Consider the following 144,179-nt stretch of genomic DNA (forward strand, 5'->3'; position numbering starts at 1 on the left):
GACAGGAATTTGATCTATCATAAAGTACTTCAGATCCTCAAGCACATGGCCAGCGTCCCTAAAATGTCTAGGGACAGGCTGGTCTATGTCCTTCCCTCTTAGGATCATGCTGATAGAGGACCTGTGTGCCCCCATCCTTTCTTTAAATTTCCTAATTGTTTGACCCACGTAGTATATGTGGCACGGACATGTGACCACATACACGACATGAGTTGAGTTACAATTAAGGACCTGACGGATATCATACATTTTGTCTAAGTGGGGATGTTTAAATGATCTCCCTGCTACAAGAAATTTGCAGGTAACACAAAGACATTTATAGCAGCCGGGGGGTTTTCTGGTCACATTAGGTAGACACACATTATGGCCCATTGTTGGCATTGATCGGGACTTGCCTTCCCTAACAGGTGTCAGACCTCTACTGGCATACAGGAGGGGAAGGAACCTTAGGGATCGCCTCGTCCATGCAGACGTGACCAATAACAATGTGTGTCTACCTAATGTGACCAGAAAACCCCCCGGCTGCTATAAATGTCTTTGTGTTACCTGCAAATTTCTTGTAGCAGGGAGATCATTTAAACATCCCCACTTAGACAAAATGTATGATATCCGTCAGGTCCTTAATTGTAACTCAACTCATGTCGTGTATGTGGTCACATGTCCGTGCCACATATACTACGTGGGTCAAACAATTAGGAAATTTAAAGAAAGGATGGGGGCACACAGGTCCTCTATCAGCATGATCCTAAGAGGGAAGGACATAGACCAGCCTGTCCCTAGACATTTTAGGGACGCTGGCCATGTGCTTGAGGATCTGAAGTACTTTATGATAGATCAAATTCCTGTCTCGAATCATGGAGGAGACAGAGCGAAGGCTTTACTTATACGAGAGTCCCAATGGATCTTGCGCTTGGGGACCACCAAGCCAGGTGGCCTCAATGACAAGATCAGTTGGAACAGTCTTGTATAAACTTACTTGTATTATTGGCTATTAACCAGTGGCAGTGGTTGATTCTCTGTTATTGTCTAATTTATATGTTTTTTTCACGTTTTTTATGTCTTTTTATTTTTATTTTTCTTTAATTATATCATATGCTGTTTTTTAATGTATTAAACATCATTGTTGTATGTTGTGTTGCACCTTAGATCACCTGTGTGGCATGCTGACCCCCGCAGAGTGCGTGGTTACCAAACCCTGCCCAGCCTGTCTCGGCTGTCTAAGGCGGTGGGACGCACAGTTGGAAGCTGGTGGAAAGCAAGCTTGCTGCCACCATGGCAACGCTGTTGCAGAGACCGGAAGTGCAGCTGAGAAGACTTCCGGGAGACGGTGCACGCGGCGGGAGACGCTGCTGACAGGTAAGGTCTTGGGGGTATATATGTGCAATGTTTGTTCTATGTGATTGCTGTAGGAGGTTCTGAGGAAGGCAGTACGCTGCCGAAAGTACTTAACCACGTAAATACAGTTGTATTGTACTTATACAGTCTCCGAGTGCTTTCTCTATTGGAAGTGTATGGATTGTGTGGACCCAGCACCGGAGCAGTTGTTGAATCAGAGTGCCGGCATAAGGAGATATATGCAAATGGGAGACGCTGCAAGGCGTTACTGAGTTGCATGGCACCTATTTTTGTGTTGCGAAATTGAACTTTGAAAATAGCACAAGCTTTTTTGCACAGCGATTGTACTTCAAGCAACATCCTGTTTTCATTCACTGTGTCAGCAGTCGGCTGCATGGTGTTTGCTGTTTTTAAACCACTATTTTTCTGTGTGCTGTGATACTCCTTGGGAGCTGCTGGTGTACAGCATGGAGCTGGACACTGATTCTACTCCAACCCAGGGCGCAGGCTGCAATTTGGGACCCACACCCACACCGGTTGATGAAACATTTAGCTTTTCTTCTGCTGAGATTGAAAGTATCCTCTCCAAGGAAACGGTGGATCATACAGATCTGGGATATAATGCTGAGGACGCTTATTTCCAACTGCTCAAAGCCAAGAAACGTGAGATAGACTATCAATTGCATAGTATTTCTTTATCAAATTATTATCGCGACCACAAGATCCCCCGTGGCTTTAGGGTTAGAAACATACCGACCATAGGCAGGAGCAATCCTGATTTCACCCGCCGCTGGATCGCGATCCTAAACAAATGTGCCTATGATCTGATGATTCTGGTAGTCCACGAGGCGAATAGAGAGTTGGAGCTTACTCGCATTAAGATCTCTAACCTGGAGAAGGAATGTATCAATATATTGCAAGAAGATAAAGATAGCAATTGGCTGACAAAACTGGAAACTCAATGTAACCAGTATCGCACTGAATTGCTTCGCTTCAAACGTAACAAAAAAATGGCTGTGGACAATGATTATGAGGAGAATAAGGTATATCCATGGCTATATGGAGTGAGCGACTCTTCTGCCCCATTCCAGGGACAAGGAAGGAGGCGCAGGCCTTGGCAGGCCAAACAACGGGCACCGAGAGGTGATCAGAATAAAACCAGTAGTGACAGTGATTTTTTATTTTCGGAGGTGGACGACCCGGGAAAACCCGCTTCAGGCCCTTCGGGTCGGAGGGCTCGGGGGGCTGCAAACAAAAATATGCTCCCACCCGGAGGGGGGGTCAAAACAAGAGGGGCCCTCAAAACCGGAGTGGTGACAAAGACCTGATCTTCAATTTATTGAATAAAATCTTATCAGCCACTGAGATACAAGTATTAAATAAAGGACTCAGTTTCGTCCCCACCAATGGCCATGATGAGTTCAACTGGAAAATGAGCCTACATCAGTTTTCCAGGCGCTTGAGGCTTAAGGAGCATTTTCAAAATAAACCTGACAACCGAACGGTGACTGTTTTTGATGCATTTCTGAATAAAAACAGCAGGTCGTCTTTTGACCCTATATCGAACAATTCATCGATCAAGACGTTCAACAGATTGCTAGATGACTCAGCTCATAGGTATTTGGCGACACCGTACAAACTTCGCCCAAACCATACCAAGCTGGAAGTACAAGCCCTTAAATCCCTCGAGATGGACAAAACTATCTGCATCAGGCCTGCGGATAAGGGGGGCGCAATCGTGGTCCAGAACATTGAGGACTACAAATCTGAAATCCTCTCTCAGCTCAATGATGCTGATGTCTACTGCAAATTGAAGTCAGACCCCACCCCCGTGTATCATAAAGAACTCACTAGCATTTTGCAAAATGCTTTGAATAACAACCTTATTCTATCTAAGGTTCATCAAACACTACAGGTCACCCACCCCATCGTGCCCGTTATATATACGTTGCCAAAACTGCACAAAAACAGCTCCAAGCCCCCTGGTAGGCCAATTATTTCGGCCCGTGGGTCGTTAATGCAGCCTGTATCTAGGTTGTTGGACAGCATTGTCCAGCCACTATTGCTGTCACAGAGCACGTTTCTCAAGGATACCACCACATTCTTACAGAAATTGGACCAACTGCCCGCCATCCCAGAAGGCACGCTGTTATGCTGCCTCGACGTCAACAGCTTATACACCTCCATCCCCCATGAAGGGGGGCTTCGAGCTATGAGGATTTTCCTTGAAGCAAATCTGGATTCCAGAACTTTTGATCATCAATTGTACCTAACTTTGTTGGAACTCACCCTTATCAGAAATTTCTTTCTGTTTGACGGATCCTTCTACCTCCAGCGGCGTGGGTGTGCTATGGGGTCATCCGTAGCACCCACGTACGCGAACGTCTACATGTTCATGGTAGAGCAGGATATGTTCTTCTCTGATCCCGATGTATCTCGTAACATTATTATGTATACGAAATGCATCGATGATATCTTTATGCTATGGTCCGGGGGAGTACAATCATTTACTAAACTGATGGCTGACCTTAATGATAGGGATTTTCCTATTAAGTTCACTTTCACATATGATGTGGCTCGAGCAAATTTCCTCGATGTATCGATTTTGCTGGAGACAGGCAAATTTCAAACGTGTGTGCATAGCAAGGAGACTGACCGAAACACGTTACTTAGGGCCACCAGCCACCATCCTCCAGCCTTAAAACGAGGCCTCCCTCTATCACAGATGATGAGGGTGGCACGTATTACTAACCGTGAGGAACTTATTCCTGAAGAGTTGGATAAGATGGTTGTGAAGTTTGAGGCCCGGGGTTATGACACTGAGCTCCTTCTTAAACAAAAAGCCACCGTTCTTTCTAAAAACAGACAGGAACTTTTTGCCACTAAAATTAAACAACCGAGCAAAACCATTCCTTTTGTGAGTGATTTCACTACGGCTAGCCCTATCTTAGGCCGTGCCATGAAAGCATTATGGCCCATTGTTGGCATTGATCGGGACTTGCCTTCCCTAACAGGTGTCAGACCTCTACTGGCATACAGGAGGGGAAGGAACCTTAGGGTTCGCCTCGTCCATGCAGACGTGACCAATAACAATGTGTGTCTACCTAATGTGACCAGAAAACCCCCCGGCTGCTATAAATGTCTTTGTGTTACCTGCAAATTTCTTGTAGCAGGGAGATCATTTAAACATCCCCACTTAGACAAAATGTATGATATCCGTTAGGTCCTTAATTGTAACTCAACTCATGTCGTGTATGTGGTCACATGTCCGTGCCACATATACTACGTGGGTCAAACAATTAGGAAATTTAAAGAAAGGATGGGGGCACACAGGTCCTCTATCAGCATGATCCTAAGAGGGAAGGACATATACCAGCCTGTCCCTAGACATTTTAGGGACGCTGGCCATGTGCTTGAGGATCTGAAGTACTTTATGATAGATCAAATTCCTGTCTCGAATCATGGAGGAGACAGAGCGAAGGCTTTACTTATACGAGAGTCCCAATGGATCTTGCGCTTGGGGACCACCAAGCCAGGTGGCCTCAATGACAAGATCAGTTGGAACAGTCTTGTATAAACTTACTTGTATTATTGGCTATTAACCAGTGGCAGTGGTTGATTCTCTGTTATTGTCTAATTTATATGTTTTTTTCACGTTTTTTATGTCTTTTTATTTTTATTTTTATTTAATTATATCATATGCTGTTTTTTAATGTATTAAACATCATTGTTGTATGTTGTGTTGCACCTTAGATCACCTGTGTGGCATGCTGACCCCCGCAGAGTGCGTGGTTACCAAACCCTGCCCAGCCTGTCTCGGCTGTCTAAGGCGGTGGGACGCACAGTTGGAAGCTGGTGGAAAGCAAGCTTGCTGCCACCATGGCAACGCTGTTGCGGAGACCGGAAGTGCAGCTGAGAAGACTTCCGGGAGACGGTGCACGCGGCGGGAGACGCTGCTGACAGGTAAGGTCTTGGGCAAAGGCGTAACTACCATAGGTGCAAGGGGTGCAGCTGCAATGGGGCCCAGAGCTGAAGGGGGCCCATCTTTACTGTATAAGTTATATTTTCTATATACATTTATCATCAATATTTGGTATATAGGGGCCCTTACAAACTTTTGCTATGGGGCCTGTGAATATCTAGTTACGCCCCTGGTCTTGGGGGTATATATGTGCAATGTTTGTTCTATGTGATTGCTGTAGGAGGTTCTGAGGAAGGCAGTATGCTGCCGAAAGTACTTAACCATGTAAATACAGTTGTATTGTACTTATACAGTCTCCGAGTGCTTTCTCTATTGGAAGTGTATGGATTGTGTGGACCCAGCACCGGAGCAGTTGTTGAATCAGAGTGCCGGCATAAGGAGATATATGCAAATGGGAGACGCTGCAAGGCGTTACTGAGTTGCATGGCACCTATATTTGTGTTGCGAAATTGAACTTTGAAAATAGCACAAGCTTTTTTGCACAGCGATTGTACTTCAAGCAACATCCTGTTTTCATTCACTGTGTCAGCAGTCGGCTGCATGGTGTTTGCTGTTTTTAAACCACTATTTTTCTGTGTGCTGTGATACTCCTTGGGAGCTGCTGGTGTACAGCATGGAGCTGGACACTGATTCTACTCCAACCCAGGGTGCAGGCTGCAATTTGGGACCCACACCCACACCGGTTGATGAAACATTTAGCTTTTCTTCTGCTGAGATTGAAAGTATCCTCTCCAAGGAAACGGTGGATCATACAGATCTGGGATATAATGCTGAGGACGCTTATTTCCAACTGCTCAAAGCCAAGAAACGTGAGATAGACTATCAATTGCATAGTATTTCTTTAGCAAATTATTATCGCGACCACAAGATCCCCCGTGGCTTTAGGGTTAGAAACATACCGACCATAGGCAGGAGCAATCCTGATTTCACCCGCCGCTGGATCGCGATCCTAAACAAATGTGCCTATGATCTGATGATTCTGGTAGTCCACGAGGCGAATAGAGAGTTGGAGCTTACTCGCATTAAGATCTCTAACCTGGAGAAGGAATGTATCAATATATTGCAAGAAGATAAAGATAGCAATTGGCTGACAAAACTGGAAACTCAATGTAACCAGTATCGCACTGAATTGCTTCGCTTCAAACGTAACAAAAAAATGGCTGTGGACAATGATTATGAGGAGAATAAGGTATATCCATGGCTATATGGAGTGAGCGACTCTTCTGCCCCATTCCAGGGACAAGGAAGGAGGCGCAGGCCTTGGCAGGCCAGACAACGGGCACCGAGAGGTGATCAGAATAAAACCAGTAGTGACAGTGATTTTTTATTTTCGGAGGTGGACGACCCGGGAAAACCCGCTTCAGGCCCTTCGGGTCGGAGGGCTCGGGGGGCTGCAAACAAAAATATGCTCCCACCCGGAGGGGGGGTCAAAACAAGAGGGGCCCTCAAAACCGGAGTGGTGACAAAGACCTGATCTTCAATTTATTGAATAAAATCTTATCAGCCACTGAGATACAAGTATTAAATAAAGGACTCAGTTTCGTCCCCACCAATGGCCATGATGAGTTCAACTGGAAAATGAGCCTACATCAGTTTTCCAGGCGCTTGAGGCTTAAGGAGCATTTTCAAAATAAACCTGACAACCGAACGGTGACTGTTTTTGATGCATTTCTGAATAAAAACAGCAGGTCGTCTTTTGACCCTATATCGAACAATTCATCGATCAAGACGTTCAACAGATTGCTAGATGACTCAGCTCATAGGTATTTGGCGACACCGTACAAACTTCGCCCAAACCTTACCAAGCTGGAAGTACAAGCCCTTAAATCCCTCGAGATGGACAAAACTATCTGCATCAGGCCTGCGGATAAGGGGGGCGCAATCGTGGTCCAGAACATTGAGGACTACAAATCTGAAATCCTCTCTCAGCTCAATGATGCTGATGTCTACTGCAAATTGAAGTCAGACCCCACCCCCGTGTATCATAAAGAACTCACTAGCATTTTGCAAAATGCTTTGAATAACAACCTTATTCCATCTAAGGTTCATCAAACACTACAGGTCACCCACCCCATCGTGCCCGTTATATATACGTTGCCAAAACTGCACGAAAACAGCTCCAAGCCCCCTGGTAGGCCAATTATTTCGGCCCGTGGGTCGTTAATGCAGCCTGTATCTAGGTTGTTGGACAGCATTGTCCAGCCACTATTGCTGTCACAGAGCACGTTTCTCAAGGATACCACCACATTCTTACAGAAATTGGACCAACTGCCCGCCATCCCAGAAGGCACGCTGTTATGCTGCCTCGACGTCAACAGCTTATACACCTCCATCCCCCATGAAGGGGGGCTTCGAGCTATGAGGATTTTCCTTGAAGCAAATCTGGATTCCAGAACTTTTGATCATCAATTGTACCTAACTTTGTTGGAACTCACCCTTATCAGAAATTTCTTTCTGTTTGACGGATCCTTCTACCTCCAGCGGCGTGGGTGTGCTATGGGGTCATCCGTAGCACCCACGTACGCGAACGTCTACATGTTCATGGTAGAGCAGGATATGTTCTTCTCTGATCCCGATGTCTCTCGTAACATTATTATGTATACGAAATGCATCGATGATATCTTTATGCTATGGTCCGGGGGAGTACAATCATTTACTAAACTGATGGCTGACCTTAATGATAGGGATTTTCCTATTAAGTTCACTTTCACATATGATGTGGCTCGAGCAAATTTCCTCGATGTATCGATTTTGCTGGAGACAGGCAAATTTCAAACGTGTGTGCATAGCAAGGAGACTGACCGAAACACGTTACTTAGGGCCACCAGCCACCATCCTCCAGCCTTAAAACGAGGCCTCCCTCTATCACAGATGATGAGGGTGGCACGTATTACTAACCGTGAGGAACTTATTCCTGAAGAGTTGGATAAGATGGTTGTGAAGTTTGAGGCCCGGGGTTATGACACTGAGCTCCTTCTTAAACAAAAAGCCACCGTTCTTTCTAAAAACAGACAGGAACTTTTTGCCACTAAAATTAAACAACCGAGCAAAACCATTCCTTTTGTGAGTGATTTCACTACGGCTAGCCCTATCTTAGGCCGTGCCATGAAAGCATTATGGCCCATTGTTGGCATTGATCGGGACTTGCCTTCCCTAACAGGTGTCAGACCTCTACTGGCATACAGGAGGGGAAGGAACCTTAGGGTTCGCCTCGTCCATGCAGACGTGACCAATAACAATGTGTGTCTACCTAATGTGACCAGAAAACCCCCCGGCTGCTATAAATGTCTTTGTGTTACCTGCAAATTTCTTGTAGCAGGGAGATCATTTAAACATCCCCACTTAGACAAAATGTATGATATCTGTTAGGTCCTTAATTGTAACTCAACTCATGTCGTGTATGTGGTCACATGTCCGTGCCACATATACTACGTGGGTCAAACAATTAGGAAATTTAAAGAAAGGATGGGGGCACACAGGTCCTCTATCAGCATGATCCTAAGAGGGAAGGACATATACCAGCCTGTCCCTAGACATTTTAGGGACGCTGGCCATGTGCTTGAGGATCTGAAGTACTTTATGATAGATCAAATTCCTGTCTCGAATCATGGAGGAGACAGAGCGAAGGCTTTACTTATACGAGAGTCCCAATGGATCTTGCGCTTGGGGACCACCAAGCCAGGTGGCCTCAATGACAAGATCAGTTGGAACAGTCTTGTATAAACTTACTTGTATTATTGGCTATTAACCAGTGGCAGTGGTTGATTCTCTGTTATTGTCTAATTTATATGTTTTTTTCACGTTTTTTATGTCTTTTTATTTTTATTTTTATTTAATTATATCATATGCTGTTTTTTAATGTATTAAACATCATTGTTGTATGTTGTGTTGCACCTTAGATCACCTGTGTGGCATGCTGACCCCCGCAGAGTGCGTGGTTACCAAACCCTGCCCAGCCTGTCTCGGCTGTCTAAGGCGGTGGGACGCACAGTTGGAAGCTGGTGGAAAGCAAGCTTGCTGCCACCATGGCAACGCTGTTGCGGAGACCGGAAGTGCAGCTGAGAAGACTTCCGGGAGACGGTGCACGCGGCGGGAGACGCTGCTGACAGGTAAGGTCTTGGGCAAAGGCGTAACTACCATAGGTGCAAGGGGTGCAGCTGCAATGGGGCCCAGAGCTGAAGGGGGCCCATCTTTACTGTATAAGTTATATTTTCTATATACATTTATCATCAATATTTGGTATATAGGGGCCCTTACAAACTTTTGCTATGGGGCCTGTGAATATCTAGTTACGCCCCTGGTCTTGGGGGTATATATGTGCAATGTTTGTTCTATGTGATTGCTGTAGGAGGTTCTGAGGAAGGCAGTATGCTGCCGAAAGTACTTAACCATGTAAATACAGTTGTATTGTACTTATACAGTCTCCGAGTGCTTTCTCTATTGGAAGTGTATGGATTGTGTGGACCCAGCACCGGAGCAGTTGTTGAATCAGAGTGCCGGCATAAGGAGATATATGCAAATGGGAGACGCTGCAAGGCGTTACTGAGTTGCATGGCACCTATATTTGTGTTGCGAAATTGAACTTTGAAAATAGCACAAGCTTTTTTGCACAGCGATTGTACTTCAAGCAACATCCTGTTTTCATTCACTGTGTCAGCAGTCGGCTGCATGGTGTTTGCTGTTTTTAAACCACTATTTTTCTGTGTGCTGTGATACTCCTTGGGAGCTGCTGGTGTACAGCATGGAGCTGGACACTGATTCTACTCCAACCCAGGGTGCAGGCTGCAATTTGGGACCCACACCCACACCGGTTGATGAAACATTTAGCTTTTCTTCTGCTGAGATTGAAAGTATCCTCTCCAAGGAAACGGTGGATCATACAGATCTGGGATATAATGCTGAGGACGCTTATTTCCAACTGCTCAAAGCCAAGAAACGTGAGATAGGCTATCAATTGCATAGTATTTCTTTAGCAAATTATTATCGCGACCACAAGATCCCCCGTGGCTTTAGGGTTAGAAACATACCGACCATAGGCAGGAGCAATCCTGATTTCACCCGCCGCTGGATCGCGATCCTAAACAAATGTGCCTATGATCTGATGATTCTGGTAGTCCACGAGGCGAATAGAGAGTTGGAGCTTACTCGCATTAAGATCTCTAACCTGGAGAAGGAATGTATCAATATATTGCAAGAAGATAAAGATAGCAATTGGCTGACAAAACTGGAAACTCAATGTAACCAGTATCGCACTGAATTGCTTCGCTTCAAACGTAACAAAAAAATGGCTGTGGACAATGATTATGAGGAGAATAAGGTATATCCATGGCTATATGGAGTGAGCGACTCTTCTGCCCCATTCCAGGGACAAGGAAGGAGGCGCAGGCCTTGGCAGGCCAGACAACGGGCACCGAGAGGTGATCAGAATAAAACCAGTAGTGACAGTGATTTTTTATTTTCGGAGGTGGACGACCCGGGAAAACCCGCTTCAGGCCCTTCGGGTCGGAGGGCTCGGGGGGCTGCAAACAAAAATATGCTCCCACCCGGAGGGGGGGGTCAAAACAAGAGGGGCCCTCAAAACCGGAGTGGTGACAAAGACCTGATCTTCAATTTATTGAATAAAATCTTATCAGCCACTGAGATACAAGTATTAAATAAAGGACTCAGTTTCGTCCCCACCAATGGCCATGATGAGTTCAACTGGAAAATGAGCCTACATCAGTTTTCCAGGCGCTTGAGGCTTAAGGAGCATTTTCAAAATAAACCTGACAACCGAACGGTGACTGTTTTTGATGCATTTCTGAATAAAAACAGCAGGTCGTCTTTTGACCCTATATCGAACAATTCATCGATCAAGACGTTCAACAGATTGCTAGATGACTCAGCTCATAGGTATTTGGCGACACCGTACAAACTTCGCCCAAACCTTACCAAGCTGGAAGTACAAGCCCTTAAATCCCTCGAGATGGACAAAACTATCTGCATCAGGCCTGCGGATAAGGGGGGCGCAATCGTGGTCCAGAACATTGAGGACTACAAATCTGAAATCCTCTCTCAGCTCAATGATGCTGATGTCTACTGCAAATTGAAGTCAGACCCCACCCCCGTGTATCATAAAGAACTCACTAGCATTTTGCAAAATGCTTTGAATAACAACCTTATTCCATCTAAGGTTCATCAAACACTACAGGTCACCCACCCCATCGTGCCCGTTATATATACGTTGCCAAAACTGCACGAAAACAGCTCCAAGCCCCCTGGTAGGCCAATTATTTCGGCCCGTGGGTCGTTAATGCAGCCTGTATCTAGGTTGTTGGACAGCATTGTCCAGCCACTATTGCTGTCACAGAGCACGTTTCTCAAGGATACCACCACATTCTTACAGAAATTGGACCAACTGCCCGCCATCCCAGAAGGCACGCTGTTATGCTGCCTCGACGTCAACAGCTTATACACCTCCATCCCCCATGAAGGGGGGCTTCGAGCTATGAGGATTTTCCTTGAAGCAAATCTGGATTCCAGAACTTTTGATCATCAATTGTACCTAACTTTGTTGGAACTCACCCTTATCAGAAATTTCTTTCTGTTTGACGGATCCTTCTACCTCCAGCGGCGTGGGTGTGCTATGGGGTCATCCGTAGCACCCACGTACGCGAACGTCTACATGTTCATGGTAGAGCAGGATATGTTCTTCTCTGATCCCGATGTATCTCGTAACATTATTATGTATACGAAATGCATCGATGATATCTTTATGCTATGGTCCGGGGGAGTACAATCATTTACTAAACTGATGGCTGACCTTAATGATAGGGATTTTCCTATTAAGTTCACTTTCACATATGATGTGGCTCGAGCAAATTTCCTCGATGTATCGATTTTGCTGGAGACAGGCAAATTTCAAACGTGTGTGCATAGCAAGGAGACTGACCGAAACACGTTACTTAGGGCCACCAGCCACCATCCTCCAGCCTTAAAACGAGGCCTCCCTCTATCACAGATGATGAGGGTGGCACGTATTACTAACCGTGAGGAACTTATTCCTGAAGAGTTGGATAAGATGGTTGTGAAGTTTGAGGCCCGGGGTTATGACACTGAGCTCCTTCTTAAACAAAAAGCCACCGTTCTTTCTAAAAACAGACAGGAACTTTTTGCCACTAAAATTAAACAACCGAGCAAAACCATTCCTTTTGTGAGTGATTTCACTACGGCTAGCCCTATCTTAGGCCGTGCCATGAAAGCATTATGGCCCATTGTTGGCATTGATCGGGACTTGCCTTCCCTAACAGGTGTCAGACCTCTACTGGCATACAGGAGGGGAAGGAACCTTAGGGTTCGCCTCGTCCATGCAGACGTGACCAATAACAATGTGTGTCTACCTAATGTGACCAGAAAACCCCCCGGCTGCTATAAATGTCTTTGTGTTACCTGCAAATTTCTTGTAGCAGGGAGATCATTTAAACATCCCCACTTAGACAAAATGTATGATATCCGTTAGGTCCTTAATTGTAACTCAACTCATGTCGTGTATGTGGTCACATGTCCGTGCCACATATACTACGTGGGTCAAACAATTAGGAAATTTAAAGAAAGGATGGGGGCACACAGGTCCTCTATCAGCATGATCCTAAGAGGGAAGGACATATACCAGCCTGTCCCTAGACATTTTAGGGACGCTGGCCATGTGCTTGAGGATCTGAAGTACTTTATGATAGATCAAATTCCTGTCTCGAATCATGGAGGAGACAGAGCGAAGGCTTTACTTATACGAGAGTCCCAATGGATCTTGCGCTTGGGGACCACCAAGCCAGGTGGCCTCAATGACAAGATCAGTTGGAACAGTCTTGTATAAACTTACTTGTATTATTGGCTATTAACCAGTGGCAGTGGTTGATTCTCTGTTATTGTCTAATTTATATGTTTTTTTCACGTTTTTTATGTCTTTTTATTTTTATTTTTATTTAATTATATCATATGCTGTTTTTTAATGTATTAAACATCATTGTTGTATGTTGTGTTGCACCTTAGATCACCTGTGTGGCATGCTGACCCCCGCAGAGTGCGTGGTTACCAAACCCTGCCCAGCCTGTCTCGGCTGTCTAAGGCGGTGGGACGCACAGTTGGAAGCTGGTGGAAAGCAAGCTTGCTGCCACCATGGCAACGCTGTTGCGGAGACCGGAAGTGCAGCTGAGAAGACTTCCGGGAGACGGTGCACGCGGCGGGAGACGCTGCTGACAGGTAAGGTCTTGGGCAAAGGCGTAACTACCATAGGTGCAAGGGGTGCAGCTGCAATGGGGCCCAGAGCTGAAGGGGGCCCATCTTTACTGTATAAGTTATATTTTCTATATACATTTATCATCAATATTTGGTATATAGGGGCCCTTACAAACTTTTGCTATGGGGCCTGTGAATATCTAGTTACGCCCCTGGTCTTGGGGGTATATATGTGCAATGTTTGTTCTATGTGATTGCTGTAGGAGGTTCTGAGGAAGGCAGTATGCTGCCGAAAGTACTTAACCATGTAAATACAGTTGTATTGTACTTATACAGTCTCCGAGTGCTTTCTCTATTGGAAGTGTATGGATTGTGTGGACCCAGCACCGGAGCAGTTGTTGAATCAGAGTGCCGGCATAAGGAGATATATGCAAATGGGAGACGCTGCAAGGCGTTACTGAGTTGCATGGCACCTATATTTGTGTTGCGAAATTGAACTTTGAAAATAGCACAAGCTTTTTTGCACAGCGATTGTACTTCAAGCAACATCCTGTTTTCATTCACTGTGTCAGCAGTCGGCTGCATGGTGTTTGCTGTTTTTAAACCACTATTTTTCTGTGTGCTGTAATACTCCTTGGGAGCTGCTGGTGTACAGCATGGAGCTGGACACTGATTCTACTCCAACCCAGGGTGCAGGCTGCAATTTGGGACCCACACCCACACCGGTTGATGAAACATTTAGCTTTTCTTCTGCTGAGATTGAAAGTATCCTCTCCAAGGAAACGGTGGATCATACAGATCTGGGATATAATGCTGAGGACGCTTATTTCCAACTGCTCAAAGCCAAGAAACGTGAGATAGACTATCAATTGCATAGTATTTCTTTAGCAAATTATTATCGCGACCACAAGATCCCCCGTGGCTTTAGGGTTAGAAACATACCGACCATAGGCAGGAGCAATCCTGATTTCACCCGCCGCTGGATCGCGATCCTAAACAAATGTGCCTATGATCTGATGATTCTGGTAGTCCACGAGGCGAATAGAGAGTTGGAGCTTACTCGCATTAAGATCTCTAACCTGGAGAAGGAATGTATCAATATATTGCAAGAAGATAAAGATAGCAATTGGCTGACAAAACTGGAAACTCAATGTAACCAGTATCGCACTGAATTGCTTCGCTTCAAACGTAACAAAAAAATGGCTGTGGACAATGATTATGAGGAGAATAAGGTATATCCATGGCTATATGGAGTGAGCGACTCTTCTGCCCCATTCCAGGGACAAGGAAGGAGGCGCAGGCCTTGGCAGGCCAGACAACGGGCACCGAGAGGTGATCAGAATAAAACCAGTAGTGACAGTGATTTTTTATTTTCGGAGGTGGACGACCCGGGAAAACCCGCTTCAGGCCCTTCGGGTCGGAGGGCTCGGGGGGCTGCAAACAAAAATATGCTCCCACCCGGAGGGGGGGTCAAAACAAGAGGGGCCCTCAAAACCGGAGTGGTGACAAAGACCTGATCTTCAATTTATTGAATAAAATCTTATCAGCCACTGAGATACAAGTATTAAATAAAGGACTCAGTTTCGTCCCCACCAATGGCCATGATGAGTTCAACTGGAAAATGAGCCTACATCAGTTTTCCAGGCGCTTGAGGCTTAAGGAGCATTTTCAAAATAAACCTGACAACCGAACGGTGACTGTTTTTGATGCATTTCTGAATAAAAACAGCAGGTCGTCTTTTGACCCTATATCGAACAATTCATCGATCAAGACGTTCAACAGATTGCTAGATGACTCAGCTCATAGGTATTTGGCGACACCGTACAAACTTCGCCCAAACCTTACCAAGCTGGAAGTACAAGCCCTTAAATCCCTCGAGATGGACAAAACTATCTGCATCAGGCCTGCGGATAAGGGGGGCGCAATCGTGGTCCAGAACATTGAGGACTACAAATCTGAAATCCTCTCTCAGCTCAATGATGCTGATGTCTACTGCAAATTGAAGTCAGACCCCACCCCCGTGTATCATAAAGAACTCACTAGCATTTTGCAAAATGCTTTGAATAACAACCTTATTCCATCTAAGGTTCATCAAACACTACAGGTCACCCACCCCATCGTGCCCGTTATATATACGTTGCCAAAACTGCACGAAAACAGCTCCAAGCCCCCTGGTAGGCCAATTATTTCGGCCCGTGGGTCGTTAATGCAGCCTGTATCTAGGTTGTTGGACAGCATTGTCCAGCCACTATTGCTGTCACAGAGCACGTTTCTCAAGGATACCACCACATTCTTACAGAAATTGGACCAACTGCCCGCCATCCCAGAAGGCACGCTGTTATGCTGCCTCGACGTCAACAGCTTATACACCTCCATCCCCCATGAAGGGGGGCTTCGAGCTATGAGGATTTTCCTTGAAGCAAATCTGGATTCCAGAACTTTTGATCATCAATTGTACCTAACTTTGTTGGAACTCACCCTTATCAGAAATTTCTTTCTGTTTGACGGATCCTTCTACCTCCAGCGGCGTGGGTGTGCTATGGGGTCATCCGTAGCACCCACGTACGCGAACGTCTACATGTTCATGGTAGAGCAGGATATGTTCTTCTCTGATCCCGATGTATCTCGTAACATTATTATGTATACGAAATACATCGATGATATCTTTATGCTATGGTCCGGGGGAGTACAATCATTTACTAAACTGATGGCTGACCTTAATGATAGGGATTTTCCTATTAAGTTCACTTTCACATATGATGTGGCTCGAGCAAATTTCCTCGATGTATCGATTTTGCTGGAGACAGGCAAATTTCAAACGTGTGTGCATAGCAAGGAGACTGACCGAAACACGTTACTTAGGGCCACCAGCCACCATCCTCCAGCCTTAAAACGAGGCCTCCCTCTATCACAGATGATGAGGGTGGCAGGTATTACTAACCGTGAGGAACTTATTCCTGAAGAGTTGGATAAGATGGTTGTGAAGTTTGAGGCCCGGGGTTATGACACTGAGCTCCTTCTTAAACAAAAAGCCACCGTTCTTTCTAAAAACAGACAGGAACTTTTTGCCACTAAAATTAAACAACCGAGCAAAACCATTCCTTTTGTGAGTGATTTCACTACGGCTAGCCCTATCTTAGGCCGTGCCATGAAAGCATTATGGCCCATTGTTGGCATTGATCGGGACTTGCCTTCCCTAACAGGTGTCAGACCTCTACTGGCATACAGGAGGGGAAGGAACCTTAGGGATCGCCTCGTCCATGCAGACGTGACCAATAACAATGTGTGTCTACCTAATGTGACCAGAAAACCCCCCGGCTGCTATAAATGTCTTTGTGTTACCTGCAAATTTCTTGTAGCAGGGAGATCATTTAAACATCCCCACTTAGACAAAATGTATGATATCCGTCAGGTCCTTAATTGTAACTCAACTCATGTCGTGTATGTGGTCACATGTCCGTGCCACATATACTACGTGGGTCAAACAATTAGGAAATTTAAAGAAAGGATGGGGGCACACAGGTCCTCTATCAGCATGATCCTAAGAGGGAAGGACATATACCAGCCTGTCCCTAGACATTTTAGGGACGCTGGCCATGTGCTTGAGGATCTGAAGTACTTTATGATAGATCAAATTCCTGTCTCGAATCATGGAGGAGACAGAGCGAAGGCTTTACTTATACGAGAGTCCCAATGGATCTTGCGCTTGGGGACCACCAAGCCAGGTGGCCTCAATGACAAGATCAGTTGGAACAGTCTTGTATAAACTTACTTGTATTATTGGCTATTAACCAGTGGCAGTGGTTGATTCTCTGTTATTGTCTAATTTATATGTTTTTTTCACGTTTTTTATGTCTTTTTATTTTTATTTAATTATATCATATGCTGTTTTTTAATGTATTAAACATCATTGTTGTATGTTGTGTTGCACCTTAGATCACCTGTGTGGCATGCTGACCCCCGCAGAGTGCGTGGTTACCAAACCCTGGCCAGCCTGTCTCGGCTGTCTAAGGCGGTGGGACGCACAGTTGGAAGCTGGTGGAAAGCAAGCTTGCTGCCACCATGGCAACGCTGTTGCGGAGACCGGAAGTGCAGCTGAGAAGACTTCCGGGAGACGGTGCACGCGGCGGGAGACGCTGCTGACAGGTAAGGTCTTGGGGGTATATATGTGCAATGTTTGTTCTATGTGATTGCTGTAGGAGGTTCTGAGGAAGGCAGTATGCTGCCGAAAGTACTTAACCATGTAAATACAGTTGTATTGTACTTATACAGTCTCCGAGTGCTTTCTCTATTGGAAGTGTATGGATTGTGTGGACCCAGCACCGGAGCAGTTGTTGAATCAGAGTGCCGGCATAAGGAGATATATGCAAATGGGAGACGCTGCAAGGCGTTACTGAGTTGCATGGCACCTATATTTGTGTTGCGAAATTGAACTTTGAAAATAGCACAAGCTTTTTTGCACAGCGATTGTACTTCAAGCAACATCCTGTTTTCATTCACTGTGTCAGCAGTCGGCTGCATGGTGTTTGCTGTTTTTAAACCACTATTTTTCTGTGTGCTGTGATACTCCTTGGGAGCTGCTGGTGTACAGCATGGAGCTGGACACTGATTCTACTCCAACCCAGGGCGCAGGCTGCAATTTGGGACCCACACCCACACCGGTTGATGAAACATTTAGCTTTTCTTCTGCTGAGATTGAAAGTATCCTCTCCAAGGAAACGGTGGATCATACAGATCTGGGATATAATGCTGAGGACGCTTATTTCCAACTGCTCAAAGCCAAGAAACGTGAGATAGACTATCAATTGCATAGTATTTCTTTATCAAATTATTATCGCGACCACAAGATCCCCCGTGGCTTTAGGGTTAGAAACATACCGACCATAGGCAGGAGCAATCCTGATTTCACCCGCCGCTGGATCGCGATCCTAAACAAATGTGCCTATGATCTGATGATTCTGGTAGTCCACGAGGCGAATAGAGAGTTGGAGCTTACTCGCATTAAGATCTCTAACCTGGAGAAGGAATGTATCAATATATTGCAAGAAGATAAAGATAGCAATTGGCTGACAAAACTGGAAACTCAATGTAACCAGTATCGCACTGAATTGCTTCGCTTCAAACGTAACAAAAAAATGGCTGTGGACAATGATTATGAGGAGAATAAGGTATATCCATGGCTATATGGAGTGAGCGACTCTTCTGCCCCATTCCAGGGACAAGGAAGGAGGCGCAGGCCTTGGCAGGCCAGACAACGGGCACCGAGAGGTGATCAGAATAAAACCAGTAGTGACAGTGATTTTTTATTTTCGGAGGTGGACGACCCGGGAAAACCCGCTTCAGGCCCTTCGGGTCGGAGGGCTCGGGGGGCTGCAAACAAAAATATGCTCCCACCCGGAGGGGGGGTCAAAACAAGAGGGGCCCTCAAAACCGGAGTGGTGACAAAGACCTGATCTTCAATTTATTGAATAAAATCTTATCAGCCACTGAGATACAAGTATTAAATAAAGGACTCAGTTTCGTCCCCACCAATGGCCATGATGAGTTCAACTGGAAAATGAGCCTACATCAGTTTTCCAGGCGCTTGAGGCTTAAGGAGCATTTTCAAAATAAACCTGACAACCGAACGGTGACTGTTTTTGATGCATTTCTGAATAAAAACAGCAGGTCGTCTTTTGACCCTATATCGAACAATTCATCGATCAAGACGTTCAACAGATTGCTAGATGACTCAGCTCATAGGTATTTGGCGACACCGTACAAACTTCGCCCAAACCTTACCAAGCTGGAAGTACAAGCCCTTAAATCCCTCGAGATGGACAAAACTATCTGCATCAGGCCTGCGGATAAGGGGGGCGCAATCGTGGTCCAGAACATTGAGGACTACAAATCTGAAATCCTCTCTCAGCTCAATGATGCTGATGTCTACTGCAAATTGAAGTCAGACCCCACCCCCGTGTATCATAAAGAACTCACTAGCATTTTGCAAAATGCTTTGAATAACAACCTTATTCCATCTAAGGTTCATCAAACACTACAGGTCACCCACCCCATCGTGCCCGTTATATATACGTTGCCAAAACTGCACAAAAACAGCTCCAAGCCCCCTGGTAGGCCAATTATTTCGGCCCGTGGGTCGTTAATGCAGCCTGTATCTAGGTTGTTGGACAGCATTGTCCAGCCACTATTGCTGTCACAGAGCACGTTTCTCAAGGATACCACCACATTCTTACAGAAATTGGACCAACTGCCCGCCATCCCAGAAGGCACGCTGTTATGCTGCCTCGACGTCAACAGTTTATACACCTCCATCCCCCATGAAGGGGGGCTTCGAGCTATGAGGATTTTCCTTGAAGCAAATCTGGATTCCAGAACTTTTGATCATCAATTGTACCTAACTTTGTTGGAACTCACCCTTATCAGAAATTTCTTTCTGTTTGACGGATCCTTCTACCTCCAGCGGCGTGGGTGTGCTATGGGGTCATCCGTAGCACCCACGTACGCGAACATCTATATGTTCATGGTAGAGCAGGATATGTTCTTCTCTGATCCCGATGTATCTCGTAACATTATTATGTATACGAGATACATCGATGATATCTTTATGCTATGGTCCGGGGGAGTACAATCATTTACTAAACTGATGGCTGACCTTAATGATAGGGATTTTCCTATTAAATTCACTTTCACATATGATGTGGCTCGAGCAAATTTCCTCGATGTATCGATTTTGCTGGAGACAGGCAAATTTCAAACGTGTGTGCATAGCAAGGAGACTGACCGAAACACGTTACTTAGGGCCACCAGCCACCATCCTCCAGCCTTAAAACGAGGCCTCCCTCTATCACAGATGATGAGGGTGGCACGTATTACTAACCGTGAGGAACTTATTCCTGAAGAGTTGGATAAGATGGTTGTGAAGTTTGAGGCCCGGGGTTATGACACTGAGCTCCTTCTTAAACAAAAAGCCACCGTTCTTTCTAAAAACAGACAGGAACTTTTTGCCACTAAAATTAAACAACCGAGCAAAACCATTCCTTTTGTGAGTGATTTCACTACGGCTAGCCCTATCTTAGGCCGTGCCATGAAAGCATTATGGCCCATTGTTGGCATTGATTGGGACTTGCCTTCCCTAACAGGTGTCAGACCTCTACTGGCATACAGGAGGGGAAGGAACCTTAGGGATCGCCTCGTCCATGCAGACGTGACCAATAACAATGTGTGTCTACCTAATGTGACCAGAAAACCCCCCGGCTGCTATAAATGTCTTTGTGTTACCTGCAAATTTCTTGTAGCAGGGAGATCATTTAAACATCCCCACTTAGACAAAATGTATGATATCCGTCAGGTCCTTAATTGTAACTCAACTCATGTCGTGTATGTGGTCACATGTCCGTGCCACATATACTACGTGGGTCAAACAATTAGGAAATTTAAAGAAAGGATGGGGGCACACAGGTCCTCTATCAGCATGATCCTAAGAGGGAAGGACATAGACCAGCCTGTCCCTAGACATTTTAGGGACGCTGGCCATGTGCTTGAGGATCTGAAGTACTTTATGATAGATCAAATTCCTGTCTCGAATCGTGGAGGAGACAGAGCGAAGGCTTTACTTATACGAGAGTCCCAATGGATCTTGCGCTTGGGGACCACCAAGCCAGGTGGCCTCAATGACAAGATCAGTTGGAACAGTCTTGTATAAACTTACTTGTATTATTGGCTATTAACCAGTGGCAGTGGTTGATTCTCTGTTATTGTCTAATTTATATGTTTTTTTCACGTTTTTTATGTCTTTTTATTTTTATTTAACTATATCATATGCTGTTTTTTAATGTATTAAACATCATTGTTGTATGTTGTGTTGCACCTTAGATCACCTGTGTGGCATGCTGACCCCCGCAGAGTGCGCGGTTACCAAACCCTGCCCAGCCTGTCTCGGCTGTCTAAGGCGGTGGGACGCACAGTTGGAAGCTGGTGGAAAGCAAGCTTGCTGCCACCATGGCAACGCTGTTGCGGAGACCGGAAGTGCAGCTGAGAAGACTTCCGGGAGACGGTGCACGCGGCGGGAGACGCTGCTGACAGGTAAGGTCTTGGGGGTATATATGTGCAATGTTTGTTCTATGTGATTGCTGTAGGAGGTTCTGAGGAAGGCAGTGCACTGCCGAAAGTACTTAACCACGTAAATACAGTTGTATTGTACTTATACAGTCTCCGAGTGCTTTCTCTATTGGAAGTGTATGGATTGTGTGGACCCAGCACCGGAGCAGTTGTTGAATCAGAGTGCCGGCATAAGGAGATATGTATATATATATATATATATATATATATATAATTATTTATATACATTTGGTCTATCTATAATACTTTAACTGACCCGGCATATACTGGGTCACCTAAGTGTTCATCTCCGTGCTTTGCTCCGCCCCTCTCTGGAAACCCCCTTCTGCGTTTGCCCCTGCCATCTACCAAAATGCAAATTCAGCATGATGTGTCTATATGAAATGGACACCTTCTGCATTGCATTTGCGTACACATTCTGTAGATGCTGCCCCTGACTATTGTCTTGGTTTGACCAGGTTGAGTAAGCTTAAGGCCTCCTTAGCCTGGTCAGTTCCTGGCAGCTTGCAAGGGTATGGGTCATTAGGTCGACCCAATTTAGGTTGACATGCCTTGGGTCAACCGCTGAAGGTCGACAGGGCTTAACTCAACAACTGAAATTGGTCAACATGGCTACATTCGGTGTCATTGTCCATGTCGACATTCGGGACAAAAAAAGTGAAAACCGCATGTTGACCTTTTGACTGTCAACCTTGCCATTGCTGACCCAATGCTCATGTCGCCCTTCCAACCCTGTCGACCTTAGCCACGTCAACCTATTTCAGGTGTCAACCTAAGCCCTGTAGACCTTCAGTGATCGACCCAATGCATGTCAACCTAGATAGGTAGACCTACTGATCATATCCTGAGGAAATCTGCATGCAACCATGCAGACTCTGGTCTTATCCCTTTGGGAAAATGGTAGCATTACACACACATTTCTGCCCTGACCCACATAGTCCAATGTTACAGCATTTTATTCATGCTGTGGTATGGGGAATCTGTAAGCAGACTTGCAGATGGAGGGTTGCACATGTGCAGTACACATCCTGTGCATGTACAGTCCTCCACCATCAGAGATGTGCACTAACCATTGGGCTAGCGTACATTCTGAATCAGGCCCATGGTTGTATACTGTATTACTGTACTTGTCTTTTCTGGTGTGATCCATGAATGTAAAGTATGGGGTATATAGGTGTGAACCATAGCTCTAGTAACTCATATAATTCATTAAATTGTTATACTCTGCTCAATATTTTGAGCAAATGTTGTTGGACAGATTTGTATACATCCAGCCACAATGCAGATGTCTGGTGTGAGTGAGCCGCCATGTCCAATGCAACTTAAATGTCAGCAGTCTTTTTTTGATGAAATTGTATCTTATTCACAATGTAATACAGCTTTGACGAATGAGCAGAATGTGTTGATTAACTTGGAAAACATAGCAAAAAGAGAAACATTTCAGTGTATTTAAACACTTTTTTATCAGGCTTAATATTTTGTTCATTTTTTCCTCTTTGTTTATTGCAAGAACCACTTACAAATACTTTGTATGCACTGGTAGAAAAGACGGTCCACATGTTTGCATCTGCCCATTAAGCTAAAGTTGCCAAAGATGGCACAGCCATGCCATATTCAGGGAGCTTCACACATTTTCAGAGGGTCGAACAAAATTCACAAAGGGGCCTGGCCACAAGTCAAAAATGTATGTACTTTACATCCTCTAATAATGGGCCATGATGGTTTTCTTGGGGGCCATGTTGTACAGTAACATGGGGCTGCCAAGGGATCCATCAGGCCTGAATGAACTCAGCCTTCAGTAATTTAATACAATATGCATTAGTTATTGGCATAGAAGGAATAGGAGAATTGCATCCTATCTCCCCTATACAATGTCAGCCACCATGATGTTCATCCTACAGTGATTGATCATTGATCTGTTGGTCACTGTATATCTTCTACTGTACTGAATGTATGAAGGGCACAAAATTACAAATACATGAGAACTGGTTGGATACAGTGGTGGGTACTGGCATCTGTGACAACTGGGGCAGACAGAAGCCCCAGTGAGCATGCTAATTAGGTTGTGTGGCTACAAGGGCATCCCCCTAAAGGCTACTGTGTGCACTTCTCAGTGGTAAGAGCCAGGGACTACAGGATAATTTCATAGGGCAATATGTTGGAGCCAGCATTATTGTGTCATCCCCCTCACCATCACCATTGTGGTGCCTCTGGTTGGATGGTATGGCAAGGGACACTTACCCAAAAACCATTCAATTGAAAATGCTGCTCTCATGAACATTAAAGTACAAATTTACATCTAACTTGTTTTTCTCTTAACATTGTGAAATACACTTTTAAATATGTTGGCAAATGTGAAACATTGCAATCTTTATTTATTTGAATGACATCTGGTTCAGTAACTGAAAAGCAAACCAGAAAGTATACAAATTATTGCATGTAATTTAGTTTGAAAAATATTGCATGTAATTTCAATTGTTAAACATAATGGATTAACTGAAATCTTTATTAAACAACTGCACTCATGGGGCCAAATGTAATAGGGTGAGAGTTTCAGAAAGTGAGAGATTTTGGGAGAGTTTCCCCATGTTTTTTTAAAGCAGCAATCAATGACATGGCAAAATCAACCTGGTTTTGCAGTGCAATTGATTGCTGCTTTAAAAAACATGGGAAAACTCTCCCAAAGTCTCTCACTTCCTGAAACTCTCACCCTAAAACATTTGGCCCATGGTATCTTGTAATACTGATAATATTAGATGAAAACGGCAAATGAGGGTGGATGCATTGTATTTAGTAAAACTATCAACAGCATAAAGATTGACAGACTACTTCTTTTTGAGAGGAGGCTACAGAATTACACACTACAAATGTATTTTACTTTCCTCCTATAGTGGTGGAAAAGCAATTAAAAACTTTATTACATTTTGTGGTAAATTATTTAGAAAATTCAGAGGTATAATGATTTCCTCTTCTTCAGCAAAGTTATTTAATATCAAGAATATTTATTATAATGACTGGCTTTAAGAAATCTGTGACACAAACCAATAAATAACTACTATGCTATTAATGTGTACAGTGCAGCTCTAATAAGAAAATTACCATATAACCGCCAACAAAAGGCAATGATACTCAGAGACAGACATACTGTAGTTGTGCTTCAAATGTTGTCCATCAAATATCACTGTAGGGTAGGTTATATTGTAGGAGTAATCCAGACTCAAACAAAAACAATGGCATACTGTATGACATTTTTCTGCTTCAAAATTTAGATTTCTTTAAAGGGGAAAAAATCATAAACCTGTAAGTATGTTGTGCAAATATATTTTACCATTGCAATTAATTTCATTAGAAATATTGCATAGTTTTGACAATTCTCTTATAATGTGTATTATCTTCCACAACTTCAGCAGTCATTCAAGCAGGTACCACTGGTATTATTAATGTACACTAGAACCTAACTGGAAACAACATTTTGCGGCCTTCTGAATACTTTTTGAAATACTGAATCAAAAATCAGTCCAGTTTCACCTGCTGACCCATTCCCATTTCCTGAATACCTGAAGCTGGTAGCAATATTGCTATACTCTGTCCCTATTATGGTAATGGAGAAAACAGATGGCAAGATCACCCTATTCAAGATAGGTTGGGCGAATAAGAATGTTGTTATTCAAATTTTTGTTCTAAAGGACTAGCATCAAGAACCTATAGGGAGACCTCAATTCAGAGTAATGAGTGCAGAGTGCTACCGATAAAGCCAGGTAAAGGAAATCCACAACTAATAACATCACTAATTTTACCTCGCTTATCATAAAGGTATGCAGGGAAATAAGCAGATATTGCCTAGTGCAGGGGTTCCCAATCTTTTTCTAATTATGGCACCCTAGAGTATCAAAATTTTTCCACGGCACCCCTAGGCCCCAAAACATATATATCAAATTAAGTAGATTGTATTTATATGTGCTTCTTAGATTCAGTTATGTGGTAAAGGGCAGGATTTAGTTCTTATTGTACACATTTTATGATTGGCAGCCACCAGTACTAGCTTTGTCAACAAATAATTGATCATAAATAATTTGAATTGGTCCTGGACGACCAACGCGAGGCACCCCTTCAAGTGTCACAAGGAACCTTAGGGAGCCTAGGCGCACAGTTTGGGAACCACTGGTGTATTAGTGTATTAGATGGTAGCACTTGTAGTAATACACCGTGGTGATGTACAGTGCCACATTGCTCTGAACAGAGTTCCCTCCCCAAAGATTTCACCACTAGTTATTAAAAGAACAATAAAAATATCCACAACTTACAGAGTTGTCCTCTGATCCAGTGGTCAGTCAGAAGTTATTGATGTACATGGGATACTTAACACAAATACAATATTAAAATAAACCATAATGGCACACACAAAGAGAAGAAAAAAGAAAACTCACATCCTTCAGAAAGTAATGTAATAAACAACTTTGTTCACTGTGTTGAGAAATCCCTGATACTAGTTACAATACATAACCATAATTACATATGCATGTCACTTGAAGTTATAATTTGAGATAATAACATTGATTATGGAGCATTGTATTTATTTGTAGAGAGAGCACTTGCATTGTATGTTTGTATAAAGGTGATGTCCACCCACACTTTTGAAATGACTATCTAGGAGAAGAGGGTGTAAAAGTATAAGTCTATTGAGAATAAGCATCAGTGTGCCTAGACCTTTTAGAATAAAGTGATCTGCAAAACTTCTTGGTCCTGCCAGAAGAAAATCTAACACCCCCCTGAATAGGCAATATATAGTGACTTCCCCAAAGAATGTGGCTACTCCTATAATTTGGCTGTATGTATTGTAATGTTTCTGAGTTAGTGTGTAAACTATCATTTAGAGTTCTATTATGCTACTGTCATGCATGGGGGATATCCAATCAGCTCTACAAATTTTTGGCCAAAAAAAACAGACTGATTTTTTAAACATGTTCATATTAATAACCTGTTTTTTTCAGCCAAAAAAATGTCCCTTTTTTGGCACAATAAGACATGGGACCTCGGATAAGTATCTGGACCTCTGTGTTATCATGGCTCTGAGGGCTGGTTTTCGGGAAATATGCGTGGTGTGCTTCAGGCACATGAAACATAATTCCCGATAAGTGTCCGTTCCCGGGGTTAATTGGATAGCCCTGGCAAATCCATTAGACATGGTAAATTACTGCAGCTAATTGGATACCGACCATAATGTCTATTTCAGCACAAAAAAATCACTTTAAAGAATAGTACAAAAAAATTTCTTCTCCCTAAATGGGTTTTCTGAGGCAGGTACTGGAAGAATAAGTGGGTCATCTCTAGTATGAGCATCACAATAGGCCATCAAATCTGCTGCAGCTTTGGATATCTGGAAAACAAACCAAAAAAAAAAGAGAATAGATTGATCAACTATGAGCAAATGGATAAGTATACTGTATAAATAAAACAATACATTATTTAACACCTGTGCAACATGCTACTTTAAATGTTGAATGAAAAAAAAAAAATTCTGGTGTTAAAGGGGGGCATTCAATATGGGTCTGCGACTGTCGGAATGTCCCAGCAGTCTGAATCCTGGGCTGTTTTCAGTTAATCAGTCAGTAATGAGACAGTCAGAATTCACTGTTCTGGCTGTCTATTGTCGGAAAGTCAGTGGATTGGCGAAAACAATCCATGACCGTTTCGGACAGAACAGATACCACTTTTAAAAAGTTCGACCTGACACCCTTCAATGCTGTCGTTAATGGCAGCATATAATAGGTGAGTGCCGATATTTCCCCTGTTGGGGGAATATCGGCACATATTGAATACACCCCTTGAGAGATTCCAGAGAGAAGATCCACGAGGAGTGTGAGAGGCATGGCACAATGATGATTATAATTTGTACTTGTGTATTAGCACGGCGCCCACGATTTTCATCACAGTGCATCTCATCGCATCGCAATGCATGCAATATAGCGGCATGTGATGTGATGCGATTTGTAATTGTACAAGCACCCTGATGGGTGCTTACAATATTAAATGCACCCCCATTTTCAACGCCACCCCCACTCTCAACGCGAGGGGACGCGGATTACTTTACATGTATTCCACGTCCCCTCGCGGGGCACGCTGCGCTCGCCACATTATCTAGGATCAACTCCATGCCGACGTGGATAGTGGGGGTATGAAAAGGTCGGAGGACACGTACCGCCGCCCCGCGCAGGCGAGCTGCGCTCGCCACACTTCGGGTTGGCGTTGATAGTGGGGGTCGCATTGACAATGGGGGTGCATTTAACATTGTAAGCACCCATCAGGGTGCTTGTACAATTAAAAATCACATTGCATCGCATTGCATGCCATTTGCTGGCATGCGATGCTATGCAATATTTAATTGTACATTCCGGTTAATTTAATGTGAATATCGCATCGCATCGCATACCATTAAATATAGTATGCGATGGTATGCGATGGGCGCCGTGATAATACACAAGTACCTTATAATTTGTTAATATTTACTTACACAGAGGTAATGGTGGGGTGTCAATGCTGCAGGGGGGGATCAGCACTAGAAGAAAGTGCTACTGGAAGGGCCAATTGCACCAGATACTTATTTCAAAATTGTTATTTCCTTTCTTAAGTAATTACATTGTCATTACAAGTAATGATTACCTTTGCACTACACCCTTTCTATGCTCTTTCACTATATGTAATCCTCATCAGACCCAGGAATAAATTGCTCATTAGATAAATATTTGTCTATGCCATACTTATGCATACTAATTAGGCCACATTAATTTGCCTGCCACAAAACCATCTCAAGTTCCGCCTAAAGCCTCACCCCATATTTGTGGTCTTACAAGTGACACAATGGTAAAACTATATATAACATGTACAGGTTGAGTATCCTTTAGCCTTGGGACCAGAAGAATTTTGGATAATGGATTATTCCATATTTTTGAATATTTTTATATTTGAATGAGGTATCTTGAGGTATATTGCATTTATTTTGTATAAGCACATCAAACACATGAAATGCATACAAATATATTTTATTTGTGCATGAAACAAAGTTTGTGTACTATCTCAGGCACTCAATTTAAATGCCAAGCAATAATGTCCTTGCACATATTTAGTGTCAGTTATGTTTTTTTCCCCAGCAGTGCCAGTTACAGATGCACCCAGTAGGTTTTTAGCAAAAAATAAAAAATAAAAGTACATTTTGGAGACTATGGTTTTTGGAATAATTTGGATAACAGATATTTAGATAAGGGATACTCAATCTGTATCCACCTCTTTTGTATGCATCAGTAGTATTGTAAAAAGTCAACATGTATACATACATATATAAAAAATACAAAGGCCAGTATTCAATGTTTTGTTTAGCGATGTGCAGCAAATCCTGTTTAGGATTCGCTACACAATCGCCAGGTTCCAGAAGGCTGGAGCATTCTCTGCCAGCCCTCCCTCTCACCGTATTAAATGCCGCAGGGGATCCGCTGCCCCTGACAGCTATTTTTAACCCCCCCCTGACGAATGCCGCCGGGGGGTGGCGCAAGGCAGGGAAGAAGCTGCCCCCCCCATCCCGGGAGAGCTGGCAGGAGATGCGGTGGAGAGAGCCGCTGTGCTGGTCCCGCTCATGCATATGTAATGAGCGGGACCAGTGTGCAGTGAATATGTAATAAGCGTCTCCCCCTGCTGTCGTCATGTGTTAAAAAAAAAAAAATTTAATTTAAATATTTATTCATGTGCTGCAAGCACCCTTTATTTTAAAAGATCACATTCCAGTTCACCTTAAAAAGATGTAGAATGCAAAATCATGGCAAAAATCATGGAGAAACCAGTTCGCCATCCTAGCATTGAATACATTCTAGGCGAATCACGGTGAAAACCCCATTGAAATACACCAGCGAATTGCAGCAAGCATGAAACTGAGAACTGGCCCGCAGTCACTGTTCGCATTCGGGGAACAGTGAACATTGAATAGGGTGAATCAGATTTTCAGTGAAAAAGATTCACAGCAAGGAATGAAAACAGCCCAATTCACCGAAAAAAAACAGTGAATCGGGAGCATTGAATACTGCCCAAAGTAGTAGCAATTATATCAGGTAGCATTTAAAAAATGTGGCAGAAAGAACCTGAGAGGGAGACACCTGGGCAGTATCATACCCATCACCTAAGGAGGGTTCTGTGCAGCCTTCCTGGCAAGATACCAGGTGGTACAGCATTACAAAGGCTAAGGTGAATTTGTTCTGTGGTTGTTAGTGGGAGGGTACCAATATAAAATTTCCATAATATAAAAAAGAATTCCCCCTGTTTCTCCTTATACAAGTGTTTCCACCAAATCCATTCTGAATAACAAGTGGAGTTTATTCAAAGAGAATTGAGTAAACCATCTGCACATGCCTCCAGTTATCCTGGAGTGATCCAAGTGTAATGAACTGTACAAGAGTCTTTGGATATCATTTGGAATCTTCAGAATATTAAACATTTAAGTAGACTTTGCTCCCCACACTTTATCAGATTTATGTGAAAAATATGGCATGTCTTACCATCATCGTACTGATGATAGGCATACTTCCTATTTACAAATCTTTAGCTTTGTTCATTCTTTAATAAAAATGCAAAAGTGGTGTAATCCTACTCCATTTGAATGTCACTATGGGCCTTATTTTGGTTCATTCTTTCTGACAAAATCCTTCTTAGATGGGCAAAACCATGTGCACTGCAGGGGGGCAGATGTAACATGTGCAGAGAGAATTAGATTTGGGTGAGTAATTTTGTTTCTGTGCAGGGAAAATACTGGCTGCTTTATTTTTACACTGCAATATAGATCTCACTTTGAAGTAAAACCCCACCCAAATCGAATTCTCTCTGCACATGTTACATCTGCCCCACCTGCAGTGCACATGGTTTTGCCCATCTAAGAAGGATTTTGTCAGAAAGAATGAACCAAAATAAGGCCCTATATCTATGAACCCAATTGTAAAAGTTTAATCTTCATCCACTACTATGTTCTTACTCCCTCCCCAACAGGCCTGAGAACATGACCTAGGGCTAGTTATGGATAATTCTATGTGGGCTCATATTAGGATATGGGTGGCGAAAACTTCAATTAACGCCAACTATAAAGAAAATTCATATTAAATACATTCTTTATGGTATCTCGTACCTGATTGATTAAATCGTATTTTCCAGGGTCTTTGGATCTCTGTTGGTGATATTGTGGTCAGAAAGATACTTATAATAAACATTCGGTGGAATTGGCCCTTAATCTCCAAATATTGGGATGACATAGTGATTCTGATATCTAGGGACAAATGAAATAGGGTGTGAGAATCAGAAAGTGATTTAAAGCAATCATTTACACTGAAAAACTAGGTTGATTTTGCTATGTAAATGATTGCCGCTTTAAAAAAATGGGTAAACTTTCACAAAATCGCTCACTTTCTGATTCTCACACTCTACTTAATTTTTCTCCCCAATGTGATTGGTATCTTGAACTCTAAAGATCCTTTACCTGCTTATTTGTAAACACCTCTGATCAATGTCCAAGTCACAAAACAAACATATGGCCATGCTTATATCGCAGCAAAAATGTTAATAACTTTGAACTGGAAATGGCAATGATCTCATCTCATCTAATCTGATTAACAAAGTATGGTATGTAGCATCTGTGGAATATATCATAGATTTGCTCAAATACACTGTGCCACTCTGTGCTGCACAACATATTGCATAAATTCTCTTTCCTAAATTTTCGCTTTTTTATTATTGTTACTTTTTTGGTAAATCTTTTATCGTGGCCCATCTCATGTCTAAAGTATCAGGAGATCTGGGGGCTATATTCAAATGGTAATTTTTATTACACATATGTATGTACGGGATGCAGTTAAAATCCCATCGGTCGGGATCCCGGCGTTCAGAATCCCGACGCCGGAATCCCGACCGATGAAATCCGTCCACGACACCCCTGGAGGGAGAATAAATTAGCGTGCCGAGCGTAGCGAGGCACCGGGCCCGCTGCGTGGAGCCCGCAAGGGGGGGGGGCGATCCACGTCCCCCCCTTGTCGGGATTTCGGCGGTCGGGATTCCGGCGTCGGGATTTTGAACGCCGGCATCCCGACCGCCGGGATTTCATACTGAATCCGTATGTACGTTACTGTATATTTTCTATGTTCAACTTTATTGAGAAATAACTAATTTAAAAAAAAAAGTGTAATGAATGGATATGGCTCTATGTTATAATAATAATTTTACCAGAAGCTTGTCTAATAGTTATCTTTTATGAAAAGAACCTCAGGGTATGAGTCACATTTAAAATGCCAAGGGGCATGGGCTAACCATAGCATTGTAAGATTATTTGTTCAAATACCATGGGGCATGGGCTAACCATAGCATTGTGAGGAGACCTCTGAGTAGGTTAGACTATTACTGATCAATACAAAAGTTCTAATGTTATTAATCTCCACATTGTGAAGGATAAGTAGCCATGCAGTCTGGAAAGTTTGGGCTTTGAATCGGGGGTAAATGTAAGGAATGGCAGGCATCTACACCAGCATTATGGCAGGGAATATGGCAAATTTTACTTATTGTCCACAGAAGCAGATTAGTTTTCACTAGGTCCAGTATCTCCTGATCATGTTGAGTGGATCACAGCAAATCCATGTTGCCCAAGAAGCCTTCATTTAAGAGTTATTTGTGTATTTGTAGTCCAGTGACACAAGTGTCTTAAGAGGGTTGCTTGGTTATGTGCTCCTATTTGATTCGGTTAGTAAAGTTTCTACAAACCGGACATTGATTTAGTAAGAATTCCCAGAAATGCTTATAATGGGTAAAGTAGATGGGAAACTGCTAATATTAAGCAAGTTGACCAAAGGAAAGAGAATGGAATGCGTCACTGCTCCTTTGATTTAATTAGAAATTATACAGATAGCCTGAGAAAGAGCCAATAAGGTGATTCTAGCAAATATCATAATGCTATAATTCCCAACACAGTACAATAGCTTCTGCAAATAGACACAGCTGTATAATCATGCATGGTATCTGCAAAGACACTTTTACAAGCCAAATTAAAGAGGGGCACCATTAAAGGTTATCACAGATGGTGTAATGGTTAGCACTACTGCCTCACAGTGCTGAGGTCATGGGTTTGATTACCACCATGGCCCTAACTGTGCGGAGTTTGTATATTCTCCCTGTGTTTGCATGGGTTTCCTCCGGGTACCCTGGTTTCCTCCCACAATCCAAATATATACTGGTAGGTCAATTAGCTTCCAACAAAAGCCTTCACTCTCTGCTCGCTGGGTAATTGACACCCTCCAGACATTCCCATTATCAGTGGTGGCCTTTGCAGTGCAGAGTGAGTCCTGGCTTACTCAGCACTGCGGTTGGGGGAAAACCATTCGATGGTGCAAGGCTGCATACGCGGGACAATGTTTCCAGCATGAATTCTGTTGGCAATGTATGTCCCTCACAGGTCAAGTTTATTAAAGATAGTGGCACATATGGTGGTGGTGGTGGTGGGGGGGTTATGGGAAGGTTTGTTTTGGGTAGTTTTGCTTTATTTCTTTTCTTTTTGCTTGATAGGTAGACTTGGATATTTTATTATGATATTGGTATTTTACTCTACTCTACATGTAACTATTTTGTTCGATATTAGTGCATGTTGGTGCTCTACACCCCACTACACAAATAATGTCTCAGTCTATTATCCTGTTTACCTCTGTTTTGAGATACCCTAATGATGCTTTCGGGTATTTGGGATATTGGAACTCATAGGGAACTCATTTGTTTTTTTTGTTTTTGTGTACTAATGCAAAAATCAATAAAAATCACTGAATTGAAAAAGAATGGTACCTGCTCCAAAAAATATCATGATATGGCTTTTTTCTTCATAAAGATAATTGTAAGACATAAAGTATTTATTGTTCTGCTATTCATATGTCTGTTCCTCACTAAAACAAGGTGGCAGCATAATCCGCAATACAGTGGTTCTCAAACTTTTTTTGAATCACTGCACAATAGAGTACCAAAACAAATCACAGCGCATACTCGCCAAAAGTATCTTATTGAGAAATTTTGAAGAAAAAAAATATAAAATTCAGCATATTGTGTTGATATGTCATCCTTAAATTCAATTCTCTGGTGAGATACAAGATTTGCTTCTGTTTGTCCACATATTTTATGACTGGCAGCCACAAGCACTAATTTTGTCTATTACATTGACATAAATAATTTTAATTAGTCCTTGGCTACAAATCCAGGGTGCCAGAGCACACAGTTTGGGAAAAACTGCACTATGAGTTCAGCCTACTCTACATCTTGCTAGTGAAGTGAGGTATCAGAGCTCAAATTAGGCATATTGTGTTGCTAGTGGTCTAGGCAGTATGTGAGTACTAAGGTACTAAGCACTCACTTTCTAGATGTGGATGTCCCAAAGGAGTGTATGTTGTGCTGTGTCAATTTTAATTGTTTCTATATGAGTTGAGTAGGAATGATGAAGCAGTAAACTGTATAAGTTAAAATGGGCGTTTAATTTGTAATTAACTACAAACCCTGAAAGAATATTCACAAGAAGACCTTTGCAGTACTCTGAGGGACCCTTAGTGGGTATTAGGGTATCTTGTAGTGATGTACTGACAATAGGGCCCTTACCTGGGATCTACGTTCTTCTCAGGTAACCACAGTGGTCCTAATGGGCAGGGATAGGTTAGTGGTGGGAAAAAAAAACAATTCTTTTTTGTGGGTTAAGTTCATATGTGGAATGAGGTTATGTGCAATATCAACAGTCAATGATCAGTGGGATGGATGGAAGAGTATGTCTGAATTCTCTTGGTCGGTGACCATCGAATTAGTTTTCTCCCCTTTCGGCCACATGCGAGGGGTTGTGTTCTCGGACACATCCCCTCGCTTATTACTGAGGTGGATGTGGGCGGTATTGGCGGCGGGGTGAGGAAGGAGTTCGGCAAGGCCATGGGCGCCGTTTACCCGCTTGCTATGCAGTGAAAGAATGCTGCTTCGCAAGGTTGTCTGAATCAGGCCCTAAATACAGCACAATGTATATATGAAATAAAGTAAAGATAAATTCTATGTGTGTTTGTTCAAACCTCACAACATTTAAGGTCCATACACACTTGGCAACTATGCCCAGTATGTATGGACAGCGATGATCGCATTCACACTGCATACACACTGAGAGGCTTTCCCTCTGCCCGGCGCCAATGGAGGGGGTTGGATGGCTTTGCATAGCGCAGCTGTAAGGACTCTGGAGTGTACCGCCAAACCTGACCACTAACTCTATTGCCTCTACTCGCAGTTGACGGACACGTACGGTGCTAGGCTTCACCAATAACAGCCGCGTTCGACTGAGCTGGTTATGCCAGCTCCGCCCTCGATGCCGCCTGGTCTTATGTGGGACAACGTGTCCGCCAAGGCGAGAAGAGTGCAAGAGGAAAAACTAACTAAAGGAACACAAAGGATGGGGTACCCTCAGAGTCTACCCAAATGCGGAGTGACCACCCCATAGTGTAACAATGCACAGTGGTGGTGCAATAAACAAGACGGGTGCAACAATGCACAGAGGTGGCATAATAATCAATACTGGCGCAAAAATGCACAGAGGTGGTATAATACACAGTACAGGCGCAACAATGCACAGAGGTGGTATAATACACAATATAAAAGTAGACTGCAAGGAGAACCCCTGACTTATCTGGGAAGCAGTAGAACCGCAGATTAGATCTCCAACTACAGCAGCACAAGCACTGAAACTGAAGGACTTGGGAACTCTGACAGGAACCAGAAACACACCACTGAGACACGTGCAAGGCAAGGTTCAGGACAATCAGAAGGAGCGCTAGCTGGAGTACACCGGGCTATAGCAGGATACCATAAGGCGCAAGGCTAGCACAAACTCCCACAGAGAATAGGAGCTCACACAAAACAGACTTGCATATAGCACTGGGAACTAGGAACTATGAGCTATGACTGGCAGGTTTGAACAGGTCAGGATGCCTTATGAAGGCCTCAGGTAATCCACACACCTGCAACCTCCAGCCCAGCAAGGATAACGAGATCACACCAGTGCATCAATTATCCACAGGGGACTGGGCGAAAATGGCACAGACTCACCACTGGAGGCCACTAGAGAGTTGATTACCAACACAGACTGAAATTAACCCAAAACAGGCAAGACAGATATGAAGACATAATGACTCCTAACAGTACCCCCCCCCCCCCCCCCCCAAGGGACCCCAATACCAGGTTCTCCACAAAATAGAAAATTCCAAAATCCTTGCATGCCGGTACTAACAAAAAACATGAAAAACAGAAACAAGCTGCGCCTGCATCTTGTACCAGTGCCCCCCTCTTGAAGGTGGCCATGTGACACAACACGACCAGACAAGTGCATATGACAAACAGGACAAAGGCAAAAGGTCAGTGCTTATTCTTTTTCCTTCTCTTATGTGCATGATTGGAATTGCTGCTAGAAGAAGAAAGAATAGCACATCCCGCAGTCAAGACTATGGGCTTAGACTCTTGTGCCAGTTCTACAATATCCTGAGGACTTTCAGCAGACAAGACAGGCTACTTAGAAGAACTTGAGCAAAATTCTTTGGGACCAAATCTCTTAACAACTGCTTCACCAAATGCCTGGACATCCTTAAGAATGGGATCTTCAGTTTTAATAAATTTGGACGCCCATTTGAAAGGCTTCCCTCTGAAGGAGTAGATCAAATAGAGCACAACAAGTGATGCCTAAAAATGGTCTGGACTCCATAATGGTGACATACTGTAGAGAGCACAACATATTGGGCTAAGTCCCCATCAAAGACTATAGATGTAGAGACATCATCTAAAGAGTCAAAATTGGCTTCATTATAAGCAAACTGACCGGACTGCATAGCTGGGGTAATGGCACTGACAGAGGCAGTGGCCCACGGGACTTCGGCAGAGACAGTGGCCCTTGGGACCTCGGCAGAGGCAGTGGCCCTCGGGGCCTTGGCAGAGGCCCTCGGGACCTCAGCAGAGGCCTTCGGCAGAGGTAGAAACATAGAAACATAGAATTTGACGGCAGATAAGAACCACTTGGCCCATCTAGTCTGCCCCTTTTTTTAAACATGTTACCTCAAACCATATTTGATCCTTATTTTTTTGTAAGGATGTTTAAATTGTACTACTGTATTTGCGTCTCCCACCTCTGATGCTAGGCTATTCCACTTATCTACTACTCTTTCTGTGAAAAAATTCTTCCTCACATTTCCCCTGAATCTTCCTCCCTCTAGTTTCAGTGCATGTCCTCGTGTTCTGTTGCTCCTCTTCCTGTGAAGAATGTCTCCCACCTGTACCTTGTTAAAACCCTTGATATATTTGAAAGTTTCTATCATGTCCCCCCTTTCCCTTCTCTGCTCTAAAGTATACATATTAAGATCTTTTAGTCTTTCCTGGTACTTTTTGTGATGTAGGCCATGCACCATTTTAGTTGCTCTTCTTTGTACAGTCTCTAATCTATTTATATCCTTCTGGAGATATGGCCTCCAGAACTGAACACAATACTCTAGGTGAGGTCGTACCAATGACCTATACAGTGGCATTATTACTTCTTTCTTTCTACTGCTGATACCTCTCCCTATGCAACCAAGCATCTGACTTGCCTTCTTCATTGCTTTGATACATTGCCTACCTGCTTTTAAGTCCCCTGAAATAGTGACACCTAGATCCCTCTCTTCCTCAGTAGTTTCCATTATAGTGCCATTTATACTATATTGAGTCTTTGGATTTCTGAGACCCAAGTGCATGATTTTGCATTTTTTGGCATTAAACTGTAGTTGCCATTCTCTTGACCATTTCTCTAATCTACCTAGATCCTCAATCATTTGTTTTACCCCTCCTGGTGTGTCTACCCTGTTGCATACCTTTGTGTCATCTGCAAAAAGGCACATTTTACCCTCAATTCCATTTGCAATATCACCAATAAAGATATTAAAAAGCACCGGTCCAAGTACAGATCCCTGGGGTACTCCACTTGTAACCTTTACCTCCTTTGACTGTACTCCGTTTACTACAACTCTCTGTTTTCTGTCCTGCAACCACGCTCTTATCCATTCAACTATCTTAGAATCCAATCCCATGCTTTCAAGTTTATTTAACAGTCTGCGATGTGGGACAGTGTCAAAAGCTTTACTAAAGTCTAGATAAGCTACATCTACAGCCCCACCTTGATCTATTACTTTAGTCACCCAGTCAAAAAAGTCAATAAGATTTGTTTGACATGATCTTCCCCCAGTAAACCCATGCTGTTTTGGATCCTGTAAATTGCTAGTTTTGAGATATTCTACAGGGTAGTGGCCCTCGGGTGAGGCAGTGGCCCTCGGGACCTCACTTGGGGCTACCAAATGAGACTGTGGGGGGCTACCAACTGAGACTGTGGGCCCCCACTTGGGGCTAACAACTGAGACTATGGGCCCGCACTTGGAGCTAGCAACTGAGACTGTTGGCCTCCACTTGGGGCTAATGACTGAGACTGTGGGCCCCCACCTGGGGCTGCAGCCCTTGGCTCACTTGGCGGACCCCCAGCATCAAACTCGCCCGGCAGGCTCCCAGCATCAGACTCGCCCGGAGGGCCCCCGGCAATGGAGTCACCCGGTGGGCCCTCGGCAATGGACTCATCTGGCGGGCCCCCGGCAATGGAGTCGCCCACAGAGACCAAGACATTGGGTACCAATCTGGAACCCCCAACATCGGAGGCAACTCCGGGACCCCCAACATCAGAAGCAATGCCACTAAACATGCCACCTGAGCCTATCACCTGGGATTTTCCCTATGGGGTTTGCAACTCTGATTTTACAGGATAAGAAATCACATTATGTGAGGAGTACATCTTCTGTTGCTTCCTGAACCAAAATTGGGGCTTCTTAGTACTTGGACCCCCATCATTAATCAAAGCGCTTTTAATGAATGATTCAGCGGTACGTTCCTCTGCCATAGAGGAGACAGTCATAGATCTAACAACCTGACTCGACTTTTCCAGAGGAAACACCCTGTTGCCACCACCAGTATTGCACAATTCACAAGCCTGGAGATAGTGGCCTGAATCTCCATAGTATAAGTATGGATCTAAGTTTCTACGCCGCCGACTCTCCTCCAGTGAAAGTTTTGGCCGTAGAAAACTTCTATGCTTTTCCTGTACCTCCGGGTCTGAGAACTCTCTATCTAAAAATTTCTTAGACAGGGTCTCATTAGGGGCTCACTTGGCGGACCCCCGGCATCAGACTTGCTCGGCGGTCTCCCGGCATCAGACTCGACCGACAGGCCCCCGGGAATGGAGTCACCTAGTGGGCCCCCGGCAATGGAGTCGCCCAGCGGGCCCCCGGCAATGGAGTAGCCCAGCGGGCCCCCGGCAATGGAGTCGCCCACGGAGACCAAGACATTGGGTACCAATCCGGAACCCCCAACATTTGAGGCAACTCTGGGACCCTCAACATCAGAGGCAACTCTGGGATACTCAACATCGGAGGCAACTCCGGGACCCCCAACATCGGAAGCAACTCCGGGACCCTCAACATCAGAAGCGATGCCACTAAACATGCCACCTGAGCCTATCACCTGGGATTTCCCCTTTGGGGTTTGCAACTCTGATTTTACAGGATAAGAAATCACATTATGTGAGGAGTACATCTTCTGTTGCTTCCTGAACCAAAATTGGGGCATCATTAATCAGAGCGCTTTTAATGGATGATTCAGCGGTAGGTTCCTCTGCCACAGAGGAGACAGGCATAACTCTAACAACCAGGGGCGTAACTAACTATTTTGCGCCCCCCCGCCGCACGTTTTTTCGGCGTCCCCCACCCCCGCACACACCTAACCTGCCCCCCCCCTTCTTACCCGTACCTGCACCCGCGGTCTGCGTCTCGCCCGGCTCTCTGCCGGGACCTGCTTGACCATCACGGTCCCGGCCGGGTCCTGCTGCTACAATGAAAACTGACTCTTAGAAAATGGCTGCCCCCATACAGCAGACAGAAAACTGTCTGCAGTATGGGGGCAGCCATTTTCTAATTGTCAGTTTTCATTGCAGCAGGAGCCGGCCGGGACCGTGACGGTCAGGCAGGTCCCGGCAGAGAGCCGGGTGAGACGCAGACCGTGGGTAACTATAGCCCCGCAGCCCCCCGGCGGCGCCCCCAATTTCTCTGCGCCCCCCTTCCCGCCACCGCAGGGGCTGCGGAGCTATAGGTACGCCACTGCTAACAACCTGACTCGACTTGGCCAGAGGAAACACCCTGTCGCCACCACCAGTATTGTGCAATTCACAAGCCTGGAGATAGTGGCCTGAATCTCCACAGTATAAGCATAGATCTAAGTTTCTACACCGCTGACGCTCCTCCAGTGAAAGCTTTGGCCATAGAAAACTTTTATGCTTTTCCTGGACCTCCGGGTCTGAGAACTCACTATCTAATAATTTCTTAGACAGGGTCTCATTAGGGGCTGACCAAACCCCAGTGACCTCTGGGAGGACCAGAAAATTTTCAGTTAAGAGTTCTTGCAGCTGAAGTAGGTACCGCTGCAGAGCCTCAAACCACCCAGGTTTAAAGGCAGTGAAAGCCAAATTTAGAGCCGCTAATGACTCTTGCATGGCCTGCATGATATAGCCGTGCAAGGTCACAGACCAGGCAAAACAAACAAGACAAACTACTGGACTGAGAGGACTGAACTCAGCTCCAGAGTTATTTTGGGCCAGTTATAATGTAAGGACTCTGGAGGGTACCGCCAAACCTGACCCCTAACTCTATTGCCTCTCCTCATGGTTGACAGACACGTGCGGTGCTAGGCTTCACCAAAAACAGCCGCGTTCGATGGAGCTGGTTATGCCGGCTCCGCCCTCAATGCCGCCTGGTCTTTTGTGGGACAACGTGTCCACCAAGGCGACAAGAGTGCAAGAGAAAAAACTAACTAAAGGGACACAAAGAATGGGGTACCACCAGAGTCTACCCAAATGTGGAGTGACAACCCCTGAGTGTAACAATGCACAGTGGGGGTGCAATAAACAATACGGGTGCAACAATGCACAGAGGTGGTACAATACACAGTACAGGCGCAACAATGCACAGAGGTGGTATAATACACAATATAAAAGTAGACTGCAGGGAGAACCCCTGACTTATCTGGGAAGCAGTAGAACCGCAGTTGAGATCTCCAACTACAGCAGTACAAGCACTGAAACTGAAGGACTGGGGAACTCTGACAGGAACCAAGAACACACCACTGAGACATGTGCAAGGCAAGGTCAAGGACTTTCAGAAGGAGCACTAGCTGGAGTACACTGGGCTATAGCAGGACACCATAAGGCAAAGGCAAGGCTAGCACAAACTCCCACAGAGAATAGGAGCTCAGACATAACAGACTTGCATACAGCACTGGGAACTAGGAACTATGAGCTATGACTGGCAGGTTTGAACAGGTCAGGATGCCTAATGAAGGCCTCAGGTAATCAACACATCTGTGACCTCCAGCCCAGCAAGGATAACGAGATCACACCAGTGCATCAATTATCCACAGGGGACTGGGCTGAAATGGCATAGACTCACCACTGGAGGCCACCAGAGAGTTGATTACCAACACAGACTGAAATTAAACCAAAACAGGCAAGACAGATATGAGTCATTGATAATGAATCCTAATAGTACCCCCCCCCCCTTTGAGGAGGTACCAGGTTCTCCACAAAATAGAAAATTCCAAAACCCTGGCATGCGGGTACAAGCAAAGAACATGAAAAACAGAAACAAGCTGCACCTGCAGCTTGTAACAGTGCCCCCCTCTTGAAGGTGGCCATGGGACACAACACGACCAGTGCATATGACAAACAGGACAAAGGCAAAAGGTCAGTGCTTAATCTTCTTTTTCCTTCTCTTATGTGCATGATTGGAATTGCTGAAGAAGATAGAATAGCACATCCCGCAGTCAAGGCTATAGGCTTAGACTCTTGTGCCAGTTCTACAATATCCTGACACACGGTTTGTGTCCTCGCCTCTGAGCGAGCAGTTGTCACAGTGTTACTAACATGTGCAGTCTTGACAAAAGTGCCAGCCGGCACTGAAACGATGGCGCTTGTAGCACATGGCTTGATTATCTGATGATGATTTATGCCATAAAAAGTATTTGAACCAAGACCCCTGGTGTGACGTGGATTATTGCCACCCATATCCATACCACACCGAAGGCACCCGGGGCAGCTGAACTTTATCCATTGGAGTGCCGGTTCTCTACAGAAGTGTGTATGTATATATATACATATATGACACCCAGTTGTGGAATAGCGCCTATGTTTAAGAAGTAATAATGTCCATAAATACGGTAGTCCAATATTCAGTGAAGCAGTCAAATGTAGTCCTTAAATACTTTTATTCTCTCCTTCATCAAGTTGTACCAGGTAGAAACAGCAGTGCACCTAAACGTTCCAACGCGTTTCGTCTACACAGACTTCATCAGGGGAACAGATTTTTTAAGACTACAAAATGTATACAATAATTTAAAATTACAATCAGTTACCATAATCATAACAAAGTTTGCTTCACTTGTGGACCCATTTAATTCTTTAAAAAGAGATGAAAAACACCCCAAAGTGGTGTATATTTAGAAGAAAAAAAGAAAGAATAAGAGAAAGAATAAGGTTCCGGTGGTGATGAGAAAGTGCTGAGCTAATTTTTAGTGATAAAATAACGTGAGAGATACTGATATAAAGGTAAATATACCTTTGAAATAGAAATTATTATCGTGGAGATACTCACTCCAGGCGACCCTAATTTGGGTTAATATGGACTCCTAGGACATTGGGTGAGAGGTATCACGTTAGTGTTAATTTTAATTGGCATGCACTTAAATGAGAATCACGGTAAGTTGAATACATACCGATCACCTTAGTAAACTTAGAAAGCTGGTGCTGTTAATGGAGTGCTGGTAATCAACATTAAAATGTACGCGAAAAACCTATAAATGAGAGTGTTTCAATTTACATAAGTTTATTTGTCCACTTAGGGGTAAGTATATTATAGGGAAAAAAATATAATAAAGAATAAAAGAAAGACACATACCCTATGGGTTCAAAGTATCTTGCAACTTCCCTGTGCGTGTTCTACTTAGATACCTCCTATAAAGACATTTAGATTCTAATATACTGATGTGGGGACGTGTTTTTTGTGAGATAGGTGAAATTGAAAATAAATGTTAAAAGCACATACCTATATCAAGGATGAATATAAGTACATCCGAAAACTTGTACAGATGAATAAGAGTCTATTCACAAAAAATTCTAAATTAGTAACTGATACATAGATTAACAATAGTCCAACAAGTGTACATATTAAACTTGTAAAGTCCAGTAAGCCAAGTCGTCATAAATTCCACCTTTAATTCAATTACTGTTCATATACGAACTTAATATCCTTATGTCCCATGAAAAAATAGAAAAAAATAGAACATACAACATGGATCTATTTAATAATAAAAAAAGTTTAGGAGCTTTAACTATCTAGCACTAGGAAATATGGAGGCCAGTTGAACCGCACTCCCGGGCGAGCGTGGAACGCAAGCCGGAAGCAGCGGCAGGACTACATTCATCTGCAGTATGGCATCGAGGTGAGCCGCACTTCCGGGGTACCATGGAACGCAAGCCGGAAGTTGCGGCTCTCCCGTCTGTTCACCACTTGGGGATCCCGGAAAGGTTTTAGGCCGCAATCACAGCAGCTAAAGCGGCACAGTGAACACCTAGCCTTCCACTATTATCACCAACGAGTTCCATATAATCGTAAATCATATATTGAATTTGGATTACATTATCCCAATGTTGGAATATACGCCCACCATTAAGGGGGCATTATGGGTAACGCTAAGGATTGTGGGTGATGGTATACACGGTCTCAGTTATCGGTTTCATACATACATACTAATATATACCCTAAACCACTCATTTTCAATAGTTAAGGGTTTTATATTCTCCTATTAAGGTCATACTAAAATTAAAACATAAACCTGATTTTTTATAAATTTAAACTGAACGGATCAATGAAGAACCCACAGGAAGTGAGGTAATCACATATTCCCTATAAATAGAGATCAGGGCCTCACTCATTGTGGTATACCTTCCCTGTAGGTGTTGGAGGTCTCTGAACAAGGTGAGAAAACTCAATGGCTTGTTACTTGTTGGACTATTGTTAATCTATGTATCAGTTACTAATTTTGAATTTTTTGTGAATAGACTCTTCTTATTCATCTGTACAAGTTTTTGGATGTACTTATATTCATCCTTGATATAGGTATGTGCTTTTAACATTTATTTCAATTTTCTCACAAAAAACACGTCCCCACTATTAACCCAAATTAGGGTCGCCTGGAGTGAGTGTCTCCACGATAATAATTTCTATTTCAAAGGTATATTTACCTTTATATCAGTATCTCTCACGATATTTTATCAGTTATAATTAGCTCGGCACTTTCTCATCACCACCGGACTTTCCTGAACCTTATTCGTTCTCTTATTCTTTCTTTTTTTCATCTAAATATACACCACTTTGGGGTGTTTTTTCATCTCTTTTTAAAGAATTAAATGGGTCCACAAGTGAAGCAAACTTTGTTATGATTATGGTAACTGAATGTAATTGTAAATTATTGTATACATTTTGTAGACTTAAAAAATCTGTTCCCCTGATGAAGTCTGTCTAGACGAAACGCGTTGGAACGTTTATGTACACTTCTGTTTCTACCTGGTACAACTTGATGAAGAGAGAATAAAAGTATTTAAGGACTACATTTGACTGCTTCACTGAATATTGGACTACCATATTTATGGACATTATTACTTCTTAAACATAGGCGCCGTTCCACAACTGGGTGTCATATTGTTGTTGTTTGGTCCCCTGACCCTCTGGGGACATTGTGGTAAAAGGCTGCCGAACATTGGTAATTGTCTATCAGAGTGATTTGAGCATAGAGCGCGAGGTGGAATATTGGGTCTACATATATATATATATATATATATATATATATATATATATATGTATCCTGGAGTAAGTGGCACTCGGGAGTCTGTTTTGCAGGTGAAAAAATTGCCTTTAATCCGACAATTGTTTAGAACCTCTCGGTTCGTCAGGATCCGAGAGGTTCGAAACATTTGTCGGATTAAAGGCAATTTTTTCACCTGCAAAACAGACTCCCGAGTGCCACTTTCTCCAGGATACACATACAGCTACATACTTAAGGAGGCACCAGAGCAAGTAACCTCAAACCCGCATGCGGCGGGGTGTGGAGTGCCGGGCCATTGGATTGGTATATATATATATATATATACACACACTGTATATAATATATTTCTAGGAGGCATGCAGTATGAAGTGCGAAATTTTGAAGTTATCAATTATGACCCCTAGGCAATGTTCCCTCTAATTATACGAAGGCTGTGTGCGGCAAAAGATTTTGGCTGTGCAACTTTGGAAGGAAATTTAAATTTTTGTACGTCTGGAAAATGACGTTCAGAATTTGTGTTAACTTTACTTCAAAATGATATTAAACATTTAAACATTCAAAACAAAGCACACAATGTAGTTAATGGGTGAAACACACATTAATTGAGTCCACAACTGCAAAAAGGGACCACTGCTGCTTTGTGCGCTCTGTTTTAATGTCTGTGCGCACGCTCGTCGAGTTGTGTGTGCGCGCACGTGCGCACAGCTTAGAGGGAACACTGCCCCTAGGTCCTTTTCAGTTTCTGAGTTACCCAATGCCTCCCTGCTTAGGTTATAGCTAGCACATTGGTTATATCTCCCAAGATGCATAACCTTGCATTTGTCCACATTGAACCTCATTTTCCACTTTTTTGCCCACTCATCTAATTTATTGAGATCATTTTGAAGCATGTAGATATCCTTGGTTGATCTAATTACTCTGCTCAGTTTTGTGTCATCTGCAAAGATGGAAACATTGCTGAGTATTCCCACTCCAATATCGTTAATAAATATGTTAAATAAAATAGGCCCTAGTACCGACCCCTGTGGCACTCCGTTTAGAACTGGTATCATATTTGATACTGCGCCATTCACAACCACTCTCTGTTCTCTATTACACAGCCAGTTCCCTACCCATCTCCAAATAATTTTACACTAGTCCAACTTCTAATGTTGCACTGTATCAAAAGCCTTAGCAAAATCCAAGAAGACCACATCTACTGCATTTCCATTATCAAGGTTTATGCTGACATCCTCATAGAATCCTAGCAAATTTGTTTGGCATGAGCAATTTTTCTCAAACCCATGTTGGTTAATACAAATTAAGTTATGAAGATCTAAATATTTTTGGATACCATCCGTTAAAAATCCCTCAAATATTTTACCCACTATGGATGTTAAACTCACAGTTCTGTAGTTAGCTGGGTTGTCCCTTTTTCCTTTTTTGAATATTGGTACTACCTCTGCTATTCTCCTGTCCTTTGGTACCCTACCCGATGAAAGTGAGTTCACAAAAACATAATACAGAGGGGTCGCTATTTCCTCCCTTAATTCCATTAGAACCCTAGGATGAATCCCATCTGGGCCTGGTGATTTATTTGTTTTGATTTTGCTGAGCTACGGTATTATCTTGTCTGTCGTGAAATCGATATAAAGATCTAGCTTGTTTGTCTTGTTTGTGGTACCTGTATGCTCCTCTGTCTGCTCATCCCTAGTAAACACTGATGAGAAAAAATCGTTTAACGCTGCTTTTTGCTGACTTACCCGTCTCATTTGTCCAATCAATATCTGGAAAGTTTAAATCCCCCATAATTAATACCTGCCCCTGATCTGACAATTTTTTTATTTGGTTTAAAAGTAGAGACTCATCCCTTTCATTAATGTTAGGTGGCCTGTAGCATACCCCTATTAAAATATTATTATTAGAGTTTTTGTTACTTTTAGTTATCTCTGCCCACACTGCCTCAGTATTATCATCATCCTTCCCCAAGCTCATTTCCTTTACACATGGTTTTAAGTTATTTTTTACATAAAGGCACACCCCCGCCCCTTGTCTTTTCTGAAAAGGGTATACCCCTCCATGTTTAGAACCCAATTGTGTGACTCTTTGCACCATGTTTCAGTTATACCAATTCTATCATAATCATCTCTTGTGGCCACAGTTTCCAGTTCCCCAATTTTCCCTGCCAAGCTTCTTGCATTAGCCAGCAAGTATTTTAGTTTATGTTTACTATTTTTTTCGGCTAAGGGTTGAATGTGTTCATGATGTGCTACTGTTTTCTTCCTAAATCTAGTTTTTCTTCCCGACCCCCCTTCTCCAACCTCCGTTCTCTTGCTTACCCATTCCTTATTACTCTGTCTTTCACCCCTATAGTTTTGATTTGTATCCCCCCGCCCTATGTCTAGTTTAAACACTCCTCCAACCTTCTAACCATCCTGTCTCCCAGACCCACCACCCCTTTCCATTTAGGTACCGTATAGATGGTGACTGTTTGAAAAGTATGACCAGTGCTCTAGGAACCTGAACCCCTCTTTCCTGCACCATCCCTTTAGCCACGCATTTAGCTCCATAAATTCCCTCTGTCTCCCTAGGCTAGCACACTGCACAGATAATATTTCTGAGAAAATTACCTTGGATGTCCTTGCTTTTAACTTATATCCTAAATCCCTGAAATCCTTTTTAAGGACACGCCACCTGCCACTAACTTGGTCATTTGTGCCAACATGCACCATGACCACTGGGTCTTTCCCAGCCCCCCCCCCAGTAATCTGTCCACCCGGTCCACAATGTGCCATATCCGAGAACCCGGAAGACAACAGTCTGTACGACTATCGCGGTCCCGGTAGCAGATTGCCCTGTCTGCCTTATGGTTGATAAAATCCTCTACCACCACCAACTGTCTTGTTGTTCCTGGTTCCCTTCCCCCCCCCCCCTAAGCAGGTGTGATAGTCCCCTGGTTTCTAGAGGTGCTGGTCACATCCGGCCATACCAGTTTTGAAGTAACGTCCGCAGTAGTTTCATCCAGTCTGGGGAATCTACTGTAAGTAAGCAAGTAAGTTTTATTAATATAGCGCACTTTCTCCAACAGGACTCAAGGCGCTTTACAGACATTAAAAATAACAATGCACATACTGCAATACAAAGGGTTATCAGTACAAGGAACAGGCAACAATGGCAGTACAGATGTACATCACACATACAGATATGCACAAGACACATTCTAATAAGGGAAACGAACATGGGGAACATATTTACCAAGCTGTGCAGTACCCAGGCAGCCATTCAGCGGCCTACATGGTGATTGCACAGCCAGTAACAGTACTGATATATATATACTAGATGTTCTCTAATGAGGAACACAGTCATGGGGAACATATAATTACTGAGCTGTGCAGCACCCAGGCAGCCAATCAGCGGCGCCACATGGTGATTGCACCAGCCAGCTAGGTAGCCAGTAACAGTACTGATATATATACTAGATGTATTCTAATGAGGGACACAGACATGGGGAACATATAATTACTGAGCTGTGCAGCACCCAGGCAGCCAATCAGCGGCGCCACATGGTGATTGCACCAGCCAGCTAGGTAGCCAGTAACAGTACTGATATATATATACTAGATGTATTTGAATGAGGGACACAGACATGGGGAACATATAATTACTGAGCTGTGCAGCACCCAGGCAGCCAATCAGCGGTGCCACATGGTGATTGCACCAGCCAGTACTGTACATATAGAACAGTACAGGGTACACAGAACTAGACATAACACAATTAAAGCACAATTCTTAGTACACAATAAAGCTGAGATATAAGGAAGTGAATGAGAATAGATGCAGGTATAGATTGTAGATTAGTAAAGGTGCCCACACACTAGAACGATTAATCGTCCGATTTTATTGTTTTTGATAGTTTCAACGATTAATCGTTCGATTTTTGTGTGCACATCGTTCAGTATTTTTAATACTTACCATCCGATGCGCGTCCCCGTGTGTCTTATGCGGCGTCGTTTCATCTTCCCTGCTGCAGCGAAGATATGCAAATATTCTGACCAATTTCTGGTCATGTGTTGGGGGCGTGGCTTGGACGCGGCATGTAAAGCCGGAAGCTGTGCTCCCCCGGCAGCTGACAGCCGGACATGTGCAGCTGAGAGCCGGCGGGGACCCAGCAGGAGACGCGGCAGGAGAAGCTGCGTGGGAGTCGGCGTGTGCACCGGCAAGAGTACCAGGGAAGTCAGTAGTGGGACCCGGCAGGAGACGCAGCGGGGACTGAGTGCACGGAGCACAGGGGCCTTGAGGTATGGGAGCTGCAGCACTGAGCTGAAGTCTCCCGCAGCAGTTGTTCTCCATTTCTTGCCCCACACTGCCTTCTGCAACTCCCTAGTCTACTCTCCCACTGTCCACATATATACCTGAATGACACACCTCTGATTGAGCAGCTTACCAACAAAAGTGTTGTGCAGTTGAGAGGCATAGATGGGTCAGCATTAGGAGGGATTGCTGACACCTGAGTGCCATTGGAGAAGCCAAGGGTATCTCCAGGTAAGCTGGCTCTCAGACGTTATATGCCATTATCATGTGGCCTTACACTGGACTATTAAGCCCAGACATATATGTTATTGCTTATGGGATGGGTTTGGGAATGTGGTGCCCCCTGTGTTGGTAGGGCTGGTCTGCTCCAGGTTAGCACACCCTAACACTTTATTAACTCTTATTTTTCCTATCACATTGTATATATTTTGTATTTTAATCCCACCTTCACTTCCCTACATAGCACTTATGTGCTTCTTGTTAACCCTTACTAATTTTCATTTGTGTGCTGCCCTGGAGTACTCAGCCTGTGTCGGCATGTTGGGGGCCCACACCCCAGACCCATACCCAGTATTAGGGACCCCCAGTGACAGAGAGGCCTTGACGTACGGCCTGGGGGCTTAGCCCTATATCTGCAGATATATGCAACCAAGATCTCTGTATTATCTGATTAATATGTAGTTATTTTCTCACTCAGTGTGCAATTGGGATACAAAATGTTTTTTTTCCTAGACAGAATTACCCCTCCCTTTTGGCACCTGAATGACACACCTCTGATTGAGCAGCTTACCAACAAAAGTGTTATATATACATATATATAGTGTGTGGTGTACTCTTCCACTGTCCATATATATATATATATATATATATATATATATATATATATATATATATATATATAGAGAGAGAGAGAGAGAGAGAGATCCAAATCTTGCCTAGCAACACTTGAGCCTGTCAGAAACGGGGTAGTGCGCTTATATCCGCTGCAGATCTCAGGCTATATGTGACCGCTTGCGGCACTTGAGCCTGTTTGAAGCAGTGGTGTATGCCCGGATGGTGTAGATGACCTGCCACATGCCATGCCACATCGGTCTCCCGTGCTGGTGCTGTAGTATGGGTAGATGCGCCTGATACGGATGTTCCGGGTAATGGCTGCCGTGGCACGCAAGCACAGTGGTTGCTTAGCAACCCTGGAGCGCTGCGTTCCCGGATGTGCATTGCCGGATGACAGCTTCCGGTCAGCGCGGTCCGCCCGATTACAGCGTGGAGGCATGGTAAGTGTCACTTGGTTAGGTATTTAAATGTTGTTTGGTGCATTGGTTATTTGCTGTAGGATTGTGTCCTGATGAAGGGGGTTACACCCCGAAAGCTTGGCATTTAATACACATCCTTTCTTTTCATCAAAAACTGCCTCTCGAGTGCCATTATCTGGATCAGGTATATATATATATATATATATATATATATATATATATATATATATAGATAGATAGATAGATAGATAGATAGATAGATAGATAGATAGATAGATAGATAGATAGAGAGAGTCTCTAACGGCAGCACTCAGAAAAAACGACCAGTAGGCTGGTTATTGCCAACGTTTCAAGGCCATCTGGCCCCTTTATCAAGGAGGAGAGATACACAATAACATACATACAATGAATAAATACCTTACCAAACTGTCCCGTCCGTGCGCGTCGTGCCGGGGGAGACGCATAATCCTGACGTCATACGCCGGCTCCGGCGCCCACAGACTGACTGAGAGACATGGTTACCATGCCAGTTAAATCAAAGCACAAAATTCAGCAAGTATACACCAAGTCCACTTGTGACAGAGCAGAATGTTCACTGAGCTGCCAATATCTTCTGCATAGTCCTGCCCATTATTATAATTTTTCTGAAATCTTAAGATAAATCTTTTGTCAAAATGTACTCTTTTGAACGAAATCTTTTGTGTTGGGCAGTTCAAGGGAAATCTTAAGATAAATCTTAAGATCACAGATCTTTCTAGTGTGTGGGCACCTTTAGAGAGCTGTAGTTGAAATACAAGAAGAGTGCTGTGAGAACAGGAGGGATTAGTTAAGACAGCACTGGCCTACCTCTTCCTCCCCCTACTACCCCTTCTGACTGTTACCCAGCTAGCTGGCTCATCCTCCTCTTCTGTTGCTAATTACCCCCTGATCCTCCAAAGTTTCCACCGTGAGGCGAAAGCTTTCTTTTAATTTGGTAATGTCCCTCATAGTTTCAATGGTCTGCTTTAGATCAGAAATCTGGGCTTCCAAAGAAGTAATCTCTATGCATCTCACACAGATGTATTTACCCTGGATCTTGTGATCCAAGTGCGCATTCATCTGGCAAGATACTCACTAAGGGCCTTATTCTGATCGGTGCGGATATTCCCGCATGCGGACGGACCGCCGATGTTGATCGTCTGCGCATGTGCAGAGGTCACTCTGCGCATGTGCAGGCGATTTCGCCGCACGGATTCTTTATACGCCGCACAGGGGGCGTAGAGGGGCGTGAGGGGCTACTTAGCCTCATTACCCTATGCATACGCCCCCCGTTTCATGGGCGTTCCCATGCAAACGCGGGGCGTATGCATGGTAATGAGGCCGTGACGCGTGGGTACGGGGCGGGCATCTGACATCGCCGGATGTCAGCTGCCCGCCCCCATACATGATTTCACACGGACAAGTGTCCGTGTGGTCTTGTGTTGCGGGACCTGGTGGAGCGTGCGGCCCTGCATTCGATGTTCGGCGACCATCGAATGCAGGGGCAGCTCCCAAGACGGAGGAGGCGTATCCCCGTCCAATTTCATGCGGATCGCCACATATCCGCGTACGGACGGCAGGTGGCGATCCGTATGGAAGGCGGGGATTCGCCTGCACGGTTGCGGCCGCATATTCTGATCGGGCCGCACCGATCAGAATAAGGCCCTAAGTGAGATTGACGACCCCGCTCATGGTCTTAGTAGGGTGGGTACTACCTTTCCTTTAGGGGTGTAATATATTATACTATATTATATTAAACTATATTATTTTATGCTATTTTAGACTATAATGAGTGGATATTATCCGGGAGCTATGACTACTGATCTATATGGGCACCTATACACCTACACTGATATTAGTGTAAAATGATAATACTAGTAATGTTATTTATAGAGTGAAATAATACTATTTATAAGAGTGAAGGAAGGAAGGAAGGAAGAGAAGAGACAACAGAGAGAATTGCTTATGGCAGTGCTGATGCACCTACTGTACACAGATCCCTATACCTATACCAATCCTAGCGTAGAAAATACCATACAAAATATACAATACAGTACCATACAATTACAATCAAACATTGAAAGACAGAAAAGAGAAGAGAGAAACAAGAGAGAGAAAAGCTCATTCAGTGCAATATACAATACAATACAATACAATGGTGATAGCAATAATGCTATCAGTTATCTGATACTTGCTGTTGCCGGCAGCCTCCTTCTTCCTCTTCCTCCTCCTCCTCCTTTCTCTGTGCCTGGTGGCAGCACTCCTACCTGCCTGGTGACTTGATACTTCACCCCCTGGACCTGCACCTCTAATCATTCAGACCCAGACCCGGCGTCCGTCCCGGCATCCTTCCTCCCCCTGCGACCCGGCTCCGGATACACGTGATCTGCTATTGATATCTTCAGCCCGGCACTCAGTCACTCATGTGCCGCTTTTTGCATCTTATGTCTCCCTTTCACACCCTCTCTCACGGCATCCCACACTCGCTGTCCCTCATACGTGCTGGCACAGGCGTGTGTCTTCCTCTGCTTCACTTTCACTTCCGGTCCTGCGCACCGTAGCTTAGTGAGTGTAACTGGCTCATACATGACAAATAGTGAAATAAAACACACACACGAACAGTATAACTTTATTACATGCTACATTTATTCACACATGCATTACTGTACCTATGGATACCCACAAAGGCATGTTCTCTTCTCCATGTAGAATCCAAATGAGTACCTGTTGAGGAAAATTATATTCAGCACACGCCTCCTGGATTGATGGATGCGTTCTCTGCCTTGAAGTACCTCTGTGAGAGAAGCCCAAATGACTGTTTACCTTTGCAGATCCTCCCATATGCCAGGGGTTAGTCCCGCCCACCAGTGAATAAGGAGTGGCCTTTGGCGGCGGGGCAGGACTAAACCCCGGCATGTGGGAGGTGCCACAAATGTAAGCAATCATTTGGGATTCTCTCACAGGGTTACTGCAGGGCGGAGAAGGGAGGCGTGTGGGTAGTATAATTTCCCTCAACAGGTACTTGTTTGAATTCTACATGGAGAAGAGGACAGGCCTTTGTGGGAATCCATAGGTAATGTATGTGTGAATGAATTAATGTAGTATGTAATAAAGTTATACTGTTCATGTGTGTGTGTGTGTGTGTGTGTGTGTGTGTGTGTGTTTTATTTCCCTATTTGTCATGTTGTGTAACTACAAGACCCAGCGGGCCATTTAATGCGCCGCATGCTGGGACTTGTGGTTCTCCAAGTCCCTGCATGCGGTGCAGGCTTGCTGGGACTTGCAGTTCCAAAAATTACACACTAGTTTAATCTAATATTAACCATTTATCAGCCCCAGGGGCATCGGGGACAGCCCCGGGCTTTAGCCTGGGCAGGAGTAACTCTGGAGGGGGGAACCCTTTATTGGGGGGTCTCCACTCCTCCAGGGTCCCTGCCTGGGCTGGCCAACCACAGGGATGAAAGCATTGGCTGGGGAAACGTGCATAATGCCCCGTGGCATTGCCCTGTTTGGGCCTGGTGCTGGTTGCCAAAATAAAGGGGGGGACCCCTACTCATTTTGTCCTCCGTATTTTGGGAACCAGGACCGGTCCTTGAGCCTGGTGCTGGTTTTAGAAATCCTGGGGTTCCCCTATTATTTTTGACCCCTGAATTTCTAAAACCAGGACCGGTTCTTTGAGCACTGGGCTGGTTATGCTCAGGAGGGGGGACCCCACTCCATATTTTTACACAAATCGCATTAATTCGCAATCAATAATTCGGAAATCAATAATGTATTATTGTACAAAATCTGGAGTAAAAACTCAGATTAAACAGTATGCAAATTTAGAGATGACATGTTATTTGCCTTTTATTTGAATGCCATAAATACCTTTATCCTATCCATACAAGCTTCCATCTTCAGTTGCTCCACTGCTTTTCGTGCTTGAGAGATGTTAGTTGTACTGTTGTTAGACATAATTTCCTTCATTGTGTGATGCTATGCATAAAATAAAAGTAACATTTGTTATAAGGTTTAAACACAACATAGTTAAATCTAAGTTATGAAAGTCTTCTGCATTACAAAAAGGGGATTTTGGTACTCATCAATACATCTGTTTCTCTAATTCCACAGGGGACACTCAGGATCTCAGACTTTTGCAAAGGCTCCAGTGGTCCCTTCAATAGCCCACACACCCCTGTCCTATCGCTTGGGCAGCTATTCCACAATCAAGACTCTGTCAGGATCTCCACAGTGCACACCGCTCCCACTTTCACCAATTAATCTGAAAACTTCAATTCGCTAAAGAGTATAGAGATCAGCTACACCTTTTGACAACTAAGGTGCTACCGATTTGCTGTATATATTGCCCCTGATGAAGTCATTGCATTGGGCCTCGTGCACTTTTGTGCCTACCATCAACATCCGACATCTGAATTGAATTCATGTTTTTATTGAATATTATTTGTAATCTTTTACTCAATTGTTATGCCCCTAGGGCTATGTTTTTTATTTTATATTACATTCACAAAACAGTCTACTAATTTAAAGTGCCCTCTGAACCTCTTTTTTCATATATATATATATATATATATATATATATATATATACATATATATATATATAAGAAAGAATTCAGAGTGTGCTAACAGTTATTACACAAGATTGGTAAAAAAAACTGTATTTTTTTAATAAAAAAATGCCCTCTGGGCAAAGTGATATAAATAAAGCATAAAAATGTACAATATATTATAAAATGAATTTCAATAGATTGGACTTCCAAAGGATCTAGCAGGCCCAACACGTTTCGTCAGCAGAGTGACTTCCTCAGGGGCAATGGAAGTAGTGTTTTACAAGGCAGGTTAGTGCTGTAAATCATAATGCAGTGGTGTCAAACTCATGGTCCTACAGCTGTTGTGGAACTACACATCCCAGCAGTGGCGTAAGTTTATAACAGAGGCCCGGAGGCGAAAGTGTAATGTTGCCCCCCCACACACACACGAAAAACCAAGTATTTCTTAAGACTATTGGTTAGCCAGCCTAATATGCAGACACACCCACATAGGCACACACACAGCCACACACACACACACATAAAGCCACATGTATACACACTGCCACATACATCACATGTATACACATAACAGTAGCTACATAAACACATACACCCACAATTAAAAACTGCCACTTCCACACACAAAAACATATATACACACAGCTACATATGCACATATACCCATATGTATACACACTGCCACATACACACATGTATGCACATACAGTAGCTACATATGCACATGCACCCACAATTATACACACACAAACACATGTATACACACAGCTACATATGCACACACACCCACATGTATACACACAGCAACATACACATATGTATACACACAACTACATATGCACATACATCCACATGTACTGTACACACACCTCTGTAAACACAGTCACATATCAGCCCTTACATGCACACAAAGCAACACATGTATATAAACAAAGCCCTATATAGATAAACACACAATATACAAATAGTTCAACACACACTACAACTGCCCCCCTCTCACCTCTAAAAGAGGCATCTATCTAGTTCATTAGCCAGAAGATTGGTGGAGGTGGAGAGCTGGACAGGCTGCAGGGCTGAGTTGATGTAGCTGGACGGGCTGCAGGGCTGTCAGGAGGAGACAGGGGCTCTCTGCGTGTGACAGGAAGTCCCGTCTCCTCCTGTGACTGAGCTCCTGGAGCAGCGCTGCTAGTCACTGCAGCGCTGCTCTCGTCATAAAGTATTCTTGCTGGCACGCAGGGGCTGGAGTTTACCAGAGGCAATGGATGTCAGGCCGGGTGTCCCCTTCAGACGTGACGCCCGGCGGCAATTGACTCCATTGCCTCCGGGACTTCCGCCACTGCATCCCAGCATGCATTTTATATAATGAATTGCTAAAACTGTGGCAGGACATGCTGGGACGTTTAGTTTCACAACAGCTGGAGGGACATGAGTTTGACACCACTGTCATAATGCATCAATAAGAATTGAATATTCTAATTGGAAAGCATATAAAACATTTGTTTACAAGCATGATGGAAACAGCAATCAAAGTCTCTCTATAGAACCTCTGTCTCCTACAGGAAAGGCTAGCTCCCCAACCACTATTTGGGAGAATATATCATATATATATATCATCTCCTGATGAAGAACGATTAAAGTTCGAAACGTAGAGTATTCCTGCTATCCTGTGTGTTTATTGAAGAGTGGCGCCACCTGGACTGTGTTATATATATATATATTTATATATATATATTTATATACACAGAGACGTCACACAGACGTCAGTCACTACCACGGCGCTGCTGCAGGGGAGTCGGCTGACAGCTGCCCGACATGAGTGCAGTTGCTGAGAGCTGGTGAGTGTAGTCACATGGTCTCTCTGTCCCAGCCGGCAGGGGATCATGATGTGGAGGAGCAGCAGCAGATTTTGCAGCCTGGAGGAGGACTCCATGGAGCAGGGTAGCCTGAGGGCAGCAAGTGAGTGCTCACAGTTTACCCCCACTGCCTGCCATAGACGTGAGCAGGGGGGTGCCGGCACAGGCACCTTCTTATGACCAGCAGCAGCATTGCAATGTGCTGCGGACTGGCAGAGGCAAACAAGGCTAGACTCAGGATTCCCCTCTAAGATATGTAATCAGTGTCCCCTCCCCTGGTCCTATAGCAGTGGCCTGGTCTCCTTTAGCATGATTATTATTATAATTTTATTTATAAGGCGCCACAAGCGTTTCGCAGCGCCGTACAAAGGAACAGTACAGGGAGACAAAGCTTGGCATGATAGTTTTCAAAAGGGTCGTGGCCTAATCACGGACCCCCGTGGCATTGCCCCTTTTTAAAAACTATCATACTACTTTGTTTGTGCCTGGGGTAGCTTTTCCTGTGGACTAGTGTAGCAGCAGCCCTGCCCACTGATCTGTGGTATGCTGCTCCTGGCTGAAGGTAATTTGTGCAGGGACTGGGGAGGCACCAGTGTGTGAGAGCGTAGTAAGTGAGTGGAACAGGGGGACTGATTTAGGATCGCTCACTAAGCAGCATTCTTTTGCTGCTTAGCGAGCGGAATGCCGCCCTTCGAACGCCCGCCCCCTGTGTAATGTGAATATGGGTCAGTATCGTTCGAACCCCTTTCTCTGAGTCCAGTCCAGTGACACAGCTTCACCTTGGGATGTAGGAGGGTCCGCAGGAGCCAGGCACCTATGCTGAAATCTTTCATCTGGTTGCAGGCTCCTCCCCTTCCGCATCCCATCATGCTTCAGTTCACTTTCTAAAGCACACTAGGATACACAACTCAGTACAATGCCCGACATCTTATATGCACAATCATATAACCATAACATGATACACATGAACATTATGACTTACTGAGCATAGGGGAGGAATCGCTGTGTCACCGGACTGGACTCAGAGAAAGGGGTTTGAACGGTAAGTTCTTACAAAAATCCCCTTTTCTCTTTCGTCCAGTCCGGTGACACTGCTTCACCTTGGGACGTTCAGGAGCCGGTATTATGGGAGGGTACGCTCAGACTGCCAGTTCTCATTACTGCCTGTCCAAATGAAGCGCCCTCCATCGCGAACTCATGGAACCTGTCAAATTTGGTAAAGGTGTGAACAGAGGACCAAGTGGCAGCCCTGCACAACTGCTCCACTGTAGCTCCATGACGCACAGCCCATGAGGAAGCAACTGACCTAGTGGTGTGTGCATTAATCCGAGAGGGAACAGGTCTACTGACCTTGTTGTAAGCAAAGGCAATGATTGACCTTAACCACCTGGCAATTGTCTGCTTAGACGCAGGCCATCCTCTTTTATGCACATCATACATAACCAACAACATATCTGTTTTGCGGATGTCCTTTACCCTTTTGACGTAAATTCGCAAGGCACAAGCTATGTCCAAATTCCTTAATTTGTACCTATTTTTTGCCCCTTCTGGTGGGGAAAACACAATCTTCTGGTTTAAATGAAAAGAAGAAACCACTTTTGGTAAAAACTTAGGTACTGTTCAAAGCACAGCCCTATCTTCATGAAAAATTAAATGTGGAGATTTATAGGACAAAGCTCCTAACTCCGAAACACGCCTAGCCGAAGCAATGGCTAACAGAAAAGTCAATTCCAAGAAACATATTTTAGGTCAGCCGACCTTAACGGTTCAAAAGGAGGGTTCTGTAGAACTGACAGAACCAACGATAAATCCCAAGGCGCCACCGGCTGCCTATATGGGGTTTTTAACCTGGTAACACACTGTAAAAAGGATTGAACTTCAGGCAAAAAGGCTATCCTCTTCTGAAAGAAGATGGATAGAGCAGAAATCTGTACTTTTAGGGACTGTAATCCCAAACCTGTAGAGAACCCATCTTGAATGAAATCCAACAATCTGGCCACTTTGAACCTGGAGGTGTTAACCTTCTGACGCTCACACCACCTAATGTAAATCTTCCAGACTCAATGTTAATTTGCAGCAGACACTGGTTTACGAGCCCTTAGCATAGTCTGGATAACTGCCTCAGACAATCCTTTCCTCCTTTGTAAGGAGGTCTCATAAGCCAGGCCGTCATATATATATATACACACATACACACACAATCCAAGGAAAAGAGCACTCAGGAGACTTGTGACCAAAACAATAATCGGTATTGCGGAAACTTGAACGTTTTCGGGACCTCAGTCCCTTCCTCAGAAATCCTACAGCACAGAATGATACAAACAACCCCCCTACATATACCCCTGTACTCACCATACCACGGCGTCCCTGTACGTTGCCTCCACGGTGCCGGAAACCATCCGACGGCACACTTCCGGTCCTCGCAGCAGCGGTACCATGGTAACCGCAATGCTTGCGTTCCACCAGGTCCACGCAGGGTTCCATGAGCTGCGCATGTCATCTGGGATACCTGGCATTTCTGGATCAGCCCGGGCAGGCTCAATGGTATAGCTGTACTGACTGAAAGCAAAATAAGACATACAATCAGAAATAAAAACATTGTATGTCTTATTTTGCTTTCAGTCAGTACAGCTATACCATTGAGCCTGCCCGGGCTGATCCAGAAACGCCAGGTATCCCAGATGACATGCGCAGCTCATGGAACGCTGCATGGACCTGGTGGAATGTAAGCATTGCAGTTACCATGGTACCGCTGCTGCGAGGACCAGAAGTGTGCCGTGGTATGGTGAGTACAGGGGTATATGTAGGGGGGTTCTTTGTATCATTCTGTGCTGTAGGATTTCTGAGGAAGGGAATGAGGACCAGAAAACGTTCAAGTTTCCGCAATACCGATTATTGTTTTGGTCACAAGTCTCCTGATTGCTCTTTTCCTTGGATTCTTTGTATTTTGTAAGAGTGGCACCGGAGCATTTGTTATACCTGAGTGCCGGCAAGTGTGGACATTTCTATGTGGGTCGACTACATGTTGACCAAGTTGCAAGGCACCTGTTCTATGCTGGATTGTTGAAAAATTTATATAATCTCCTACCTCTGTGACTCTGTGGGCAGTGCACCTGAAAGGTGTAGTGATTAATCAGACACCTGCACGTCACTGCTTTTGTTTGGATTTTTTTTTATTTTTTTTTGTTTCTTGTGCATGCTCCTGCACTCAATATGGATACTGCTTCAGCAGGAGGGCTGTCGCAGGAGATTGGAGGTCTCAGTGGGATACAAACTGCACAATCTGGAGAGACTTTTAGTTTTTCCCTGGATGAGATCGACCGGATCCTTTCTAAAGAGATTGTCATTGCTACTGATTTGGGGTATAAAGCTGAAGATGCCTATTACCAACTATTGAAAATTAGAAAGTGAGAAATAGACTATCAGCTACATAGCATCTCCCTCTCTAACTATTACTGCAATCATAAGATTCCACGGGGGTTTAGGGTGCGAAATGTACCAAGCATTGGCAGGACTAACCCTGAATTCGTGAGGCGTTGGATCGCTATCTTAAATAAATGCGGATTTGATCTGATGATTTTAGTAATAGAGGAGGCTAAAAGGGAGCTTGTCGCCACCCGTACTAAAATTGCTAATTTACAGAGAGAGTACTCCAAAACATTGGAGGAAGATACTAGCAAGGAGTGGCTGACCAAATTAGAAACGCAATGTGACAAGTACCGCAATGAACTGATGTGGTTCAAAAGAAATAAAAAGATCATGGTCGACAATGATTATGAGGAAAACAAAGTCTACAATTGGCTGTATGGGGGCTCTGAGGGTCCTATGTCAGGCAGACCACAGGGCAGATGTCGCAGACCATGGCATCAAAGAAGAAGCCAAGGTGGTGATGATGATCACTTAAAAAGCAGTGACAGTGACTTTCAGTTCTCTGAGAATGATGACTTCAACCGCCCACCATGCGGCCCTTTAGGTGGAAAACAACACAGAAATGCGCGCAAAAACAATCTGCCACCAGTGGAGGGGGTCAGAACAAGAGAGGCCCGAAAGATTCAGGGGGACGAACTGAAAGCCTGATCTTTAACCTCTCCAGTAGAGCCCTTACACCCATAGAGGTAAATGTTCTTAATAAAGGCCTCAGTTTCGTTCCAACAAATGGACATGACGATTTCAAATGGAAACTGAGTGTCCATCAATTCTCTAGGCGTTTTCGCCTGAAAGAACATTTCAAAAATTCCACCATTGATAAAACTCCTACGGTATTTGATTCCTTTTTAGCGCAAAACAATCGGTCTTCCTTTGACCCCGTGTCAGAGAACAGCTCTATCAAGACCTTCAGTCGCTTACTGGATGATTCGGCATAGCGGTACCTGGCTACTCCACGGAAGATCCATCTGAATCTTAATAAAGCGGAGGTTCAAGCACTGAAAAAATTAGAGTCAGACCACAGTATTTCAATCAGACCGGCTGACAAAGGTGGCGCTATTGTTATACAAAATATCAAAGATTATAAAGAGGAAATCTATGCCCAGCTGAGTGATAAGGATGTCTACTGCAAACTTAACAATGACCCTACTCCTAAGTACCAAAAAGAATTGTTCTCCATCTTGAAGAAAGCGGTTGAGGCCCTACAAGTGTGGCACCCAGTGGTGCCACTTATTTACACCCTCTCAAAACTCCACAAAAATGCCAACAGACCCCCGGGCAGGCCAATTATCCCTGCCCGGGGTTCTTTGCTTCAGCCAGCATCCAGATTGTTGGACAGTCTCGCCCAGCCCTTCTTATCCTGCTATGGGTCCTTCCTGAAGGATACAACGGGCGAAATGTAATAGGGTGTGATTTGTTAGACATGTGCGATTTTTGGTCAAAAACGGCCGAAATCGCACATTTTCCGAAAATCGCACATTTAATAGGTTGAAAATCGCGGTAAAAAATCGCACTTTTTACCGCGAAATCGCACTTTTCTAAGTGCGATTTTTAGTCACATTTCAATTCGCATCCAGATGTTTTCCCATTATAAAGTATACAACTCGCAAATGTAATAGGGTGCGATTTTTGGTCAATGTTACCAAAAATCGCAAAAAAAATAGACCAGGTTCTGACAGGCGATTTTGACAGAACCATGCACAGATCATTGAGATCTGTGCATGGTTCTGTTAATAAAAATGTGTAAAAGTGTTTTTATAAAAAAAAAATGGCGTGGGGTCCCCCCTCCTAAGCATAACCAGCCCCGGGCTCATTGAGCCGGACCTGGTTCCAAAAATACGGGGGAACAAAAAGCATAGGGGTCCCCCGTATTTCTGAAACCAGCCCCGGACTCTTGGACCGGTCCTGGTTCCAAAAATACGGGGGACAAAAAATCTGGGGGTCCCCCGTATTTTGAAACCAGCACCGGGCTCCAACAGCCCGCGGTGTCATGCCACAGCCGGGGGACACTTTTTATACAAGGTCCCCCGGCCAAAACATGAGCACCGTGGCTGGTCAGCCTTGGACGGGGTACCTGGAGGAGTGGGGACCCCCCCAATAAAGGGGTCCCCCCCCCCCAGGCTTCACCCGTCCAGGGCTGAAGCCCGGGGCTGTCACCGGCGTCCGTGGCCAGTGGACGCCGGCCTGATAGGGTTAAATTCATCATACATATCATTACATTGCTTTTTACCGGCGAACTACAAGTGCCAGCAGACCTCCCCCGCATGCTGGGACTTGGAGAACCACAAGTCCCAGCATGCGGGGCATTAATGGGCCCGCTGGGACTTGTAGTCCACCTGTAAAAAGAATGTTTATAAAAAACACACACACAGAGAAGTACAAGTTTATTACACACACACACCTCAATTTTACACAGCGTTACTTACCATTCCTGGATCCAGCGCTGGTCTGGCTGCTTTACAGCCGGCTCCCCCCCGAACTGACAGGCAGCGGGGAGAAGCGGCTGTCTCCGTCGCTTCTAACAGCCTCTGTAGCGCTGTCCGAGTGCTACAGAGGCTGAGAGCGTGATTGGCTGAGCTATGCGTCTCCATGGAGACGCATACTGTAGCTCAGCCAATCACGCTCTCAGCCTCTGTAGCACTCGGACAGCGCTACAGAGGCTGTTAGAAGCGACGGAGACAGCCGCTTCTCCCCGCTGCCTGTCAGTTCGGGGGGGAGCCGGCTGTAAAGCAGCCAGACCAGCGCTGGATCCAGGAATGGTAAGTAACGCTGTGTAAAATTGAGGTGTGTGTGTGTAATAAACTTGTACTTCTCTGTGTGTGTGTTTTTTATAAACATTCTTTTTACAGGTGGACTACAAGTCCCAGCGGGCCCATTAATGCCCCGCATGCTGGGACTTGTGGTTCTCCAAGTCCCAGCATGCGGGGGAGGTCTGCTGGCACTTGTAGTTCGCCGGTAAAAAGCAATGTAATGATATGTATGATGAATTTAACCCTATCAGGCCGGCGTCCACTGGCCACGGACGCCGGTGACAGCCCCGGGCTTCAGCCCTGGACGGGTGAAGCCTGGGGGGGGGGACCCCTTTATTGGGGGGGTCCCCACTCCTCCAGGTACCCCGTCCAAGGCTGACCAGCCACGGTGCTCATGTTTTGGCCGGGGGACCTTGTATAAAAAGTGTCCCCCGGCTGTGGCATGACACCGCGGGCTGTTGGAGCCCGGTGCTGGTTTCAAAATACGGGGGACCCCCAGATTTTTTGTCCCCCGTATTTTTGGAACCAGGACCGGTCCAAGAGTCCGGGGCTGGTTTCAGAAATACGGGGGACCCCTATGCTTTTTGTTCCCCCGTATTTTTGGAACCAGGTCCGGCTCAATGAGCCCGGGGCTGGTTATGCTTAGGAGGGGGGACCCCACGCCGTTTTTTTTTTTTACTTTTTTTTTTGCACAAAAGCGCATTTATAAAAATGCGCACATTTTCATGACTGAAAATGCGCACATTTTCATGACTAAAAATCGCGGCAAATCGCGGCAAATCGCATTTTTTTGCCGCTAATTCGCATCTCATTACATATGCGAATTCGCGGCAAAAAACGCGATTTTTAAAGGTGCGATTTGGTGCGATTTTTTTTTAGTCTAAAAAATCGCACCCTATTACATTTCGCCCAACATCTTTTCTGCAGAAGTTGGATCGATGTGACATTGTTCAGGAGGGCACTTTAATTTGCTGCCTGGACATCAAAAGTTTGTATACCTCAATCCCACATGAGGGTGGCCTTAGGGCTATGCAAAGGTTTCTGGAAGAGCACATGGATCCATTGATCTTTAATCATCAATTGTTCCTTACACTATTGGAACTTACTCTTTGTAGGAACTATTTTTTATTTGACGGTTCTTTTTATTTGCAGCTACATGGGTGCGCCGTGGGATCATCGGTAGCACCCATGTATGCTAATGTCTATATGTTTCAGATTGAGCAAGATATGTTTTTTTCATACCCTGAGGTTGCCCGATGTATCTCGTTATACACGAGATACATCGATGACATTTTCCTACTGTGGACTGGTGGGAAGGATTCCTTTGTGGCATTGATGGATAGAGTAAATGTCATGGACTCACCTATTAAGTTTACCTTCACTTGTTACCTGGCTAATGCCAATTTCCTTGATGTGGCGGTGTGCCTGAGTGAAGGCAGATTCACTACTGGGGTCTACTCCAAGAGTACAGACCGCAATACGTTGCTCCGGGCTACTAGCCATCACCCCCCGGCCATTAAGAAGGGGCTCCCCCACTGAGGGCTGAACGGGATAGAAGCTGCCCAGGGGAAGGAGCCAGCACTACCACAAAGCAGCAGACCCTCAGTGACCGCAGAGAGTGACAACAGTACAGTGAGTCCACCGTTGTTAATGCACACAAGTTTAAATGTCGGGCGAAGTTATTGAAATTACTTATCAAAGCCACTCCGAACTATATTAAAAAAAAGGGACACACATAACTATAGCTTAAAAAAAAAAGGGGGCTGAGTGAAGTAAGCCACAGATATAGGATAACCCACACTGCCACAGACAGAGGACGGAGGGAAAAGGTGACTGTTGTGCTTTGAAATAGTGAACAATCACTGAGTAAGCTGCAAGGTCAGAGGGACACTGACTGGACTGGACAACCAACACGGCCTGGGGATCAGCCTATACATAAAAAGTTTAAAAGTGGAGGTGAAACTGCAGAGGCAGTCCCTTGAAAGGGTTAACTAGACATACCCAGAGAAGTGACATTGAAAGCTAAGATCACAACCCAGATAAAAATCTGGTGAAGCCCCAGGCCACCACAGGCAGGTGGCAGCTGCCTGGAGGAACAGAGGGAAAAAGGGGTTGTTTAACTGTTAAAATTCATTAAAGCTAACAGCAAACAATTAAACTCCTGAAGACCTGTGGGGACGGCGTAACACCGACTGGACCAATAATATTAGAACTGCCTTAAGAGAGACATACTAAATACGCCTCAACCATTGACTAAGTGGCGGGGATGGTGAGACATCATTTGGACCACCAAGACTGTGCACCCTACTTGAAACATAAAGCATAAAAGGGGAGGTGAAAACTTAAACCTCAAACGGTTCCCAAATAGTTCCCAAGTGATATATAAAGTGAAAGATAAAACTACAACCCAGAGACAATAAAAAAACCGGTGAAGCCAAATAATAAGCATAACACAATCCAAGTTGCCACAGGCAGGTGGCAGCTGCCTGGTGGAACAGAGGGAAAAGGAGGGTGTATAACCCGGACAACATTCATAGCCAACTACCATTCAAAGACCCGTTGGGAACTACCCTGAAAGGGATATATCAAAAACGCCTTAATAAAACAGTGAGACCCATTAAATAAAGTACAACTCCACCTACAGTACAATAGGTGTAAAAAACAAAAAGAGGGTGAAAATGGACAAATATGTGGCAAAAGCCCCAAAAGCTCCCAGAGGAGCACAGGCACAAAAAGAGAAGGGGAAAAAAGATAAATCAATACTACTGCCTTCAACATCAGTACCCAGCTCACCCAGTAACATTAGCACCTCAGAATCACTGGACGATACGCACACAATGCTAACACCCGCACAGAGGGCCAAAGAAATTCTGGAGGTCCTGTCACCACTACTAGATGCTAAATTAGCTCCACTGGTAGAGGCAATGAACAAAGTGGTAGAACAAACGGCTCAACATTCAGCAAGGCTAACTGAAGCAGAAGAGAGGATATCTGCACTGGAGGACAATCTTAGAACAATAACCACACAAACACAAACTCGAGAAAATATCATCACCACACTAATGGCTAAAGTGGAGGAACTCGAGAACAGAAGCAGAAGAAGCAACCTGAGACTTATTGGCCTACCAGAGAGCGTCAAAAATCGAGACTTAATGGCATTTGTCTCAGAATGGCTACTAGATAAGCTTGGATTACTAAACAACGGAACCATTGTAATAGAACGAATACATAGAATAGGACCTGAACGACAAAATATTCAACAGCGCCCAAGACCAGTGATTTTTAAGTTGCTCAACTACTTGGATAAAATCAAAATCATGAATGCATACCATAAGAGCACAGAAATAAAATATGAATCATCTCGGCTATTATTATTTCAAGATTTCTCGTATCAAGTGTCCAACAAAAGACAGGAATATTCAGAAATATGCAAAGAACTCTTTACAAATAAAATCTGATTTGCATTACTTTTCCCAGCGAAACTGAGAGTGAGCCATGAGGGAAAGATATTTTTTCTGGAATCCTCAGAAGCAGCGAAGAACTTTCTACAATCAATAAAAAACACCGCCCATGGATCAAAAGAGAGGGATAACACCAAATAAACCCGTAAGATACCCAACAAGCAAAAAAAAAAAACTGGACAGTGAAAAAATGAATGTAATAGGGTTAGGTTTAAAAAAAAAAAAAAAAAGAAGATTAAAACATTTGAAATGTATGGTAAATGTAAAATTTGCGGGTATGGTAAAAAAAAAAATTGAAAGAAAAGAATAAGGAGGAACCAATTCGAATGTTAGAAAATGTATAGGTTGAGTAGACAAGTGAATAACACCATACAAAGGTTATATTACTCAACACAATACAGAAAACCTGGTAAGCTAAATTATAAGAAGACAAAAAGAAAACAACAACAGCGACAAAGGCCGCTGTCTTGGGTTCAATTAAAATATAAAAAGATCGATAGGGATAAGATGTACGTTGTTAGTTTGAATAGAACAGATGCACCTCTCCACCAGAAGAAAATTAGGATAACACGAAGAACAAGGTGGACAACCCCCATATTTAGGGAGATAGGAGGACAATAGAAATATGGGAAAGTTCATGGTAAGCCCCCTGTGTATTGAGAAGGGATGACCCCCAAAAAACCTAAAATACAGGAGACCATGGTGAAAACAAATATCACCATGGTCTCCTGGAATGTATAGGGTTTAAATACACCCCTCAAGAGAAAAAAAGTCAAAAAACACATCTAAAAAAATACAAACCTGATGTTATGTTCCTGCAAGAGACCCATTGGAGAATTACAGATTTAAATGTATTGAGAGATACATGGGTGGGGGAAAGTAGATCGGCGTCTTACATAACAAAAACCAGGGGAGTTATGATAACATTTAGGAAAGCATTGAATTATACAATACTATCAGAATGGGTAGACACAGAGGGGAGATATCTGTTCCTAAAGGTTAATATAGAGAATACACTGTACACTTTGGCATGTATTTATGCACCTCCGGGAAGCAATGCGCAATTCTTCTCAGATGTTTACAATAAGCTTCAGGGATGGAAGGAGGGTGCATTGATTATTGGAGGAGATTTCAATGCTATAATGGATAATCAATTCGATGTGAAAGTGGTAAGAGACAAGAGCATGGGAATGAGACAGACCCCCACAACCCTGGCTATGCTAGTAGACACGCTACATCTGATGGATCCTTGGCGGCTTGCAAACCCTGATGCCAGAGAATACACATTATTTTCTCATCCCCATGGCTCTTTTTCCAGATTAGATTACTGGTTGGTAGAAGATAGTATAATCCACAAGATAGAAGAAACAGAAATAACAGACATATTGATATCGGACCATGCCCCGATTATAATTAAGGTGCGACTAGATAGAGATATTAAACAATCATATAACTGGGGGTTCCCAGAATATCTGAATGGCTCATTAGAGTTTAAAAAATATGTGATACAGACGCACCTTAATTATTTGGAAGATAACAGGGCACAGGAGGAAGATATAAATCTGTACTGGCAAGCATCTAAACCGGTGATGCGGGGATACGTAATGGCCTACACTGCTAGACAAAAGAAGAAACACCAAACATTACTTAAAAAAACATCTACAGAGGTATCTCTAACATACTCAAGATTGCTAGCTAACCCCTCTACATTGAATAGACAAAATTATAAAGAGGCAAAACTGGCCTATGACAACATAGCCACAGAGCGGGCTAACATGTATATACAACATAAGAAGAACAAAATTTTTAGATGGGGCAATAAATCCGGAAAAATGCTAGGCAACTTAGTTAAAACAGCTAGAGGACATAAGCGGATAGCTTTAATAAAAACAGAATCCAACAAAATAATAAAAGAACAAACTCAAATAGCTGAAGAGTTTATAACTTATTTTAAAAATTTGTACACAGCCCCAACGAATGACCCTATAGAAATTGCACAATTTTTGACGCGAGCACAACTACCACACAGAAATCCTAATAGCACCAATAACGGAAGTAGAAATAGAGAAAATAATTAAAGCATTACCACTTCACAAATCTCATGGCCCGGATGGCCTATCGGCCTCCTATTATAAAATATTAAATACACAAATAACACCCTATTTAGGTAAATTATTTAATTCAATATTAAAAGGACACAATGCACCAACATCATTTAATGAGGCACGAATTATAGTTATCCCAAAGCCAAATAAAGATCACACACTAATAACATCATACCGTCCAATTTCACTCCTCAATCAAGATTTTAAAATATTCACAAAGATTATAGCATCACGCCTCCAGATTATTCTTCCTGCACTATTAACGCCCCAACAAACCGGATTTCTTAAAAATAGACACTCAGTACACAATGTAAGATCATTGATTGCAGCTATGTATAAAACACATATAAATCGAAGCAAAAATACAATTATCCTCAGCTGCGATGCAGACAAAGCTTTCGACAGGGTGTCCTGGCAATACTTAGAAGCTCTGTTCCAAACTCTAAATCTAGGTGTAGAATTCATTCACATATTCCAGACACTATGGGCCTTATTCTGATCGGTGCGGCCCGATCAGAAATATGCGGTCATGTCCTTGCAGGCGAATCCCCGCCTTCCATATGGATCGCCACCTCCGTCCGTACGCGGATATGTGGCGATCCGCATGAAATTGGACGGGGATACGCCTCCTCCGTCTTGGGAGCAGCCCCTGCATTCGATGGTCGCCGAACATCGAATGCAGGGCCGCACGCTCCACCAGGTCCCGCCACACAAGACCACACGGACACTTGTCCGTGTGAAATCATGTATGGGGGCGGGCAGCTGACATCCGGCGATGTCAGATGCCCGCCCCCTACACACACGTCACGGCCTCATTACCATGCATACGCCCCGCGTTTGCATGGGAACGCCCATGAAACGCGGGGCGTATGCATAGGGTAATGAGGCTAAGTAGCCCATCACGCCCCTCTACGCCCCCTGTGCGGCGTATAAAGAATACGTGCGGCGAAATCGCCTGCACATGCGCAGAGTGACCTCTGCACATGCGCAGACGATCAACATCGGCGGGACGTCCGCATGCGGTAAAATCCGCACCGATCAGAATAAGGGCCTATATCAGAAGCCCACAGCATTTATCACGATTAATAACTATAATACAAAATCATTCCAATTATACAGGGGAACACGGCAGGGGTGCCCATTATCGCCCGTTATTTAATATGGCACTAGACCCATTTTTGAGACACATAATACTTAACAAAAAATGGGAAGGAATAAAAATGGCAGACACGGAGATGAAAGTATCCGCTTTTGCGGACTATGTATTGCTATACATGATAAATCCAAAACAAACTGTCCCAATGTTGATTACTCTTTTAGCAGAATTTGAGAAAGTAGGGGGATTCAAAATAAATCACACAAAGTCGGAAGCATTAAATCTTTACCCAGAAGCAAGAGAAGGATGGGGAGATACATTCCCATTTAAATGGGCCCCAAAACAAGGGATAACATACTTAGGGATTAAGATCCCACCAAACCCCGTAAAATTGTACTCAGCTAATTATGATGTGCTATGGACTAAAACCAAAATAGACTTTGCAAAATGGAACCACCTCCCACTATCCTATGTGGGTAGAGGATACTTATATAAAATGATAACATTTCCGCGTATATTTTATACACTACAAATTCTCCTGATTATTCCCCCAAAAACCGATATAAATAAACACAATAAAGAACTTTCCAAATTTTTATGGTTAGGAAAAAGACCACGAATATCCCTATATAAGATGCAACAGAAAAAGGAACTAGGGAGAATGAACCTACCATGTTTGAAAACATATGCAATAGCAGCAAATTATCGTATAGCAATAGACTGGATTACAGGAAATAATAGATATACCAACTTCACCGAGGAGCAAAGTTTTATTCCAGACATTAATTTGGTGTCCTTGCTACACAAAACACCCAAAAAGATGCCAGCTAAAGTGATAGATAACATATTGTTGAATACCACATGCACAGCATGGAGAATGGTACGCTCAAATATGAAAACTTTAAAATATGACTCCATTTTCCTACCATTCTGGGGAACCCAGATTTCCCACCAAGTAAATACGCGAACATCTTTAGAACATGGCATCTGGGGGGATTGAAATGTGTAGCAAACATACTAAATATGGACTCACTTGTTTTGTTATCACACACTGGATTGAAAGAGAAATATCCCAACCTACAAATATCATATCATAATTATTTACAGATGCAAAGCTATGCTAGCTCCATAATAGCAAAATATCGAACAGAAGAAGAGCTAAGCTTATAACAGATTAGTAGGTATGGGAAAACAAATATCTATAGCAAAAATAAATGATTCATGTCGCAAAAAATTGGGATTAGACCAAAAACCTAAGGGACTACTAAAGTGGCGAATAGATTTCCCAGAGATAAGCATGGAAGACATGCTGAAAGCATACAATCAGTTAAATAAGAACTTGGTATCCTCTTCTTATATGGAGATGCATCAAAAAATTTTACATTGAGCCTATTTCACGCCTAGACTGAAAAAGTTAATTGGAGAGGCCACAGACGATAACTGTTATAAATGCAGAGAACCAGGCGCAGAACTGATGCACTGCATGTGGTCATGCAAGGCGGTACAAGAAATATGGCGAGAATTGCAAGAATACATTAAACAAGATCTGAAGTTGAATTTTATAATTTCTAAAACATGGGTACTCTGGGGAATGTATTCGCCATTGGAACAAAAAAGACTTACGCCGGGTAATAGGAAGTTACTTGTAAAGATGGCGGCAGCAACAAAAAAGACCTACTGGCCCAGTGGATTACAACCACTACTGTGTCGATGCCCCTGGTCCATCCGAGACTAATTCATCTATTTCTCATGGATTGGACAGAGACATCGACACAGAAAGAGAAATTCACAAAAAAATTCATGGAAGTATGGCTTCCTTATATAAAAACGATGTCCCCATCAATGAGAGTAAATCAAAACAAATTCATTTGAGGATACAACATGGTATATTCAAGAAACCCTAAACAATGAACCCCCATTTTAGAGAAATAAGGGAAGGTATGTCATAAAGCGATTAACCTTGTATGTTAAATTATGTTAAATTGTGGAAAATGATAAAAAGAAATACAATGTAATATATTGTAGAGAAGGAAGGTGATATGTTCTACTTTCAAATGTTTTATTTTTAAATGTATTGTTATATATTGATAATAAAAATTATAAAAAAAAAAAGGGGGCTCCCACTGTCACAGATGGTGAAAGCAGCACGTATTACCAGTCAACCTGATAAGGTGACCGAGGAACTTGATAAAATGGTTGCCAAGTTTAGTGAGAGAGGTTACGACCCTGAGGTGCTTAAGCAGCAGAAAGCGCTAGTCAGTGGTATGTCCAGGAATCAATTGATGGAACCATCCCCGAAGTCACTGACAGGCAGGATACCGTTTGTCAGCGATTTCTCAGTTTCCAGTCCCATTGTTGGTCGGGCTGTCAATGCCCTGTGGCCTATTGTGAGCACCGACAGGGATCTGTCTATGTTAGCTCAGTCGAAACCACTATTGTCATACAGACGTGGTAGGAATTTGAGAGACCGTCTAGTACACGCTGACGTCACAGATGTCATCCGGCCTAGTGCGAACGTCTATGTTAAACCACCCGGTTGCTACAAGTACAGTAACTGTATCACCTGCTCTTTCATGATCGCATGTAAGTCCTTTCGACACCCCCATTGTGATCGCACATATGATATTAGGCATGTGCTTTCATGCAATTCTTCATATGTCGTGTACATTGTCACCTGTCCCTGCGGCCTATAGTATGTGGGCCAAACCTCTAGAAAATTCAAAGAGAGGATGGCCGCCCACCGTTCTTCCATCAGCCTTACATTAAAAGGTAAGGTGGTGGATCAGCCGGTGCCTAGACATTTTAAGGCCGCGGGTCATTGTCTAGAGGATTTGAGGTACTTCATGATTGACCACGTCCCCCTGTCCATACGCGGGGGTAACAGGGGTAAAAATCTGATTATCCGGGAGTCCCAGTTGCGTTTGGGGACCGCCAGACCGGGTGGCCTGAATGACAAAATCAATTGGAACTCTCTTACCTGACATTTTTTGCATGCATGTATTGCACTATCTTATGTATATCCTGTATGTGGTTTTGTTTATTTCTGATTGTATGTCTTATTTTGCTTTCAGTCAGTACAGCTATACCATTGAGCCTGCCCGGGCTGATCCAGAAATGGCAGGTATCCCAGATGACATGCGCAGCTCATAGAACGCTGCATGGACCTGGTGGAACGCAAGTATTGCGGTTACCATGGTACCGCTGCTGTGAGGACCGGAAGTGTGCCGTCTGACGGTTTCCGGCGCCATGGAGGCAGCGTGCAGGGACGCCGTGGAATGGTGAGTACAGGGGTATATGTAGGGGGGTTGTTTGTATCATTCTGTGCTGTAGGATTTCTGAGGAAGGGACTGAGGTCCCGAATTCGTCCAAGTTTCCACAATACAGATTATTGTTTTGGTCGCAAGTCTCCTGAGTGCTCTTTTCCTTGGATTGTGTGCATTTTGTAAGAGTGGCACCAGAGCAATTGTTATAACTGAGTGCCGGCAAGTGTGGACATATATATATATATATATATATATATATATATACAAGAACATGTGGAAATCGCACACTATACTATAGCAGTAGGTGTGGGTGCCGGTCCAAGGTAGCATAGACAAGGAAACTGTGTAACCACTAGGGCACAAATATGGCAGCACTCCATTGTAGAGATGAAAAACACTTCTAATTTATTTAGGCTTCAGGCCATCAGCATAGCAGGTAAAAACAGCATTTGGGAATAGTGGGACACTTTGTATTCACCCATCCATATTACGACTGTATGCAGCTGTATGGCAGTTGTGGCAGTCCAACTGAATACAAAGTGTCCCACTATTCCCGAAATGCTGTTTTTACCTGCTATGCTGATGGCCTGAAGCCTAAATAAATTAGAAGTGTTTTTCATCTCTACAACGGAGTGCTGCCATATTTGTGCCCTAGTGGTTACACAGTTTCCATATATATATATATATATATATATATATATATATATATATATATATATATATATATATATATATATATATATATACATATATACATATACACACAGACACAGCAGTTTTTTGTCCAGAAAGACAAAGTGAGTCGGCACTCAACCTTTTTCAAAAATAAATTGTATTTAATAAAAGAGATACATTACAAAGTGCTCCAGCAGTGTCATCAACGTTTCATGGCCCCTGCGGCCATTTCGTCAAGATGTGGACTGCAGAATAAAGTGTACAAGTGCCAGGACAGTGTGGTGTGTGTGCAATCTTACCTGACTTAAGTAGTGTGGGTTCTAGAGGTGTGTCTCAGGTGCTGCTCCGTTCCCCGCCACGATCCCGCCGGCGTGCGCTCAACTTCCGGGTTCCGGCGCGTCACTGGATTGCCGTCGCGTCACTTCCGCTCAGCATCCGGCTCCGTGACACGCACTGGTTTCCGTGTTTGCGGTTCACCAGGAGGCGTCACAATGGGGGCGGGTTTGCAGCTCCTGTAAGGTGATAAGGCAAAGAGAATAAAACTTGGGCATCTCTGTAAGTCTTTGCGTATCTGCTAAATGAAATAAAAAACCGTGAGGTAGTGACAGTAAATTAACCCCTAGTGGACCTATAAAGAAAAGTGTGTGTTTAAAAGAAAGAAAAAGAGAAAAAAGTAATATAATGCTAATAGTAATAGTAGGTCATTTATGACGGAATGCTAGATTCTTATATATTTACATGACGGTTAATAAATCAGAGCTTATAAACTTAATGCAAAAAAAGAGTACACCAGAGATTTATGGTGGAGATAGTAAGGTCCTCTAAGATGTGTATGTCCTAGTGCAGGGGTAGCCAACCCTAGTCCTCGAGAGCTACCAACAGTGCATGTTTTGCAGGTCTCCTCACAGAATCACAAGTGAGCTAATTAGCTCCATCTGTGTATCTTTTAAAATGTGTCAGTGATTAATGAGTGCAGCTGTGCAGCAGCTAGGTTGTCTGGAAAATGTGAACTGTTGGTAGCTCTCGAGGGCTAGGGTTGGCTACCACTGTCCTAGTGAGACCCTTGATTGAAAGTCCCCGTGTTAATAGACAAGTCCAAATGGGTGGATGTACTCGATCATAGAGGGGGGGGGGGGGAGAGTGGACAACAAATAGATGGATTATAAAAAGACATTAAACGAAAAATTGTCATTGAGTCCGGCTGGTGCCACAGTGTTCAGGATATGAATCCATTTCTCTGAATGAGAAGCCTCTGTCTGTCTCCTCTTGGTAGTGGTGGTATAAAGTCAATGATCTTATACTTGAGGCTTGATAAAGGATGTCCAGCGGATTTGAAACGCCTGGGAACCGGCAGAAATACCACATTAAACATGCAGTCACATGCACAACACAGTTCGTGGTATACATGATAGAGTGCCCGTGTGGATTATACTACATTGGTCAAACCATCACCCAGTTTTGCAGTAGAGCAGCATGGCACCGGTCAGCTATAAAAAAAAGCTCTAGATGGCAAAGACATAGACCAACCGGTTCCCAGGCATTTCAAATCCGCTGGACATCCTTTATCAAGCCTCAAGTATAAGATCTTTGTCTTTATACCACCACTACCAAGAGATCCTGATCTTAAGAACACGTTTGGTTTGTCCAACATATTTTTTCCCACATGGGCAGATTAATAGGTAAACTGTATATACAGAGTTACAATTCAGAAAACTATCAACTTTCAATTCCTTTCCATTTCTGTCTAAAATGGATTTAGTGCCTTTCATCCCGAATTGGCACATCTTGCATCTGCCGCAAGTGTAAAAACCATTAAGGGGAATGACTGAAGATGTTATTTGCGGCAAGCTATTTGATACGTTTTCTAACGGTAATAGACTGGGTGACAATTTTGTTCGTAGTGTCCTTGCTCTCCTAAACACCAATTCCGGATGTCCCCCCAATGCTTCCCCCAAAATGGGGTCCATCTTAATAATAGGCCAGTGTCTGTTTAGAATGGTTCTTATTTCATTACTTCTAACATTGTATTGGGTCGTGAAGGGACAGAATACAGATTTTTTTCTCAGTTTTCTTGCGGTACTGTATAATCTGACTTCTATCCATACTATGACATTTGTCTTTGGCATCTTCTATCAGTTGTAATGGGTAGCCTTTTTCTTTAAAACGTATGCAATAGATTTCAGCCTGTTCTTCAAATTGTTGCAATGTACTACAATTAAGTCGAACCCTTAGGAGTTGTGAGTAAGGTAGGTTCGACTTCCATTTTGTTAGATGACAGCTACTAAACTCCAAATAATTGTTGCTGTCAACTTGTTTAATATAAGTACAAGTATCCACTGCTTTGGACCCTTCTTTGGCAGTTAATGTAAGGTCCAAAAATTCGATACTCCTATTTGCGAATTTATACGTGAAACTTAGATTGTAAGCATTAACATGAAGGTATTCCACAAACTTTAAAAACATATACTCAGGCCCCGCCCATATCAGCACAATGTCGTCAATATAGCGTTTATAGAGAGTCAGGTATTCGACAAAGGGGTTATTTTTGTATATGTGCTCCTCTTCCCACTCTCCGAGATAGAGGTTGGCGAACCCCGTGTCACAAATTGTGCCCATCGCCGTCCCGCATGACTGTATATAAAATTTGCCCAGAAAGTGAAATAATTGTATTCTAGGACAAACTTCAAACATTTTAGAATGAAATTCCTCTTTTCTCTTGAAACGGTTACATCTCGCTCCAATATTGCAGCAATACAACTCAAGCCTTTAGCATGGGGGATGGAAGTATATAGGGAGTTAATATCTACTGTACCCCAATTCCATCCTTCCTCCCATTCAATATTGTCCACTAATTGTAGAACTGACATAGAATCTTTGATGTATGAATTCAGTTTCGGGACATATACACTTAAACATAGGTCTACATATTCAGATAGAAGTGACTCAATCCCCGATACAATGGGGCGGCCAGGGGGTGCGGTCTGATTCTTATGAATCTTAGGAAGATAGTATATTGTTGTAATACGGGGTTGATCATTATTCAGGTAATCAAACTCTTGTTTTGATATCACTCCCTCTCTCAATCCTTCACACAGAATAGTAGAAAGATCCACCAAGAAATCCTTGGTAGGGTCCTTTGATAGAAGTTTATATGATATGGGATCTCCCAGAAGTCTTAACATTTCAGTGATATAATCTTCCCTATTCAACAGAACCAGACCGCCCCCTTATCCGCTTGCTTTATAATCAGTTGTTTGTTGTTAAATAGCTCTTTCAACGCCTTATTTTCATCATATGTTAAATTTTGTTCCCTTATTTTCACATCTTCACGTAACTGTTCAAAATCATTTTTAACAAGTTGGAAAAACATATCTATGTTTGGCCCTCGAGATTCAACGGGATAAAAGGTACTAGACCTCTTTAATCCCGATGTATTCGGCACCAAATCTTGTGTGGTCGACACATTGCTTTTTTTATCATTTTTCAAAAAATGCCGCTTAAGTGTAAGGTGGCGAACATATAAATTTAGATCCACATATAGTGCAAACTTTTAAACTCCTGCAGTGGGTGAAAATGAAAGACCTTTTTTTTTTAAAGTTGTACCTGAGTATCTGTTAAACTTATGTCCGACAAGTTATATATACCTTTTACTTCATCCTTAATTAGTTGAGGGTTCTCTTTTTGAAAATGGGTGGTCTTTCTCCCTCTTTTCCCCCTTCTTCTCGATTTCTCTTTCCCCAACGGTTGGGGGAGGACGTCTCTCCTATACGACCTCTGTCTTTTCTCTGACGATGGTCTAAAAAACTGGCAGAGTCTAAATTTCTAGATTGTCTAAGTGGCAAAAATCTATTTGTTATAACCGGTGAATTGGAGTTTATTTCTACAACCGGATCTTTCCTCAATGATTTCTCCCTGGTGACTTTAACCCACTTCTCTATGGGGGAGTCTCGTTGAGGATAGACAGGATCAGATCTCCTGTCCTCCCAGTTTTTGGTCCATTTTTGTTTATGGACAGGTTTCTGCCATTTATAATTGGTTTGTCTGAATGTACGTTTTTCTGCCCGGTGATTATGCCAGGTCTGCACCTGGTTTTTGTCATAATCTTCCTTGTCTCTTTTGAATTTTTTTACTTTATTTTGAATGACTTCTTTCTCTAGTTTGATAAATTTCTCATCTATGTACTCTTTAAACTCCTGTACTTCTTTTATATATTTTTTATCTAATTTAGTTTCTAGCTCTGTTGTTTTAGTTTCTGTATCCTTTAGGTTTTGTTTCAAATATAATCAACCTCATTAACTCGAGGGAACTCTTATCGAGTATACGATACCACTCTTTGAGAAATTTCTCATTGGTTTGTCCAAAAGCTGGTTCTTTAGACAATCGTAGTCCCCTCGGGACTCTTGCACATTTTACATAATTATCTAGGGTTTCGATATCCCACCAAATGCGCATTTCTTTAATTAAGAAATGCTCTAAATCATCATAGACGTCTCCCTCCTCCTCTATCATCACATCTGTTACACATTCATTACTCAGTGTGTCGGCAAATACATTTACATGTTGCATAGATCTTTTATCTCTGATTTCTGCAAACCTGGACATAGTTCGTTCTGCAGCAACTGATCAATTGGATATACAAAGTAAGTAGTAGAAGAAATATAGAAAGGTGCGCTGAACACGATGAAAACGTCCACATATAAATAGGATAACCTCTTTTATCCGACACCAATAGTCCAATCCTCCTTAGGATAATTTCATCAGCAAGGCATTTAGGATTTTAATCCCAGCAGCTCCGTCTCCTGTAAGGTGATTACACCTGTATCCAGCAGGTAGAAGAATTCTAGGAAAATAGAGACGTGCGCTCGATAGTGCATGAGATCCGTTTAAAAGGTTTATTGAACATGTAACATAAAAACAGAGGAATGGGTACACGTACCAATGGTGGCGGTTCTCAATCACTGCGGTCAGACAGCATAAATGCGGTGCAAAGCACCTGAAAGCTGGAGCCGGTTACACTCCGTTCCCAGACAAACAGCGACACAGCAAGTGGTGTTCTCCGTGTCCCAAAACTGAATTCATACATCAAAGATTCGATGTCAGTTCTACAATTAGTGGACAATATTGAATGGGAGGAAGGATGGAATTGGGGTACAGTAGATATTAACTCCCTATATACTTCCATCCCCCATGCTAAAGGCTTGAGTTGTATTGCTGCAGTATTGGAGCGAGATGTAACCGTTTCAAGAGAAAAGTGGAATTTCATTCTAAAATGTTTGAAGTTTGTCCTAGAATACAATTATTTCACTTTTCTGGGCAAATTTTATATACAGTCATGCGGGACGGCGATGGGCACAATTTGTGCCCTGGGGTTCGCCAACCTCTATCTCGGAGAGTGGGAAGAGGAGCACATATACAAAAATAACCCCTTTGTCGAATACCTGACTCTCTATAAACGCTATATTGACGACATTGTGCTGATATGGGCGGGGCCTGAGGATATGTTTTTAAAGTTTGTGGAATACCTTCATGTTAATGCTTACAATCTAAGTTTCACGTATAAATTCGCAAATAGGAGTATCACATTTTTGGACCTTACATTAACTGCCAAAGAAGGGTCCAAAGCAGTGGATACTTGTACTTATATTAAACAAGTTGACCGCAACAATTATTTGGAGTTTAGTAGCTGTCATCTAACAAAATGAAAGTCGAACCTACCTTACTCACAACTCCTAAGGGTTCGACGTAATTGTAGTACATTGCAACAATTTGAAGAACAGGCTGAAATCTATTGCATACGTTTTAAAGAGAAAGGCTACCCATTACAACTGATAGAAGATGCCAAAGACAAATGTTGTAGTATGGATAGAAGTCAGATTATACAGTACCGCAAGAAAACTGAGAAAAAATCTGTATTCTGTCCCTTCACGACCCAATACAATGTTAGAAGTAATGAAATAAGAACCATTCTAAACAGACACTGGCCTATTATTAAGATGGACCCCATTTTGGGGGAAGCATTGGGGGGGCGTCCAGAATTGGTGTTTAGGAGAGCAAGGACACTACGAACAAAATTGTCACCCAGTCTATTACCCTTAGAAAACGTATCAAATAGCTTGCCGCAAATAACATCTTCAGTCATTCCCCTTAATGGTTTTTACACTTGCGGCAGATGCAAGATGTGCCAATTTGGGATGAAAGGCACTAAATCCATTTTAGACAGAAATGGAAAGGAATTGAAAGTTGATAGTTTTCTGAATTGTAACTCTGTATATACAGTTTACCTATTAATCTGCCCGTGTGGGAAAAAATATGTTGGACAAACCAAACGTGTTCTTAAGATCAGGATCTTAGAGCACTATCGTAATATTAAAAATAAAGTGTCCAATCATAGTGTGCCCCGTCACTTTGAAAGGTTTCATAATAGTGACCCGAAAGGCATGCAATTTATGGCTCTAGAACAAATTAAATTCTATATAAGAGGTGGCAACAAAGATAAGCTCCTCCTTAAGCAAGAGTCATATTGGATATATACTCTGAATGTATTGAGCCCTGCAGGTCTCAATGAGGGCTTGGAGATTGCTCCGTTTATGAATTGAGTGTGCATTATTTGCATTTTTATGTACTATTATGACTTCTGTATGTATTAGGTCTTCGATGAATTTAGTGTGCATTGTTCACATTCTTATCATTGTATTTTGTACTATTATGACTTCTGTATGTATTAGGTTTTTTAGGGTTTCTGTATAATGTGTTCTTTTTTATCTTTAAATTTTATTATTGATTTTATTCAATTATGTACGTAACGTACTCTTAAAATATGGAAGTACACTAGGAGTGGACTTTTTAAATAAATATATATCTATTCTATGCCCAGCACAGTGATACATAAATTGTAAAAGAGTTTTTTAGTATTTAAATGGTTAAAATGTACGTGCGTTCACGTAACTCTGATCTGCACTGTGAGCGGGTATAAGGAGGCGGTGAGCCAGCGCTGGGCCAGCCCTCTGACGAAGTTGATACGAAACGCGTAGGGGCGTGGCCTAGCGCGGAGAACACCACCACTTGCTGTGTCGCTGTTTGTCCGGGAACGGAGTGTAACCGGCTCCAGCTTTCAGGCGCTTTGCACCACATTTATGCTGTCTGACCGCGGTGATTGAGAACCGCCACCGTTGGTACGTGTACCCATTCCTCTGTTTTTATGTTACATGTTCAATAAACCTTTTAAACTGAATTCTTCTACCTGCTGGATACAGGTGTAATCACTTTACGGGAGACGGAGCTACTGGGATTAAAATCCTAAGTGCCTTGCTGATGAAATTATCCTAAGGAGGATTGGACTATTGGTGTCGGATAAAAGAGGTTATCCTATTTATATGTGGACGTTTTCCTCGTGTTCAGCGCACTGTTCTATATTTCTTCTACATATATATATATATATATATATATAAATACAAAAATCCCTAAAGCTTGCGCTTTTTTAAAATACAATATTAGGTGGTCGCTGTTGACACTCTATCCCCTACTAGTAAGGATAGAACAAACCAAATACACCAACAATAGTGTCTTCAGCGCCCCAACTTTGTAATGTCCAACATATATTTCAATAAAAATATTTCAAAAAATATATTGACAAATTGCAGTGGTTCTTTTATAAGAAGCTTTTCTTTTTATTTTCAGTACATCTGACCAACACCCAACGCGTTTCGTCTCGTTAGAGACTTCATCAGGGGTACATGATCTAAAATATAACATACATTTTATAAGATACATAACTTTTTTAGGACATTACATTCATATAAAACATGATATTCATTATAAAAATTGATAAGAGTACATATGTAGTACCTAAATAATACATAAAAGTATATATAATAAGAAAAAGATGAGACTAGGATAAAGGAGGATGAAGAGGACCAATTATTTTACACATACAGTTTTTAGAGGAATATTAAAGGTACATACCTTAGAATAAACAAAGTATATTTGACCCTTCTGGGTCAGGAGATAAAGATAGCGCAAAAGAACCGTAGTTAGGGTCCCAATGTGACACCTCAGAAGACAGTAGGTGTTATAGAAACCTAATAATATGGTAAAGAATGGGGTATTTATTTTTATTTTTATTTTTAAACCATATAAAAAAGATTTTTATCCTTTCTATTCCCTTAATGGTACATACCTTCTTATATTTTTAAGATGTTTAATTTATCAGATGTCTTTGACAATATATTTAGAGCTTGAATGAAGAACCTAATGAGGAAGATATATATGTATATATATGTACCATCATTCGAGGCATAAAATCATAATGATAGTAGTGGATACATAAGCGTACAATAGCATAGTCTTGTATCCAGCAATAAATTAATATACACATAAAACGCCCTAAGGGATATAAAATTAATAAGATACACGCACGCACTTAAATATATCACTAATGACACGCTTCAGCTGTAAAATAGAAGAGAGCTGAAAGCAGGGACCACTTCCGCATCTACGGCGTAGATCACAGAACAGTGTGACGGTGCGCTCCACTTCATTCTAGGTGGAACGCAGTCTAATCTGTTTCCGCATTTAGAACGCGAGGATAGGAAAACAAAATGGCGGTGCGTTCCACCCCGTTACAGGTGGAACGCAAACGACCTAATTAAGATAAAAAACGGACTTCTAAAATTCAAAACATCATAATAATACAGATGGATAATCTCCACCATACGCACTAGTTATATACACTATCACTATTTAAAATTAAAGATAATTAAGTAAGATTTAATGTTTCTAAAAATTAAAAAATAAAAAAATGTATCTGAAATATGTTTAAACTTTAATAAAGTTAAAAAAGACCAAGTAAGTCATAAAACTATGGCGGAAAAAGGTGAATTACATTATATTTATATATAGAAAAACAAAAATAAAATATTTTCTCAAATAGGAAGTGACATCACAGACAGGCCCTATATATAGAGAGGCCAGATCCATCTAAAATCACTTGCAGTCTGGATCCCAATGAGTGCACACCTTTCCTCTGACACAGGGTAAGACCAATTTTTTGGTAATTCTTTTGGTAATTTTTACTTTTTCTTTTTGGTAATTTTTTTCTTTTTTATTTTTTCTTTTTGGTAATAATTCTACCACCATTTAGGATAGAATCTATTTTTAATTTGAAAATGATGGCTTTGGTTATTATGCTGAAATTCTGTAAAAATTCTGTATAATTGTAGGTCTAATAGAAAGAAAAGATCTTACTTTCTTGGACACATTGGGATAAAATCTGGATTTGCCCTAATTAGGTATGCTATTGTACGCTTATGTATCCACTACTATCATTATGATTTTATGCCTCGAATGATGGTACATATATATACATATATATCTTCCTCATTAGGTTCTTCATTCAAGCTCTAAATATATTGTCAAAGACATCTGATAAATTAAACATCTTAAAAATATAAGAAGGTATGTACCATTAAGGGAATAGAAAGGATAAAAATCTTTTTTTTATATGGTTTAAAAATAAAAATAAAAATAAATACCCCATTCTTTACCATATTATTAGGTTTCTATAACACCTACTGTCTTCTGAGGTGTCACATTGAGACCCTAACTACGGTTCTTTTGCGCTATCTTTATCTCCTGACCCAGAAGGGTCAAATATACTTTGTTTATTCTAAGGTATGTACCTTTAATATTCCTCTAAAAACTGTATGTGTAAAATAATTGGTCCTCTTCATCCTCCTTTATCCTAGTCTCATCTTTTTCTTATTATATATACTTTTATGTATTATTTAGGTACTACATATGTACTCTTATCAATTTTTATAATGAATATCATGTTTTATATGAATGTAATGTCCTAAAAAAGTTATGTATCTTATAAAATGTATGTTATATTTTAGATCATGTACCCCTGATGAAGTCTCTAACGAGACGAAACGCGTTGGGTGTTGGTCAGATGTACTGAAAATAAAAAGAAAAGCTTCTTATAAAAGAACCACTGCAATTTGTCAATATATTTTTTGAAATATTTTTATTGAAATATATGTTGGACATTACAAAGTTGGGGCGCTGAAGACACTATTGTTGGTATATATATATATATATATATATATATATATATATATATATATATATATATGATTGTTAGTATGATAACTTGTTTAGTTTTAGAGTTATAGATATAGATAATTACTGATAGTTGAATACAATAAGAATGAAGGGTGGGAGACCCCTGCCTGGAACTGGTTGAACCTGTGTGCAGCCTCATGGATGTTAACAAAGGACCAAGCTGCCCTCCAACCAGCTTCCAGCTACCAAAGGGGACTACCCAATAGAAAACATCAGAGAATTGACCTTATCACCCTTTTGTTTGATGTTAATGAAAAGTTTTGTACTCTGACCCCCAAGGGCAGAGCTTCTTGTGGATCAGTATAGTTGTGAGCTGTGCTGTGTTGTAGCCATTTTCAGCGATAGTGTTAGGACCTGCAGAAAAGTGGGGTCCCGTGAAGGGGGCAGCAGGCTTAAATGCACTGATCAATTCATGAACCAAATCTCCACTATTTATTATCAGTTAATTTAGTGTGTGCAGAGCCAATACAATGTCTGTTTAAACAATGTGGTCACAAGCCATAGGGCACCCCAAAACTAGGAAAGGTGAGTGCCAAGGTTTAGTGTATATATTGTTTATTAGATTAATTTTTTAAATTGGTCTTATTGTGGTCACATTCTCTCATGCACCCTGTTTTAGCTAAGACTCCATAGCTTATGTTAACCATTTCCCTAGATGATTAGTGACAGGTGTGTTGGTAACTGCTCACATATAAAAGCATAGTGTGCTGTGAGCCTTAGACCAGATAGCATGCCTCGAATCAAACATTGATGTGATAGCTATGTGTATTGTAGCCATTTTCAGCGATAGTGTTAGGACCTGCAGGCTTAAATGCATTGATCAATTCATGAACCAAATCTCCTCTATTTATTATCAGTTAATTTAGTGTGTGCAGAGCCCCTACAATGTCTATATATATATATATATATATATATATATATATATATATATATATATGATTGTTAGTATGATAACTTGTTTAGTTTTAGAGTTATAGATATAGATAATTACTGATAATTGAATACAATAAGAATGAAGGGTGGGAGACCCCTGCCTGGAACTGGTTAAACCTGTGTGCAGCCTCATGGATGTTAACAAAGGACCAAGCTGCCCTCCAACCAGCTTCCAGCTACCAAAGGGGACTACCCAATAGAAGACATCAGAGAATTGACCTTATCACCCTTGTGTTTGATGTTAATGAAAAGTTTTGTACTCTGACCCCCAAGGGCAGAGCTTCTTGTGGATCAGTATAGTTGTGAGCTGTGCCTTACAGCCTGTACTTTTCTGATTAATGCTTTATGCTTTTACCTGGAAGTAAACCTTCATTGCTCCTTACACCTTGCGCTTGGACTTATCTTTATTTTTGTAGCAAATAATATTCTGCTATTACAAATTCTAGGTCCTAAAGTGTACCCCATAATATTTGTTCCACTAGGAACCAAAAAAACTGGCTCCAAAATTTCCATGTTTGGTGGAGCACATTTGTGCTAAGCTAAGCTTGAATAGGGATGACTTCTGGGCAGAAGTACCCCTTGGAACGCATATTGAACGCATGCCCACTCTGGGGCGATGCGCAGACACTGTACAGACACAAGCATCACGCCGGAGGGACCCCCACATCTAAAATATACCCACCACCCACAGCGGACCACATTAAAGGCTAATAATAATAATAATAGTATTGAAATCTAGATCAAATCGCTGAACCGGAAGTGACGCACCGGGACAAGTACTATATATACTAGCCCAGCGTGCCCCAGCTGATATGTGCAGCTATTGGAGTGGCATGATAGGAATATTTCTCTGCTGTGGTGAGTCATTCTAATACCTTCTTTGACCAGTTTGCCTCTATATAAGTATATGGAATGTTATTATGGGACTTGTAGTCTCTCATTGAACCATTATGACAGTGTATGTCAGAAACTCTGTAAATATCTGTGTTATATTGTTGCCAATTGTAGCAAAGCTTCCCTGCAGAATTTGTATTGTTTGTAGACCTTTAGAATGTATGGCTGATTGTTACCTATTGTAGCAAAGCCTCGCTACAGGATCTAAATTGTGGAATGTACGGCTGATTATAATGCTTTAGAAGTTTTTAATAATATTGTAAATTCGATCCATTGTGGACATACCCCTTTGCAGAACCTATTTGATGTATAAGCATATTATGTCAAAGTCACAGAAGTGAGACAGAGGGTGAGTGTGGACCGGAGTAGAGCTAGGATGGACCCCTCCTAGACACACCTCCTGGCGCTCAGTAGTTTTGATTAGGTTCAAATGAACTAAATTAATAATTAGTGGAGTTTTACAGCTGCAGCATGCACTTCTGTGAGCCCGTCTAGACTCACATTAGAAAAGAGAAAATTGGGGGAGTTGAAGTGAATTGCGCTGCTGATTTAATAAATAATAATAAGAACACACTGGTTTGGCTGAATAAAAAATGGATGCTGGACACACTGTTCTTTTTGCAAATTTTATATGGAAAAAATATATATAACTAATACATAGACATACATTTATTACATTACATAAACACAATACTAAAAATGATTCATGAATTGGGATCCCAGTATTATAAGCTATAATAGCTTTTGCGCATTTTCAGCAATGTAAATTGTTTCAACAGGATTGTGCAGAAATATGCATATGGTGGTAATTTGCAGTACCAGATAGGGGGAAAAGTCCAATTTATGCACAGTATGGATTTACTGCATGGAGACTAACCGGTAAATTCAAATCACAGGGGATAGTGTGCAGTCACAGGTCTTATATATTATTTATGCTCACCCTGGGGGATAGAACTTTCTCCGTGCTGATTTGCAGGAGTCTCCAGCGAGCGGTCCAGTTGTTATGGGGATGGAGTTCCTTCCAGATGTAGCTATCACTCCTCTCGGCAGCACGCCAGTGTATCCTGCCTGTAGTCAGAGACGCGTGTCGTTCCCGTAGTCAGCTGGGAACTTTTTCAAGACAAAAAAAGTTCCCAGCTGACTACGGGAACGAAACGCGTTGACGTCATCATCACATCTGAATCGGAGATCCACTCAGCAAACCCCAACTTGATCCATAGTTGAATCGCAGCCCGTTTCACGCTGCCGGCATTCAGCCGCTTCACGCTAACCGGGACCACCGCAGCACAGGCTCACCGCTGACACTGTTTCTACCCCCCAGCTGAAGTGCAGCTTCACTCCTCTCTGCTGGCAATCAGCTGTCCACATCAACCGTTCTCCACGCTACAGTGAGGAAACCTTGGCTCACCACAGAGCGGAGTACTCCATCCACCGCCCAAGTCACTCCTTACGCCGCCGTGGGCAGGACGGTGAACCCGTCTCTGACTACAGGCAGGTTACAACGGCGTGCTGCCGAGAGGAGTGATAGCTACATCTGGAAGGAACTCCATCCCCATAACAACTGGGACCGCTCGCTGGAGACTCCCGTAAATCAGCACGGAGAAAGTTCTATCCCCCAGGGTGAGCATAAATAATATATAAAACCTGTGACTGCACACTATCCCCTGTGATTTGAATTTACCGGTCAGTCTCCATGCAGTAAATCCATACTGTGCATAAATTGGACTTTTCCCCCTATCTGGTACTGCAAATTACCACCATATGCATATTTCTGGACAATCCTGTTGAAACAATTTACATTGCTGAAAATGCGCAAAAGCTATTATAGCTTATAATACTGGGATCCCAATTCATGAATAATTTTTAGTATTGTGTTTATGTAATGTAATAAATGTATGTCTATGTATTAGTTATATATATTTTTTCCATATAAAATTTGCAAAAAGAACAGTGTGTCCAGCATCCATTTTTAATTCAGCCAAACCAGTGTGTTCTTATTATTATTTATTAAATCAGCAGCGCAATTCACTTCAACTCCCCCTAAGTCACAGAAGTGACTTACTGTGCAATTATCTAAAAATCATCCAAGTCACATAAGTTACATATTGTGTAAGCACATGTCCATTTATACATGTATACATCAAATTTAGGCTAGTCTGCAGTGGAATCATGAAGTATACATATGTAATTAATAATATGGTCGCCCCAACAAATTTTATTGGTCACATGAACTTCAATTGTATTTTGGAGAGGATTGACGGATATACTGTACCTCTCCACACATCACCCTATTTTTGCCCCATCTTACATCGTTACTGGTATGTACCTACACCTCCATTCACCTCTTAAAATAATCTTTTGATGAATTAATCTTTGATGAGCTCATCTTCTAATTATGTTGCTATAAAAATTGCAGAATCTTAATTCTAGTCGGTTCAAGAATCACAGAAGAACCAGCCTAGTCATTTCTTTTAATCTGAAGCTTTTTTCCATTGGTATGTATACCATTATAAAATGATACCATATATGTTAAATGATTACCTAGCTTCAAGTATCTAAGCCAATTTCTGTTTTTCACCACCCTAGAGTCTTTTTTGTTATACCCCTGATGAAGTCCAAGTGACAAAACGCATCAGTTTATTGGGATGATGGAAAATATGACTTCATATGAATGAAACAATGCTGGAAATTTGCCTTTTATTGATTTTTTAATAAATTGTATAAATATCTTTTGAAATTGATCAATTCTATCAATTTTACACCTAACAATTTAAGGTGGTGGTGGTGGTGACACATGAGAAGGCGCACTCTATATCTCTGCTGCGTGTACTTTTCTTCTTCCCCCACTAACAGGGGGGACTTATAGTGGTGCCACCTCGGAATCTTATTCTAGCGCAGTGAAAGGGTTATCTTTCTACCCATAATATTTGTATTAGCTTTTATGAGAGAAGTCATAGGTTTTATGGCCAATGTAAAATAAGTTGGGTAACTGGGACCAACCCTCTCTGGTGCCCCTCGCAAGGAAGAAATACAATGAAAAAAAGCCATTACCTGTCACCCTTGCCATCGGGGAAGAGTAAAGCAACTTTACCCAGTAGTGACGCCCGATACAGAACTATCCCATAGCCTCCCATAGGAACAACCACTTCAACAAGTCAAACACCTTTGCGGCATCAAAGGAGACTATAATGGAAAAGCTAGCATCCCCTGCCCTGCAACAGTGTGAACAGTGGTCTTAAATGTATTGCCCTAGATTTGCCTGGCATAAAGAAAGTTTGATCATCATTTATCAGTTGAAAAAACCTTTATAGAGAGATCTGCCTATAGGACTCAACTAGTCCTTATCTGGTTTTAACAATACAATGATGAGATCCTTGGACATGGACCGTGAGAGAGAACCACTATTAAACAGTGCATTAAATAGTGTTAGCAACCTAGACAAACAATTCCATATTTATTAAATAACTACAGGGGTATGCCATCTAGGCCCAGCGCCTTACCTCCCGGGAAGGATTTAATAGCTGTTTCTATCTCAATGGCTGAGAGGGGAGAGTCAAGATATTTTCTCGCCTCTAGTGTTAACATTGGCATGGATATAACAGATAAGTACATTTGTATGATAATGCAAGAGCTTGAAAAATGAGAAACTCCTCAGCTATATCAGGGGTCAGGGTCAGTGTTACATTTTCAGAGCCCATTAAGTCGACCACAGTATTTGTAGCCTTTTCAGCATTTGCAAGTCTAGCTAAGTAGCTACCTGGCATATCACCCGTAGCATACTGTGAATGACTAGCAAATAGCATTCTATAATCAGCTCTCAGTTAAACAATTTGTCCATAATATTTGAGCCTCCAAATAGATTCATCAAGACCATCATCCAAGTACTGAATTTCGTGGGATCTGCAAAAACCTCAATATCTGTTTCTTCTTGTTTGTAGTAGGATTTAAGTGCAGCTACCCTAATGGGCGTTCCAGCTTTGGCAGTATAGTCGCAAGGACGGCAGCATATCGGTCGAACGTGCGTACACACTGCACTTTTGCACTGATATGAGGCCGTCCTGTCGGATGAAAATTAAACAGCAAAGAACCGTCGACCGACCGAGTATGGACGGTCAAGACAGTTTTTTGCCGTTTATCGCTCGTACGGGACAGCGTACACACATATACAATTGAACGGCTGTCCGACCCAGAACGAAAGAACGGCCCGACAATTGTATATATGTGTACCCAGCTTAAGAATGAGGGTGCCACATATAAACGATTTAAATATATACCAATGTATATATAGTAAAAGTGGCTTTCCCCTTATTAATCTCTAAGAATTGATGCCAGGTGGGCTCCAACTCAGAACCTGAGCCCATACGGGTAAGCCAGAATGGATTCAGCTTCCAGAAGGATTGACCTCTTTGACCTCCCACATCTAGCTGTAACGCCAGAGGGGAATTGGCTGATATACCCCTAGCTTCATGTGTCACAGAGGGAGTTCTCTAAATCAAGGTACTGTAGGTGACATTAAAACCAGGTCTATCCTAGAAAAGGCAAAATAGGCAGGGGAGAAACACATATATTGTTTGGTTTGGGGATTTTTTTAGTCTCCTCACATCTGTCTCCATCCCCTCCATTAACAGAGAATTGACCCACACTACGTCTTGGATCCACCAGCGACCTATTAAATCTGTCATTATCAGAGTTTAAGACATTATTACCCCTTTGATTACCAAGTGAATTTGTCAAAATAGGTGTGAAAATTGCCAAATATTTTTATTCATAATGACCTGTAACATTTACCTTATATACGAAATATAGGGCCAGATGTACTAAGCTTGAAAAGTGATAAAATGGAGAGTGATAAACCACCAGTCAATCAGCTCTTAACTGCCATATCACAGGCTGAGTTTGAATAAGGACAGGTAAGAGCTGATTGGTTGGTGGTTTATCACTCTCCATTTTATCACTTTTCAAGCTTAGTACATACAGCCCAGGTGTGGATCAGTTGGTCACCAGGAAGTTGATAGACAGTCATTAGGTCGACACCATCCGGTCGACATGTGTCTAGGTTGACATGCAGGACGGTCGACATAAGTCTAGGTCGACATGGGTTAGGTCGACAGGGTCATATGGTCGACAGGGTCATTAGATCAACATGGGTTAGGTCGACAGTCCTGGGGTTTTCACAGTTAACAATGGTCTGTGTCTGATAAATCATCCCCCCCCCCTCCTTCCCTCCCCACTCTTTCCTTTCCCCATTATTATACTCTTTCAATGTGTTTTATATAGTTATGTTTCTCCTAAAAGCGATCTCTGATAAGATTGCAAATGTAATCTCGTATCTGCATGAAGCCTGAGTAATTTTTCTGATCACTATATGACCCAATATTACAATGGGAATTTTCTGGTCCTGTGACTCTGACCACCAAATTTACTATTTTAATCTAATCAGAGTGTTTGTCCATTGGTCGCTGAATGCAAATGTCTTAATCAGTGAAGGCAAATGGGTCATGTCAAGAGAACAAAAACATCCATATACATGCTTGATTATTTGAGGAATATCGCTGTTTATTCTTTAGAATTTTCTTTTTCTGTAACTATCATATACAATTTCTACTACTTTTTATTGAAAATGACAATAAAATTGTTTTGCAAAAAAAAAAGTGCACCGCGTCCCTTCACATAGCTAGTTGCACTCGCCATGCTTTGGGCTCTCCCACCACGCCCTTGTGGATGGTAGGGCATGAAATACCACCTGTCGGCACATGTCGGCTCAAAAAAACAGTGAAAAACCCAATGTCGACCTTTTGACTGTGAAACTAACCCATGTCGACATAATTGCCCTGTCGACCTAGACTGATTTCTAGGTTCATTTATATAACAAATGTGAGCGATGCTGGCATTTTTAGCACATATTTTGCACATCTCTTACAGAGATGTTGGCACTCAAGAGTTAAAGTCCCCAAGGAACAGGGCACGAGTGTCAGGAAAATGGGCAAGGAAACCAACCACTTTTTTTAGGTATATCATTAGAATACGGTGATGGTATACAGACAGCTAGTAGCAATAAGGGCATATAGTGAATTTTACAATGTAAAAATACATATCATCCCCACAGATCAATTTGTACCTGATCTACACTAAACAGTTTTGCGGACTAAAACAGATACCTCCCCTAGAAACAGAGGTATGCATGGAATGGTAACCCAGCCACCCAGGGTTTCTTCATAGATAAAATTTTAGCACCAACCAATTAAGTCTCCATTAAACAAACAATATCTGAACCATAGCGTTTGATTGGGCTACACGACAATGACTGTTTGATCTTATCATTAAAGCCCCTTACAGTCCAGAATACAAAGTTAAAAGTAACGGGAGTCATGAGCTACATACTGTATATGAAAAATATACTAAGCACTACATCAACACCCCAGACAAACTGACAGTTGAGTACCAGCATATTCAAAGAGAACCAACATGACACTTTTCATAATTACACAGCAATACAGCAAATAACAAAAATAAAAACATTGCACCCTGCACACCAGCCTGAACTGAGGCTTACTCAAATCCCTAAAACAAAAATCCCTACAAAGAACCTAATTTACAGCCTAACACGCCCAGTGGCGACAAAAAATACAGTGACAACAGGACAGAAGCTTGAGCTCTCCGCCCGGCAAGCATAACATACAGTATCCTCTGTATTATTTAGAGGTTGTGGATACCCCTGCGGGTTTTAAAGTATATAAGTAGTGAAGGTGGTGCTACCGCTCAGAAACACGTCTCTACAAGATGTAATCAGATATTGGTTATATTAAAAATAAAACAAAAAAAGGTCATGAAGAAATGGGGTCAAGGCAGCAACATAAATCCCATTAGAGGGAACAAGATTACTCATCCAGGTTGTCCCCAAGAGTCAGCCTTGCTGGTCTATGAGTATCCAACCACGTTGCTGCCTCTCTGGGAGTGGTGAAAAACTTCACTATCACTGACTATTCTTAAACTAGAGGGAAACAACATGGCATACGAAATATTCAACTCTCTCAGGCATCGGTTCATAGGAAGATTTGGTGCACGCTTTTTTTGTATCTCCATGGCAAAATCTGTAAACACTGATATCTTAGAGCCATTAATCATCATTGGGCCCTTAAACTGGGAATAGCATATCTGTCCCGGTAGATGAGAATCTTAGTAATAAATGTAAGTTGAGGTGCGCCAGGGGGCAGGGGTCTAAAGGGAACTCGTTCACTTTCCACTGCAAATAGCAGGAAAAAAGATTATGCTCTAAATATATCCACAAGCCACCTTCCCAGGAACTTCTCCGCATCGGAGCCCTCCTTCCCTTATGGCAGCGCAACCAAGCGGATGTTGTTCTGCCTCAGGCGGCCCTCCATATCCAGCCCTGTTCCCCTGGACAGCTGTAAATGTACTGTAGTGTCTAAATGTACTATTGTAAATACATTGACAGATAAAGGGGAGAGACGATCCTCCAACGTTGAGGTACATATTTCCCGATCCCCATCCTTTTCCCTTACTTTTTTGAGTTCATGGTAAATAATTGACCGGTCAGACTGCACTGCAATTTGATACACGAGTCTAGTCTCACTCGCCATCACTGCTTCTAACACCTGCACCATAACATCAGGAGAATCTTTATCAGGATGACTTTCTGGGGAAGGGGGAGTCTGAGGATCGGGGTCCTGCTCAGCTGAGGTATCTTTAGGATTGGGTACCGAAAAAAGTTCTCCAAGTGGGCCGCCGTTGAGGACTGGCGAGACTTCCCCATTAAAAGAAGTGAGGATAGTATATAAGTGTATAAAAAGGTGAATCAAGAAGATAATTTGTAAATAATTAGTAGCAAGTACAAACCACAGTAATTAAGGAGTCAGAGCAGCCAGCAGACTGTAGCCAAATAATGATATAGATATTATGTGTTGCACACAGTCCCAGTACACAAGAGGACACCAGGATGGCAACATACTGCCCATGCACTGAGCACTCCAAGGTCAAAATTCCCACTGCACTGAGCTCCCCTGGATTGCAGCAGCAGTTTACAGGAAGTTGCCAATATCAGACACTCTGGGAACCTCTCCAGCAAGCCAAGGTATCACAATCTTCAGAGGTACCATGTGCGTAATGGTGGCATCTCCCGCTGTCCACAGCGGCTCCCGCTCCCAGCCAGCAGCCTTAGCCGACAATGTAAAGAGCCCTGAATGCGCTCTCAGCAGGCGGCCGCAGCATCAGACTCTCTGACATGACCGCATGTACGGATAGCCGTGGGTAAAATTACAGATTTTGGGGGGGGGGCCTGGCCTAGCCGACCAACAGGGAGGACGGCTTTCTCGGGAGCTCCCGCTTCTCCCGGTTAAAATCCTTGTCCATCGGGCTCCCACTAACCTACCGGGGCCCATCGGAGCACCGCCACCTCAGCGCAGACTACCCGGGACGTCCTGGTGACGGTTGCGGAGCCGGGCAGTGCTTGTAAGTGCTGCCGCGGGTTGCGGCCTAGCCGGACGGAGCCGGGGCCTAGATTTGGTTGGAGACCGGCGGCTCGCGGACCGGAACGCACAGGGGCGGCCGGAGGAGAACTGGAGAGGCCCCCCCTGGCGATACAGCGGCGGGGAGAGTTAAAACGAGGCAGAGGGGAGCCCGCGGCAGACGAGGAGGGAGCACGGCCTACCCGGCGTCCAGGCCTGCAGTGCCTGTAGAAGCGGAGGGGAACCTCCGGAGCTTGAAGCAGCTGCACCTGTGCCTGTACCCACAGGCACCCACACAGAAGAGAGGTGAGGGGGAGCTGGGCACCTGGGAGGCCTGTATCTGACTGGGGATTGGAGGGGCCTACTGGACATTAAACTAAAGAAGCAGTGGGAAGCCTAAGCAGCCAGAGGCCACACAGAAAGATCTCTGTCACCCTGACGCTGGACAGTGGCAGACAGTCAGATACACCCACCCTGTGTTACTGAGACGGTCCTAGGACCTGCTATACCCTCTGCGCCCCCTATCTGAAGCTGTTATAGTAGCAACTGATCTGTGCCTGGCCTGCCATTTCCGGCGGATCCCGCAGCCCAAAAGGGGATACCCCCCGGGGGAGCTGGCACGCCGGGTGCGCCTCCCCCTTTAAGGTCTATGCTAGCTGGAACACCCCGGACTCTGGTGGCAGGCCCCCACGACATACTCTTTATAAGCCTCGTCCGGCTGGTATGAGTGCTTACTGTTGACCTGCTGAACCTAAGAGCCCCGCGATCCGCAATGTCCCTATGTAAACCATAGAGTCTATCCTGAATGTGGTTACTCTGAATGATTTATTTTGAATATCCCTGACTCAACCTGCCTCTCCTCTGCAACTAAAAATCTACTTCGGTTGGCCCTATATATTGTTATACCAGCCAGTATGCCTTCCAAGAGGTCCAAAGTGTCCAAGACAGTACCCCAGGTACCCTTCTTCAAACCATCCCCCAGGAGATCCGAGGGCGGGTTGGTAGCTAACACCCTCTCTACACGACCCCGGCAGACTCGCCCCCTCCACAGGGTGCCCCATCGGGCCCCCCAGCCCGTTCGGAGATCCCGGACGATGCTGCCCTGACTGTGGGTAACTTGAAGATATTGTTAACACAAATGAGGGATGATGTAATGAATGAAATTCGCACCTCCATTCAGTCCTGTCAACGGTCGATTGACAATCTGGGGGAACGTACGGACGCACTTGAGACCAAGATGGGTGAGATGGTGGGCTCTCATAACAAACTAATAGACTCCCACGCTGCTCTGGAGGAAGAGGTTGCGACACTTAGGGAGAAACTAGTCGACATGGAGGACAGATCTTGGAGGAATAATATCAAAATCCGAGGCATTTCTGAAAATGTCTCCAACAGTAGCCTCCATGATTATGTTCTAGACGTTTTCAAGAAACTGCTCCCATCAGTTACCCCCGCTGACCTCTTGTTAGATCGAGTGCATAGACTGCCCAAGGCTAGAACGGCACCGGAAGATGCTCCAAGAGATGTGCTAATGAGGATACATAACTTTCATATTAAGGAGGCCCTTCTGAAAGCAGCAAGGCCCTCAGCGGAGTCCGCCTCTGCCCTAGGGCCCCTACAACTCTTTGGAGATTTCTCCAGGGCGACCTTACTCAAACGACGCTCTCTACAGCCCGTGACACAGGCCCTCAGGAAGGCGAACATCTTGTACCGCTGGGCTTTCCCAACTCGACTCCTGATCCAACGGTAAGGGTCCACAGTATCGGTCTCATCTGCAGAGGAGGGTATGAAGCTTTTGACAAAATGGAAGCTGAATGAAACAACCCAGGACGCGTCTCCCGCACGGCGACTTCAGCAGGACTGGTCGCTGGCGGGATGATGGCCCTGTATTTCCGACTATCTACTTATTGACGGAACTAAGCCCAGAGACAGACGGTCTAAGCTAACTTGTTGGGTTTTTCCTTTCTGCCTATTTATGTGTAACCTAACTAGCATTTCGAATAAGTTTTCGTTACAGTTTTACGGATCTTCAGCTGGCCGTGTTAGGCTGAACTGACCCAGACAAGCTAAGTTATATTGTTGTTTGCATCAATAGGCCGGTAATAGGCCACGATTAATCTATCTTCAGTTATGAGTCTAAGAACTTAGATGCTGTTTGTCTATGGGCACTCTCCAATTGCATATATGTCTAGAGTCAGGTCTCTAACAGAGTCGTCAAACTTTAAGAACTGTATAGGACACTGTGTGACCGTTATATAGCTCAAGACATTTTGGTTTCCAGAATATATTGGATCCAACGGTCATTACCCTTATATAGGATGGACTCACTATTCTCTATTCTACTGTTAAATTCTGAGGCGGTGGGTGCAGTGCTGATTGCGGGGCCAGGGCCCACTACCCCCCTGGATTAATGGTTGAGGTGACCCCGGGATGGTACCTCACTTCGACCCCCTCATGGGTCGCTAGCTATGTTTTCTTTTTTCTTTATCTCTTAACTCTTCCCTCTTTGTCCTCCCCTAATGTGTCCTGTCCTGTCACCTCTTTGCCCCCAGAGAACTCACACAGCTCGATACTCCTCTCTTGTATAGCGCTGGAGATGTTACTAAGAGGTTTCTTAGGCATTAACCAAAATTTCAAGGATGGTTAAGATAGTATCATTGAATGCCAAGGGCTTAAACTCACCCCAGAAAAGGAAGCTGGCGTTGGCTTATTTTCATAAATTGAAAGCACATGTTGCTGCTGTGCAAGAAACCCACTTCACCAAAATTTCCCCTCCAAAGTTCTATGATAATAGGTACCCACAATGCTTTACAGCAAATGGTCCCCAGAAAAAAGCAGGAGTGGCGATACTGATATCTGCTTCTTGCTCTTTCAATGTAGGCTCACAAATCGCCGACCCTGAGGGCAGGTTCTTGATTTTAGTAGGTCAACTAGAGGGAATCGAGACTACCCTAGTCACGTGCTATGCCCCGAACACCAACCAAATAGCATTTAGCAGGAAGCTCCTCTCGGTAGTACAGAAACACTCTAAAGGGGCCCTTTTGATATTGGGAGATTTCAACCTAGTTCTAGACCCGGTTATGGATAAAACAGGCTCCCCTAGACGTGGTGCTCACCGCCCCCCTGACCACTCAAAAATATTTAAGCAACTTATTAACGAATACGACCTATTGGCGAGCGAAGCATCCTGGTACTAGGGACTATACCTTTTTCTCGCATCCTCACCGGACGTACTCGAGAATAGATCTGGCTTTGTCCGACAAATGGACTCTGGCTTCTGTCAGCAAAGCCGAGATATTGCCCATTACATGGTCGGACCATTTTCCGGTGCTGTTGGTGTGGGATATGAGATCTTTCCGAACCCCCCCTGGCCCATGGAGGCTGGGAGGCCTGGCATTGATTCACGCAGAATCAAGGAGGGCTATACAAGATGCTCTTTCACTATATATATGTCTACCAACAACATAGATGACACTGGAGCTTTCAATCACTGGTGTGCACTGAAGGCTGTGGTGAGGGGTTCCGCAATTCAGGCAGCGGCCAGATTAAAGAAAGCAAGCACTAGGGAATTGGCAAAGGCAGAGGAGGACCTTGTTAAATTGGAGGCAGAACATAAGGCTAATCCTTCTGATAGAAACATCTACGCGGCCCTGACTCAAACTAGAGATAAGATCAATGCTGCTTCTCTACGAGAGGTACAGAAAAATATCTCTAAATTTAATCAACGCTATTACCTGCTGGGCAACAAGGCGGGGAGACTCCTGGCTAGAAAACTGAGAGGGAGGAGGGCCAGGGCCAAAGTTGACCTCCTGGTCAACTCCAGGGGTGCTAGAGTTGTGGACCCCTTCGCGGAATACTACGCTGAACTTTATAACTTCAATAGAAATTCGCACACTTCTCAACCGACTAAGACGGATATTAATGCTTTTTTAGATAGCATCAATCTGCCTGTGTTAGACTCTGGGACCTGCCGGGCCTTGGACGATCCCTGGACGTTGCTTGAGGTAGAGGCGGCAATTGATAGCCTGCCAAATGATAAGGCCCCAGGTCCGGATGGTTACCCATCAAATTTTTTTAAATGCTTCAAGAAGGAACTAGGCCCCCTGTCCCCGCTTATTTTTGTCCTGGCCATGGAGCCTCTTGCGGCTAGAATCAGGGCAGAAAATTGGATTGATGGTCCGATTATTGGCGGCTTATCTCACAAAATATGCCTGTTTGCTGACGATGTCCTCCTCTGCCTACAAGAGCCTGAAGTATCTCTGCCTGCATTGCACGAAGTTCTAGAGGCATATTCCTCAGTCTCCTATTATAAGCTAAACACGTCAGAGACAGAGGCTCTGCCGTTAAATATCCCTATTGCCTCTGTAGCTCGCATGAAGGACCTTTACCGATATGCATGGCAGGCGAAAGCAATTAAATATCTGGGAGTGTACGTTACCAAAGATTCATATGTAAATGAATGTAACTATATGCCACTCCTGGGAGCACTCAGTAAGTTAATTTCAGAGTGGTCTATGCACGAAATTTCTTGGTTGGGTAGATTGGCGGCCTCAAAAATGATCCTCCTCCATAAGCTTATTTATCTATTTAGAGCAATACCTAGGAGACCCCCCAGATCACTGTTTTGCAATTTTAATGCCCTGTTCACTAAATATATCTGGAAGGGCACAAAACCCAGAATATCCAGGAAAATGATGGCTTTACCAAAGGTCCTGGGAGGAGTCGGATACCCTGATGTGGAAAAATATTACTCTGCCTGTAGACTGAGCCAAGCTAGGGACTGGCTAGACACCAAGAAATTGAAACCCTGGGTAACCCTAGAAAATTTGTTAACACTGGGCGTCCCTTTGGGGGACCTCCTCTGGGTTCCCCCTCGGGCCGTACCTAATAAAACTGAACTTAGCTCGGCCACTAAGACGACGTTAGAGGCGTGGTCGGAGGTGCTTGGGGATTGCGGGGAGATCAGCCTACCATGTGCTGAATTATCGCTATCCGCTATCTCTACATTTATCCCAAATTTAAGACTAGATACCTGGATGAGAGTGTGGATTACCTCTCTGGGGCAGATGGCACGGGAGGGACATCTGCTGCAGTTCTCCACACTGCAGGAGGAACATGGGCTACCTAAAAATGACTTTTATAAATATCTCCAGATACGCCACTGGCTTATGTCCTTACGTACTGGCCCCACGGAGATTCAACCTGCCCCCAAAATCCTCACCTCTAGACTGTTACGCCAGACCCATAGGGGGGGAATCTCCCGATGGTACGACCACCTCATATCAAACACTAAACAAGGTAAGCTCCCAGCCCAGTTGAAGTAGGAAATAGACCTAAACGTTACATTTACTGAAAAGGATTGGGACTCCATATTATACGCGGGCTTCAAAATGTCCAAATGCTTGACTCACGCCGAAATGTTTTTTAAGTTATGTCACAGGACATATTTCACACCTACTAGATTACACGCCATCTGGCCACATGTTTCGCAATTGTGCTGGAGACAATGTGGTGGAGTGGGAACTATACTGCATGTGTTTTGGGATTGCCCAAAGCTGAGCCCATTATGGAATGAAATAACTTCCCTTATTAACACTGTCCTTCGAACCACGGTGCGGCTAGACCCAACGCTGGCACTCCTGCACCGCTCTGATTTGATTTCCGGCAGCGACCTGTACATCCTGAGACATATTCTAATTTCTACTAAAGCAGCTATTGGTCAATGCTGGAAATCAGTAGAGGTCCCATCGGCCCGGCAGATAGTTGATAAGGTCCATAAACACTTCCTTTTCGAAACCACAAACATCCAATATACCTCAGCAGCCACTTCGATCCACTTGAAATGGCTTAAGTGGAGTGAGTATAGAGAATCCCAGGGGATGTCCCTTGCTGAGGATGACACCTGGACCGTCTTGACCCTGGACTCTCCGAACCACCTATAACACCCTAGACCAGGGCTGGGCAACACCGGCCCTCCAGATGTTAATGAACTACACATCCCAGCATGCCTTGCATCAGTTTCAGCATGGCCACATAGCAAAACTAATGCAAAGCATCCTGGGATGTGTAGTTCATTAACATCTGGAGGGCCGGTGTTGCCCAGCCCTGCCCTAGACCTTACTCTCAGCTTTGAAAGGTACCTGTACACGGAGTGAGTGCTGTCTTATGGAAATTGCTCTTTATATGCATCCCCCTATGTGTCTTTCTCTCTCTCTCTCTCTCTCTCTCTCTCTCTCTCTCTCTCTCTCTCTCTCTCTCTCTCTCTCTCTATACTTCTCTTCCCTTGTTTAAAGTTCCCTAAGTAATACCTGATAAATATAGGTCATAATATATCTTGTATGAGCATTGTTATCATATTATCTCTAATTTCAGTGTAATTGACTGAATTACATGTTTCAATGCCTAACATATAGCTACTTGTATGTAATATGTCTGTATGTATATCTGACCTAATAAAAATTTATTATATAAAAAAAAAAAATTACAGATTTTGAAATGTCCTAGTAGGTGGCAGAAATATTTATTGTCCAAACATACTACACATGAAAACTGAAATTTCAATTCAACTCCAATAAATGCTATATCACACTGAAATAAATGTAATAGAAGACATTAAAATGCGCAATAAAAATGCATGTAATAACGGCAGTCTTAAAGCCTATTAAATTTATGATTTCCCTAAAGTATAAATGGAGCTGTAAGGAGAAAAATTAAATGTTTTCAAGCAATTTTAGACTTGTTAATACTTTTCCATCCCAGTAGATCTGGAGGGGAAGCATGGCAAGTGCAGCAAGCCATGCGGGGGGGCGTGGTACACTTCGACGATGTCCATGTCGACATACACACCCAAAAAAAACCAGGAACACATCTTGATATTTCAACCATGTCAGTCAATTGAGGATTTTGGCATAATGATTGTCGGTATTTTGACCATGTTGGTATTTTAACCTTCAGTGGGTTGGTATAATGACCGTCAGTTAAACTTTCATCGAGAAATCATACTGAACCCTATATGAATGATGGGCATAGTCTTATACAAAGGAAAAAGAAGTGTACCAGCGCTGGCTGAAGATATTTTTGTAAAAACTAAAAATAATGATATAGACCTTCCTATAGTCTTATACAAAGCATGGTCTGTACTTTGGGTCTGATTTAAAGATGGAAACATTAGCACAGCTGCTGCATCTTTGCATTCAGCGGCTGTGCTAAATATGCTAATTATGTGGCAACATTTTGTCGGCTACTGTGACTCACTGCTCACTACTGTGTCTTATGAAACAGCATCGAATATGAACATTGGTCATATGAGTAACCCTCTGGTTATTCAGCATAGCTAGTGTATTCATGTAGCTAGGGGCAGTGAGGTTGCAAAGGAGGGCACAGTCTCTGGTTTCAGCATGCTCAGAAAACAAAAGCCACGTTTCCTCATTTTCTGAAATGCTAGCCTTTGCCTCCCCATTCCCTTCACCCAAACTGCGTCTCTGCAGGGAATATTGGATATGTTCCCTATAGATTGTAAGCTTGCAGCAGGGCCCTCTTACCTCCAAATCTGTCTGTTGTTACCCAGTTTGTTTTATCTCTGTTTACAATTGTAAAGCACAACAGAATCTGCTGCACTATATAAGAAACTGTTAATAAATAAATATGTATGCAAACCATCACATTTTTGTATACCACTGTGCACTTTATCATAGATCGCATATTCAATGCTACTGGATCGGCGGGGGATCTTTAGGATCACAATGTAATATGCGATCACAATGAGCTACTGTGCCAATCAGCACATTCAAGAACAAGGGCTCCAAAAGGAACCTGTCCCTGCTATGTGCTGTGACGGCTGCCGTTGCTACTGCGCATTTTGCGGTCTGCTAAGACTGATCAGTGGCCACTTTTGGGGAAGACCCTCTGCCAGCAACTAAGGCAATCTGTAGCCCATAGGCTACCATCTTCTTCAGATCTGAATATGACAGTAGCTGCAGGCGCCAATATCGCGAATGCTTTGCATTCTGGACATTGATAACTCTAGCAGCATAGCATCCCCCATAGAAACCTACAAAAATATTGACAGAAAGCACAATTTAGACAAAATGTATCACAGAGGCTTTTATGTTTATAAATTATCTACAATGTTTGAAAACTATGCATATGATGAAAGAGGTTATATGGTTCGATATTGGGCCATCACTGTAATGCATGAATTAATCCAGACTATTTATTCCCTAAATGCACTTGAAACGTTTGTTTTACAGAAACTCATCTAATGATGGACATAGCAGAAACTGAGGCTATTTCCCCATTAACCTTTTACTTAATGACTCTGAAAGCTGGGCATATTTCTTAATAGTATTCCACCTTCCATTGCCAAAACCACTAATTGAAGCCATTGTGAAGATGTACTGTAAATGTTGGCCATCAGCAGGCAATGCATCAAACCAGGTTGCAGCTACTCTTTATATAAACCGACACTAGTTAAAAAACAAGCAATATATAGGTTTATCGATGAAAGCGTCATTAATATGAAGCTGTTTGCACTACTGACTCACCAAAGCTTGTGGGTTTTACAGAATACAGACTGGGATGACTGTACTCCAGAGCGCAGTAATCCTTCTCATGCAAGTCTCGTACCGTACGCTTTCTATCAGCACTGACATACCACCCAGGGAAAATGACCTGCAAATACACATATACAATGACCTACATATGAGATACCGTGATAACAAAAGCATGCAGCTGCAGGAGGTAGCAATCAATACAACCGCTCATTATTGTTAGCTTTCCAGTACATTCATTATTCTAAAACCATAGCTGGGAATCTCAATATTAAGCGTAAAGTAATAGGAGTACTTACTAAGACATGCATTTTAAATTCAATAATGTATTTTTTTTTCAGCAAAAATAAATACTATTCTCTATATTCCGTTGAAATGATCTACATTATTATTCTAATTATTATTAAAATGAAGGGTCTCATATTTGCGGCATATATGAGCTACAGTCACTCCTTCATGCTACACAATAGAGCAGTCGGCTGCTAGTATCTACAGCAGCCACCATTCCTGTGCTGCCATGGTTAATCTGCAGGCAGAGAATGTACTGTATACTACACCAAGCATGCATAGGATATAACCAGCACTTACCGGAGGAGAACATTGCAGGCAGGCAGTGGCAAATCGCCGATAAAGAGCCGAGTGATAGTTGCTGTTACAAACAACTAGCGCTGCTTATATGACAAATGCAGAAACATAAAGGAAATGCCGGCAGGGATTTGCTCATGGCAGCTCCTGCTCTGACTGACTGCTGCTAATTGATTCACTATAGAAACGCGCTGTTCCTCGCACCCACGCTCAGTCCACCCCATCATATAAATAGCATCAGCGCCTAGAAGCCTGCACACACGAAGTAGGACGGCTTTCCCACATGTATGTTTCATGTGACTGACTGTGTGTTCCTGCTGCTGCCTCTGTGCACACACGTGTCTGATATAGGCTGGACAGACATCAATGACTGCTGTGTAGCTATATTTCTGTCAGGGGCCATGTATGACTCAGAGATTTCATCTACTGTATTTTCCCTACTGCTCCATCAGTCATCTTTCGGAGAGAATGCCCCCTACCCCCTTCCTTGAAATGTATAGCTCGGTTGGCAGTACCAAGATAGTCTCTTCACTATAAAAGCACTCAATCATGGATGTTGTGTTTTTGTCATCATTATAAAGATGTCTTATATATCCAAGATTACCAGTGCAGAGAGTTAGGGGTATATATATATTAAACAATGGCCCTGTTTACTGAGCACCTGATACGCCACCTGCCTGCCACCCGTCTCAGGGGCAAACGCAGGATTTTCCGAAGGGGGTTTCCAGAGGGGCGGAGAAAAGCATGGAGATGGACACTTAGGTGACCCAGTATATGCCGGGTCAGTTAAAGTATTATAGATAGACCAAATGTATATAAATAATAATAATAAAATATATATACATATATACATACATATATATACATATAGGGGCATCAACAGCAGTGTAGACCCCTGGGCATCCAGCTTTGATGTCATGCGGGTGGTAGGGGGTATTATATCAACCGCTCAGCATGTAGGGCCTGGATCAGTAATTTCCACTAATTACCCCTTTACTGCACAGATGGTGGGAGAAGGGGGCATTGGGCTGAATGAAGGGGCCCTGATATAACTTCCAGGGTGGTAGAGGATGTTTAATAAGCAGAGGAGGGGTGTATAGTGGAGTGGGCTTATTATTCATAATTTTCTGGTGGGAGGACAGCTTGCTTGACTGTAGATATCTCCAGTTCCCGGAAATAGATTTCTTAGCTTTAAATGGATTTTAAAACTATAGAATTCCACCTACCAAATGGTAATGGGGACTAGGGGATCAGAGTTCAGGAGGCAGAGCAATCCGCCAACGAGTATATAAAACTACATACCAGGTGTGTGGAGCTGGAGCAGCTGCTTGAAGGCTGATATCTCTGATTCTGGGCACAGTAGAGACAAGCTACTAGTGTCCTTCAAAGGGGGAGAGCCCCAGATTTTGGAATATATCCTTGGAAAACCTATAAGGTAGACAAAACCTGAAATATCTGACGGGGAAGAGCAATTAACAGGCTTGGATGGGGACCACTGCTTTGAAGTCAGATATCTCCGGTTCCCCAGGGCCGATTTTTAAAATTCTTATACCCATTGAAAGAGGGGACGCTCAGCTTTCAGACTATGGCCCTCAGATTCCTGGGGGGGTTTCTGGGTACTAAAAAACTCCCCCTGCGTGCGCTACTGGCGGGCAGGGGGCGGCAGAGTAGTGTATACTAGCAGTAGCGCTTGCGGGCGGCGGGAGTCAATGGTGGTGGCAGATTTGTTTAAAACACTGGACTGCCCTGTGATTGGCTGAGCTCTCTCAACCAATCACAGGGCAGCCCAGTGTTTTAAACAATTCTTCCGCCACCACTGACTCCCGCCGCCCGCAAGCGCTACTGCGAGCGCTACACTACTCCGCCTCTGCCTGATACGAGAAGCCGATACACCGCCAGCGGTCCCTAGGGCCCCCTCTCCCCAAACCCCACACTGCTGAATGCGTCCCCTCCGCCCCCCACCCACGGATTGTATTCGAGCGATCGCATGCAGGGGCAAACGCAGGATTTTCCGAAGGGGGTTTCCAGAGGGGCGGAGCAAAGCACGGAGATGGACACTTAGGTGACCCAGTATATGCCGGGTCAGTTAAAGTATTATAGATAGACCAAATGTATATAAATAATAATAATAAAATATATATACATACATATATATATACGGATTCAGTATTGAATCCCGGCGTTCAGAATCCCGACGCCGGAATCCCGACAGCCGATATGCCGACAAGGGGGGGACGTGGATCGCCCCCCCTTGCGGGCTCGCTGCGCTCGCCACGCAGCGGGCCCGGTGCCTCGCTACACTCTGCACACTAATTTATTCACCCTCCAGGGGTGTCGTGGACACCCCAGGAGGGAGAATGTGTCGGCATTTCGGCGGTCGGGATTCCGGCGTCGGGATTCTGAACGCCGGGATCCCGACCGCCGGGATTTTAACTGCATCCCATATATACATATAGGGGCATCAACAGCAGTGTAGACCCCTGGGCATCCAGCTTTGATGTCCTGCGGGTGGTAGGGGGTATTATATCAACCGCTCAGCATGTAGGGCCTGGATCAGTAATTTCCACTAATTACCCCTTTACTGCACAGATGGTGGGAGATGAGGTGGGAGAAGGGGGCATTGGGCTGAATGAAGGGGCCCTGATACATAACTTCCAGGGTGGTAGAGGATGTTTAATACGCAGACGAGGGGTGTATAGTGGAGTGGGCTTATTATTCATAATTTTCTGGTGGGAGGACAGCTTGCTTGACTGCAGATATCTCCAGTTCCCGGAAATAAATTTCTTAGATTTTAATGGAATTAAAAACTAGAGAATCCCACCTACCAAATAGTATTGGGGACTAGGGAATCAGAGTTCAGGAGGCAGAGCAATCTGCCAACGAGGATATAAAACTACATACCAGATGTGTGGAGCTGGAGCAGTAACCAGCTGTTGGAAGGCTGATATCTCTGGTTCTGGGCACAGTAGAGACAAGCTACTAGTATCCCTCAAAGGGGGAGAGTCCCAGCTTTTGGAATCTACCCTCAGAAAAATTCTATGTCAGACAGAACCTGAAATATCTGACTGGGAAGAGCAATTAACAGGCTTGGATGGGGACCACTGCTTTGAAGTCAGATATCTCCGGTTCCCAAGGGCCGATTTTTCAAATTCTTGTACCTATGGAAAGAGGAGACCCTCAGCTTTCAGATTAGGGACCTTAGACTCCTGGGGGGTTTCTGGGTACTCAGAAACCCCCCCTGCGTGCGCTACTGCGTCTGAATACCCACCCCACCCCCCTCGGTATCATGCACGGAGATGTGTACGAGGACACATTCCCTCACACGCCTACGCTAGCGGCAAGGGGGAAATCATTCCATATTCAATAAAAACTGACATTTATGAGCGCAATAGTGAAGATGGGGCAGGTGGCTGACATCCTGCGATGCCCCCGCCAGGCATCAACTCACCTGCGTACCCATGGGAACACATAGCGTTTTCACATTGGAACAGGGCCGAATTCACTCAGTTCCAAGCGTGATTGAATCAGGGCCAATATTTACAGGACATTTACCAAGCTCAAAAATGTGAAGAATTCCAAAGCTTGCCTCTGTCAGGTAACGTGATCTTCATATCCCGTTAACTATTGTAGCCTATGGGCTACATAGGGGAGGGTACAGCGGGAACCCTCACAGGCAATTCTCAACACACATGCATGGTTAGCAGACTGCACTTGTGCAGTAGCACCATGGGTTCCCAAAAGAGAAGTGAAGGGATTGCTTGACTAACTTGGGTGAATCTTAATTTATTTTATTACTGCAAATAGCAGGGGGGCAAGAAAAGGAGATTTTTGTAAGAACTTACCGTTCAAATCTATCCTGGGGATGCAGCTCAACCTTGGGATGTAGGAGGGTCTGCAGGAGCCAGGCACCTATGCTAAACTTTCAGGGGGCAGGCTCCTCCCCTCCGCATCCCATCATGCTTCAGTTAAACTTTAGGAGCACACTAGGATACAAAAACTCAGAACATCGCCTGAACATATTATATGCACAAAATAATTTTATAACAAAACTAATTTAACATGACAACTCATGAAAACGGCGGTACTTGTGTACTAGCACGGCGCCCATCGCATCGTAGACCATAAGGCATGCGATGCGATGCAATGCGATGGCAGCAATTTTAAATTGTATACCATCGAATTGTATGGCATTGTATGCCATTCTATCGCATATACAATGGTATGCGATTTAAAATTGTATAAGCACCCTAATGGGGGCTTACAATGTTAAATGCACCCGGTACGCATCCTACAACCTTTTTCATACCCCTACTATCCACGTCGGCGTGGAGTTGATTTTATATAGTGTGGCGAGCGCAGAGAGCCACCGAGCCCGAAGTGTGGTGAGCGGACGCGGAATACATGTAAAGTAATACGCGTCCCCTCCCGTATTACGCTTCGGGCTCGGTGGCTCGCTGCGCTCGCCACACTATATTAAATCAACTCCACACCGATGAGGATAGTGGGAGTATGAAAAGGTCGTGGGACGCGTACCGCCGCCCCTCGCGGGGTCGCTGCGCTCACCACGCTTCGGGTTCACGTTCATAGTGGGGGTGGCGTGGGGGTGCATTTAACATTGTAATCCACCCATTAGGGTGCTTATACAATTAAACATCGTATAGGGGGCTTATACAATTTTAAATCGCATCGCAGTGCATCGGGTGTATGCCATGTGATGCAATGCGATTATATGTCATGCGACCAAATATCGTGGGCGCCATGCTAGTACACAAGTACCAAAACGGCAGTACTTACTGAGCATAAGGGGAGGGATCGCTGCATCACCAGGATAGATTTAGAGAAAAGGATTCGAACGGTAAGTTCTTACAAAAATCTCCTTTTCTCTATCATCTAATCCTGGTGATGCAGCTCAACCTTGGGACGTTCAAGAGCCGGTCCTTTGGGAGGGTACGCTCAGGTTCGCAGTTCTCATCACTGCTTGCACGAAAGATGCGTCCTCCAACGCAAACTCATGGAACCTATAAAATTTGGTGACGGTGTGGACAGATGACCAAGTGGGTGCCCTGCATACCTGTTCTGCTGTAGCCCCATGGCGCATTGCCCAGGAGGATGCCACTGACCTGTTGGTATGTGCATTTATTTTAGAAGGTACAGGTCTTCCCTCCTTAGTATAGGCAAATCCGATGACAGATCTCAACTACCTGGCAATGGTCTGTTTTGAAGCAGGCCAAGCCATCTTATGTACTTCATAAAAAACTAGTAAGGAATCCGTCTTACGTAGATCCTTCATTCTGTCCATATATATGCGCAAGGCACGCACCACGTCCAAATTTTTTAGTTTTCCCTTTTCTTCCTGTCTTCTGAAGGATTAAACACTGGAAGGTGGAAGGAAGATACCACCTTGGATAGAAACTTAGGAACTGTTCTCAGCACAGCCCTATCTTCATGAAAAATTAAAAATGGAACTTTACAGGATAAGGCCCCTAACTCGGCGACCTGCCTCGCTGAGGCAATGGCCAACAAAAAAAATACCTTCCATGTGAGGAATTTCAGGTCCGCAGACCTTAAAGGTTCGAACAGAGCTTTCTGTAATACTGACAAAACCAAAGCCAAGTCCCACGGTGCCACTGGTTGTTTATAAGGAGGCTTTAGTCTAATTACACCTTGGAGAAAAGTCTGCACTTCAGGAATTAACGTCAATCTTTTTTTGAAAATATATTTACAAGGCCGAAATCTGCACCTTTAAAGATTTAAGGCCCAAACCTGAAGAAAATCCATCCTGCAAAAATTGCAAGAACCTAGAAATTTTAAATCTGGATGTGTGAACCCTCTGACGTTCACACCAGGTAATATAAATCTTCCAGACCCTGTAGTAATTCCTGGATGATACTGGTTTCCTTGCATTTATCATAATGGAAATGACTAAATCCAAAAACCCTTTCCTCTTTAGAATGGAGGTTTCAAAAGCCATGCCATCAAATGTAGATGAGCAAGATCCTGATGTTAAAAGGGGCCTTGTATGAGAAGATCTGGCCGTAACGGTAGACGCCACAAATGTATCGGCAAATCCCGAATGCTGGAGTACCAAGACCTCTTCGGCCACTGTGGGCCAATTAAGAATACTGAAATGCCCTGAGACCTCACCCTTTTCAGTACCCATGCAATCATCGGAAAAGGTGGAAAAATGAAGGCCAGCTCGAAGTTCCACTGGCTCGTCATGGCATCTACCGACCAAGCCAGAGGATCCGTGGTCCTCAAACAGAAGATGGGTACCTGGCAATTGTGCCTGGAGGCCATTAATTCCACTTCCGGGAGACCCCATCTGGATACAATCTCCTGAAAAACCTGTGGATTCAATGACCATTCCCCCTCCAACAGCTTCTCCCTGCTCAGAAAGTCCGCTTCTACATTCTGAATTCCCAGGATGAATACTGCTGAAATGGCTGGAACATTCTTTTCCACCCAATTGAAAATTATTGAGACTTCCCTCATTGCCAAACTGCTTTGCATACCTCCCTGGTGATTCAGATAGGCAACTGCTGTGGCATTGTCCGATTGTATACCAAAAGGAAAACCTCGCAATCTCTCCTCCGCTTGCAGAATTGCCTGCCAAACAGCCCGCAACTCCAATACATTGATTGGTAGTAATGACTCTGTCATGGACCAAGTGCCTTGGAGCCTCAATTCTTTGACGACTGCTCCCCAGCCATGGAGACTGGCATCAGTGGTGACCACCAGCCATTCCCACGTCATTGAAGAGTCTCTAAGTCTATCCACCAAATCAATGAAGTCCTTGTTTCCTGATCTAGGACTACTGACTCCGTCTTCATGGTCTTGTGGTTCCCGGACCAACAGGCCAGGATATTCCACTGAAAAGGTTGAGAGTGGAAGCGGGAAAATTGTAGCGTTTCGAATGTTGCCACAATTTTGCCCAACAACTTCAGACACTTCCACACTGAAGGGGCAGACATCTGGAGTATCGACAGCGTTAAATGATAAATCTCCACCGCTTTCGATTATGGTAAAAAAAACCCAGTGTAGATGGGTATCCATAATCACTCCCAGAAATTGAAGAGATTGAATTGGTGTTAATTTCGACTTCTGTATGTCTAGGATCCATCCATGATCCTGTAGGTAAAGAATTGCCGTAGACAAATCTGACTGTAGTTTCTCTGCTGAAGTCGCCTTGAACAACAGGTCGTCCAAGTAAGGAACTACTACAATGCCCTGCATTCTCAGAACTGCAGCCATCATTGCCATAATATTTGTAAATACCCTTGGTGCTGTTACCAGACCAAAGGGTAGAGCCTGGAATTGAAGGTGTAAATATTTTATTGCAAACCGAAGCAAGGCCTGATGCTCTCTGTGAATGGGAACATGTAAATACGCGTCTTGAATGTCCAAAGATGCAAGGAATTCCCCTCGCTCTAGACCTAAAAGAACCGATCTCAGGGACTCCATTTTTAAATGAACCACCCATATATGTAAATTTAGGGATATTAGATTTAAAATTGACCTGAAAGAACCGTCTGGCTTTGGTACTAAAAAGAGAATAGAGTAAAAACCCTTATTTTTTTCCTCTCGTGGTACCGGAACCACAATTCCCTTCTCTTGAAGAGACCTGGTTGCTTCCAAAAGGGCCTTTCTGCGCGTTACCTCCCTCGGAAGGGGGGTAGGAACGAATCTTGTTGGAGAAGAGCCTTTGAAACTTATTTTGTAACCCTGTGACACAATATTGAGGCCCAAGGATCCTGATTTAGAAGGGCCCAGGTGTCGCTTAAACGTAGTAGGCAACCCCCCATGCCCAGAGAAGACTGGGAGTCTCCACCCCGTCATTGTGTGGGTTTTTCCTCGCTCTTGGATGCTTGCTTCTTAGAGAAGGCGCCAAAACGGGACTTTGAGGACTTTCCTCTATTGGCCTGAAAATGGCCTCTGCCGCCCTGGCCCCTAGAGGAGGCTCCTCCTCTAGGAATTGTCCGAACTGACGACCGAAAGGCCGCAAACCTAGAAGAAGTAGGTTTTGATCCTGAAATAGGCAAAAAGGTAGTCTTTCCTCCTGTAGCCTGCTTTATAATAGCCTCTAGTTCAGAGCCAAATAACAACTCCCCTTTAAAAGATAAGGCCTCCAAGGATTTTTAGATTTGCTATCTTCTTCCCAGGCTTTAAGCCAAAGAGCTCTCCTGGCCAGGGCCGGATTATAATGGAGGCACAAGGGGTCAGTGCCCCTGGGCCCCCCTCTAGCTAGGGGCCCCCTGTGGTTGGCATTTTTTTTTTTTTTTTAGCTAAAGGTTTTGTGCAGGGAGTGGGGTAGTGCTGCAGCTTCACCTATCTGCCAATGTGACAAAATAATTAATGGTGCTGAGCATTGGGAGCCAAGTGTGCAGTGCATTACTGGGAGTTGACACTTTGCACCAGAGGGCAGATACCGAGACGTTTGTGCTGAGCTCTGATTGGTGGAGCTCATTACATGCTTCTCAGGCCCATGGATAACAGCAGCAGCAGCCTAGTCATGGGAGGGTTTTTAATCAGAGGCAGCACTGGGACTGTGAGGTCTCCTACAGAGTAAGGTGCAGAGGGACAAACACAGGCTTTTCATGTGGTATGTATGTATGTATGCATGTATGTATGTATATGTGTGCATGTATATATATATATATATATATATATATATATATATATATATATATAGTATATCCCCTGAAGTTACCCATTGACCAAGTTTATGCTACCTTTACTCTGTGTTTTGACAGTGTAATATTCCCCCATGCAGTTTGCGGCCAGTAATGACAAGTGCAAGGGGGCCCCCCTATCTAAAGTGCCCCGGGCCCCCCGAAGGCTTAATCTGGCACTGCTCCTGGCATACACTGAGACCGCTGATACACTAGAAAGCATCTTCACTGCTTCCTCTCCTGCTTCGCAGGTATATTCTGCTGCTGCCTTAAGCATCTCAGCACATGTGAAAACCTCAGTATCAGCCTGTAAATTGGTAGCAAGGGTATTTGCCCACACTATGATGACCTTTGACACCCACGCTGAAGCGATGATGGGTCTGAGTGCGAAACCCACCCCTTCAAATGTGGCCTTTAAACAGCCTTCCTTCAAATGTGGCCTTTAAACAGCCTTCCAGTTTCTTGTCCACTGGATCTTTGAAGGCCCCCTCCCCCCCCAACTATAGGAACTTTTTCCCATAATTTGACATGATCCTCAGGCATTGGGTATAGATTAAAGAACCTCTTAGGACATATAATCTTTTTATCTGGGGTTTTCCAAGCCCCACTTAGCAAATCCTGCATTCCCTCATCTGAAGGGAAAGTGACTGCCTCTTTACGCTGTCGCTTGAATTCTGCTTGAGTTTTATCCTCCACAGTCAGGTTTAGAGTCTGTTTTACTTCCAGGATTAAATCCTCCATGCCTGGTGCCGATGCTTCGGCCCCTTCCACCAGATCCTCTGGGTCACATTCTCCCTCTTCCTCAGAATCCACATTAAGGTGAGGGAGAGAGGTTACTGAATGTCTAGAGGAGAAATCGCGGCTGGATAATTGTTCCATGAGGGCATTAAATTTATTCATGCCCTGTGCTGTGTCCTGCATGACTTGCAGCAGGGCTGGTTCCCCTTGTGATAAAGGAATGGAACCAAGGGACTGTTGTGAGGAAGACCTTGCCAAGTCCTCCTTCTGTCTGTCCAAAGCCTGTACCAAGGCTGTCACAGACCTAACTAACGCAACAGCCCACTGAGGCTCTGGCTGATCCCCTTTTTGAGCCTGTGCTCCACTGGGTCTAGCCTTACAAACAGGGCATATGTCCCCCTTAGCCATCTGTCCTGGACTTAAATCTAAGCCACAAACTCTGCAGCAAGATCCCAGGGCCACCGCACTCTTCCCCCACCAGCAGACTGCCTCTCTGTCATGATTACCACTCACAGTGCAAAATGACAGGCAATATACTGAGTAAAATTATGCTGAGTACTTACCTGTCTGCCTCAGAGATCCTCAGATCAGCGGGGGTAGCGTGGCTCCAGAGAAACTGTCACTCTGCAGGAAACCTTCAGCTCCGCGTTCAGTGCTTTCCAAAGGCGCCAAAATGCAGGGTGAAGGAAGAGACCAAAAGTCCCTGCCACATCGGGGTCTGGAGCTTTTGGTGCCATATGCCCCCTGTAGGCTTCTCCTCCTCCGAGTGCCTCCCGCTCTGCCGGGGATCACTTGGGATGGTCATGTGACAGGGTGCGCCCTCCATTAGGAGTCCATCCTGCAAACCCGATTTCCAAGATGGTGGCTGCCATCGTGGGAACCCCGTTCCCTACGATCCCCCCTGTGGGGAGCCTGTTTGGGGGTCCCCCTGGGCCCAGGAGACTTTACCGCTGTGGAAGTCTTAAGCGCTGCACAGGGAGACCAGACAGTGTCTCACTGTGCACATGACGCTGATAGTACATGCTTCTGTCAGCTCCTGCTGCGCTCTCAGTGTGAGGATTTTCATAGAATCCTCACACTTTGCCTGCCCTAACAGCTAGTGTAAAATTAATAAAATAAAAAAATTCCTAACTGTCTTTCCTGGGCTGCCTCTGGCAGCGTGTTCAGCATAGTACCCACTCCAGTGGGCACCTAAACGAAACTAAAGCATGATGGGATGCGGAGGAGAGGAGCCTGCCCCCTGCAAGTTTAGCATAGGTGCCTGGCTCCTGCGAACCCTCCTACATCCCAAGGTTGAGCTGCATCACCAGGATTAGATAATAGAGAAATTACATTGGGCAGGATGGTCAAACATCTGCCGCACCTCTCTGCCCCTCTTCGCCGGCTACCGCATTCATACTAATCGCATATGCACTCACATATGCAATTAGTAATGCAAAGGAGGTTACTGTATGTACACAAATCTACTTTCTTCTCTTTTTTTCTTTGTTTTCGTTTTCACCCTTCTACTTTTCTTCTCTCCCTATCCCCACTTCTTCACTTCCCGGACCCGAGAGGTGGGTTAGATTCAATTTAAACCCTTACAAATTCCCTAAGATTAGGGACCTGTCTCTTTTGAGACCTCGTTTTCCAGCCTGCTGGGACAGGACAGTGGCCTTCATTTATGACATATCACTTCTTATTTATCAAGACTAGCTATGGTTCAAATTGACACAATTCTGACCCCACCTCCTGCCACATCCAGCTCTAGTTATATTCACCTTATCTCATGGAAGGTAGCAGGATTAAATTCAGCAGGTAAGAGAAAAAATGTTTCCACACACCTTAAATCCTTACACAGAGATATTGCCCTACTACAAGAGATGCATTGGGTAGATAGCCCTCTTGCTAAAATCTCTGACTCGTGAGTTGTTGCTATTATCTTTAATAAAAACTTGCATTATAATATACCAGAATCCGATTTAGATTCCAATGGCTGGTATATCTTCCTGAAAGTCAAAATATTTTAAGAAATCTTTACCATTTTAAACATCTACGCTCCCAACACCCCAAATTTTGATTTTTACAGCAAAATCTCTAACTTACTACTATCTAAACCACATCAAACCTCATTATAGGGGGAGACTTTAATTTAATACATGATACGTTATTAGATCGTCACCAATCCTATCTTGTAAATCCAAACATCTTGATGGATTGCACTTATTACTATCTAACCACAATCTCATAGATTCTTGGAGAACACTAAACCATAACAGTAAAGAATTTACTTATTTTTCACAAGTTCACAAGATATTTACAAGGATTGACTATATTTTGACTGACAAATCTCTTTTACCAAGACTCCACTTTGCTAAAATAGGAAACATCCTTATCTCAGACCATGCCCCTACAATTTTAGATATCTCTAGGAAAATCCCAATTAATATCAACCATACATGGTGATTTCCCTCATACTTATACTCTAAAGAGGACTTAATTTCCTACCTTAAATCAAAATGGGACAAATTCTCCAAAACCAACAACAATCATGGATCCAACCCCTTTCTATTTTGGACCACATCTAAAGCGTTCATGCAAGGCCAAATTATAGCTTATATATTAAGAAAATGTAGGGAACGTAGAGAAAAACTAGATATACTTTCAAAAAAATTTAAACTCAGCTTACCGCAAATACTTAAATGATCTAACAGACGAAAATAAAACTAACTACACACATCATAAAACTCTTTTTGAATCTTATCTAAATCAAGAAGCTCAGTTGAAAATAGATTATGTTAAGCAAAATATTTCAGATGGGGACGAAAATCTGGAAAACTATTGGCCCATTTGGTCAAACAACAAACCAAGAAAAAATGTATTTCCCGACTGAAGTCGACAGATGGCTACCTATCCTCTCAGTCTGAAATAGCTGCCAAATTTCACTCCTATTTCTCCAATTTATATTCTCCTACTAATGGTAATCTTGACTTAGTCAACTCCTCACTACAGAAAGCCAATTTACCCAAACTTAACTCTGCACAAAAAACAATACTAGAAGCAGACATCTCGGAGAAAGAGATTCAAATAGCAATTAAATCACTAAAACTTTATAAATCTACAGGGCCAGATGGCTTTAGTGGAAAATATTTAAAAATCTTGAAAAAAGAACTGACTTCGGATTTATCTTCACTCTACCAAGCACTCACATTACCCAAACACTCACATTACCCAAAATTCAATAAAGCCCACACTATATTAATTCCCAAGCCCAACAAAGATGCAGAACTCATCGAATCATACCGTCCTATTACATTGCTAATCATAGATTTTAAAATACTGGCGAAAATTCTAGCTACTCGCCTACAGTCACTGATGCCCTCTCTTCTAACTCACCATCAACTAGGCTTTACGAATCGAAGACATTCCGTAAAAGGAGTTCAATCAGCAATTGCTGCTATAGCCTCATCCAATTCCTCCAGACAATTAGAAAATGTCCTTCTAAGCCACGATGCTGAGAAGGCTTTCGATAAAATTGCTTGGGAACATTTTTATGGAGAGTTGGAACAGAGGGCATTCGGTCCTCATTTCATAAATATAATAAAAAATTTCTATAACCCACAACCAAACTCATAATTAATAATCTCCTTGGAAACTCAGTCTCCCTTCACAGGGGCACAAGACAGGGGTGCCCACTATCACCCCTCTTGTTCAACTTATCCCTAGATCCAATTATCCGCATTTTGGAATCTTACCGCACATTTCAAGGTATTTCAATAGGCAACAAAACAATAAAATTATTGGCATTCGCAGATGACTTATTACTATTCTTCTCAAACACACAAAATAGCTTACAATCAAAATTTCCCAATTCGGAAAAAACATCAGGTTTCTCAATTAATGTTCAAAAATCAGTAGCAATGTCCCTTTCTAACACTACATGTCTATCATGGGCCTCATTCAGTATAACATAAGAGGTTATTCTGGTTGGTGCGGAAATGTCCGCGTGCGTTCGGTCCGCCAATGTTTTGTGTTTGCGCATGTGCAGAGGCATATCTGCGCATGTGCGAAAGGGACATACGTCCAAATTCCGCATGAATTGTTTACACTACGAACAGGGGGAGGAGAGGGGCGTGAAGGGCTGTTTGGACTCATTACCATATGTGTACACCCTGCGTTTCATGGGCGTTCCCATGAAAACGCTGGGCGTACGTATGGTAATGCGGCCGTGACGCACGTGTAGGGGGCGGACATATGACATTGCCGGATGTCAGCTGCCCGCCCAGATCCCTGCTTTTGCACGGAGAAATGCCCGAGTGGTCTGAGCACGCGGGTGCTGCCTGACCACTCGGGCCTGCATTCGGTGGCTGCGACCATCGAATGATGGGGAGGTTCCCAGAGATTGAAGAGGTGTATACCTGAGAAATACACTCGTGCTCCGTGCGGTCAGCAGCTTACCGCATTTGGATGCAGTGAGCGATCCGTACGAAAGGCGGGGGGTTTAGGACGCTCGGTCCTGGCCGCATATTCGGATCTGGCCGCACCAACCAGAATAAGGCCCATACTTAGGTATAAATCTACCGAAAAACTCAGCACTATTATATAATCTAAACATTTCGAAATCGAGAGAAAATTTCATCAGAATTAAAAAATTGGCAAAACCTGATGCTGTCCTTTTTGGGAAGAGCCCACTTATCAAAATGATAACCTTTCCCAAACTACTTTACCCTTTACAAACACTACCAGTAGTACTAACGACCAAGGATGAACTAAAACATAATGCCATTTTCAGCAAATTTATATGGTCAAATAAGAAGCCTAAAATTAGCCTTAAAATTCTTCAAAAACGAACTGTGGATGGCGGCATTAATTTACCACATATAGCACTCTATAACCAAGCAGCCATTTGTAGATATATTAAGGATTGGATTCTATCCTCTAACACATTTGCTGACTCATGGAACAACAGCTCATACCCAACATTCATTTAATATCATTTCTCCACATGCCTAAAAAAGATATTCCTCCTTCACTTCTTGAAAACCCACTTCTAACCTCCACAAGAACTATATGGTTCAGGGTGCGTAAGTCCTTAAAGCTAAATCAAATGCAATCTCTATTTTTAAATCTCTGGCTAAATCCACAATTTCAAGCTGATGATTCTAATTTTCCTTTTCGCATATGGTCAAAACAAGGCATTATATTTATTAGAAAGTTGATTGACCTGCGTACCCATAAACCATATTCTATACCTCAAACTGAACAAGACTTCAATTTTACATCCAACAATCGACTTGCACTATTTCAAGCACACCATTATACCATTTTAACACCATAGATTCGATCCTCCTTCTTCCTCATCATACCCCCAAATTACTCTCCATCTTTTATTCAGCTATACATACCTCAAAATTCTCTCACAAATTCCAAACAGGTATCAATACTTGGGAGCACAATTCCCACAACTACAACACAAAGACTTGATAGACTCACACTTTCTCTGAGTAATGCAAAGTACAACTCTTGCGATAAGAGCTGTCCTTTGAAATTCAGCACCGCCTTTGAACTTCCAGGTCTGAGACACGGGAGTCCCTCTGCAGATGTGAAGAGTGACGTTACTGGCCAATAACGGGGTTTTTACTGCATTTTTTGTTTGGAGCATCCCTCCCATTATCTGATCTTGATAAATCAGTTTCTGAATCAATACTCTGAACTCAATAGGAGTTTAGTTTATGTCTCTGTGATGAGGTAATCTGGTCCATCGGAGAGAAATAAATCCGTCACATGAGCTAAAAATATAATCTGATTTGTTATCGGTACAGGCTTTTATAGCCTTCTGCAATTGTGCTTTTTCAGTATAACAGGTGTGAAGCAAAGCATTAATTCATAGCAACCGGCTACACGAGCCAGTCACCTTGGCCTTGTAGTCTATGGTTTGAGAAGTGTACATTGAAAGAAACTAATTTCTTGTGCTAGAATACAATTTTATCTATTGGTACATTCCAATCTAAATGACTAAATACAAGTTTTTTTTAAGAAACATTTAGCAAAGCATATTTGAGAAAAAACTTAACTGTTCCCTGTTCACTCAAGTTTATTAATAACTATCTCAGGCATACAAAATTTTAAGCAATATAGGGCCAAAAGTAATAGGGTGTGAGAATCAGAAAGTTAGAGATTTTCAGTGGCAAAGGCAGGATTTTTAGAGGGGGGGGGGGGTGTTTTTCCAGATGTAATCTAGTACGGCAGTCTGGAGGCGTGGTAACAACCCTTAAAATTGGTATTTTTATTCGCTAAATACTGTATGAAATACAGTATTAATATTTTACAGTACAGATGGTCTATAGCAGTGATTTTCAATCTTTTTACCTTACGGCACACTAAATAAGATTTTAAAATTGCCAAGGCTCACCATGAGATCCCCACAGCGCAAACACATTGGCCCCCACAGAAAAAAAAAAAACCTATTGGCCCCCATATAAAAAACAATAACACTGGTCCTCACAAGAAACATGCTTCTCAGGCCCATGGATAACAGCAGCAGCAGCCTAGTCATGGGAGGGTTTTTAATCAGAGGCAGCACTGGGACTGTGAGGTCTCCTACAGAGTAAGGTGCAGAGGGACAAACACAGGCTTTGCATGTGGTATGTATGTATGCATGTATGTATGTATATGTGTGTATGTATATATATATATATATATACACAGTATATCCCCTGAAGTTACCCATTGACCAAGTTTATGCTACCTTTACTCTGTGTTTTGACAGTGTAATATTCCCCCATGCAGTTTGCGGCCAGTAATGACAAGTGCAAGGGGGCCCCCCTATCTAAAGTGCCCCGGGCCCCCCGAAGGCTTAATCTGGCACTGCTCCTGGCATACACTGAGACCGCTGATACACTAGAAAGCATCTTCACTGCTTCCTCTCCTGCTTCGCAGGTATATTCTGCTGCTGCTGCCTTAAGCATCTCAGCACATGTGAAAACCTCAGTATCAGCCTGTAAATTGGTAGCAAGGGTATTTGCCCACACTATGATGACCTTTGACACCCACGCTGAAGCGATGATGGGTCTGAGTGCGAAACCCACCCCTTCAAATGTGGCCTTTAAACAGCCTTCCTTCAAATGTGGCCTTTAAACAGCCTTCCAGTTTCTTGTCCACTGGATCTTTGAAGGCCCCCCCCCCCCTCGAACAGGGAGGATGGTGGCTTTTGAAAGTCTAGCTACCGAAGCATCAACTATAGGAACTTTTTCCCATAATATCCCCACTTCTTCACTTCCCGGATCCGAGAGGTGGGTTAGATTCAATTTAAACCCTTACAAATTCCCTAAGATTAGGGACCTGTCTCTTTTGAGACCTCGTTTTCCAGCCTGCTGGGACAGGACAGTGGCCTTCATTTATGACATATCACTTCTTATTTATCAAGACTAGCTATGGTTCAAATTGACACAATTCTGACCCCACCTCCTGCCACATCCAGCTCTAGTTATATTCACCTTATCTCTTGGAAGGTAGCAGGATTAAATTCAGCAGGTAAGAGAAAAAATGTTTCCACACACCTTAAATCCTTACACAGAGATATTGCCCTACTACAAGAGATGCATTGGGTAGATAGCCCTCTTGCTAAAATCTCTGACTCGTGAGTTGTTGCTATTATCTTTAATAAAAACTTGCATTATAATATACCAGAATCCGATTTAGATTCCAATGGCTGGTATATCTTCCTGAAAGTCAAAATATTTTAAGAAATCTTTACCATTTTAAACATCTACGCTCCCAACACCCCAAATTTAGATTTTTACAGCAAAATATCTAACTTACTACTATCTAAACCACATCAAACCTCATTATAGGGGGAGACTTTAATTTAATACATGATACATTATTAGATCGTCACCAATCCTATCTTGTAAATCCAAACATCTTGATGGATTGCACTTATTACTATCTAACCACAATCTCATAGATTCTTGGAGAACACTAAACCATAACAGTAAAGAATTTACTTATTTTTCACACGTTCACAAGATATTTACAAGGATTGACTATATTTTGACAGACGAATCTCTTTTACCAAGACTCCACTTTGCTAAAATAGGAAACATCCTGATCTCAGACCATGCCCCTACAATTTTAGATATCTCTAGGAAAATCCCAATTAATATCAACCATACATGGTGATTTCCCTCATACTTATACTCTAAAGAGGACTTAATTTCCTACCTTAAATCAAAATGGGACAAATTCTCCAAAACCAACAACAATCATGGATCCAACCCCTTTCTATTTTGGACCACATCTAAAGCGTTCATGCAAGGCCAAATTATAGCTTATATATCAAGAAAATGTAGGGAACGTAGAGAAAAACTAGATATACTTTCAAAAAAATTTAAACTCAGCTTACCGCAAATACTTAAATGATCTAACAGACGAAAATAAAACTAACTACACACATCATAAAACTCTTTTTGAATCTTATCTAAATCAAGAAGCTCAGTTGAAAATAGATTATGTTAAGCAAAATATTTCAGATGGGGACGAAAATCTGAAAAACTATTGGCCCATTTGGTCAAACAACAAACCAAGAAAAAATGTATTTCCCGACTGAAGTCGACAGATGGCTACCTATCCTCTCAGTCTGAAATAGCTGCCAAATTTCACTCCTATTTCTCCAATTTATATTCTCCTACTAATGGTAATCTTGACTTAGTCAACTCCTCACTACAGAAAGCCAATTTACCCAAACTTAACTCTGCACAAAAAACAATACTAGAAGCAGACATCTCGGAGAAAGAGATTCAAATAGCAATTAAATCACTAAAACTTTATAAATCTACAGGGCCAGATGGCTTTAGTGGAAAATATTTTAAAATCTTGAAAAAAGAACTGACTTCGGATTTGTCTTCACTCTACCAAGCACTCACATTACCCAAACACTCACATTACCCAAAATTCAATAAAGCCCACACTATATTAATTCCCAAGCCCAACAAAGATGCAGAACTCATCGAATCATACCGTCCTATTACATTGCTAATCATAGATTTTAAAATACTAGCGAAAATTCTAACTACTCGCCTACAGTCACTGATGCCCTCTCTTCTAACTCACCATCAACTAGGCTTCACGAATCGAAGACATTCCGTAAAAGGAGTTCAATCAGCAATTGCTGCTATAGCCTCATCCAATTCCTCCAGACAATTAGAAAATGTCCTTCTAAGCCACGATGCTGAGAAGGCTTTCGATAAAATTGCTTGGGAACATTTTTATGGAGAGTTGGAACAGAGGGCATTCGGTCCTCATTTCATAAATATAATAAAAAATTTCTATAACCCACAACCAAACTCATAATTAATAATCTCCTTGGAAACTCAGTCACCCTTCACAGGGGCACAAGACAGGGGTGCCCACTATCACCCCTCTTGTTCAACTTATCCCTAGATCCAATTATCCGCATTTTGGAATCTTACCGCACATTTCAAGGTATTTCAATAGGCAACAAAACAATTAAATTATTGGCATTCGCAGATGACTTATTACTATTCTTCTCAAACACACAAAATAGCTTACAATCAAAATTTCCCAATTCGGAAAAAACATCAGGTTTCTCAATTAATGTTCAAAAATCAGTAGCAATGTCCCTTTCTAACACTACATGTCTATCATGGGCCTCATTCAGTATAACATAAGAGGTTATTCTGGTTGGTGCGGAAATGTCCGCGTGCGTTCGGTCCGCCGATGTTTTGTGTTTGCGCATGTGCAGAGGCATATCTGCGCATGTGCGAAAGGGACATACGTCCAAATTCCGCATGAATTGTTTACACTACGAACAGGGGGAGGAGAGGGGCGTGAAGGGCTGTTTGGACTCATTACCATATGTATACACCCTGCGTTTCATGGGCGTTCCCATGAAAACGCTGGGCGTACGTATGGTAATGCGGCCGTGACGCACGTGTTGGGGGCGGACATATGACATTGCCGGATGTCAGCTGCCCGCCCAGATCCCTGCTTTTGCACGGAGAAATGCCCGAGTGGTCTGAGCACGCGGGTGCTGCCTGACCACTCGGGCCTGCATTCGGTGGCTGCGACCATCGAATGATGGATAGGTTCCCAGAGATTGAAGAGGTGTATACCTGAGAAATACACTTGTGCTCCGTGCGGTCAGCGGCTTACCGCATTTGGATGCAGTGAGCGATCCATACGAAAGGCGGGGGGTTTAGGACGCTCGGTCCTGGCCGCATATTCGGATCCGGCCGCACCAACCAGAATAAGGCCCATACTTAGGTATAAATCTACCGAAAAACTCAGCACTATTATATAATCTAAACATTTCGAAATCGAGAGAAAATTTCATCAGAATTAAAAAATTGGCAAAACCTGATGCTGTCCTTTTTGGGAAGAGCCCACTTATCAAAATGATAACCTTTCCCAAACTACTTTACCCTTTACAAACACTACCAGTAGTACTAACGACCAAGGATGAACTAAAACATAATGCCATTTTCAGCAAATTTATATGGTCAAATAAGAAGCCTAAAATTAGCCTTAAAATTCTTCAAAAACGAACTGTGGATGGCGGCATTAATTTACCACATATAGCACTCTATAACCAAGCAGCCATTTGTAGATATATTAAGGATTGGATTCTATCCTCTAACACATTTGCTGACTCATGGAACAACAGCTCATACCCAACATTCATTTAATATCATTTCTCCACATGCCTAAAAAAGATATTCCTCCTTCACTTCTTGAAAACCCACTTCTAACCTCCACAAGAACTATATGGTTCAGGGTGCGTAAGTCCTTAAAGCTAAATCAAATGCAATCTCTATTTTTAAATCTCTGGCTAAATCCACAATTTCAAGCTGATGATTCTAATTTTCCTTTTCGCATATGGTCAAAACAAGGCATTATATTTATTAGAAAGTTGATTGACCTGCGTACCCATAAACCATATTCTATACCTCAAACTGAACAAGACTTCAATTTTACATCCAACAATCGACTTGCACTATTTCAAGCACACCATTATACCATTTTAACACCATAGATTCGATCCTCCTTCTTCCTCATCATACCCCCAAATTACTCTCCATCTTTTATTCAGCTATACATACCTCAAAATTCTCTCACAAATTCCAAACAGGTATCAATACTTGGGAGCACAATTCCCACAACTACAACACAAAGACTTGATAGACTCACACTTTCTCTGAGTAATGCAAAGTACAACTCTTGCGATAAGAGCTGTCCTTTGAAATTCAGCACCGCCTTTGAACTTCCAGGTCTGAGACACGGGAGTCCCTCTGCAGATGTGAAGAGTGACGTTACTGGCCAATAACGGGGTTTTTACTGCATTTTTTGTTTGGAGCATCCCTCCCATTATCTGATCTTGATAAATCAGTTTCTGAATCAATACTCTGAACTCAATAGGAGTTTAGTTTATGTCTCTGTGATGAGGTAATCTGGTCCATCGGAGAGAAATAAATCCGTCACATGAGCTAAAAATATAATCTGATTTGTTATCGGTACAGGCTTTTATAGCCTTCTGCAATTGTGCTTTTTCAGTATAACAGGTGTGAAGCAAAGCATTAATTCATAGCAACCGGCTACACGAGCCAGTCACCTTGGCCTTGTAGTCTATGGTTTGAGAAGTGTACATTGAAAGAAACTAATTTCTTGTGCTAGAATACAATTTTATCTATTGGTACATTCCAATCTAAATGACTAAATACAAGTTTTTTTTAAGAAACATTTAGCAAAGCATATTTGAGAAAAAACTTAACTGTTCCCTGTTCACTCAAGTTTATTAATAACTATCTCAGGCATACAAAATTTTAAGCAATATAGGGCCAAAAGTAATAGGGTGTGAGAATCAGAAAGTTAGAGATTTTCAGTGGCAAAGGCAGGATTTTTAGAGGGGGGGGGGGGTGTTTTTCCAGATGTAATCTAGTACGGCAGTCTGGAGGCGTGGTAACAACCCTTAAAATTGGTATTTTTATTCGCTAAATACTGTATGAAATACAGTATTAATATTTTACAGTACAGATGGTCTATAGCAGTGATTTTCAATCTTTTTACCTTACGGCACACTAAATAAGATTTTAAAATTGCCAAGGCTCACCATGAGATCCCCACAGCGCAAACACATTGGCCCCCACAGAAAAAAAAAAAACCTATTGGCCCCCATATAAAAAACAATAACACTGGTCCTCACAAGAAACAAAAATAAAATACATTGGCCCTTTACATGCAAAGAATAAAAAGACTATTAAATAACAGTTGAACTGGTGGTGGCTGTAAACTGGTTTGGGCATCTCTAGATCTGGGGGCACACTTGAGAACAGCTCAAGGCACACTAGTGTGCCACGGCACAGTGGTTGAAAAAAACTGGTCTATAGTATAGGCTGTTTTTAAAATGTCAATTAAATAAGTGGTCAGGAAAAGGTTAAACATATAATAACTAAATACACAAACATAATAGAACCAGTAATGCACTTTTTAAGAACACATTCTCCCACCTCATGGTAAGGCTCCTATCTTTTCCTCCTGGCAGCTACTCTCTGGTCCATTGCGATGTTTGAGGGCTCAGATCCGTGCATACAGTAAATGTGCAATAAGAAGCATGTGCAGCATCTGTGCTCTGTCCCTTAGACTGCATGATGTTGTGGCAGTTCTATTGATCATATTATACTGTATTCCAGCTATTGTTGTCATAATTTAAGGCACTTGCCAAGAGGAGTGGGTTTTAAAATTAATTTGACCAATTTACTCTAAATTCCATTAGTTGACATACCCTCCACCATGATCCATTCCATTAGGTACAAATGCTCCGCTCCTGGATATCCATCTTAATGTATGATTGTTGTCACCATAGGTGTGCGCAGCCCATTTTATTAGTGGGTGCACAATTGGAGGGTCGTGTCTATCACACCTACTGGTCGTGTCCATCACCACCTACTGGGCGTCAATGACATTTCGGGGATCCCGGCCAGCGAATATCCTGGCGCTTGGAGATGATGTCACCTCCAATCACCGGCTCAGGACCACCAGGTGGGACGCCAGGGTACAATTTGCTGGGGGGATGCTGGTGTAAAAGGGGACAAATGGTATCAGTTACAGTGACTGCTGCAGCATTTATTTTAATTTAATATTTTATTACAATATTTTTGTTCACCAAGCAATCTTTCTTGCTTTCTCCAGGGAGTAACAATGGCTGCAGCTCAGGCTGGCTCCTGCTTGGTGTGGGGTAGTGGCTGGCTGCCACTACCCCACACCAAGCAGGTCCCAGCGTGGTGACCGGCGTGCTGGCTGGCTCTGAAAGGCAGGTGGGAATAGGAAGGGTGGGAATGGTGCGGGCGGAAGGACCATAGCAAATGGGAGTAGGAGGGCGGGCGTGAGGACAGGGGTGCGCACTGTGTGCAGTGACATTTATAAGGGCGGGGCTTAACCTCAACAGAGCTAGCAGTACCACAGATCCGCCGCAGCAGCACCCGGTCTGAACCCAGCTGCCGCGGCGATGATATGTATCAATGGTGTGTGAGCAGCGGCAGGCAGTTAATCCAGTCCTGTCTGCCACCGGCCAGTGACTGAGTGCTGCGCTGCTGTGGGCCAGGTATTAACATTTTAGCATGCAATCGTGTGGGGGTTCTGGCAGTGCTAAGGAGGTGCCTGTACACCCTCGGCATCCCCCCCCCCCCCCGTGCGCACGCCTATGGCTGTCACCTTTGTTGAACTAGTTAATTGATGAGAAGGGTCAATACAAGTGATGACAATCATACTGTACAGATGTAGCGCGATTCATCTTTGCAGGGGATGGCGATGGCGTCGCCATCGCCATCCCCTGCCCCGCCGCCATCTGAATGCTGGAAGGGGACGCGCGTGCACGAGGTGCGCGCGCGTCCCCTTCCGACGGTGCTGCCCTTGGTCGCCCGGTGCCCACACCGGGCGACCGCACCCCCCCACAGTGACCAGAGGTCCCCCCCAGCCCCCTCGAGCAGGATGCGGACAGTATTGCAGTCCGCCTCGCCACCCCGCCGCCCGGATACTGGGACGCACGCGCGTCTCAGTCAGATAGAGGCGCCGTGTTGCTGGCGGATCGCCAGCAACAATGAGGCCCGATACATCTGTACATTAACCTTTTGCAGCCCCAAATTTTTTTATGCAATTCAAACAGCCTGGTTTTATATGCCTAAATGAACTGTAATTTGTTTATTATTATTATTATTATTATTATTACTATTAATAATAAAAAAGTATTTATTTTTTAATATTAAGTCTGAATGTTGAACGATGTTAATGTTCTTATTTTAAAGTGTCTCACCATTGGATCTGCTAGATCTAGAGTACTAGAGCTGCTAGTACTAAAGCTGTTCAGCCTGTCTAGACGTTGGACAAAGAGTTAAGAGGGAAGACGAGGAGCATTTGTATCTAATGGAATGGATCATGGTGGAGGGTATGTCAACTAATGGGTTTTAGGTCAATTAATGTAATTTCTTACCCCCTGCTATTTGCAGCAATAAGAAATTAAGGTTTACCAAATGTATCAATGTACACACGTAGGGTCAGGGGCCAGTGGCGTAAAATTGTCCCAGTTGCCCGGCCGTGCCCTTATATTAAGGCTGAATGGATCAAATGGAATTTTCCCATAGGGAACTTTTGAAATGGGGGCATGGTGTTTGAGGAGCTACGCCTCAAAAGTGACTGGATGCACTGAGCTGAAATGAGCAATTGGGAGCAATCTAAACTTCCAACTGTCAGTTTTTTCTGCCACTTCCGAAGTGGCTATTTGACACGGTTTGTAATGAAAGTCTATGAGGGGATTTTTGGGAAGGCATAACTCAGGGTAGAGGAAGAATTAGGACTTGGGGTTTGTTTTATTAGATAGATATTATCCCAGTGTAGTGTCTTTTGGGGTTAAGGTTTTTCAGATAATTACAGTTTTTTATTTATTTAGTGAAATATGCCCCATTATAAAGATAGGGCACTTCAACTTGTTGCGCCTGTGCAGTACATAGCTGACTACAGAAGGTGTACAGTAGAATTAGTGGGGTTTATGTTATACATGGGGGTGGGGTTGGGTGGGGGGCGCTGTGTGATTATTAGCCCGGACACTGTTCTAATTAAACATCATTTACATACCCTCCAACATTTGAGGAGTAAAAATCGGTACAACCTCAGAAAGGGGGCGTGGCCACAACCCTTTTTTCTATACTGCCAATGGACACATATGCTTCAAACTTAAAAAAAAACACTGCAAAGCAAGTAAAATACCAGCGATTAGCCACCTATATTTAAAAATAGGACTGCCACATAATTAAAACTAGATAAAGTAACTACTGTGCTGCTCTCCCTTACTTCCCTAACAGCTATGTCCATGGCGTTCACAAATTGCAACCGCGCATGCGCCGTCTGTAAGAAGGCTCACACAGACAACCCCTCTGAGTGCGGTGTCGCGTGATGTCATGATGCAACTCACGCTGGACTGTACCCGCAATGCACCTCTGGGATTGCGAGGTCTGGATTTTGGGGGATTTTGCCCGTGGATGAAGGGGGAAGCTCAAAAACCGGTACAATCGGTACAGTGGATTTTAGCAATAGCTGTGACACCTCTCCTGTACTCTTCCCCCGTCCCTGCTCAGCCCACCCCCAGGCACACTCCTCTCATTCACTCTTATCAGCTGCTCACAGCTACACAATAGTCTTCATCTTCTTCACACAGTTGTACTATGCAGTAGGATGCAAGATACAGCCCAGCATACATACTATATACCAGAAGTAGTAGTACTGTGCAGCAGGATACAGCCCAGTATACATATACCATAAGCAGTGATACTCTGCACCAGGATGCAGGGTACAGCCCAGCATACATATACCAGAAGCAGTGGTACAGTTCTTTGGATCACAGTACCACTTATGGATCCATCCTGCAGTACATTCCCGGGTGCGCTATGTACAGATCACTCTCCTCGCACATCAGGGAGATTTGGCAACATCCTGGCTGATCTCTGATCAGTAACAGAATTTATGCATTATTATTTAGAAACAAGCTGCATAACCTTACAAAAACCCATCAGAGCCTGGATGCAGCCATCTGTTCCCATCTCCCCAATACGCATAACATTCCACCACCGCACAGTACAACTTCCTGCAGTAATGTGTTCCCAAATCCCCAATACTCATAACATTCTGCCACAGCACAGTATAACTTCCTGCAGCCGCCATCTGTTCCCATGTCACCAATTCTCATACCATTCCGCCACCGCACAGTATAACTTCCCGCAGCCATCTGTTCCAATATCTCCAATATGTATAACATTCCAGCAATGCACAGTATAACTTCCAGCAGCCACCTGTTCCCATATCCCCAATACTTCTAACAGTACACCACAGCACAGTATAACATCCTGCAGCCATCTGTTCCCAAATCCCCAATACTCATAACATTCCACCACTGCACAGTATAACTTCCTGCAGTAATCTGTTCCCAAATCCCCAATACTCATAACATTCCACCACCACACAATATAACTTCCTGCAGTCATCTGTTCCCAAATACTCATAACAATCCACCAATGCTCAGTATAACTTTCTGCAGCCACCTGTTCCAAATCCCCAATACTCATAACATTCCACCACCACAAGGTATAACTTCCTGCAGCCATCTGTTCCCAAATCCCCAATACTCATAACATTCCACCACAGCACAGTATAACTTCCTGCAGCCATCTGCTCGCATATCCCCAATACTCATAACATTCCACCACGCACAGTATAACTTCCTGCAGTAAGTGTTCCCAAATCCCCAATATTTATAACATTCCACCACCGCACAGTATAACTCACTGCAGTCATCTGTTCCCAAATACTCATAACAACTCGCCAATGCTCAGTATAACTTCCTGCAGCCACCTGTTCCAAATCTCCAATACTCATAACATTCCACTACCACACAGTGTAACTTTCTGCAGTCAACTGTTCCAAAATACTCATAACATTCAACCAACACACAGTATAACTTCCTGCATCCAACTGTTCCCAAATCCCCAATACTCATAACACTCCACCACCACACAGTATAACTTCCTACAGTAAGTGTTCCCAAATCCCGAATACTCATCACATTCAACTACTGCACAGTATCATTTCCTATAGTAATTGGTTCCCAATACTCATAATATTCCACCACCACACAGTATAATTTCCTGTAGTCATTGGTTCCCAATACTCATAAAATTCCACCACCACACAGTATAACTTCCTGCAGCCATCTGTTCCCAAATCCCCAATACTCATAACATTCCACCACCGCACAGTATAACTTCCTGCAGCCATCTGTTCCCAAATCCCCAATGCTGATAACAATCCACCACCGCACAGTAAAACTTCCTGCAGTAAGTGTTCCCAAATCCCCAATACTCATAACATTCCACCACCGCACAGTATAACTTCCTGCAGTATGTGTTCCCAAATCCACAATACTCCTAACATTCCACCACCACACAGTATAACTTCCTGCAGCCATCTGTTCCCATTTCCCCAATACTAATAACATTCCACCACCGCACAGTGTAACTTCCTGCAGCGATCTGTTTCAATTCCCCAATACTCATAACATTCCGCCACAGCACAGTATAACTTACTGCAGCCATCTGCTCGCATATCCCCGATACTCATAACATCCCCCCACCGCACAGTATAACTTCCTGCAGCCATCTGTTCCCAAATCCCCAATTCTCATAACATTCCACCACTGCACAGTAGAACTTTGTGTAGTAATCTGTTCCCAAATCACCAATACTCATAACATTCCACCACTGCACAGTATAACGTCCTGCAGTAATCTGTTCCTAAATCCCCAATACTCATAACATTCCACCACCACACAGTGGGGGTTATTCTGGTTCGTACGTTATTAACGTACGCTGGCGGATCTAGTTTTTTTTTTGTTCTGCGCATGCGTACCTTCCGCAATGCGTAGGCGCGGCGACTTCACAACGCTCACGGACGGGTCTTTCCGTGTAAAAAAAACGTGTCCGCAACAGTACAGTCATTGTGGGAGGCATAGGGGCGTGTTGAGGGGAGTGGCCGAAATAATGAGGGAAACTGGGCATAAACATGGGCGTACACGGGGGAATGCACAAAAAATGTACGGTGCTACAACCGCTCGATCGGTGAAAGCACCGTGCATTTCGGACAGAAAACTGTCGGCCGCCAACGATAGCTCCAGACCACCCCTACAGATACCGTATGAGAGCGGACGCCTGGGTCTGCTAATTAATGCTGATTACTACTCAAACTCAGACACCTGAATGTATTAAACAATGCTGCAGCCTATTAAGTCTAAACCATTATTTCACTACCTGCAAGCCACACACAGCCCTCAAACACATTGGAAGCATATCTTTCAACACTTCTCTACATGCAGGGCCGGCGCTACCCACTCAGCAAGTCCTGCAAAGCAGGGAGGCGCAGTGCTGGATAGGCGCTCTGCTCTCCCTGCTCTGCTACAATGCTGGACTGCTGCTGTTGGCTGCCGCAGCCTGCGCCTGTCTGGCTATGACAGGCTGCGGCAGCATGAAGAGCGGGCAGCGCCTGGTCTGTCCTCCACTACATCTACCCACAGGGAATACATCACCACCGCGGGGTTGTGGGTGGCCCGCTGAGCTTGTGATGTAGCCCGAGCTGCTGCTGCTGCTGATGACAGGAAGTCGGTCTCTGTGCTTTGTGCCTGGCCCTGTACATCGGAGAGCAGAGAGCTGTCAGCCAGGGCTCTGCTGCTACTTCCTGGAAGCTGGCCCCGCCCACCACTGACTGAGCTCCGTGAGGCCAGCAACAATTGCTCTGCACTGCAGCTCTTCTTCCTGCCGTGCGGTGAGTGCTGTGTATCCTGGGGGAGTCAGGGGCTGTATATAATTTGTGTGATTGGGTGTAATACAATAGTGATGTGTGTGTGTCTGGGGCTGTATATTATGTATGTTTGTATTCATATAATGTGTGTGGGGAAGGGGGGACTCTGTAATGTAATAAAGTGATGTGTGTGCTGGGGGCTGTATATAATGTGTGTGGGGGAGGGGGGGATCTGTAATATAAAACAGTGATGTGTGTGCTGGGGGCTGTATATAATGTGTGTGGGGGAGGGGGGATCTGTAATATAAAACAGTGATGTGTGTGCTGGGGGCTGTATATAATGTGTGTGGGGGAGGGGGGATCTGTAATATAATACAGTTATGTGTGTACTGGGGGCTGTATATAATGTGTGTGAGTGTGGGGGAGGGGGGGCTCTGTAATGTAATACAGTTATGTGTGTACTGGGGGCTGTATATAATGTGTGGGGGAGGGGGGGGACTCTGTAATGTAATACAGTTATGTGTGTACTGGGGGCTGTATATAATGTGTGTGAGGGAGGTGGGGGCTCTGTAATGTAATACAGTTATGTGTGTACTGGGGGCTGTATATAATGTGTGTGAGGGAGGTGGGGGCTCTGTAATGTAATACAGTTATGTGTGTACTGGGGGCTGTATATAATGTGTGTGAGGGTGGTGGGGGCTCTGTAATGTTATATTTATTTATTTATTAGCAGTTTCTTATATAGCGCAGCATATTCCGTTGCGCTTTACAAAGTACAGTGATGTGTGTACTTGGGGCTGTATATAATGTGTGTGGGGGGCTCTGTGTGTAATATAATACATTGATGTGTGTGCTCAACTGGCTGGGGGGATGTGTATAATGTAATATAATAATGTGAGTAGTGAATGTAATATGGGGGCGGATGTGTGTAATGTATCATAGTGGTGTGTATATGGGGTGTAATATGGGGGATGTGTGTTATGTAATTGCAGTGTGTACTGGCTGTAATATGGGGGAGGGATACTCTTGCATCCAAATTCCCAGGCGATTCCCAGAGTCTACAGCTGCCGAGAAAACTACTGTACATAATTCTACCTGATTCCCCCACTGCCATCGAGAATATAGGTAATCTGGATGTTCCAGAGCCCCCACTGCCCCGGCCGAATAGAAAGAGGCCGCCCACTGCAGAGTTAGGGGTAGTGGTGGCCGTGCCTGGAAGCCGTACCCTTACTCTGGCGATGTGCCTGTAGCAGTTCTTCAAACTGCAGCAACAGGTGGGGGCCTCTCAGAGTGGGGGTTCCATGCCCATGAGCTTCCCTCCTCAAGCCAGCTCTGCCAACTGTGCCACATTTCTAATTTTATTTAGGTGTAAAAAAAAAAATCAGCTGAAGAATTCAAATTGGTGCAGCAAAGGTCTCCTGGATCCTCCCTGGTTATTGGTGTGTGCACGGTGAGACTGGTCCCTCCAAGGTGAGCAGCCGTCTTACTGCATACAGCAGCTGTCTAGGTTCCTCCCTGATCTAACTCTCTTTCTTACTCTCAGATTCTCCACTATCCCTCTCACACTCTCCCTCTATCTCACTCACACACTCTCCTCTAATGCTCTCTCTCACACCCACTGTTTCCCTCTCTTTCACACCAACACTCTCACTCTCAGATTTTCCTCTATCCCTCTCACACTCTCTCCTCTAATAGTGTGTACACACGGTTCGATGTTCTGTGCGATCCGATGTACGATTCGATGTTTTGTCCGATTTTTACTTTTCCCTTTTTTTTTTTTTTTTTCTCTACTCCTTAAGATATGCCTTAAGATATGCTTAAGATTTTGACTTTTTACCATACAATTTGCTATGCGATTTCCTATTTGATTTACTATGCGATTTCCTATGTGCCTTAAGATTTGCTTAAGATTTTGACTAAGCGATTTTGACTTATCTGTATATTTGAAAAAAGGGAGGGAGAGGGGGTGTGTCTATTCCTTGCTAAATAAAAGCATTAATCAATGCAGGGATTTTGCATTTGAACTCTGCTGGTCTGCATGTCAGCCCATTTTGCTCGATTTATTTTTTGTGACAAATTTTAGCGGTAGTCCAGGGACTGGTGGGTTAACGCTGGCTCCTACCGGGGTCCCGGGGACGGGCAGCGGGGGTCCGGGGACTGGTGGGTTAACTCCGGCTCCTACTAGCGCTGCCGGGCGGTGGGCGGGAAGCAGGTTTTGAAAAGACTTGCCGGACACTGATTGGCTGAATTCAGCCAATCAGCGTCCGGCAAGTCTTTTCAAAGTCATCAGCGCTTCCTGCCGCCAGGCAGATAGCGCTGGGAGATGGAGTGAGACCCCCGCTGGCTGCACACAGGTATGTTGGCAGCGGGGGTCCAGGGACTGGTGTAGCGGCAGCTTTCACATACACAGCCGCTCGCTATTTGCCTGGCGGCGGGAAGCGCTGATGTTTTTGAAAAGACTTGCCGGACGCTGATTGGCTGAATTCAGCCAATCAGCGTCCGGCAAGTCTTTTCAAAACCTGCTTCCCACCCACCGCCTAGCAGCGCTAGTAGGAGCCGGAGTTAACCTTCTGCAGTCCCCGGACCCCCTGCCTGTCCCCAAGGCAGTAATTTGGTGGGTTTTTAATTTTATTTTGGGGGGCCACCAAGTGACTGCCGACCCGGGTGCCGAAACACCTAGTTTCGGCCCTGCTACTATGCATATGCATTCAATGAAAGCAGGGATTTAGGGTATTAAACATAGATTGACTCATGATGGACTTTCATGTGGTGGACCAGTAATGGTTGCATGTAAAATGTCAACATGGGTGAAAGGTGGACATGAGTTTTCAATGTTGTTAACGTGTCTATGTTTGTAATCTCGTCTTCTTGCATGGCTCACTGCACTCGCCATGCTGCAGGCTATGTACTGCACTGAGCTTGGCACACTATGCGCCTTATTCTGGTCGGTGCGGACGGAGGCGAATATGCGGGCAGGACCGTGCGTCCTAAACCCCACCTTTTGTATGGATCGCTCACTCCGTCCGAATGCGGTAAGCCGCTGACCGTACGGAGCACGAGTGGATTTCTCACAGATACACCTCCTCCATCTCTTGGAACCTCCCCCATCATTTGATGGTCGCAGACCATCGAATGCAGGACCGAGTGGTCCGCCAGCTCCCGCAACCTCAGACCACACGGCCATTTCTCCGTGCAAAAGCAGGGATCTGGGCCGGCAGCTGACATCCGGCAATGTCATATGTCCGCCCCCTACACATGCCTCACGGGCGCATTACCATACGTACGCCCAGCGTTTTCATGGGAACGCCCATGAAACGCGGGGTATAAACATATGGTTATGAGCCCAAACAGCCCAAACATAAACTTGCTAATGGGTTCCTTATTTGTATCTATGGACATTGCATCTTTGTGTGGGACTGGATGGAAATCATGGAGACCCGGATGGTTACCCAGTGGACTGCGTTTGGTCAACCATTGACAACTAACTTTGCAGCATGTATTTAGAATAAACTTTGATGGTCAGGGTGGACTCTAGAACATTACTGGACAATGTAGGAGCAAACCATGGCAGGAATGTTCATTGATGAGCTGGATTGCTGATGGGATACCAGGACATTGCATCTTCGTGCTGGACTGGATGGAGATCACGGAGACCCGGATGCTTACCCAGTGGACTGCGTTTGGACAACCAACAACAGATCAAGCCATCAGACACGGTTTTTACTCTTATTTCATTGTTTGTTGTTTAACAGTTTAACATCAATGTTTTGTGAAAAGTTTATGTTTATGTGGATTTTTTTTTTAAAATGTGATTTCATATAATATTTCAAAACCAAAACAATTGTATTCAAACTATAACCTCAAAATGTTTGATAAATAAAAAATGTTTTTCCCAAAAAAATGTGTGCTTCATGGAAAAGGGACATAATGGGTTCACTGATGCAAGGAAGTTATAGAAAAGGGATAGGAATTTACTCGTGTTTAAATGGTTCTGCAGTTTGGGAGATCTGGGACCAGTACAATAATAGAACTTAAGGTGCCCACACACGCACTGTTGCCGGCGGTGCAATGCTGTACGATGGGGTGCACGCTCCCGCTGCACCTCATCGTAAAGTACAAAAAGTATGTGCTGCACATACTTTTTGTACTAGCTTTTTCGAGCATCGCATGCACATCGTATGCACAAGGAAAACGATGCGATGCTATGTGTGCTAGTTACGACCACAACGCACGCCGGGATCGGTGCGTGTGTGGGCTCCTTAAGTTGAGAGTCTATGCAGGGTTGAAAATTACATTAAGGGTGAGATTTAATAGGATGAGAGATTCAGAAAGTGAGAGATGTAGTGAGAAAACTCCAGTTTTTTGAAAGCGGGAACTATTTACACTGATAAACCAGTTTGAATTTGAGATTGCCGCTTTAAAAAAAAAAAAAAGAGATTTCTCACCAAATCTCTCTTTCTGAATCTCTCATCCTATAAAATCTCACCCTACGTTACAAAAGTTGCATTAAGCAGACCTCCAAATGATCAGTAATGATGTCACACCATGAAATGAATGTATTTGTAAAGTGTCTTCTATTACCTCTCAAATGCTATGGAATCACTTCTACATAACTTAGAAATGTCCGTTTCAAAATGCACTTATTACCATGATTTCTGCTGTATGAAAAGGTTAACAAGTACATTCTGAAAGGTCCAGAGTGATTTCACCATTTCCAAAATTTTTAAATTTTGGAAGTTTGAAATCAAATTGTACTGCAGTCCCTTTCAAATTGCATGACAGCCACCATATAACATATGGTGTGTACACACGGGAGCAATATTAGGTGAAATCGCTGGGAATATGGTCGCTGAGCGACCATATTGCCAGTGATAAATCGCCAGCTGCGCGCTCCCGTGTGCACTCCCTGCTGGTTGCTGGTCGCTGGAGCATGCTCCTGCGACCAGCGGCTTTCCCCGGCAATCACTGTGCCGGGAGGTCAGCGCAGCCCAGTGCCGCTGCTCCCTCCCTCCTCCCTTCACGGAGGTCAGCGCCGGGGAGATCAGCATTGATCTCCCCAGCCCTGTGCCGCTGCTCCCTCCTTCCTCCCTTCAAAGTGACAGCAGCAGCGTCTGCTGCTGCTGCACTCCCCCTCCGTCCCGTAGCAGTGTCTCCTTTTCATCGCTGATGAAAAGGAAACACTGAGCAATATGATTGCTGCCAATATATTGCTAGCAATATATCGCTAGCAATCATATTGCACCGTGTGTACACAGCAATACTGTACCTGTGAAAGCATTGTTACAAACATAACATTAATCTTTGAGAAAACAATAACTAAACATTAATGAAAACACAACACAAGTATGTTAAATTTAAATTTTTACTTTAGATACAAAAAATAAATATCAAATATGACATTAATATGTGGCATACTGGACTGGATTCACAAGTCATATAGGAGCCACAAATGTGTCCGAAGCAAGGATTAAAACCATATACAATGTCAAGCAGAACAATGCATATGTGAACCTTGTCAACAAGAGTGTAAGGAGACAAAAAGACAATGCATCAGTGATAACGGTACAATAATAAATCTCCAACATGCAACCAGCATTCTGTCAAGAAGTACAAGAATGCATTGAAATCGATGCAACAGGTGGCCAGGTGGAATATGGTCTACAACCCGAACGTGTGGGACCGTAGACCACCTCAAATTCACAATAGAACAGCTAACAAAGACAACCACATGAACAATTTTTTAAACATAAAATAAACGAACTTTTTAGACCGACGTAAAATTTAGAGCTACATATTTTGCAACCTATATTCATCCTGTGGAGTCATTTCGGACTCCAGGAGCTTTGAAAATGCCCCACCGGATGAACTAGCTTGCATGGGGGGATTGGACATGTGGGCACCCGGCGCATAAGTATGGGAAGGCTGATGACTTCCCGGCGCATACAAGTAGGGTCGGGGATGGTGAAATGTGGGTTGAGGCATAACTGCTGGATGAGGGGTGGTTGACGGAAGCACTGCACATGTTTCGGTCAATTTCTTGCCCGTCGCATAGTGCAGTGCATCCGCCACCAATTTTTTAAAAAGCCGCTTTTGATCCTCATCCAAGCTTTTAACCTCGGTGCCAATGTATTGCCCGTACACCGCATCCGGATTCGACTGGGAACTAAGAAATGCATCAGCCCGCATAAAAAATTGTTCATGGCTGGGCTGCACCGGGGCGGACTTCTTGGGGGCCTTCCTCCTTCTAAGAAGAGGAGTAGGGCATGGCTCCTCCACGTCCGCTGTATCCTGTTGGGGATCCCGGTGCACGGAAGATGTCAAATCCTCGCCCAGCTCCGGACACAATGCCTGTGAAAAAAAGAAAACAATGAAATATATTGCACGCTAGAATTTTTTTTTTGTCAAAATTAAATATACTCACTAGATCAGGACTCCTTGTCTCTTCAACCTCCACACTGGCAGGTGAAGGCTGAAGAGGAGACACTGCTCTAGCACTGCTCACGGATGTTGTCTTCGCCGGCTGTTCTACAGTGAATTTAAGGAGGTCATAATACCACAACGACGGGTTGTAGACCTCATCCGCCCCGGCACCTGATTGCATCGATTCCAAATGCTTCTTGTACTCCTTGAGGAACACTGTTCGCATGTTGGAGATTTTCTTCTTGACCAATTTCACTGATGCATCGCTGTTTGTCTCCTTACAGTAGTTGACAAGGTCCTCATAAGCAATGCTCCGCTTGACATTGTTTGAATAGTCCTTGCTTCGGACACGCCACAGACATTCGTGGCTCCTATACAAGTTAATAAATCCAGTCCAGTATGCGCTGTGGTCATCAGCACCACTATCTGTAAGTAAAAATGAAGACATATTTGTTAATTGAAATGAAGAATTACATCTTTAAAATACATATAAAATACTACACAGTAATTCCTTTTTATAACATGTATAAATTAAAGAAGAACATTTGCCTGTACAGTTGTTGCTGAATTAAAACATCCTACGGTACTTATGTAATATCTGGACTCCCGTTTTTCTTAGGATACCGCGTCCCCTCGCGGGGCTCGCTGCGCTCACCACGCTTCGGCCACGGTGGCTTGCAGCGCTCACCACACTATATAAAATCAACACCATGCGTGTTTGGATAGTAGGGCTCTGAAAAAATGGGGTGCATTTAACATGGGAGTCCAGATAATACATAAGTACCCATCCTACAGATCAAGAGCTATTATTTAAGCAAAATTAGTTCTGGAAGTGTAGACGGGGCAGAAGTGGTCGCCAATGTGAGTGGAGCTATCAAAGGTGCAGGGTTTCAATTGCTGCATACATTTTTAAGTCAATCACAAAGGCACCAGCAGTGCCAGATGTAATCAAAACGCCACCAGTAATGGCCAAAACACAATGGGCGGCATTCAATGAGGCTGATTCGCCAGGTTTTTATGGCGATTTTGTGCTGTAAGGCGAAGTTCTGACAAAAACGTTGAATCACCCTATTCAATGACCAGATGGCAAATACATTTCAAGGTTTTTTTCGCCATGATTCAGAGAGTAGCAATCGCTATCTTTTTATGGTGAAGTGGAATATGAACTTTTTAAATAAAGTGTTTGGTGTTTTACAATTGGTTCAAAGAACAAATTTGTTTGGATGATAGCGCAACCCCCTTAAAAAGATGTGATGGACACAATAAACATTTAGAGATTTATTGTGTCAAAAATGTGACAGAATAGTAAGCTAAAAAAGCACATAGAACAATAATTACAAATGGTCCAAGGGCAGCTTTCAGTTTTCTTAAAGGTTACACCAGGCAAATAAATGAAGACTCTCTCTCACCATGAAATGAGGTTGCGGTGGGCTATACTCCCATGTGAAGTCCTGCGGCCACACCGCAGATGGCTTACTGTAGAAAAGTCCATAGGTAATGTGCTGGTGCGTCAATAAAAAGTGTCTGGTCGTTTTTAAAGTGCAAGGTGGCAGTGCAATGTGATGGGCAGTCTGTATCCAGAAAAGCTGCTTTTTCACATTGAATACCGCCCAATGTTCTTCTGCAGTACCACATAAACATTGGCCCCAGCAAGTGGGGCAAGTTTGAAAATAGACATGTTTAAGAGCTGCTGAATGTTACAAAATGCAGAAATAAATAAATGCATCAACATGCAACACCCAGCAACATTTGCAGGCTGTGTCATTGCGAGGGGGAGACAGGTGGTCAGACAGGCTGGGGTTTGTTGGTCTTGCAAGGCTGCGAATTGGCGGCCTTGCAAATCCAACAGAATAACCCCCATTGTGCACAAATGCATCGAAAAACATGTGTACATTAAAGGCAAAAGACAGGAAGCATAATACAATTTTCAAAACACATTCATTTTTAAAAATTAAAATGTTAGACTTCATCAAAAATTACCAATGGCTGCTACACGTGAGGATGTTGATGCCATTATTTTTCGAATCTGATCGACAAATAGCTCTGGAAAACATAAAAATATTACGATAAATACACATCCTTTCAAACGATTGCATTTCTGTATAACAAAAAGGTATAGCGTAACAAGGCAACGTTTCAAAATGCATGCCCTGCTACCTTTGTACATGTGTGGCAGGGAAAACACACAGCCATGTGGCTAAGGTTACATACAGATGGGGCAGGTCTCATCTTGGCAGGGGATGGGAATGGCGACGCCAGCCGCCATCCCCCGCCAGCCCCATATCTATAACGAGAAGGGGACGCGCGCGCGTCCCCTAAAGTACATTGCTTCCAGGCGCTTCCCCAGGTCAGCCGGGGTCCCCGCCACCTGCCCGCACCCCCCCTAACCCTGTCGGTCTCCCTGAGGCGGAGACGGACAGGGTTCCCGTTGGCCCGCCCACGGAGATTGAGACGCGCGTTCGCGTAAGACGCACGCGCGTCTCAGTCAGATGGCAGGCCAGGCTGCTGGCAAGGATCGTATTTTAAAATGCGATCCTATCACCGGGATGTATCATCCATGGGACTGCAGGGACCTGCAAATCCCTAACCCAGAAGCAGGGGGGGGGGGGTCAGCGCATGCGCAGTTATGTGCTGTCCCCCGCCAACCCCTCTCACCGTACTGCCCTGCACGGGTAATGCGATATGTAGCCATTGCCTGCAATGGCCTATCACCATCCCAGAATGGCGATAGCTCAGGGGTGCAAAGCCAGGCTCCCCAATGTTGATACATCGGCCAGGTTGGCATCCCCCATATAAACCTATGGGGGATGCGGCCAGAGGCGCTGCAGGGGGGGATCGCAGCAGGGATCGGAGAGTTCCCGGTGAAACATTGGGGTGATACATGATATTTGCAGTTAACCCCCGAAAATGGGTGGTTTCGGGGCATTTCCAACAAATATTATTTGAAAAATGCGGCCCTAGGGGAGAGACAGAGACAGAGGTACACACAGAGACAGGGGTAGAGACAGAGACAGGGGGAGAGAGACAGAGCAAGACAGTAGGAAAGAGCAAGACAGTGGAAGAACAAGAGAGAGGGGAGAGAGAGAAGGGGGAGAAAAAAAACAGGGGAGATACAGGGAGAGGCGGAGAGAGAGAGAGAGTGAAAGAGAGAAAAAAGGAGAAAAACATTGATACAGAGAAAGGGACAGAGGGGAGAGAGAGATAGAGAGAAAGTTATTGTGCTTATGCAGGGGTGCAGGTTCCAAAACCACAATGACTTACCCCAGCTGCAGTGAGTCTCTGCTTCCTACTCTTCTGTGCAACCACAGCAGCGCTTGCTCAGGTGTGTTTTGCTAGCACCGTCGCACCTGGTTCAGGACACCTCCTCTGCCCACTATGCAACTAGGGTATCCTGACGTCCTGGTTCTCGGATCAGGAGTATTCGTCTGTGAACAAATAAATAATCATGAAATTGGTCAGCGATATGTGGTGCACAAGACTGAATTGGGCCTCCTCCTAGTTATCCACTGTATTTCTACCCCTGCTATACATTGGTGGTCAGTGGGTTGAAAATACATACATTGGTGGTCACTGGGGAGCTAATACATACATTGGTATTCAGTGGGGAACAAATGCATGCATTGGTGGCCAGTGGGGAGCGAATACTTACCAACACAGAGACGCTCCGCACACAAGCACCACGCACCACACACCAACTTCGTTTGCCACCTGGGCCTCGAGTGAAGACGCCGTGGCTGGATGAGTGTCAGGTCACAGACAAACACAAGGCCGCACTATATAAGACACTGTAAATAAATAAATAATGCCATTTAGTAAATTTCCAATAAATAGGGGCCGGTTTGTTTGGGAAACGGTCATCTATTAGAAAGCATTTAGGTAGCCAGTCATTAGGTCGACTTGCAGGATGGTCATCCTGACATAAGGTCGCCAGGAGAGAAGGTCGACATGATGTTAGGGCGACATGGATGTAAGGACGACATGAGGACGGTCGACTGGTCATATGGTCGACATGGTGTTTTTTTACTGTTTTTGGAGGTGACAAGTGCCGACAGGCGGTATTTCATGGCCTAATATCCACTAGGGCAGTGGTCTCCAACCTTTTTTGGGGCGGGACCTACTCGCGACAAAATAAACCGCCCAAAGAGCTACAGAATTAAAACACGGGAAAAAATCTGCATAATATCCAAAACAATGCCCTTTACACATTATGCCACACACCGTAATGCCCCTGACACCTTATGCCACACACTGCAATAACCCCAGACACAATATGCCACACACTGCTATGTCCAATATGTCACAAACATACCTCCCAACACAAGGCAGAGGAGAGGAGACATCTGTGCATGCCGTAGGTACGCTGCCAAAATTAGAGGGTTCACCTACTACCGTGGAACTCCTGCAATCTACATCCCCCATTTTACCAATATGAGGGCATGGTCAGCTCTCAGAGCTGTAGCCACATGGGGTGCGGCCATGGAAAATGGAGGTGTGAAACACATATGCCCCCAATAGTGCAGTGCCAGATACACATGACCCCAATAGTGCAGTCCGTGATGCCCATTATACCTATGCCGCACACTGTGATGCCCATTATAAATATGCCCCGCACCGTGATGCTCCATTATACATAACCCACACACATGATGCCCATTATACATATGCCCATTATACAATACATATGCCCCACAACGTGACGCTCCATTATGCAAACGTCCCACAGCGTGATGCTCCATTATACATATGCCACACACCCTGATGCCCATTATACATATGGCACACACACTGTGATGCCCATTATACATATGCCGCACACCATGATGCTCCATTAAACATGTCACACACCGTGATGCCCATTATACATATGGCACACACACACTGTGATGCCCATTATACATATGCCAGACACCGTGATGCCCATTATACATATGCCACACATCGTGATGCCCATTATACATATGCCAGACACCGTGATGCCCATTATACATATGCCAGACACCGTGATGCCCATTATACATATGCCGCACACTGTGATGCCCATTATACATATGCCACACGCACATGATGCCCATTATACATATGCTGCACACCGTGATGCTCCATTATACATATACCACACACCGTGATGCCCATTATACATATGCCGCACACTGTGATGCTCCATTATACATATGCCAGACACCGTGATGCCCATTATACATATGCCACACATCATGATGCTCCATTAAACATATGTCACACACCGTGATGCTCCATTAAACATATGTCCCACACATGATGCCCATCATACATATGTCCCACACATGATGCCCATTATACAGCAGTGAAAGCAGTATTCGGATGGGAGTCACAGGCAAATGCACACTGCACAGTTTAAAAAAACAACAGCAAACTGACAGTTACCAGCTATGGGAGGTGGTGGCGGCAACGGCATGGGGGTGAAGGCGTGTAATCTCCTGTTGGGAAGTCACCTCACGCCGCAAAATCGTGGAGCGGCAGGAAGTCACTTTCTGACCTCCTACCTCCGAGCGAGGAACCAATACACGTCGGTAGGAGGTCACTATCTTGCACATTTGACCTCCTGCCACAAAGTGACGCCGTGAGCTACCGCATAACACCCGGAGAGCTACCGGTCGCTCGCAAGCGACGGCTTGGCGATCCCTGCACTAGGGCATGGAGGAAGTTTTTTAAGCTGTGGCGAGCGAAGCGAGCAATGCGAGGGTCCGATTCTCATTGCCAACTGTGTCCATGTCGACTCTGTTGACATTCAGCTAAAAAAAGGGTGAAAAACTGCATGTCGACCTTATGACCAGTCGACCTTCCTCATGTCAACCTTACATCCATGTCGACCTTCTCTCATGACGCCCTTAAGTCAGGTTGACCTTCCTGCAAGTCGACCTAGTGGGGTCGACCTAATGACTGTCTACCTAATGCATTGTAATAGATGAGCCACACCCGTTTGCTTGCAGTGTGCAGCAGGTATCCATGTGGCTTGCAAAAGATTTTTGCAACCAAACAAAAAAATGCATGTACTGTACACCAGCAATGACCATTTGCATATATACATGCATGTAAATATGCAAATATGCATTGCTGTACAGGGGGTACATTAGCACATATACATGCATGTAAATATGCTAATATGCATTGCTGTACAGGGGGGACATTAGCACATATACATGCATGTAAATATGCTAATATGCATTGCTGTACAGGGGGTACATTAGCACATAAACATGCATGTATATATGCTAATAATCATTGCTGTACAGGGGGTACATTAGCACATATACAGTACATGCATGTATATATGCAAATGATCATTGGTGGTGTCCAGTGGGTACATTAGAACATATACATGCATGTATATATGCAAATGGTCATTGCTGGTGTACAGTACATGCATGTATATGTGCTAATAATCATTGGTGGTGCAGTGGTTAAATCGGCACCTATATAGTTCATTGGTGGTGCAGTGGTTAAATCTGCACCTATATAGATCATTGGTGGTGCAGTGGTTAAAACGCCACCTGTATTATTAAAAATGAGTCCCCAGACATTGGTGGTCAGTGGGTTAATGC

The 144,179-nt window shown here is 43.7% G+C and overlaps 2 protein-coding genes and 1 long non-coding RNA gene across 5 annotated transcripts; 1 reads left to right on the forward strand and 2 right to left on the reverse strand.

The window, feature by feature from the left end:
* Positions 1-26,089: 26,089 nt before the first annotated feature.
* GNG4 (G protein subunit gamma 4) lies at positions 26,090-103,390 on the reverse strand. Of its 3 annotated transcripts, XM_083176387.1 has the most exons (4): positions 102,944-103,378; positions 102,350-102,476; positions 54,082-54,189; positions 26,090-27,026 (listed from the first exon to the last, which is right to left on the reverse strand). In XM_083176387.1, exons 3-4 carry the CDS (start codon positions 54,178-54,180, stop codon positions 26,898-26,900), a joined length of 228 nt encoding a protein of 75 aa, XP_083032513.1. In that variant the 5' UTR covers positions 54,181-54,189; positions 102,350-102,476; positions 102,944-103,378; the 3' UTR covers positions 26,090-26,897. The 3 variants fall into 3 exon arrangements, with proteins under 3 accessions (XP_083032513.1, XP_083032514.1, XP_083032516.1); XM_083176388.1 differs by lacking the exon at positions 102,350-102,476 and having other exon boundaries at positions 102,944-103,390; XM_083176390.1 differs by lacking the exons at positions 102,350-102,476; positions 102,944-103,378 and adding an exon at positions 73,692-73,821.
* On the forward strand, positions 82,378-82,836 carry LOC146062552 (uncharacterized). Its single transcript, XR_014471385.1, has 3 exons — positions 82,378-82,424; positions 82,611-82,679; positions 82,775-82,836. It is a non-coding gene; the product is annotated as an uncharacterized LOC146062552 (long non-coding RNA).
* A 33,233-nt stretch (positions 103,391-136,623) lies between the features above and the next one.
* LOC146062553 (uncharacterized) lies at positions 136,624-139,634 on the reverse strand. Its single transcript, XM_083174662.1, has 3 exons — positions 139,579-139,634; positions 137,600-138,024; positions 136,624-137,526 (listed from the first exon to the last, which is right to left on the reverse strand). The coding sequence occupies exons 1-3, from the start codon at positions 139,610-139,612 to the stop codon at positions 136,966-136,968; spliced, it is 1,020 nt and encodes a 339-aa protein (XP_083030788.1). The 5' UTR covers positions 139,613-139,634; the 3' UTR covers positions 136,624-136,965.
* Between the last annotated feature and the right edge of the window lie 4,545 nt (positions 139,635-144,179).

This window comes from Crinia signifera, chromosome 3, assembly GCF_055691185.1.
Source record: "Crinia signifera chromosome 3, ASM5569118v1, whole genome shotgun sequence".
In the NCBI taxonomy this organism is placed as follows: Eukaryota; Metazoa; Chordata; class Amphibia; order Anura; family Myobatrachidae; genus Crinia; species Crinia signifera.

Excerpts from the sequence above, each read along its gene's own strand:
- LOC146062553 (XM_083174662.1), bottom strand. The coding sequence starts at position 139,612 with ATGGCATCAACATCCTCACGTGTAGCAGCCATTG. Across the intron at positions 138,025-139,578 it reads CTCACGTGTAGCAGCCATTG|ATAGTGGTGCTGATGACCAC; the intron begins GTAATTTTTGAT and ends TTTTACTTACAG. Across the intron at positions 137,527-137,599 it reads AGACAAGGAGTCCTGATCTA|GCATTGTGTCCGGAGCTGGG; the intron begins GTGAGTATATTT and ends TTTTTTTCACAG.
- GNG4 (XM_083176388.1), bottom strand. The coding sequence starts at position 54,180 with ATGAAGGAAATTATGTCTAACAACAGTACAACTAACATCTCTCAAGCA. Across the intron at positions 27,027-54,081 it reads CTTGTATGGATAGGATAAAG|ATATCCAAAGCTGCAGCAGA; the intron begins GTATTTATGGCA and ends TTTGTTTTCCAG.